This window comes from Oratosquilla oratoria, chromosome 12 (assembly GCF_046742065.1).
Source record: "Oratosquilla oratoria isolate Oo_2021 chromosome 12, ASM4674206v1, whole genome shotgun sequence".
NCBI lineage: Eukaryota > Metazoa > Arthropoda > Malacostraca > Stomatopoda > Squillidae > Oratosquilla > Oratosquilla oratoria.
In genome coordinates this window covers 5,632,318-5,737,317 of record NC_134788.1, presented here as the reverse complement: position 1 = coordinate 5,737,317, position 105,000 = coordinate 5,632,318, and the positions used below count along the sequence as shown (strand labels likewise).

The 105,000-nt window shown below is 39.2% G+C and overlaps 3 protein-coding genes across 5 annotated transcripts; 2 read left to right on the top strand and 1 right to left on the bottom strand.

The window, feature by feature from the left end:
* The first annotated feature begins 19,787 nt into the window (after positions 1–19,787).
* On the top strand, positions 19,788–20,328 carry LOC143030173 (BTB/POZ domain-containing protein 2-like). Its single transcript, XM_076193336.1, has 2 exons — positions 19,788–19,940; positions 20,053–20,328. Exons 1-2 carry the CDS (start codon positions 19,803–19,805, stop codon positions 20,326–20,328), a joined length of 414 nt encoding a protein of 137 aa, XP_076049451.1. The 5' UTR covers positions 19,788–19,802.
* Positions 20,329–23,290: 2,962 nt separating this feature from the next.
* Positions 23,291–24,737, top strand: LOC143030529 (BTB/POZ domain-containing protein 6-A-like). The gene is made up of 4 exons (XM_076193675.1): positions 23,291–23,383; positions 23,610–23,749; positions 23,872–24,160; positions 24,525–24,737. The coding sequence occupies exons 1-4, from the start codon at positions 23,315–23,317 to the stop codon at positions 24,666–24,668; spliced, it is 642 nt and encodes a 213-aa protein (XP_076049790.1). The 5' UTR covers positions 23,291–23,314; the 3' UTR covers positions 24,669–24,737.
* A 19,093-nt stretch (positions 24,738–43,830) lies between these two features.
* LOC143030921 (uncharacterized) lies at positions 43,831–83,789 on the bottom strand. Of its 3 annotated transcripts, none has more exons than XM_076194180.1 (2): positions 83,706–83,789; positions 43,831–44,753 (listed from the first exon to the last, which is right to left on the bottom strand). In XM_076194180.1, exon 2 carries the CDS (start codon positions 44,719–44,721, stop codon positions 43,831–43,833), a length of 891 nt encoding a protein of 296 aa, XP_076050295.1. In that variant the 5' UTR covers positions 44,722–44,753; positions 83,706–83,789. The 3 variants fall into 3 exon arrangements, with proteins under 3 accessions (XP_076050295.1, XP_076050296.1, XP_076050297.1); XM_076194181.1 differs by lacking the exon at positions 83,706–83,789 and adding an exon at positions 61,656–62,575; XM_076194182.1 differs by lacking the exon at positions 83,706–83,789 and adding an exon at positions 59,203–59,277.
* Positions 83,790–105,000: the final 21,211 nt, after the last annotated feature.

Below are 105,000 nucleotides of genomic sequence, written 5' to 3'. Positions count from 1 at the left end.
CTAGGAGCTGTCAAGAGTTTTAAGAGGTGGTTAGAGCATGTGTCAGGATTAGAAATGGAGAGAGTGGTTCGAGGTAAAGGTGGGACTTCATCAGGGACGCTTTATGTCGCCCTGGCTGTTCAACTTATATATGGATGGGGTGGTGCGAGAGGTAAATGCAAGGGTGATGGGTCAGGGATTGGAGATGTTTAAAGAAAATGGAGAAAAGTGGGAGGTGAGCCAGTTGTTGTTTGCAGACGACACTGCGCTTGTAGCAGGATCGGAAGAGGGATTGAGGAAGTTGGTGACAGAGTTTGGGAGAGTGTGTGAAAGAAGAAAGCTGAAGATAAATGTGGGTAAAAGTAAGATGATGAGATGTACAAGTGGTGAAAGTAGCAACAGACTGGAAGTGAACATTAAGAGAGAGCGACTGGAGGAAGTGGATAGTTTTAGATACTTGGGTACGAATGTGGTAGGAAAAGGTGGAGTGGAGGGGAGGTAGAATGTAGATTGAGAGAAGCGAGTAAATGCCTTGGTGATTTAAAAAATGTAATGAGGAATAGACATTTGGGAATGGATGCTAAGAGGAGATTGTATGAAGGAGTGATTGTGCCAACAGCACTGTATGGGGTAGAAACATGGAACATAAGAGAGGAAGAGAGAAGGAGTTTGAATGTGTTTGAGATGAGGTGTCTGAGATGTATGATAGGGGTTACTAGACTGGATAGAGTAAGGAATGAGGAGGTGAGGAAGAGAACAGGGGTGGTAAGGAAGTTGAGAGCTAGGGTGGATATAAGAGTATTGGGATGGTTTGGACACATGGAAAGATGAGTAAAGAAAGACTAGTAAAAGAGGTATGGAAGGCAGATGTGGAGGGAGTGAACATGAGGGGGCGACCTTGGATGAGATGGATGGATGGGCATTGAGAAAGAGGGGAATGTCTGTTGAGGAAGAACGGGAGAGGACAGAAGACAGGGGTGAATATGGAGAATGGTTGTATATGGATGATGTTGTGATGCATGAGGTGGAATGGGTAGGGGGGTGGGGGTGAGGTATTATGTGTGAGAAAAATTTGACGCAGCCCGAAGGGATTTCTCCCCGTCTTCTCCTTTTCTGCATGAGGGGACAGAGAAGGGGGGTCGCCGATTTAATGAAGCAGACTTGCGGTGGATGATCTGTGTCTTGCGACACTGCCTCTCACCCAGGGCAGTGGACAAGGTGCAGGGATGACCCGTTATCCAGGAGGTGCCAAGACAAGAGGGAAGGTGAAGGGGAGTGGAATGTATTTAGGAATGGAATGGGAGGGAATGGTTTTATGCCTTTTTCTTTTTGGCTACCTCCCTTGTAAGGGGGAAAATGCCTTGGTATATATATATCATATTATATATATATATATATATATATATATACAATATAAACATTATATATATGTATATATAAACAATATGTATATATATGTATATATATATATACATATATGTATGTATATATATATATGTATATATATATATATGTGTGTGTGTGTGTGTGTGTGTGTGTGTGTGTGTGTGTGTGTGTGTGTGTGTGTGTGTGTGTGTGTGTGTGTGTGTGTGTGTGTGTGTGTGTGTGTGTGTGTATTTGCAATAAAACACTTGGAGCGTGTGTTCACAAATGCGTAAGTAACCACTAGGAAAAGTAAACTAACGAAGCAGAGCGCTTTCGTATAATTACATCTTAAGTGTAGATACAAAGAAGGAATTATAAAATGAAGAAACAAGGTACAGAATATATGACATAGTGAAGAGGGCATTCGGAGAGGTAGTGGAAGAAGTACACGTGACGGACGTTTGAACCGTCCTGGTAACCAACAAGTATGGGACAACTGCGTTTCAGTAGCGAATAGAGAATCTAGCGTCTGGCATCAAAAACAGCGGTCCGTCATCAGATTCATGAGTCTTGAGTTGTTTTTGAAATTACCTGATGTTGAATTTTCAAGTGCTCTCTTTTCTTGTTTTCAAAAGATTGAAAATATATATATATATACATATACACAGACGCTTGAATGAGACAAGCATAACAGTTCTGTCATGAAGTTTCCCACCTATGGAAACAGGGGTGTGACATCACCCACGTACATTCATACTCTATATTTCCATCCTAATTTCCAGACACTATTGTCGCGCTGAACAATAATTTCTGCGTTTCGTAGTAAATACCACTCATTTGTCAGTCAGTGTCAGTGATGTAAAAGTCATTCTCAGGGAGAAGATTTGGAAACTTTGATGCTAACAGGACAACGGAAGGGATGGTTTTCAACAAATAAACACTGACGATCCAATGGTTTGAGAGATTCAAACAATGAATCAGTTGGATTATAATTGTGTAGAACAAGGGCGTAGGCTGGCTTAACCCATTAAACTCCGATGACAAGATATCTTGTCATTTGGTCAAATAAAACAAAAAATCATAAAACACCAAAATGTTTGATCAAACACCAGAAAAATATGACGTCAATCCTCGCTTCGCTCGCAGCGAAGCGAGGATTGACGTCATATTTTTCTGGTGTTTGATCAAACATTTTGGTGTTTTATGATTTTTTGTTTTATTTGACCAAATGACAAGACATCTTGTCATCGGAGTTTAATGGGTTAAATGCCAGAGAAAGGGGAAGGCAGTAAACAGAGGAGGCCTCACAGTTCCTGGCCCCGGCCCTGATTCTGGTCGGTGCCAAACGATTTGATCAAGATCGGGGGGGATCTGGCCACAAACGCTCCAAAGACAGCGGCCAGGAACGAGAGAGCTTACTGGTTTGGGGTTAGCCTTAATGAAAAAAAAAAAAAAATTATATTTGTTTAGTTCGTTTCAAGGGAGGCTCCATCCCAGCATCCATACTTTTAGTAGTCAGCGTGTCATCTGGCCACCCAAAGAGGACTCCGTGACTACTAAGGCCACAGAGTGTGTCAGGCAGGGTTGCCGAGTTTTCTACACTGCCGTGTAGAATGGGAGAGTGTTGCCATACCGGGGCATACATTTTCCTCGGGCGTGTGCGAAATACCACTTTGCTTCCGATTATATTTTTACAGTAAAGGAAAACATTTGACGGCATTCGTACTTAATTTGTACTATTGTCATTCGTTCTCTCTCTATGTATGGGTCGCAGAATGAAAATGCGTTCATTTTATAGTTTAGTATAGAGATAATATGACTGTAAAACTACAACACAAAAATATAACTATGCAATGACAACAGAAAAACTATTATAAAACGACAACAGAAAAAAAATAAACTATATAAGGCCCTCATGCCCTAAAATATTCAGTAAGATAAAAAAAGATTATATTATCATCGCAAAAATAAAGCTGAAACTTTAGCGTAGATTTTTTTTCTACACCGTAAAACGTATCTTTTGGGGTAAGATATTTTACAAGGAACCAGTAAAATTCATATATTTTGATGTTCCCTTTATTATTTGATAACTACTAAAATGAAGAAGAGCAGGAAGAAAAGATTAATGTGGCAAAGCAGTGGCTTCTCCTTAGGCAGACATTGGGCAGCTATCAACAAATATTTCAGGAATTAGCTGTAGAAGATGATATGAAATTCAGAACTACACGAGACAGTCCGTGACTGTGTTCCATACATTACTGAACAAAGTAGGGACGCTGATTGAACGATAGGACACAAAAAATCGGCAAAGTGTCTCAGCACGAGCCAGACTGGAAGTAACACTACTGTTCATTGCGACAGGCTGCTCATTCACAAGGCATACCTGACTTGCACATCAGGAGCAAGCCCAAGCAGCATAGTTCCAGAGACCTGTCAGACCATCTATGATGTACTCAAGGATGATTGCATGAAGGTAAATAATCAAGGCTATAATGCATAGTGTTCTTAAGTTTATTGGCGTCATAAAATTATTTCCGTAAAAACACACTCCATAACGATTATTTAAAGTTGTGTGCATGAAAGTAAGGGAAGTAAAAATAAAAAGTATACTGTGAGTCACCAGTTTGCGATGTGGTGGTCTTAACCCATTTAACTCCGATGACAAGATTTTTGTCATTTGGTCAAATAAAACAAAAAAAATCATAAAACACCAAAATGTTTGATCAAACACCAGAAAAATAGGACGTCAGTCCTCGCACGAAGCGAGGACTGACGTCATATTTTTCTGGTGTTTGATCAAACATTTTGGTGTTTTATGATTTTTTTGTTTTATTTGACCAAATGACAAGAATCTTGTCATCGGAGTTTAATGGGTTAAGTAAGTTTGTTTAAGGCACCCAAGAATAAGTCATCGCTAATAAATTCCTCAGCAACGGTTAATTGAAGCTTGTCCATGTTTTTTTCAGTTAGCTGGCAACTACCACACCAAAAGTCACAAATGAGTCTTGTTCCTTTTCAGTTAGTGCAATTTGTATTAAGTCATCTGTTTTATCCACTTTCTCCTTTCGCTTCCCTAGAACACAAACATGTCGAATAGTAGATTCCTTTGATGCAGATGGTGTTGGAGACGGGGAGGAAACGGGTGGCAGCGAGGGGGCAGAGAATGGAGAAGGAGGCAGGGTCCCAGAGGGAGTCACGAGAGGTGTAGGGGCTCCATGTGTGTTGCCGTTACACGATTCTGTTTTGACTGCTGGAGCTGGAGAGTCCGCATATGTGTGGTCCAAATACTAGAAAGGAGAGAAAATTATGTTACATACTTGATTTCGCTCTCTCCCTCTCTCTATTCTTTTTAGACGCCATGCAATACCAGGGAGTGCATAGAGGTTGCTGAACAATTTGCAGCAAAGTAGAATTTCATTCACTGCGTGGGCGCCCTTGAGGGCAAACAAATAATCATTCGCCCTCTGACTGACAGTGGCTCTTATTATTACAACTATAAGGGAATACACAATATAGGAACAAACAGTAGTTTCAGATGGAGGTAATTGGGGGAAACTGTACACTGACGTATGCTCATGAAAACGCTGTTGGCCCACCACCTGTCACACAACTGGCAGACAATAACAGAGCACTACCCTATGATTTGGTCGGGGATGATCCATTCCCGCTGCAAACATATTTAATAAAGTCATTCCCTTTTCGTGAGCAGACAAATGAGCAAAGACTATCTAGCTACACGTTATCACGACCACGTCGAACTGCAGAAAATGCGTTCGGCATAATGGCAAACAGATTTAGAGTTTTCCAGTCACCCATACATCTTTCACCCAGTAAGACTGAAGTGATTGTCCTGGCACGTACTGCTCTTCATAACTTACTTCGTAGGCAATTTGCGAACGACTACAATCCCCCTGGTTCACTGGACACTGTGAATGAGGAAAATGGCACCTTATCACTGGGAACTTGGCAGCAAGGAAAACCAATGCTTGCCTTGGAAAAGACACTGAGAAGGGCAGCGAAAGAAGCAAAGCTGGTTAGGGAGGAGTTCAAACAATATTCAGGAAGGCTCAGTTCCGCAGCAGAATGCAACTGTTGGCATAAATGTGTAGACTGGTTTGTGTGATTTTTTTTTTTTTCTTCTTTTTTTTACAGTTCTTGGTGCAGAAGTAGTAGATTCCTTTATCTTTTACTTTAGTTATTTTGGTAAGATGTACCAGTATCTGCATTGTAATTGTTCTCCTAACTCTAAATGATGTATACATAACTTGTAACCTATTCCATTTCTTTTCCTCGATCTTATTTACGGTGTAGTGAAAATGGACTGAAATAAAACCTGGAATAAAACTCGCCCTATAGTTTGTCCTACCATTATTTATCTATCTTCATGTATTAATTCTACTTATCTGGCATTTAGGTGCAGTGAACATCCATGCAACACATACGTCTCGTTGTTATTCGACAGTTATGCTACGATTTAAAATTCTGACGCAAAGCGAAGTGAGGTGAATGAAGGTACGCCAAACACAAAACGGACGGTGCTTATGAACAGCTGGTCAAGTTGTGGATCACAGTGAATAAAAGCCAACATTGAATTTATAAAAACCAAACAGACGGTGATGAATACAATTTTGATTCCTTTTTTTTTTTTTTTTTTTTTTTTTTTTTTTTTTTTTAGCCTCATCTGCTTCAAAATCCAGGGTAGAGATGGAGTCCCGAGTTTCTTCGCCTTCATTTCTGAAGCTAAATGCATCGAAGCACCAGAGCTTAACCCATTAAACTCCGATGACAAGATTCTTGTCATTTGGTCAAATAAAACAAAAAATCATAAAACACCAAAATGTTTTATCAAACACCAGAAAAATAGGACGTCAGTCCTCGCACGAAGCGAGGACTGACGTCATATTTTTCTGGTGTTTGATCAAACATTTTGGTGTTTTATTTATTTATTTATTTATTTTTTATTTGACCAAATGACAAGAATCTTGTCATCGGAGTTTAATGGGTCAAGCTTCTATACTTCTTCAGATCCGGCACCAGATTTTGTTGACTCCATCATTAGTCTCAACTCGCGTCGATATCATTAAGATAATTTTTTCTTTACATAAGTTTTGAAAAATGGCATCCCTTCTCCGCAGAGTGTGGTCTTCCTAGCCAGGCCTCTTCATTACCTACGTAGACATCAGAGAGGTTGTTACGCAGAGCGTTCCTGCAATATTTCTCTTATATTCGTCTTGCAAGATGACCTGCAAACGTAAGCTTGCAATAGTGAAGATGTCCAACCTCAAGAAGGGTAAAGGGAGAAAGAAGAAAAGGCATCAAGACTCTTCAAACCAAGGAGAAACTAGCAGAGATGAAGGGGACAGTGTGTTATTGCTGCCCAACTTATCAACTATGAGTGATTAAGACTTTCTTTAGAAAGGGGGACCAAATGCCTCATCATTATCCACTAAGTCAACAATGTATACACAATCATATGTGAAAATTTCATGCCAATCAGATGAATACACATGGCAGGACGAGAAAAAAAAACGATATCTCGAAATGTTGTTTTTGGACTTCGCTGATCAACTTATGTTAGGTACCATTTTCTACTTCAACAAAAATATATATTTTTGTAGGAATTAGTTTTTAGCTTGTCAAAAAAAAAAAAAAAAAAAAAAGGATTCAGGAGCCCTAAAAGGTCGATTTTTAAGAAAAAACAACAACTAATTTCTACAAAATGTAGATATATGAATATAGTTTTATAACAAAAATTTCAAAGCAATTAAGTGAAAAATTAATTTTGTGAGGTAAAAAATGATTTTTTTTTTGTAGGCGTTACCATTTAACCAAATTTGATAAAATTTACAGAATAGCATTCCTTTACACCAGTAAACAACATATTAAAATTTCAAAGCAATTGAATGAACCAGAAGCGAGATATAAGCCCAAGGAGTTTTCGGGGGGTGCCCCCCCATAACTGACATAGTCGACAGCCACTAAATTAGAAATAATCGCATGATGCAGGCAGCTACATTTGGCCTTTATGAAGTCTTTCTGACAGATCATTGGCACCTGGAATAAAAAAACAAGAAAAACAAATTATAGAAGACAAAGAAACACTAAATAAAAGGTGGATAGAAAAAGAAAACACAAGAAAACAAACTCTACAGTAAGATATAAAGAAAAACACAAAGAATCCTCGAGGAGCTGTCGATGTAAAGACAACAACTACATACCTGCATCTACATCATCTGCCTCAAGTGAATTCAACTTATATTGCAACGGTGAAAATACAGAATGAATTAATATAAAAAATGTACGTTTGTGAGTGCAATAAAAGATAAGAAATAATTTAGACCAACAACATGCAGGAAATTCATTTAAGGTAAAGTTTAAGCGCAGACGGTATCCTATGAACATAGCTCCAAAACAGACATATAGTAAACATACATATGGAATAATGTACCCAAGAGTAAAAGGAAGTAAAACAGATTTTGCTTCTTAACCCATTCAACTCCGATGACAAGATGTCTTGTCATTTGGTCAAATAAAACAAAAAATCATAATAAAACAACAAAATGTTTGATGATCAAACAGCACCAGAAAAATATGACGCCGTCAGTCCTCCTCCTCGAGGAGGAGGACTGACGACGTCATATTTTTCTGGTGCTGTTTGATCATCAAACATTTTGTTGTTTTATTATGATTTTTTGTTTTATTTGACCAAATGACAAGACATCTTGTCATCGGAGTTGAATGGGTTAATTAATGTCTAAATAAATCTCGAGCTGACAACTGCTCAGTCAGCTGTTGTTGTCATGGTCCAGTGATGCCACCTATACAGACTGTTCAAGAGATCAACATATTCTGTGGGTCATTTCAAGTTGTTATATTTTTTATTAAATAATCGTGCTTAATTGATAGATTTCTAACCCATTAAACTCCGATGACAAGATTCTTGTCATTTGGTCAAATAAAACAAAAAATCATAAAACACCAAAATGTTTGATCAAACACCAGAAAAATATGACGTCAGTCCTCGCTTCGCAAGACCCCAAGGCTAGTGGAAAATTGTATTATTTGAATAAGTTACCCCTTACAAAACACATCTTCTATGATAAATCTGAAACCATATGACTGAACCTTCTCTGAGCTACACTCTGTGTTGGTAAACAAGTTCATATTGTAGTAATAACCAAACTGAGGTTGATTTACAGTATCAGTTATAGGTTTGTATTGACATTGATTTTACCATGGGCGTAATGCATGTTATGCTTTAACCCATTCAACTCCGATGACAAGATGTCTTGTCATTTGGTCAAATAAAACAAAAAATCATAATAAAACAACAAAATGTTTGATGATCAAACAGCACCAGAAAAATATGACGTCGTCAGTCCTCCTCGAGGAGGACTGACGACGTCATATTTTTCTGGTGCTGTTTGATCATCAAACATTTTGTTGTTTTATTATGATTTTTTGTTTTATTTGACCAAATGACAAGACATCTTGTCATCGGAGTTGAATGGGTTAAGTGATCTTTACTGGGCCAAATCATGTTACAAATAGTAACCATGCTTGTCATAACTTGGTTATTTTTATGTTTAATGTCACAAAATGTGGGAAAATTCTTGTGGAACTATTCTTCAGAAAAAAAAAAAAACACAGGCTATGGCTGCTACATACCTTAACCCATTCAACTCCGATGACAAGATGTCTTGTCATTTGGTCAAATAAAACAAAAAATCATAAAACACCAAAATGTTTGATCAAACACCAGAAAAATATGACGTCAATCCTCGCTTCGCTCGCAGCGAAGCGAGGACTGACGTCATATTTTTCTGGTGTTTGATCAAACATTTTGGTGTTTTATGATTTTTTGTTTTATTTGACCAAATGACAAGACATCTTGTCATCGGAGTTGAATGGGTTAAATATTACAGTATAGCCGATATCATGAAATGTTTGCTAGGGGTACCCGGGCTGTCAGAACTGCTGCATAGCATGGGTCTGAGTAAAGCCCAATTTACATTTACATTAGCCTAGGTGGTACCTTGGGGGGACCCAATTGTAAATCATTGTGTTATTATGAGAGATATTATGGCTTATATATTTCTATTTTTGTTTTTGATTGGTAAATGTGTATTGACTCTCTTAAGATATCAACTTATGAATATGTAGTCGGCTTATGAGCTTGATTAGCTAGGTCAACATGAAAAAGAAATTCCTGACATTTGAGCTGAAGTAGTTATCATGGGATGCAGAAAGTCGCTATGAGTTCAATGAAATTTGAATCATTCATTTAGCTGCCCTAGTTCCCGAAATATTGCATTTTGAAGGGCATTAAATCAGGCCTATTTTGTTCCAGGAAATCGGGCCAAAACGTGCAGTCCAAAGCCGACCGAACCCAAACAATGATGGTTTTTGCTGAAATGCACATTTTTATATAAAAAATTAGCATATGGTTGCATTATTTGACCTATTTTATTTAAAATATGTGGTTTCCATGCCGTCCGACTCACTAATAGCCGACCAAACCCGAACAAGAATGGTTTTTGCTGAAATGCACGATTTTATATCCATATATAAACAAAAAAGCATATGGCTGCAATATTTCACCTATTTTCTTTCAAATTTGTGATTTCCATGTAATTTGATCAAAGAGAAGTTATCTTTTTATCCTCTGCAAAATTATTGACCACAGCTACGAATACCGTCCGACTCACTAATAACCGACCAACGCCGACCAAACCCGAACAATGACGGTGAATTAATATGGCGGCCCAAGGAATGACGTATCAACAAGTACAGTTATTCATACAATGTTTAATAACAAGATATAACTGGATTATACTACCTTACATTAGGTTAGAGTACCAGTATAAATCGGCGGTTGAAATGTCGCAATACGTTTGACGTTGTTGTTATCCGATAATCCGACCCGATAGAAGATTTTTTTTTTTTTATAAAAAATAAATAATGATAATAAAAACAATAATAATAATAATGATAATAATAATGATAATAATAATAACAATAATAATAATAATGATAATAAAAAAATAATAATAATAATAATGATAACAATAATAATAATAATAATGATGATGATGATGATGATGATGATGATGATGATGATGATGATGATGATGATGATGATGATGATAATAATAGTAATAATGATAATAATAATGATAATGATAATAATAATAATTTGTACTTACAATTTCTCAGCTTTCCCGTAATACCTTGCCATGGTTTTTGGTATTAGAATAATCCTTGAGACTAGTAGTTTTAATTTATTTGGGTCTGTTGCCAATTTAATGGAGGTTTTTTTTTTTTTTTTTTAGCTCATTTTTCACGTTGAAACATGAATTTTTTTTCGATTTATTGCTGAATGCAGGCCGCCATATTTATGTTTTTTATGTACCGACATGTGACTGATGATGTGATTGGTTGAAATTTACTACGATCGTAGTAAATACACTCACGTGACATTTGTATGAATCAAATTTCCTGCGATATGTAAATTTGGCCGTTTGAATGGTGTGCACCTAAAATGACGCGCTATTGGCAAATGAACTTCAATATCTCTAAGTGTAGCGTGTTAAACGTAGGGCTACACAACCCCGAAAATAGATACAGCTTAGATAACACGTTTTTAGAAAAATCTGTGTGCGAGAGGGACTTGGGACTTCTGGTGAGTCCGGACCTACCAGGAAGAAGTGCATTAGCGCCAGAAATAAAAGCTAACAGAGCATTAGGCTTCATTGCTAGGGCGGTAACGAATAGAAGTGCAGAGGTAATTATTAAACTCTATCTAGCGATAGTTAGACCCATCCTTGACTATGCGGTACAGTTTTGGTCTCCGTCCTACAGAATGGACATCAATTCACTAGAATCAGTACAGAGAAGAATGACCAAAATGATAGATGGACTCAGAAATTTGCCTTGCGAAGAGAGGCTTAGGCACCTAAACTTACACTCCCTGGGGTGATCTAATAGAAGTGTTCAAGTGGATCAAAGGCCATAACAAGGGTGATGCAAACAAGGTCATCATAATAAAACAACAGGGCAGGACTCGCAGTAATGGATATAAAATGGGAAAATTTAGATTTAAGAAGGAAATAGGCAAAAATTTGTTTACTAATAGGGTGGTCGATGAATGGAATAAACTTAGTAACCATGCAGTAAGCGCTGAAACTATCAGTTGTTTTAAAAAACTATTAGACAACTTTATGGATGGGGATGACGGGTGGTGATGGATACGGAGCTGCCTAGTGTGGGCCTTATGGTCTTTTGCAGTCTCCTTTATTCTTATGTTCTTATTGGCGATCGTCATCGACGGTGGCGCCTCTGGTAGTGTTTGACCTAGCTAGCTTGGTACATTGTCATGTGGTACCTTGGGGGAACCCAGTGTGTCTATTTATCATGTTATTATCAGGTATATTATGGTTTATATGCTTTTATTGTTATTTTTGATTGATAAATGTGTTGACATCATAAAAACCTAAAGTTATAAATATGAAGTGAACAAAATTGTGATAGATTGGCTACTTTACAGGTGCACTTCTTTTTTATGAATTTATAAAACAATAACATATAACAATGATAAATTTATTATCAATATTTTTTGCACTTTTCTATTATGAGCTTATGTCCATGCACCAGCCCAAACATCCTAGGTTGAACCCATAGCCCAAATGTCCTAAATTGGGGACGTTTTGGCCGCATTCTAACAAACCCCTTTTAGGTGATTTCTTATTACAACTTATCACATTTTAGTTAAAACATCTTCATTGAGTCAAATATGAAATGCTAGAAAATTAAGTATTCATTTTGTGAATTATAATACATAAATGTAATATGTGATTTTCTTGGCACAAATAAATAACAAAACACCTTGGTACAAGCAAATCTACTAATGAACGAAGTCGCTAGGATACAGTTGAGATGCCATGTTGTCGTCTGTCCAATCAAGTCTCTGTCAGTTAGACGATTGCTTTTACGTTGTGGACAGTTGACGTTAATAAGCGCTGTTACAAAGAGAATAGGGCTTCCTCGGACTTTATGAGATATCATGGGATTCTGCCGTTGTCTGTTAATTGCCAGAGGTACAATAATAATCAGGCCATTAATATCTATGACGACAACGATGACTTGGATGATCTTTAGAATTTGAGGTACCAAACTGCAATATATAGGGTAGGTTAGAATAAACGAATTTATCATCCTTTTGTTTCTTCGACCTTGGCGTCTATCAAAACAAACATGGCATATCATTCAACCACCACAACTTCATTAATAAATTGGTTTTAGCAACTTTTTTGTTATTCATTTCCACCAAGAAAATTGCATATTATGTTGATGTATTATAATTGACAAAATTAATCATTAATTTTTTATTGCTATATCATGTAGGTGTGCACTTCTAAAAATTTACCAAATGTTAGATTTATTTGTATTTCATGATTTCATTATAAGTTCATATTTACTTGATTTATAGTCTTTATGTAGACAAAGAATTTTAGGCTTCATAAGCAAAATTTGAATTATTTATGCAAGTTAATTATCATACAAGTCATATACATATAATGTGTTAGAAAATTATTTCTATTTTCTATTCACTGGTAAGAATTTGTCAAAATATCTCGCTCGATATCATAGGAACTGTTCAGACTTGGAATCCTCTATTGATTAAAACAACAGGTATCTAAGAAAGTACTCAAGAATGAAATGAAGTATACTTTGTTAATTTAAAATAATTTTCTGTGTTTTCTTGGTTAATAATAAAAAAAATTATCTTATAATATGTTCTGAAGCAAAATAACTGACATATCAGGTGTTCAAATGGGTGTGTGGAAAAAAAAAGTTTATTTACCCTTATGCTACAGGCTAATAGAAAATATTCTTTTAAGATTGTCACACTTTTTCTTGCCTAATGTTGGCATGGGAAGTATCAAAATATACATATGTATATATATATATATATATATATATATATATATATATATATATATATATACATATATATATGTATATATATATACAGTATATGTATATATATATGTATATATATATGTGTATATATATATATATATATATATATATATATATATATATATATGTATATACTTTTTTATGGGTTAGCAGGGTTCGAATCCTCGGCTCGTCCACGTTTCAATTTCCAACGGATGCCTCCTTCGAATGACTCTCAGTCTCGTTTGCGATGGTATGGAATTAAAAGTGATATGTGGTTGAAAAAAAAATATTAATTGATCACTGGGAACCAGCACATACGTCCAATGCTCTATCATGGCGGAGATGGGTTGAACGCGATATTTCGTGTAGGTGTAATTCGAGCATACAAATATCAGAAAGTCGTACTCAACTTATATCTCTCTTGATAGCGTACTGGTTTACGTCAATGCAACTTTGCTACGGGTTAGCTGGGTTCGAATCCTCGGCTTGTTCACATTTCAATTTCCAACGGATGCCTCCTTCGAGCGACTCTCAGTCTCGCTTGCAATGGTATGGCATTAAAAGTGATATGTGGTTGAAAAAAAAATATTAATTGATCACTGGGAACCATTCAGTGTGTATGTATAAACTTTCCCATGCGCACATACGTCCAATGCTCTATCATGGCGGAGATAAGTTGAACGCGATATTTCGTGTAGGTGTATGTAATTCGAGCATACAAACATCAGAAAGTCGTACTCAGCTTATATCTCTCTTGATAGCGTATTGGTTTACGTCAATGTAACTTTGTTGCGGGTTAACTGGGTTCGAATCCTCGGCTTGTCCACGTTTCAATTTCCAATGGATGCCTCCTTCGAGCGACTCTCAGTCTCCTTTGCGATGGTATGGAATTAAAAGTGATATGTGGTTGAAAAATATATTAATTGATCACTGGGAACCATTTAGTGTGTATGTATATATATATATATATATATATATATATATATATATATATATATATATATATATATATATATATATATCCACCAAGGCATTTACTCGCCTCTCAATCTGCATTCTAGTTCCACCCGCACTCCTCCCTTTCCTGGCACATCCGCACCCAAGTATCTAAAACTATCAACTTCCTCCAGTCTTTCACCCTTAATGCTTCCCTCCAGCCTGCTGTCACTCTCTCCCCTTGTACATCTCATCACCTTACTTTTGCCCACATTTATCTTCAGCTTCCTTCTTTCACACACCTTCTCAAACTCTATCACCAACTATCTCAATCCCTCCTCTGATCCTGCTACAAGCGCAGTGTCGTCAGCAAACAACAGCTGGCTCGCCTCCCACTTTTCTCCATTTTCTTTAATCATCTCCAACCCCTGACCTTCTACCCTTGCATTCACCTCTCACACCACCCCATCCATGTAAAGATTGAACAGCCAGGGCGACATAACACACCCCTGACGAAGTCCCACCTTTACCTCAAACCATTCACTCTCTCCATTTCTAATCCTAACATAAGCTCTACTACTCTCGTAAAAACTCTTGACTGCTCTTAACAGTTTTCCTCCTATCCCATATATCTGCAGTACCTCCCACAATGCCTTCCTGTCTACCCTATCGTAAGCCTTTCGCCAGATCCAAAATGGCTCAAAAAACATCCTTACCTTTTCCTATACCTTTTTCACATATCTGTCTTACCAAAAAAATCTGATCTACACATCCCCTACCTGTCCTAAAACCACACTGTTCCTCACCAATTACTCCCTCTGTTCCTTTTCTAATCCTCTCAATCAAGACCCTCCCATAGACCTTCCCAACTACATTCAAAAAGCTGATCCCTCTGTAACTACCACACTCACACTTGCCCCCCTTTCCCTTGTAAAGTGGAACTATACAGGCACTCCTCCAGTCCTCCGGCATTCTACCCTCTCTTAAACAAACATTAAATAACCTCACCAGCAAGTCCACTATAACTACCTTCTTTCTTCAGACATTCTGCATGGCATCCATCTAACCCAAGTGCCTTACCTGCTCTCATCATCTTAACAGCTGTTTTCACTTCATCACTCCCTATTTCTCCTCCATTTTCCTCACTCATCACTCTCATTTTCTTAGCGCTTCCCACTGCAACTACCTTTCCCTCCCTGTCCTCCTTCACATTTAGCAACTTCCTAAAATACTCTGCCCACCTTCCTCTCACTGCCTTCTCTTCCATTATCATCTCTCCATCTGCACCTTTTACCTTTTCTTCTCTACTTGATTTACCTCCTCTTCCTCTTTTAATTTCCTTCCAAAACATCTTTTTTGTTACTTTCAAAATTTTCTGTCATACTCTTTCCCCATTTCACATTTGCTCTCCCTTTTGCTTCCTTTATCTTATGCTTAACTTCATTTCTCTTTACTTTGTACCTCTCATACGATTCCCCCGTCCTAATTTGTAGCCAATCTATGAATGGCTGCTTCTTCTCTTCTACACCCTTCTTTGCTTCCTCATCCCACCACTCACTACCCTTTCTTCTATTTCCTCCTGCCCTCCTTGTTCCACACACCATCTTTGCACACCTTATGACTCCCTCCTTGAACCATCCCCATTCCTCCTCCACTCCTTGTTCTACTCTATCCTTTACTCCCTCCCACTCCTCTATCAACTTCTTCTTATACTCGTTCTCCTTTTTTTTCCTCATTTAAGCAGTTCACTCTAAATACCTCCCTACTTTCTGCCCTTCTCCTCTTTCTCCACCTTTTCTCCACTCTCAGTTTACCTTCCACCAGAAAATGATCTGATATTCCCCCACTCTCTCCCCTTAGAACATGTACATTCTTAACTCTTCCTACCATACTCCTGGTAACCACTATATAGTCCATTAACGCTCTATCTACCACCCTTCCATCCAACACCCTCTCCCATGTGTACTTATGCTTCACTTTCTTCCTAAACACTGTATTTGCTATCATCAACTCTGAAGACACATCACCATCAATTCTATACTCCTGGTCACCACTATATAGTCCATTAGCGCTCTATCTGCCACCCTTCCATCCACCACCCTCTCCCATGCTTGACTTTCTTCCTAAACACTGTATTTGCTATCATCAACTCTCTTTCAAGACACATCTCCACCATTAATCCTCCACTACGATTTTTACCTGGAACTTCCTACTTCCCAATCACTCCGTCTATTGGTTCATTTCCTACCCTAGCATTAAGGTCTCTCAATACAACTACATTAACATTTCTCCCTAATCCCTCTATGCACTCATTTATATCTACCCAAAAAGCCTCCCTTTCCTCTACGCCCTTCTCACTACCAGGCCCATACGCAATTACAAAAACCCACATCTCCCTTCCCAGCTTCACCCTCATCCACATCAACCTTGATGAAATCTCCTTCCACTCCACTACCCGCGTACTCATCTCTTCACTCACTAGTATAGCCGCCCCTTCTCTCCCTCGTCCCCTCTTCACTCCTGAGTACCTCCCAGCTGCACCCCCCATCTCACAGTTGCCCTTTCCTTTCATTTTAGTTTCACTCAAAGCCAGTACATCCATCTTTCTTCTCACAAACATACTGCCTATCTCTTCCCTTTTACTCTCATCTGTACCACATCCACGCACATTAAAAGACCCAAACCTTAGGGTGCTAGTTGGAAAACTCCTAGACCCTCTTATGCCTTTACTTTTTTTTTTTTTTTTTTTTTTTTTTTTAATGTCCCCTGTGGGGCTACAGGGAGAAGGATGCCTGGTCCCAATCTCCGTCCCGTTTTTCTCGCCTTTTATGATCCAAGTGGAAATGCTTGGTGGCAGTATTCTTTTGCCCCCACCACAGGGTAGGTAGGCGAAAAAAGGAAATGAATATTCAGAAAAATAAAATTGTACAGGACAGTAATAAGGGGTTGGGGGACAGCATAACGGAGGGACAGTCGTAGTATAAAAGTGTCATCATTCCTCTATGAACAGAGTTTTCCTCTATCATAGACAAAATGATGTGTGGCTCTGGTCCGTAGAGGCACCCCATATAGACCCAAAAGTATCAACTGCATGCTACTTTGCCCCAATAACATGCAGCCAATACCCCAGTTTTTTTTCTATCTTTTCTCCACCTTTTCCAAACTCTGTCCCTTCTGTCTTTTGCCTCACTCCATCTTTTGTTGAACCAACATTTAACGTACACTCTCTCTCGTTTCTGTCTTGATACGTACCTATTTACCCCTTCATTGTAATTATCCATCAATATATTCCATTTCTCTTCCACTTTTGTCTCTTCCATGTAAAGAAAAATTCCAAGTTTGCATTCTGGAAGAATTTCTTTAGTTTTGCAAAGTCCGTTTAGTTGTACATCAATCTTCCTTTCCTATGCTTTTCATTTCTCTCCATGTATATTTCTTCCTTTAGTTCAGTTTCAATGAGTATATGGTCACTCTTTCCAATTGGTGTCATGTAATGGATTTTATCCACAATTTCAGGTTCTGTTGTAAATATTAAATCTAGTTTCGACTGCTCCTCATTATTTCTGTATCTGGTGTTTTCACTGACCAACTGGGTCATTGTGTATTCCAGGGTCATATCCAGTAGAACATTACCCCACAAGTCGTCTCCTCCTCGCACTGTCATGTTTTCCCAACAAAATTCTTTGCAATTGAAGTCCTTCATAATTACCAGATTACCCTTACCCATTAGTATCTCATTTAATGATTGCCTTGTATCTTCTAGCATTTTCGTATGCTTGTTCTCTTTCCAAGCGTTCATTTTTTGGGGGCACATAGGTCACCACAAACTTTCTACTTTTCATGTTCTTGTCTTCGACTTTTATCATGATCAGTTCAACGTTACCTTTTCCCTCCGCAATTTTTGTCACATTCAAGTTTTTCTTGGCCAAGGACATGATTCCTCCTCCCTGTTTCTTGTCCCTATTCTTAACCCATTAAACTCCGATGACAAGATTCTTGTCATTTGGTCAAATAAAACAAAAAATCATAAAACACCAAAATGTTTGATCAAACACCAGAAAAATATGACGTCAGTCCTCGCTTCGCTCGCGAAGCGAGGACTGACGTCATATTTTTCTGGTGTTTGATCAAACATTTTGGTGTTTTATGATTTTTTGTTTTATTTGACCAAATGACAAGAATCTTGTCATCGGAGTTTAATGGGTTAATCCAGTAATTGTATATAGTACATGTCCAACATCAATGGATGATATTTCACCTCTTAGTTTAGTCTCCACAATTCCCATTATGTCTGTTTTTTCTTCTAGCAGGTAATCATTGAGTTCATTCAGTCCTGAAATTAATCCATCAATGTTAGTATAGGCCACTTTAAATTTTCTTTTTTCTCCATTTTTGTTTTTGTTTTTTTCTGTCTTTGGTTCGCTTATTCTGATGTACCGTTTCCTCAGTCTCATGTTGATTACTCTCCAATGGAATTCCTTGCTTTCTGTCTCCGTTCTATTCGCGTTTTTCCCCTTTGCTTCATCTCTTAGTGTCTTTTCTTTTTCTAATTCCTCAATACTCATTTTTATTCTTATCCATATCTTATTGTATTTTTCACTCCTTGCCAAGTTACCTACTTTTTCAAATATGTGTGTGTGTGTGTGTGTGTGTGTGTGTGTGTGTGTGTGTGTGTGTGTGTGTGTGTGTGTGTGTGTGTGTGTGTGTGTGTGTGTGTGTGTGTGTGTGTGTGTGTGTGTGTGTGTGTGTGTGTGTGTGTGTGTGTGTTTGTTTTACCTAGTTTTACCTAGTTGTATTTTACGGGACTAGAGCTATGCTCGTTTTGACCCATTTTTGTATCTCTCCACATCTAGTTTATTTTTGAATTCGTGTATATTTCTGGCATTAACTGTTTCACAGTTCAATTTGTTCCAGACGTCAATCGCTCTGTGTGGAAAACTTTTTTTTTTCAGGTCTCTTCCGTAGCTGTCTTTCTTTAGCTTCTTTGCGTGTCCACTTGTTTCTCTTTTGTTCCAATTTAATGGGTCATCTCTATCAAGAACTTCCATTCCTTTCATAATTCTGAAAATGGTCAACAAATCGCCTCTCTCCCTTCTTTGCTCTAATGTTGTCAGTTGTAATTTCTCCAATCTTTGTTCATATGTCAAATTTGATAATGTAGGTGCCATCTTAGGCGCCGCTCTTTGGATTCTTTCTAATTTCTTTGTGTGTGTTTGTGTGTGTGTGTGTGTGTGTGTGTGCACGTATAATTGTTGAACTTCTTTGTAGCATTCTCAGCCTTTACAATAATTATTTTTCCTTCAAAAGGTTGAGGGTAAATTAGGTTCCATAAACTTTTATTTATTTAAAAGTTTCGTCATTAATAAGACATCATCATGATCAACCTTAATAATTGAGGACAATGGATAGGTACACACTATAAAAAAATGTAAATGATATGAGACAATAAATAAGAAATTTCTCATTTATTGTCGATGCTAGGGAGGGAGACTGCCACCGACCGTCCGCGCACCTTTGTTGACGCACAGCTAAACCAATTGACATTTCCAGGCAGCAACATGGTCGAAACGGGAACCTTGGGCGGGCAGCCATGGCAGATGGTCGTGAGGGGCAACATGGAATGCTTGGAGTACTTGTACACCTCGGGCGAGTACAGCGACTTGGACATCATCTTTCTAGAAGGGGTTTGCATCAAGGTAAGTGTGGATTTTCGCCTTGAACATCTTGCACTCCTTGAGCAGGGTGGGTGGTGCTTTCACGCGCGTTGCCCCTGATGAAGGCTTTGGATGTAATCCGTGACTCCCTCAGGCCCACAGGATGATCCTGTCCATGAAGTCCCCCGTGTTCGGCGCCATGCTGATGGGACCCATGGCTACTACCGGTAAGCAGCTCAACCTTCCAGAGGATCCCCATGAGGTCTTCCGGAAGCTTCTGGAGCACACGTACCTGGACCGGATGGACCTGGAGTCTGTTGAAGAGGCTCTCGAGGTGTACACCTTGGCCCACAAGTACCTGATGGAACCTGCAGGTATGGGGGATCCGTTTGCCCTAAATATCCTGTCTGATCTTCCTCAAATTATCTGAGTGATCTATCTACAAAAAAGTTTTTATCTTGTTGAATTGCTACATTCATCTGTGTATGTGAAATAATGCTGTTGATGTGTGGAACATAGCTGGAGCCCATCCACCCAGGCCTGTAGCCACGGAGGGGTTATGTAGGGGCTTAACCCCCCCCCAAAAAAAAAAATCAGTAGCCCCCAATACTCTCAACATCATATATTTGTACTTTTCAGTCATTTTTTTTTGTATACATTGTCAGAATAAAACTGCAAGTTGGTTTACAGTTTGGTTCAAACTAATGGGTTACACGAATATTCTTTGCCACAAAAATATGTCTTTAATCTTGCAACCTGGTGCAACTTACACATGCTTATACTGCATAATCCATACATGATGTCCAATACACTGTTGGCACTGACTGATGATCATATATATATATATATATATATATATATATATATATATATATATATATATAAATATATAAATATATATATATATATATATATATATATATATATATATGTATATATTGATAAGTATTTTAGACAAATTATTTGGATGATGGAGAACATAAACACAGGGGAAGGTTCGGAACCCTAAACACTCTAACGTTTCGTTCGCGTAGAACTTCTTCAGAGAGTGTATGTAGAACTGCAATTGAAGTTTATGTACTAAATCTAATTACCTTTTCGGACACTTGGGAAAGGTCGTTTTTCTGGCGTGTTTTAGAATTAAAGTATTAGTTTGTTTAGCTAAATTGATAAACCCTCCTCGATGATTCGATGAATTATTAGTTGAAATATATGATGATTCAACAATTCTTCTAGTGAATTTATCAAAACCTTTATGTAGCACTTCAGCTTCTCTCCAGTTTGGTAAATGATTGAATTTTTCCGCATGAACTACTAAAGAATTAGATGTCCTATGTGCTTTTATGTCGTTTTTATGTTCATAAATTCTTTTTTCTAATCCTCTTGACGATTCGCCAAAATAAGCCATTGAGCAACTATTGCACGGGATTTTGTATACGACGCTGTTTTCGGAATTGGTTCTCTTTTCGGAAGTCTTTATTAAATCACCTATCCTGTTGTTAGTTATTTTAGCTATGTTTATACCTGATTTTGTTAAATATTTGTCTATTATAATTGATGACGTTTCTGAGCCAGGTACTGATATAAAATTGGTATTATTTTTTATCATTTCTCTTTCTTTCCGCGATTGTAAATATTTATTGCTTTTCTTTTTGTTCTTTTCAACATTCCCTCTGGATATCCAAGTTTGTCAAAGGTTTTCATAATGTAATCAAATTCGCCTTCTAGGTATTCATTACTACAGATTCGTAGTGCCCTGAGAAAAAATCCTATTACTATACCACTCTTTGTCCTATCATCATGTGCGGAGAAGTAATGTACTAAATCCTCTTTGTTTGTTTCCTTTCTGTATACTGAGAAAGTTACAGTTTTTCCCACTCGTCGTATTAATGTATCTAGGAAGGGCAATTGTCCGTTTTGTTCCTCTTCTACGGTGAACTGAATATCGCTGTTGACCGCGTTAAGCATTCTCACTTTATTATTTACATTGGTGTTTTCGGGGATGATTGCGAGGACGTCGTCTACATATCTAAACCAGTGTGATACCCTACCATTGATTCTGATAAAGTTTTCTTTTTCTAATAACTCCATATATAGAGAGGCCATCACTGCACTTAAAGGACTACCCATAGCGAGACCTCTATGTTGTTCATATTAGAAAAAGAAGTTATTAGAAAAAGAAAACTTTATCAGAATCAATGGTAGGGGCTCACACTGGTTTAGATATATATAACCTTGAGCGGGTCCCCTTTCACCACCGTCTTCTTCTCTTAAAATGACACAGAAAGCAAGCCCCATTTCTTCAGCCTGTCGACAAAAAAATAATTATGAAAAATAGTAAACAACCCACATGCCCTCAAAAAAAAAAAAAAAAAAAAAACAGCATGAAAATCCCCAGATGTCATCTTTACAGACAGATTCGCGCCGTCTGTCACAGAGAACCTTTACTCATCACGACCATGGCTTCAGGGGCATATGACATGGGTCAGCACTTAGGCATGTAAGGGCTCTGTATATATATATATATATATATATATATATATATATATGTCTGTATATATATATATGTATATATGTATATATACATTATATATATATATATATATATATATATAGAGTATATATATATATATATATGTGTGTGTGTGTGTGTGTGTGTGTGTGTGTGTGTGTGTGTGTGTGTGTGTGTGTGTGTGTGTGTGTTATATTTCCAACAGTGGAATGAAAGTGTTATAACATCCACCTTACACACATATGTATACATATGAATATATGTATTGTGTCATTATGACATTTGGAAATAAAATCTCCTATTGGGATTCGAACCCTTACCTGAACAGCTTGCTTTTTATAAGACGAAGACCGTACCCTCGTCCCAAATGTCATAATGACACAATACACATGTCGGAAGACTAGCCTGCGTAAAAGATTTGATGAAATACAATACATACTGGGTTTCACCCAGGTGCCCTCGACGGAGTGATCAGGCCGTGAACTAAGTCGTTCCGTTTTGTAGGGTCATGTTGTCTTCGTCTTATAAAATACAAGCCACTCAGGCAAGGGTTCGAATCCCAGTCTTTTCCTCCTTCGTTTTATTTTTCCTTGTCCTCGTCTTTTTCTTCTTCGTCTTCCTCTTCGTCTTCCTTTTCGTCTTCCTCTTCATGTTCCTATTCGTCTTCTTTCTCTTCTTCTTTTGCTGTGATAGTATGGTAAGCAAGACCAGATGATTGGTTGAGTGTGTGGCAATTCGGACGATGCCTTGTTTTGGACGTCATTATTGAACACCACGGCAGCAGACGGGCCTCTCTGTGGACAAAGATGCAATAGCGAACCATGATACACTCGACTTTTCACATTTACTTAGGCAAACTCTATCATTTTGTTTTCAGTACATCGCTTCCAACGTGAAGGGGGAGATGATGCCGGCACTGCTGGAGACTTCGGTTCTTTATGAGGACGCGGCGCTGAAGAAGAAGTGCAAAGAGGTACGTGGGTCTCTTTCCTGATGTCATGGCTGGTGTTCCTTTTGGGTAAAATGGTGATACCTACACTTCTTGGACCTAGGGTCCAAAGCCCTCTTGATTGAAAGACGTCTCGCTTTGCATTAGAGCGTAAGGAAGCACGGCAGCATTGCACGTTCGGTCGCGTCAATTGTCGCCCGTCCCTTGGATTCGTCGACATGTTCAGAAGCATGACCTGTTTGACCCACAGATACTGGACCGCGACCCCGACGCCGTCATGCTGCCTGAGACCGTGTCTCGTCTGAGCAAAGAAGGCTTGAGGGCTTTGCTGACGGACGAGACCCTGGCCTTCTCTTCGGAGGTTGTCCCATTCAGAGGACTGATTGCCTGGTAAGTGTTCGCACTCGTGGCGACCGTTCCATTCGTGTCCACCCTTTGCACAGTGTTTGATTTGGTAGTCGCTCATCAAGCCCGTACGCTAAAGTGATCTCTGTGCCTCTCGTTGGTCGCAGGGGAAAAGCCCAGCTAGAACAGCAGGAGGAGCCGTCGGGGAGTGCACTCCGGGCGAAGATAGGGGACGACCTGCTGAAGGAGATGCGGTTCCTCGACATGTCCTGCGACGAGTTCGTGGACAACGTGATCGGTACGGACGTGCTGACCCAGACGGAGTGCATCCACATCCAGTGTGTCATTCGGGGCGCCGACCCCTCGACGTTCCCGATGACCATGCCTCTGCATCCTGCCAGGGGAAGGAGGCAACCCCCAAAAGAAGACGAGGCGCTGAAGAGGAAGTGCAAAGAGGTACGTGGGTCTGTTTCCTGATGTCGTGGCTGGTGTTCCTTTTGGGTAAAATGGTGATATCTACACTTGGAGCTCGGGTTCAAAGCCCTCTTGGTTGAAAGACGTCTCGCTTTGCATCAGAACGTAAGGAAGCGCGGCGACAAAGTGCACGGGGAACCTTTGACCCCGAGGTGGGTTGATAAGCAGTCGTGGAGGAGATGAGGAGCTTGCACCCCCAGTGTTTTCCTTCTGCCGGAGCCGTCACCCTGCGTGGCCCAAGCTCACACTCTGACTGACGGTGGCATTGCACGTTCGGTGGCGTTAGTTGTCGCCCGTCCCTTGGAATCTTCGACATGTTCAGAAGCATGACCTGTCTGACCCACAGATACTGGACCGCGACCCCGACGCCATCATGCTGCCTGAGACCGTGTCTCGTCTGAGCAAGGAAAGATTGAGGTCTTTGCTGACGGACGAGACCCTGGCCTTCTCCTCCAAGGTTGTTCCCTTCAGAGGACTGATTGCCTGGTAAGTACACGCACTCGTGGCGACCATTCCATTCCTCTCCGCCCTTTGCACAGTGTTTGATTTGGTAGTCGCTCACCAAGCCCGTACGCTAATGCGATCTCTGTGCCTCTCGTTGGTCGCAGGGGAAAAGCCCAGCTAGAACAGCAGGAGGAGCCGTCGGGGAGTGCACTCCGGGAGGAGGTCGGGGACGACCTGCTGAGGGAGGTGCGGTTCCTCGACATGTCCTGCGACGAGTTCGTGGACCACGTGGTCGGCACGAACGTGCTGACCCACACGGAGTGCATCCACATCCTGACGGCCATCCGGGGCGCCGACCCATCGACGCTCCCGAGGACCACGCCACTGCATCCTGCCAAGGGAGGGAGGAGGCGGCCACTACATCCTGCCAGGGGAGGAATGAGGGGGCAACCCCGGAAAGGGCGGCTTTCCCGTTTTCGCATTTCCCCGAATGGACGCAAATGGACATGGAAGCCGCATGTGCGTCATTTTTTTATTTCCTTCCTTTCGAGTGATAGGAATATTTGTGTCCATCGCATGGATGCACCAGGTGCTGGCACCGTTGAGATAAAAGACGTTAATGAGAGCCGTATTGCAATAAGCTCGGCAACCTCTGAGCGTCCTGAATTCGTTTTTGCACCGCCTGCTGCCCTTGAGAGGGGCGAAAGATATCATGTATTGTTTATCCCCAAAACGGAAGTAGTTGCGAATGGGGCAGATGGCGGAAGTCAGAGGGTGGGGAATGTAACCCTGACGCGTGAATCGGGTCGTGAGTGTGCCCTGTATGTGTGCGAGTCTAGAAGGTGTGGCTGGCCGCCACCGCGGTCACACCCCGGGTTCGTCCGGCAAAGGAGGAGTGGGCGGGTTTGGGTTTCGCCCCTTTTTGCACCAACGAAGGAGGAAGGGGGCACAGCCGAAGGGAATCGCTTGGCGAAGAGCGGTTTTATTACCAACATTATCGACGCCGGCATTGTTATTAGTATTCGTATAATCAGGTGTCTTGTTAGAGAGGCAGTTTCAGTCCTAAGGAAGAGTTTCATTTGTTGTATTCGGATCCTTTAGTTCACGTCATTTCCAAGGTGCCGAAATCGTCATAAGGGGGAAGAAGCCGTTACCTAGTTGTATTTTGCGAGAAGGGGAGCTATGCTCGTGGTGTCCCGCCTTTGTATCTCGAAGTGTCTAGTTTGCTTTTAAACTCATGAATGGTTTTTGCGCATACTATTTCATTATCCAGTTTGTTCCAAGTGTCCACCACTCTATGTGGAAAACTGTTTTTCTTCAGTTCTCTTCTGTAGCTGTTTTTTTTTCTTTCCATGTCCTCTTGTGTTTCTCATGTCCTAGTTTAGTAAGTCCTCTCTATCGAGTATCTCTGTGCCTTTCATGATTCTGTAGATGGTCGGTAACTCTAGTTTAGCCAATCTCTCCTCATACGATAGGTTTGCAAGTGCAGGTGCCATTTTTGTTGCTGCTCTCTGGATTCTTTCTATTATATATATATATTTTTTTGGTACTGGGTGACCACAATGTCGCCGCATGCTCTAGTCTAGGCCTTATCAATGTAACCAATATTTTTTTTTATCATGTCTTCGTCCAAGTATGCAAATGCCACTTTCATTGATCTTAGCAAGTTGTAAGCCTCCCCGACAATTTTGTTAATCTGTTTATCATAGGACAAGTCGTTTGTGATAATTACCCCCAAATATTATTCGGATCCTGCCTTCTTTACCTCCTTGGTTCCAATTGCATATTTTCCTAATATTCTGTTTTTGCTTTTTCCAAACTCTATTATGCTACACTTCTTAGTATTAAAGTCCACTTCCCATTTCTGACTCCAGTTCCATACCTTATTCAGGTCTTCCTGCAGTGCTTCACAGTCCTTATCAGTTTCTACTTTCCTTAACAGTTTGGCGTCCTCAGCAAAGAAGCTCATGTAACACTTCACATCCTCGTCTATGTCATTCACATAAATGGCAAACATTATTGGTGCCAATACAGATCCTTGCGGTACTCCACTGATCACCTCTTTCCAATCTGAATAATTTTCCCTGAGCACTACTCTCATCTATCTACCAGTCAGGAAGTCCTCCATCCATTTTAGTAGGTTCCCTTGTATTCCTTCTATGTGTTCCAGTTTTTTTTTTTTAGTAATTTTCTGTGTGGTACTTTGTCAAAAGCTTTTTGCAAGTCTAGGAATGCACAATCAGCCCATCCATTTCTTTCTTGCACTATGTCTATTAGTCTTGAGTAGAAGCATATTAAGTTTGTGGTGCATGATCTTCCTTGTCTGAACCCAAATTGTCTTGGGTTTATTATGTCGTTGTCTTCCAGATGTTTTATCCATCTATTCTTGATTATTTTCTCACAAATTTTGGCTATAGTGCTTGTTAGTGATACTGGCCTATAGTTGGTGGGTTCTTCCTTGTTTCCTCCTTTATATATTGGTACAATGTTAGCATTTTTCCAGTCATTAGGTATCTTTCCTTCTTTGAGTGAGCTATTTATTATGATGTGTATTTTGTCCGTTAGTTCTTCTTTGCATTCCTTTAGAATCCAATTTGCAATACCATCCGGGCCATGTGATTTTCTGGCGTCAAGTTTTGATAGGTGTTCTGATATTTCTTTTTGTCTTATTGTAAACTCACTCATGTGGGGAGGTTGCTTGTTATTATCTTCGTCCCAATTTTGTATTTTCTCTCAAGTGAAGACAGATTTAAAGTGATTGTTCATGACTTGGGCCATTTCTAATTCCTCTGTGTATTCTATATTTCCTTGGCGTAGTTTCACTATTTCCTGTTTGTTTTTAAGTTTACCATTCACATATTGATAGATAGTTTGGGTTGATCTTTGCACTTATGTATAATATCCTTTTCATGGTTCCTTTTCTCCTTTCTTCTCACATTAACCTACTTATTTCTGTAGTTTATATAAATTTGCCATTTACTGTGGGTTTTTTTTCTCCACCATTTCCAAGCTTTGTCCCTTCTGTCTTTTGCCTCACTGCATCTTTTGTTGAACCAACATTTGATGTACTCTCTCTCGCTTTTGTCTTGGTACATGCCTGTTTACCCCTTCATTGTAATTTTCCATCAAGATATTCCATTTCTCATCCACTTTTGTCTCTTCCATATAGAATCTTTCCCATTTTGCATTCCGGAAGAATATCTTTAGTTTTGCAAAGTCCGTTTTGTTATACATCAATCTTCCTTTCCTATGCTTTTCATTTCTCTCCATGTCTATTTCTTCCTTTAGTGCAGTTTCGATGAGTACTAACTGTACCACATGCCAAGTGTGTCCACTGTATTGCACTCTCAGGAAAATGTCAAGGAAGAATCAGTTGAGACTGTAGCGCTCATATGAAAGTGAAGTATCTCAAGAAAAGGAGATGGTTGAAGTTAAACTCAAAGATCATGATCTCGACATGGAAATCATGGTGTGGTAACTAAGTAAAAGAAGTTATGTGATGGTTACTTAACTTTATATTGTATATATATATATATATATATATATATATATATATATATATATTTATGTATATATATATACATATATGTATATATATATATGTATATACATATATATTTATATATATGTATATATATATGTATATTTATATATGTATATATATGTGTGTATATATATACATATATATATATGTATATATATATGTATATATACATATATATGTATATATATATATATATATATATATATATATATATATATATATATATATATATATGTGTGTGTGTGTATATATATATGTATATATATAGGACTTAAATTCACCTCTGAAGAAGCTAACAATGGACACCTCCCTTTCCTTGACATCCTCGTCACAGCACAGCAGACAGGCTTCCTGATAACAGTTTACACAAAATCGACAAACCCTGGACTATGCCTGAATAGAAAAAGTTAGTGTCCTTCCAGGTACTTACACACCACTATCGGCGCATATGTCAGAAGAGCACTTTCACACTGCTCCACATGGAGAAATACACACCAAGAACTGGAGAGACTAACTCAGGTCCTGGTTAACAATGGATACACAAATTCAGACGTAACACACATCACAAAAAAGATCCTAGACAAATGGTACACAAAAGAAGATAACCCGACACCTAACAACAAAAACTCCATCAAGCTATATTACAAGAATTACATGTCAACAGAATACAAAACAGATGAAAAGATTTTAAAAGAAATCATAAACAAGAACATACAGACAACAGACCCCGAAAAACAAATCCAACTCATCATCTATTACAATACTAAGAAAACAGCCCAATTGATTATCCGTAACCAACCCACCACCACAAAAACAACACTACAACAAGACCACGTTGTATACCAATATAAATGCAATAGTGAGGCGTGTGGATCTCACACTTACATTAATATGACAACAACACAATTAACACGACGCCTAACATGCCACCTGTCCAACGGATCAATCAAGTCACACTATACCTCTTCCCACAACAAAGCACTAACAAGAAAAGACCTAGACAATAACACGACAATCATAGACAGGGAATCGGATCCCCGACGGCTACTGTTCCTGGAAGCCATATACATACAAGATAACCATCCTAACATCAACATCCAGACCGAAGACCTGCGCGTCTTACCATCCATGAAGAGACTGAACACAGACAGAATCACTACACGCACTGGGAAAGGTCTCCCAGACCTTCAGTAACCCGGATCCCCTATTGGTCCTAGGCAACCAATCAGAGGAGACCTCTTCCTGCAAGAAGCCTTATGATCCCAACTCCATGAATAAATACGACATCCACAGACAATGCACATCAGAGAGAAAGGGGGAAAAACGGAAAAATCTTTAGTGGGAGGTAAACTGAAATGAGAAGATGTAGTATAAGAGAAAGTGAGAAAGGAAACGAATTTTAGTCGAAGATAAAGGGAGTGTATATGTTTGTGCGTGGGATGCGGCTATGTTCGTGAGAGGTGTATGTGTGTAATTTACGGTTAGTGAGTAGATTTCACTTCCCGCGTGTAGAGGGCGCTCCTAAGTAGCCCCAGGTAAGGCATGAGAATTCCTGTTTTACCCCAGGTCGGGTTTGAGTAGCGATATTATTATTATTATTATTATCATTATTACCATTACTATTATTATTATTACATTATTGCGGTTATCACCAGTCAAGCTGGTGAAGGAGTGTGTTACTTGTAGGTGCGGTTATACACGTCTTATCGTGTACACCGCACGTGGGACGGGCGCAGCTGACAGATAGTCTGTACGGTGTGGTCTAGGTGTAATATGTTGTATCAGATGTTTGTGTTTGGCGTGCAGTTTTTCTAGGTGTCTTGAGTGAAGTTTGTGTTTGTGTTGGTTGAGTGGACGGATGTTGGAAATTTGGTGTAGAGACTCAGTGGTTCTGAAGTCGCTCCATCGCGAGCCCGTGATGAACTGGACAGCGGCATTCTGAACCTTCTGATGCTCGTAGTTATTAGTGGCACATGTCAGCTGGCTTAGTCCCGGGGACTGGCACAGAATCGGTCTGACGAGGGCTAGGTACAATCGACGTTTGGTTCTCAGTGTTGCAGTTTTGAAGCGTCTGAGCTTACCCAGCACAGCCCTAGCCTTTGCTCACTGCTTGCGGAAGTGTGGGGTCCAGGTAAGGCCATTATCAAGTGTGCTACCCAGCACACGGGTATGGTCCTTCGCTGGGATGTTCGTGTTGTTTATTTTAAGAGGAGTGTTTGTGATTGTTCTGTTGGTTCGTTTGCAGCAGAAGTATACAGCATTGCATTTCGACGCGTTGGTCTTAATGCGCCACTGTTGCTCCCACGCGTGTGCCCCGTCTAGGATGTTTTGCATTACGTGTAACGCTCCCTGCAGCGTTTTGTGTCTGCTTATGTGGTTAGTGTCGTCCGCATACGAAAGAGTTAGAGCCTGGTTGCGAGGATAAGCCGGCTCTGGCAGGTCATTCGTATATAGATTGTACAGAGTGGGGGCAAGGACTGACCCTTGCGGTACTCCAGCCTTCGGCACAAAAGGTTGGGACAGACAGCCCCGCCACTTTATTCTTATTGACCTGTCGTCCAGGTAGTTGCAGAGCAACCTTGTGAACGGCAGGGCAAAGTCGAAGTTGTGGTACAATTTCTCACTTTCTCTTATACTACATCTTCTCATTTCAGTTTACCTCCCACTAAAGATTTTTCCGTTTTTCCCCCTTTCTCTCCTACTACGTCTCCTACCATTTTCCAAACTTTCGTTGGTGATATAATATGCTCTTCCTCCCGGCATTGGCGCCGCCGTCCAAGTTCCTAGCCCAGTTCTCCTAAAGCCACGACAACAAATAAGCCCCTAATCGCTCGCAATTCGCCCGGTGGCAATAGCCCTCTTTTATACACTACTATCTTTTCATTTTCCTACAGACATTCTTCCCCTCCCACAAAACCCGATCCCGCGCAAGCGAGGTGGTCTTTCCTTGGAATCCAGAATCCAGATCTTCTGGAACCCAAACCCAACTTAGGGATAAACAGGCAACGCTCGCCCCACCTGTGGCTCATCAGGAACGTGCTCGCCAGCGGTGGTGGCGAGGAGTTATCTCCTTTGCCGCTGCCGGTCTGGTTACGGACCGATATCTTCGTTGACGTCGGCAGGCGGGTGTGCACCGCCCGTCTGCCCCCCTCCCCCCCTCGCACCGCCACTGGATCAGCTCTACAGGACTTCAAACCCAAACCCTGGGGAAAAACAGGCTACGCTCGCCCCACCTGTGGCTTATCAGGACCGCCCTCTACACGCGGGAAGTGAACTCAACTCACTTCTTGTAAGATACACACATACACCTCTCACGAACAGTGCCACAACACACGCACAAACATCTACACTTACTTTTTCTTCGACTAAAATTCGCTTCCTTTCTAACTTTCTCTTCTACATCTTCTCATTTCAGTTTACCTCCCACTAAAGATTTTTCCGTTTTTCCACCTTTCTCTACTACTACGCCTCCTACCATTTTCTAAACTTTCGTTGGTGATCCTAATCCTAATCCTAACCCCGGCGTCAAGCGCTGCCCTCCAAGCTCCCGGTCCATTTCTCCCGAGCCACGACCACCAATAAACCCCTAATGGCTCGCAATTCGCCCGGTGGCAATAGCCCTCTTTTTTACGCTACTATTTTTTCATTTTCCTACAGACATTCTTCCCCTCCCACAAAAACCGATCCCGCGCAAGCGAGGTGGTCTTTCCTAGAGATTCAGATTCAGATTCAGATCGCCCAGAAGATGGAACCAGGAAGTTCCGAAACGTCGGCCACAATAGAACTACTAAGATACGTCAAATTTGAAGACAGAAAGATTGTACGTTGTATCGAAGCTACACGCAATAAAATAATCAAAAGTGAATCCTCTTTAGCCTTCAACCTCGTATGTTTACAATATTATATATATATATATATATATGTATATATATATATAATGTATATATATATATATGTATATATATATATATGTATATATATATGTGTATATATATATATATGTGTGTTTATACTGTATATATGTATGTATATATGTATATATATATACAGATATATATATATATATATATATATATATATATATATATATATATATATATATATATAAATGGTTTACAGTCCATTCGCCCTAGAAATTTGGGCGAATCTACTTCATCGATAGTTCATGCGACCCAACTGCCCAATATAAGTTGTTGCGCCCCAACTTTTTTTTTTCAATGTATGAAAGAACTCGCAATTAGAAATTAATATTATGCATTGTATGCAGTAAGAATGGTTTTCATATATGGACAATTCTTTATTGCATTTTCGTCATGAAATAAGATTATTAGACACATGATGTAGTAATAATAGTATTGTATTCTTTATTCTGTATTATTCGTCATGAAAACCTCTAAATAAAAAGACAACATAAAAGGAGACAAAACAGGATGAAAAGATTAAAACGGTACAAAATAGGAACAGTCGGCAACAAGTGGTTGCATTCATCTGTTATAGATTAGTCTCCATTCGGTGAGAAGTGAAATCTCTTCCCCCACAACGCCTGAGCCGGTCGTCCAAATAATTCTTAGAGCTGTTACAAGCCATATTCGCCCTTTTTCTAATGATACAAACAGCAAAGGAAAACAGACACCAAAAAGTGAATACGAATAGTCAAACTCAATTTAATATCTTGCCACTGTTACTCTGAGGAAAATAGCTTATATGTTTAATTTACACCTTTTATGCTAGTCACTTTTCTACGTAATATTTTTTCTAGTCTATACAGTCATATTTTTCCTGTTAGTCAATTTTGACGTTTCTTTTTTTTCTAGTCAACCTTTTACTATGACAATCTTTTCCTAGTTTTTTTTTTCTTTTTTTTTTTTTTTTTTTTTTTTTTTTTTTTTTTTTTTTTTTTTTTTTTTGTTTTTTTTTTTTTTTTTTTTTTTTTATGAGGACCACAGTGGAAATAAGTCTTTTGACTTTCTGTGCCATCCTCGGATGTACAATTATATTTACTATGTATAATATGAGTCTTACATGTATTTTATTGTATGTATGATTGTATCCGAATAAAATAAAATCAATTCAAATCAAATCAAAGCTCTCTTATGCACTCTTAACAGTTGATACCGGGTTGCCCACCATCAACAAAGCTAGGGAATATTGAGACGCGGACGAAAGAATAAAAACAATTGTTCACGAATAAGACGATGGCGAAAGAAACTCTTTAGAATATCTCAGAGGAATAGGACATAACTATCAAATGAACTAAAGTTTTTATTTTTTTTATTTCTTTATTATTACCAATCATAAAAATATAGATAAGATAAGAATAGGGGGATTAGAGGCTCTAGGGTACCTTGTATTACAAGTCTGGTATGACGCATACTAAGTTGATTGATGTGCTGCTGAAACGAGGTATATGTGTGATAGTGAATCAATATACAGTATATAGGTTCAACATTTTACAAGTCTATATATACTGATAACTACTCAATGGGTCTCACGGTTTGACCAAAGTCTTTGAACTGCTTTGATTTAGACTCCTCCCTACTCAACTCACTTTTGATGTAGACTCATCTCCTACTCTTCTCTCTTTATAGCTGGTTAAATTAACCTGTACTCTGCTTTAATTCCCTTTGATCTATATAATGTGAGAATAACACCTTTTTTCTTATCTCCTACTCTTCTCTCTTTAGAGTTGGTTTAACTCTACTCTGCCATAACTCTCCCTTTGGTCTATGTAAGGTGGGAATAACACCTTTTTCTAATCCTAATCCACACATTCAACTGAATTACCATATTGGCAATGACACATTTTTACTTAACACATGCAGCACATTCTCCTTATGATATATTATCACTGTCAGGCAACTTTTTTGTGCAATAATAACACCATTTATCTTAGTCCACACATGAAAGTTGCACAATTTTAGTTTAGATAATTTGTTTCATATATAGTGCATTTCCAATGCATTTTCACACTGTAAGTGCAAAAAATATTGTTACTTGGAAGTGATATATAAGTAATTTTTGAACATTTCTTTTGATAATGTATTTCCTTTCAATAATAGATAAACAATAATTTCAATTTAGATAACTTGTTTTATAAATTTCATTTCATTTGCACTTTGTGAAAATGCATTTTCATTTCATTTCCACACAGTAAGTGCAAAAAATATTTTTACTTGGAATGTTATATAAGTATTTTTTTTAATTATTTTAGTAATATATTTTCTTTCAATAATTAATAAATAATAGTAGCAACATTAGGAGGTCTGGCCGAAACGTCCCACCCTGCAGAGTTCTAGCTGAAACCTCAGTGGCCGAAACGTCCGTCCCTCATTATAAGATCACAAAGGATTACAAAGGCGGAGCATGCCGACAGGAGACCTTTTGATCCATATCTAGGTCGGATGCGAAAAAAAATCATATTAATAATAAAACAATAAATAAAAACTATAATGTAAATAACAAATAAAATACACAAATAAATGCATAGGTATAGTTAAATAATAAACAAACAGGTAAGTAGTAAATAATAATAAATTGACATATAACTAATAATAAATGAAAATCACAGACAAATGATAACAAAACAAAAACAAACAATGTAAGATAATTTTCAATCATTACAGCATCTTACTTAGGTATTTATTTAAATGATTCTTAAAGCTTCGAACTGAACTACATTGCACTACCTGTGTAGGAAGTTTATTCCATTCATTAACTACACGGTTGGCAAAGTTGTTTCTACCTACTTCCAAATTGAATCTATTTCCGGACAGTTTGAGACCATTGTTTCTTGTCTGATTCTCATTCAATGTGAAAATTTTGTCACTTTTGATGTTGTCAATTCCCTTTAAAATCTTAAAGACCTGTATCAAGTCACCTCTGAGTCTACGCTTTTTTAGGGAAAACAGATTCATGTGTTTTAGTCGATTATCGTATGATTTATTTTTGATATTTGGAATAAGTTTTGTGGCTCGCCGTTGTACTTTTTCCAGTCTGTCAATGTCTTTAATGAGATTCGGTGACCATACAGAAACAGCATATTCCAAATGTGGACGAACTAACGATTTATATAGCTTGTTAATGAGTGATGGACTTTTGAAATCAAAAGATCGCGCAATCAGTCCCAGAATCTTATTTGCTTTCTCAGAGGCTGAAATACACTGCTTGGATGATTTGAGGTCGTTACTGATAATTACGCCGAGATCTTTTTCACTATCCACTTTTGTTAACGAATTTCCAAATAATTTGTAATCGTACTTACTGTTATTTTTACCTATGTGCATTACCTTGCATTTACCTGTTAAATTTCATTAGCCACTTTTCAGACCATTGCTGTAATTGATCTAAATCTTCTTGAATATCTAATTGGTTTGAGTGATCATTTGCCACTCCGCACAGTTTGTATCATCAGCAAATTTGGAAACAGTAGATTTTAGTCCATGGTCTATATCATTTATATATACTATGAATAGAGGTGGCCCAAGAACGGAACCCTGAGGAACTCCACTTGCAACACTTTTCCATCCAGAAGTTTTTCCATTTAAAACTCTCTGTTTACGACCATTCAACCAATTACTAGTCCAACTTAATAGGCTACCACTTATTCCATGTAAAGCTAATTTAGTAAGTAGTCTTTCGTGTGGGACGGTATCAAAAGCTTTTGCAAAGTCTAGATATATTAAATCTATATTGTTTCTTTTGTCATAATTCGAGATAACTGTGTTGTAGAATTCGAGTAAGTTAGTCACGCAAGAACGTTTCCGTCTGAAACCATGCTGGCTATCATTTATCAAACGATTACTTTCTAAATGATGTTCGATAGCATCTCTGATGATAGTTTCCATTATTTTTCCTACGATTGAAGTCAAACTTACAGCCCTATAGTTATTTTGTTTCTTTTTGTCACCTTTTTTGAAATAGTTCCATCTGCTTTACCAACTGTGTAAGGAAAGGAAACAACCACTGAATTATACATATAATAAATAAGAGATTCATAATAACAGAATCACAAGTTCTCAATTATACAATACATAGTACGTATGTATATCATTAATCAGACCTAACAATTACGGATTAATCTTGATTGATTAACTGGTAGAATAGAGTCTCATTTAATATAAGTGATACCAACTGATCATCACACATCATCAATGCGCGCGAGATTTATTCATGTTTGGATGTGCTGACATGCCGGTAAATTAATAAGTATGCAAGTTATGATGGACGAGGTGTTGTGTTGAGACGTTGGATAGTGTGTTGGATAGTGTGTTGCATATAAACAAGAACTAACAATTACATATAATCCTTGACTGATTAACTGATTAAATAGTTGATAAATAAATACATAAGACTGAGTCACAGAACCTAACAAAATTGTTTCCATGGAATTGGTAATCTCGTACCCGTCGGCTATAAACAATTATGACCCTTCTTTTCACTAATCTGTGTTGCATTTGTGACTTCTTTTTTTTTCGTTTTTCCTTAATGATGTTTGACAGCGGAAGGTTTTAGAAAACAATTATTGCACTCGAATAATTTACACAATATCTATACTTAAAAGTGACTGACGAATGAAACCCACCGGTGAGTCCTCACAACGAGAGATCCAGTCAAACACAAGATGCCACATTAAGGTGAGATTGTAGCCATTTCGTTGAAAGTGTTCATTCTTCTAATCAACCCTTCTTATTGATAAGGTAAAGAAAATATAGGAACTATCTGACATATTCAGTTGGATATTATGTGCCCTGGCATTAAGAAATATTATATCAGTAGGTAGCACACTATTAATGCTGGATCGTACGTTGTAATTGAGACATTTTCGTCATATATTCTTAATAACGTTCGACAGCGGAAGGTGTGGTTGACAATGAAACACCAATAATACTCTCTCTAAACTATAGCAAAATATACACTTGTAAAATAACTGGTGAGAGTAAACCACTGGCGAGACCTCACAACGAGTTATCCAGAGAAAGAATTGGTCTCTACAATTGTGCGCGTTAACAATATATTTATATTTGAGTGTGGCCACTTGGCGGTGGGTGTGAGTGAATTAATTGAGATGCAAGTTATGATGGACGAGGTGTTATGTTGAGACGTTGGATCGTGCGTTGCATTTGGGAGATTCCTTTTCCCCCTTAATTATGTTAATAATGTTTGGCAGCGAAAGGTGTGTTGTGGTTGGTAGCCATTGTAAAATGGCTACCAAGCAATGTAGAAAATAGGAAATGCAAACAGCCACAGACATACTAGTCCTTATGGGGCTGCTAGTCTTTGAATATATATATATATATATATATATATATATATATATATATATATATATATATATATATATATATATATATATATATATATATATATATATATATACGTAAAGTCCATGAGCAGTTCCACTCATTACTTCCAATCTTCACATTCCTATGCAATCAATAATGCAACCCTCTCGTTTAACCCCATAGTATTATTTACTCGTGATCAATTTTTCCCATGTCCTCGCTACATTCTTTAATGCTTAAACACTTTCCTAGATTATCATTTGTATACTACTTTGACTTCGTTGTGAGATAAGTTTTTATTCTAGATTTGATGTATTGTAATGTGATATATTTTTAAAGGGATAAACAGGAGAGAACACACACACACACACAGCATGTGAGTACTGTACTGACCTAACCTAACTACATCTTCAACTAAATCATACGCATTTGGGTCATCTCCTAGAGTTATAGATGCAATTTCTCTAGCATTTTGGTGCTGTGCGCTTGTTTCAACACCTGCTCACGTCACAATTATCAGCAGTTGTTCCATTAAAGTGAATGACTAAGCACAGCTGGTTAACAGAAACCAAGTCATCACTGAATACTCTCTGGTACTGATAATTATGACATCATTACATGAGGTTGTAGTGCTTTTGTTTTGTTGGTATTTTCGCGCGCACTTGAAGCGCCATGATGTAAACATAGACAGTATATAATATATGGTATTATAGGAAGCATGTGTTTAGTTTATCCTTACTAAGGATAGATATTGACAAAGAAACTGATTGGCACGCACGGAAAAACTAAGACATAACAGAGATCATCGACTCCTATGACGTCATTGACATTACAAAGGATTACAAAGGCGGAGCATGCCGACAGGAGACCTTTTGGTCCATATCTAGGTCGGATGCGAAAAAAAAATGATAATGATAATGAAATAATAATAACAAAAAACTATAATAATGTATGCAACAAACAAAGTACATAAATAAATGCATAGGTATAGTTGAATAACAAACAGGTAAACAGTAAATAATAATAATTTGACAACTAATAATAAATGAAAATCAAACAGACAAATGATAACAAAACAAAAACAAATAATATAGAATAAATTATAATCATTACAGCATATTGCTTAGGTGTTTATCTAAATGAGTCTTAAAGCTTCGAACTGAATTACATTGCACTACCTGTGCAGGAAGTTTATTCCATTCATTAACTACACGGTTGGCAAAGTTGTTTCTGCCTACTTCCACATTGAATCTATTTCCGGATAGTTTCAGACCATTATTTCTTGTCTGATTCTCATTCAATGTGAAAATATGGTCGCTTTGGATATTGTCAATTCCCTTTAGAATCTTAAGACCTGTATCAAGTCACCTCTGAGTCTACGCTTTTTTAGAGAAAACAGATCCATATGTTTTAATCGATTTTTGTACAATTTATTTTTGATATTTGGAATCAATTTTGTGGCTCGCCGTTGTACTTTTTCCAGTCTGTCAATGTCTTTAATGAGATTCGGTGACCATACAGAAACAGCATATTCCAAATGTGGACGAACTAACGATTTATATAGCTTGTTAATGAGTGATGAACTTTTGAAATCAAAAGATCGCGCAATCAGTCCCAGAATCTTATTTGCTTTCTCAGAGGCTGAAATACACTGCTTGGATGATTTGAGGTCGTTACTGGTAATTATGCCGAGATCTTTTTCACTGTCCACTTTTGTTAACGAATTTCCAAATAACTTGTAAACGTACTTACTGTTATTTTTACCTATGTGCATTACCTTGCATTTACTCGTGTTAAATTTCATTAGCCACTTTTCAGACCATTGCTGTAATTGATCTAAATCTTCTTGAATATCTAATTGGTTTAAGTGATCATTTGCCATTCCGCACAGTTTTGTATCATCAGCAAATTTGGAAACAGTAGATTTTAGTCCATCATCTATATCATTTATATATACTATGAATAGAGGTGGCCCAAGAACGGAACCCTGAGGAACTCCACTTGTAACATTTTTCCATCTAGAAGTTTTTCCATTTAAAACAACTCTCTATTTTCGACCATTCAACCAATTACTAGTCCAACTTAATAGGCTACCACTTATTCCGTGTAAAGCTAATTTAGTAAGTAGTCTTTCGTGTGGGACGGTATCAAAAGCTTTTGCAAAGTCTAGATATATTAAATCTATATTGTTTCTTTTGTCATAATTCGAGATAACTGTGTTGTAGAATTCGAGTAAGTTAGTCACACAAGAACGTTTCCGTCTGAAACCATGCTGGCTATCATTTATCAAACGATTACTTTCTAAATGATGTTCGATAGCATCTCTGATGATAGTTTCCATTATTTTTCCTACGATTGAAGTCAAACTTATAGGCCTATAGTTATTTGGTTTCTTTTTGTCACCTTTTTTTGAATATGACTTCATTGCCTCTCATGACATCGTCTTGAAGATCACGTGTATCGAACCTATTGAGGTTTTACTCAAGAGTGACTGATATACTGAATGAGTGAGTGGGGGAGGGCTGGATGGATTGCATGTTCTTAGATCAACACTAGGCCCATTTGCTACTTTATAAGGCTACACAGAACATTAAGATCATCTGTATGATTGGATAAAATGTTTCCTGTAGAAACGATAGAGGATTAGATGTTATTGTGAAAGACAGTAACTAGCAGAGTCCAACAGTGGTCCTCACTGGCACCTACCTTGTTCTTGAGCTATAAAAAAATATGATGGAGGGTACGGCAAACTACATTAACTTTTTTCTTTTTTTTTTGGATACTAATAGAATAATGAGGAGGATAAAGGGCGAGGGAAATTACGAATTATTAGGAAAAAGATCTTGGCAATTTATCTGCATGGAACTATGTGCAATAAAGATAATTAAAAACAATTATAGCTTTAGATAGAATAGGTTGAAACTGAAAAAGACCATCAATGAATTACTCTGTGAGAAATGAGACAACTACAAAAGCATAACAAGATCCACTGAGGGTGATGGTTAACACTCAACACACGCATCTATAATGAACCTCTTTCCCTGCAACTCTTAGATGATCTGTCGCTATGCCATCTTCCCTTAGGTCTTTTCTTTCTCATTTCACACTACATACATAAAGCTACCTTTTCCTTTGTAACTTCTGGTACACTACTGATAGCAACAGATGAATTTACTCAACGATGCCATCTTCCCTTTGTTTTTGTTTTTATTTCATACTATTTACAGTAGATGCTACCTTTTCCTTTGTAATTTTTGGTGCACTAATAATGTCAACAGATGAATTTACTCAGCCATAATTTTGAAAAGTAAAAATCTTGCTGGAAAAAAACTCTTATTCTGTCTCTACACTTACTACTCTCTCCATTTCTATATTCCAAAGAAGTTGTTTGCTGCCTCTGAAGCTAGTCTGTGCTTGGCCCCTTTAGTACCTTTACTTCTCTGAATAGCTTCCTCCACATGATCCATATTTCTCTCTCTTTCCTCTGATCTATCTTTTGTTGATAATTTCGTTCAGTTCTCCATTCAGCCCCTCTTGCATATTGAAAATATCCGTAATCCATTTTACTTTTTTTTTTTTTTTTTTATCTCTATACAGCTGTAATTGGTCTGATAGTGCTAAAAGATCTGAAGGAATCCAAGTAGGCCAGCATTCACACAGTTTGAGTTTTCGCAATCTTAAAAAAAAATTCTTTTATTGAATAGATACTAAAATAATTTGGCAAGTTTGAACAGTGCTATATTGCTGTAATATAGTCTCGTAATGCTAAACACACCAAAGAAAACCCTATGATTATTTTTGTGTACTGTGAAAAAAATATATATAAAAACTGAATATGAAATAGTACTAATGATTAGTAAGATATAAAGTAATATGTGGAAGCATAATGCAGTTATAATGTAATAAACATTTTAATGAAAAGGAGATACAATTGATAAAGTATTAGTTACACCATAAACAAGAAAAATATACTCACTGAAGTCACAGTTTACCATCAGTACATTTGGATTTCACACAAGTTGAAAATAATTCAATATTTTCTACATTTTTTCACTGTCCAAAACATATTACTTACATTCATGATACAAGTGATTTATTTATTTTATAATTTTAGAATAAAAAATATCATGTTGATTTAATGCAGACTCATTAGACTAAACAAACCAAGGGAGAAACTTTAATTGCCATATGAATAAACTAATTCTATACAAGTTGTCAGGAGTTAACTGTAATCTTTATATCTTTAAAATAGCCCAATTTATAATTTTTCATTATATACTGTCAGTTGTATAACAAATACTATCTGATTTTGTTTTACAAATACTATGTCATTGGAATGCATTGTGCTAGTTCTAAACAAATACAAACAGTACTTAAATTATAAAGCTGATGGTGCCTGAGTGTTGTTGTGACATGAGTGTGTGGCATTTAGGGTTCTGGAATAGAATTTTATTTCCATCATTTATGTGTGTTGCTTCATGATTCCCTATATACTATCAGAATAGTCAATTTACAAAACACTTCTCTCATCTGCCCCCTCAAACAATAATCACACTACACCAAATCTTGATTGAACTAATAAAACTATAAATATCCCATATTCTAAAAACACTTATGACACAGGCTGGCAACATGAATGGCTGAAGAAAACTACATACACATATGAACTCACCTTGACTAACTAGACCAATATGGGAGATATTATATTTGACAGTGATTTCATGTTGATCATATGGATAGAAGTGCTGGTAAGCCACTGACCACAATACTAACAATTATCTTCAGGATACTCTTACATGAGAATGATGAAGAGAAAAAGTCACACTGAGAAGGCTTCCCTACCAAATATGGTTTTAATGCAGGAGTATTGTCACCTGCAAAAGCTCCCTCTCTTACACTGACAAGAAAATGTCTTTCAAGTATGGGTGATAACATGGTTCTTGGGATGAATCTTTCATGAGAAAGCAGCACAGTATAATAAAGTCACACTAATAAGACTTCTCTCCTGTATGAATTGTCACATGGATTTGGAGAGAATAGTTTTCTGAAAATTCTGCATCAATTACCACATTGAAAAGGTTTCTTTCCTGTCTTGATCATCACATGCCTTTTAAGACTACCCTTTTGTGAAAAAGCTGCACCGCAGTTACCACACTGAAAAAGCTTCTCTCCTGCGTGGTTCATCACTTGAACTTTAAGATAACAGTTTTGCATGAAAGCTGCATCACACTGACCACACTTGAAAGGCTTCTCTACTGTGTGGGTCATCATATGAGCTTTAAGATTTCTGTTTTGTTCAAGAGCTGCATTACATAGGTCACACTGGAAAGGCTTCTCTCCTGTGTGGGTCATCACATGGCTTTTGAGAGTAACCTTTCATGAGAAAGCTACATCACATAAGCCACACTGGAAAGGCTTCTCTCCTGTGTGAGTCATCATGTGGATTTTGAGACAATCATTCTGTGAAAAATCTACATCACATAGACCACACTGGAAAGGCTTCTCTCTTGTGTGGGTCATCACATGGCTTTTGAGAGTATCCTTCTTTGTGAGAAAGCTGCATCACATAGGTCACGAATAGAAGTGCAGAGGTAATTATTAAACTCTATCTAGCGATAGTTAGACCCATCCTTGACTATGCGGTACAGTTTTGGTCTCCGTCCTACAGAATGGACATAAATTCACTAGAATGAGTACAGAGAAGAATTACCAAAATGATACAAGGACTCGGAAATTTGCCTTACGAAGAGAGGCTTAGGCACCTAAACTTACACTCTCTGGAAAGACGCAGAGTGCGGGGTGATCTAATAGAAGTGTTCAAGTGGATCAAGGGCTATAACAGGGGTGATGCAAACAAGGTCATCATAATAAAACAACAGGGCAGGACTCGCAGTAATGGGTATAAACTGGACAATTTTAGATTTAAGAAGGAAATAGGCAAGAATTGGTTTACAAATAGGGTGGTCGATGAATGGAATAAACTTAGTAACCACGTAGTAAGCGCTGAAACCATCAGTTGTTTTAAAAAATGATTAGACAACTTTATGGATGGGGATGACAGGTGGTGATGGATACGGAGCTGCCTAGTGTAGGCCTTATGGTCTTTTGCAGTCTCCTTTATTTCTTATGTTCTTACGTTCTTATGTCACACTGAAAAGGCTTTTCTCCAAAGTGGGTCATCATATGATCTTTAAGATGTCAGTTTCATACAAAAGCTGCATCACATAGGCCAAACTGGAAAGGCTTCTCTCCAGTGTGGGTCATCACATGATTTTTGAGAACACCCTTTTTTGAAAAGGCTGCATCACATATGCCACATTGAAAAGGCTTCTTCCCTGTGTGGATCACCATATATCTTTTAAGAGTACCATTTTGTGAGAAACCTACATCACACAGGCCACACTAGAAAGTCTTCTATCTTTGTGGGTCATCACATGTCTTTTGAGCTTACCCTTTTGTGAGAAAGCTGCATCACATAGTTCACACTGGAAAGGCTTCTCTTCTGTGTGGGTCATCATATGGCTTTTGATAGAACTCTTTCGAGAGAAAACTGCATCACATATGTCACACTGGAAAGGCTTCTCTCCTGTGTGGGTCATCACATGGCTTTTGAGAGTACTCTTAAGTGCAAAAGCTGCATCACATAGTTCACACTGGAAAGGTTTCTGTCCTATGTGGGTCATCACATGTGCTTTGAGAGTACTCTTTTTTATGAAAGCTGTATCACATAGTTCACACTGGAAAGGCTTCTCTCCCGTGTGTGTCATTACATGGGTTTTGAGAGCACTCTTTTCTCTGAAAGTTGCATCACATAGGTCACACTGGAAAGGCTTCTCTCCTGTGTGTATCATTAAGTGGCTTTTGAGAACTTTCTTTTCTCTGAAAGCTGCATCACATAGGTCACAATGGAAAGTCTTCTCTCCTGTATGGGTCATCACATGTCTTTTGAGATCTCTCTTATCTCTGAAAGCTGCATCACACAGGTCACACTGGAAAGGCTTCTCTCCTGTGTGGGTCATCACATGGCTTTTGAGATCTCTCTTATCTCTGAAAGCTGCATCACATAGGTCACACTGGAAAGGCTTCTCTCCTGTGTGGGTCATCACATGTTTTTTGAGAGTACCCTTTAGTGCGAAAGATTTATCACATAGTTCACACTGGAAAGGCTTCTCTTCTGTGTGGGTCATCACATGTTTTTTGAGAGTACCCTTTAGTGCGAAAGATTTATCACATAGTTCACACTGGAAAGGCTTCTCTACTGTGTCAGTCATCATGTGCACTTAGAACCTGCTCTTATGAGAGAAACCTGCAATACAAAAATCACACTGTAAAACCTTTTTCCTGGATTGGTTCTTCAAGTGTACTTGAGATTACACTTTGGTGAGAAACTTGGATCACAAATGTCATGCTGAAAAGGTTTTATCTGTCTTGGACATCAATTTACCAAAAACAATTCACCAGCAACAATTCATCGACATGCTCAATTCATTGATACACACAATACATCGAAAAATAAAAATATTCTAATTTGACATATATAACTAATATTTTCATTCTTAATTTAGCATATTTTTATCTTTGATAATGAAATAATTACTTTCATTGCCTTTATTTAGGATACAGTATTACAAAAACAAGGTAGAATTTCTTTTCGTAGTATTTATCAAGAATAGTTGAAATTCTTTAATGACAGAATGATTGAAAATGACAAATTAGTATAAACTAAACTTAACCCAGTCAGTTCCGGATAACCTGACAATATATCGACCCTAAATCAGTGGTTCTCATTTTCTATGTTTTCATTATAATTGGTGATATTATCATTGTTGATATTTATATTTATTCAGTTGTTTTTATTTTCTATGTCATCATTACTTCTATCCAAATTCCATTTATACTACATTTCTTAACCACTTCCATACGGTGCCGCACACATAGGCATCATGAGGAGCAAGTGGGTACATGATGATGCCGACGTCGGCCTTTTGATTATATTTATTGTAGTTATACCTACGTAAGATTCATTCTCTCTAAACTGGCTTCATCATATTTTCTATGGTTATCAAAATTCATGGGTGAAAGAGAACGAATGATTAAGCACTGACTTTATTTTTTACAATGTGATTATTATGACGCAACATCGCACATCGGGCAGCTAATGCTGCCAGACGTGCGATGTGCCCCATATTGAAGGAGTTAATGTTGAAGTTTACTTCAATCTTCTGACTCCACATCCAGACTTTGTCCAGGTCTTCTTGAAAAGATTTGCAGTCTTCCTCCGTACTTACTCTCTTTACTAGTTTTGCATCATCTGCAAAGAAGTGTGTGTGTGTTTGTATGTGCATGTGTATACACAAGGCTTTCACAAAACCATGAAATACTATGAAAAATTACCACAGGAGAAAAACTTAGTAAGTACTTTCATATATCACATCCTCAAACATATCATACTGAGGATGTAATATACAAAAGTACTTGCTGTCTTAAAATTTCTCCTCGAAGATAACTTTTTGCATATATCATCAATAAAGGGTAAACTCTTACATGCTGGCACCAATGCCTAGTCTCTCTAAGCAAGCTCTCATGCTGCCATCCTTCCTACTTAAAACTCTCAACAAGTTCTATCAACATGCCCCAGCCATGGATTTGGGTCTCCTCCATCAAGAGGGTGCTTTACTTAATCAGTGATCCCCCCTCTCTGTTCCCTCATGCAGAAAAAGAGAGGGCAGGGAGAAATCCCTTTCAGGCTGTGTCAAAATGTTATTCATATATGAGCACCCACTACCCTCCTGCATCCCCTGCCCCTCCCTCCCTCTTTTGTATAAAAGTATTGTCTCTACGTAGTCACTCTCCACTCATCTCTATCTCCTGTTTTCTCCCTTGCTCAACAGAAATTCTCCTCCTACTCAACAGCCTATTCACCCCATCCATCCATCTCAGTCATCCCCTCAAATTCACTTCCTCCACCTCTGCCTTCTGCACCTCTTTTAATAATCTTTCATCTCTCATTCTTTCCATGTGTCCAAACCATTCCAATATTCTTTCATCAGCCCTATCTGCCATCTCCTTTGCCACTCCTGTTCTGTTCCTCACCTCCCTGTTTCTCACTCTATTCAATCTAGTATACCCTATCATATTTTTCAAACAATACTATCAGCACAATCACTCCTTCATGCAATCTCCTCTTCACATCCATTCCTAAATGCCCATTTCTTATAATACTTTTTAATCCCTCAAGGCATTTACTTGCTTATCTCAATCTACAAATATATATAATCAATGTATATATACATATATATATATATATATATTATATATATATATATATATATATATATATATATATATATACATATATATATATATATATTTTCTTTTTTCCAGAAACCACTGGGAAATTGAAAAAACAGATACCGAACGTTTTCGTCTATCAAGACATTTTCAAAGGTACAAAAAAGTAATACAGAAAGAAACAATATACATAAGGAGACAGAGGATATTCAGAAAGGTCCCATGTTACAAATTATCACAAAAACTATCACCCACAAATTGCAAAGGGCAAAGGTAATGTTGAACTGATCATGATAAAAGTCGGAGACAAGAATATGAAAAGTAGAAAGTTTGTGGTGACCTATGTGCCCCCAAAAACGAATGCTTGGAAAGAGAACAAACATACAAAAATGCTAGAAGATACAAGAAAATCACTAAATGAGATACTAATGGGTAAGGGTAATCTGGTAATTATGGGGGACTTCAATTGCAAAGAAATTTGTTGGGACAGCATGACAGTGCGAGGAGGAGATGACTTGTGGGGCAATGTACTGCTAGACATGACCATGGAGTACACAATGACCCAATGGGTCAGTGAAAACACAAGGTACAGAAACAATGAAGAGCCATCGAAACTAGATTTAATATTTACAACAGAACCTGAAATAGTGGACAAAATCCATTACAAGACACCAATTGGAAAGAGTGACCATACACTCATCGAAACTGTACTAAAGGAAGAAATAGACATGGATAGGAACGAAAAGCATAGGAAAGGAAGATTGATGTACAACTAAACAGACTTTGCAAAACTAAAGATATTCTTCCAGAATGAACTGGGAAAAATTCTATATGGAAGAGACAACAGTGGAAGAGAAATGGAATATATTGATGGATAATTACAATGAAGGGGTAAACAGGCATGTACCAAGACAAAAGCGAGAGAGTACATTAAATGTTGGTTCAACAAAAGATGCAGTGAGGCAAAAGACAAAAGGGACAAAGCTTGGAAAAGGTGGAGAAAAGACAAAAAACAAAGCAAATGGCAAATTTATATAAACTATAGAAATGAGTAAGTTAATGTGAGAAGAGAGGAAAAAAGGAACCATGAGAAGGATATTATAGATAAATGCAAAGATCAACCCAAGCTATTCTATCGGTATGTGAATGGTAAACTTAAAACCAAACAGGAAATGGTGAAACTACGCCAAGGAAATATAGAATACACAGAAGAATTAGAGATGGCCGAAGTCATGAACAACCACTTTAAATCTGTCTTCACCAGAGAGAAAATACAAAATTGGGACGAAGATAATAACAAGCAATCTCCCCACATGAGTGAGTTTACAACATCATAAAAAGAAATATCAGAACACCTATCAAAACTGGACGTCAGAAAATCACATGGCTGGATGGTATTGCAAATTGGATTCTCAAGGAATGCAAAGAAGAACTAACGGACAAAATACACATCATAATAAATAGCTCACTCAAAGAAGGAAAGATACCTAATGACTGGAAAAATGCTAACATTGAACCAATATATAAAGGAGGAAACAAGGAAGAACCCACCAACTATAGGCCAGTATCACTAACAAGCACTATAGCCAAAATTTGTGAGAAAATCATCAAGAATAGATGGGTAAAACATTTGGAAGACAACAACATATTAAACCCAAGACAATTTGGGTTCAGACAAGGAAGATCATGCTGATTGTGCATTCCTAGACTTGCAAAAAGCCTTTGACAAAGTACCACACAGAAAATTACTAAAAAAAAAACTGGAACACATAGGAGGAATACAAGGGAACCTACTAAAATGGATGGAGGACTTCCTGACTGGTAGAAAGATGAGAGTAGTGCTCAAAGAAAAATATTCAGATTGGAAAGAGGTGATCAGAGTACCGCAAGGATCTGTACTGGCACCAATAATGTTTGCTATCTATATGAATGACATGGACAAGGACGTGAACTGTTACATGAGCTTCTTTGCAGACAACGCCAAACTGTTAAGGAAAGTAGAAACTGATAAGGACTGTGAAGCACTGCAGGAAGACCTGAATAGGGTATGGAACTGGAGCCAGAAATGGGAAATGGACTTTATTACTAAGAAGTGTAGCATAATAGAGTTTGGAAAAAGCAAAAACAGAATATCAGGAAAATATACAATTGGAACCAAGGAAGTAAAGAAAGTAGGATCTAAAAAAGATTTGGGGGTAATTATCACAAACGACTTGTCCTATGATAAACAGATTAACAAAATTGTTGGGGAGACTTACAACTTGCTAAGATCAATAAAAGTGGCATTTGCATACTTGGACAAAGACATTATAAAAAAAATATTGGTTACATTGATAAGGCCTAGAGTATGCGGCGACATTGTGGTCCCCCAGTACCAAAAATAATACAAAGAAAATAGAAAGAATCCAGAGAGCAGCAACAAAAATGGCACCTGCACTTGCAAACCTATCATACGAGGAGAGATTGGCTAAACTGGAGTTACCGACACTGGAGCAAAGAAGAGAGAGGTGACCTACTGACCATCTACAGAACCATGAAAGGCACAGAGATAATTGATAGAGAGGACTTACTTAACTGGGACAAGAGAAACACAAGAGGACATGGAAAGAAAATAAAAAAACAGCTATAGAAGAGAACTGAAGAAAAACAGTTTTCCACATAGAGTTTTGGACACTTGGAACAAACTGGATAATGAAAAAGTATGCGCAAAAACCATTCATGAGTTTAAAAGCAAACTAGACACTGCAAGATACAATGGCGGGACACCACGAGCATAGCTCCCCTTCCCGCAAAATACAACTAGGTAAATACAAACTCAAGTTCATATTATTTCCAAAATTTCTTTTTATGAAACAAGACTCAATAATATTTTGTTCTACAATATTATTATTATGACCATAATCCCTTTGGTGGACAAATAATCCACTTTACACTTGCCCCGTTCTAATACTATATTCATGTTGGTTTATTCTTTTATCTAAACCTTTGCCTGTTTGGCCTATGTCAATAAAATCATGGTTTTTACATGGTATGCTATAAATACAACCTCCTTTACTTCTTGGAGAATTTCTAATTAGCAGGCTCTTAATGTTATTATTGTTTTTAAATACTACCTGGATACCAAATTTCCCAGTCGCATATCAAAGATAATGTTGATTTAACTGAAAAGCTGCTTGGACAAAATCACACATTTTATTTTAAGTTGGTTAGTTTCGATATCAAAAGTTTATTCACCCAAGTCCCAGTGTTAGATTTGTTAGGATTTCTAGAAAAAGAGTTAAAGAAGCATGACTTAACACTCACTGCTCATACTATTATTAGTTTAATTAAATCAAATTATGTGTAATAGACTCTAAGTTTGAATTTAATGGAAACTTTTATACTCAAACATTTGGTATGGCTATGGGGAACTGTCTGTCTCCAATTTTTAGTAATTTGTAAATGGAATTTTTTGAAAGAGAGCTGTTACCAAACATTATTCCAAATAATGCAGTTTGGCACAGGTATGTTGACGACATTTTATGCATTTGGCCTAATGATCAACATTTGGATACATTTTGTCAGATTTAAATAATTTGGTGCATTCCATTAAGTTCACAGTAGAGGTAGAAGTAAATAATGTTTTACCATTTTTAGATGTAAATATTCACTGATGTGGAAGATAATTTAAATTTGAAGTTTACAGGAAGCTGACCAATGTCCTTTCATACATCCATTTTTACTCTTACCACAGTCAAAACACCAAGTTGATAGTTTTTTCTTTAATGTTCCTGAGAGCTTATAGAATTTGTTCCCCTGAGTTTTTGGATCAATACAATTTATCTATGACATTGGAGAAAATTTAAAATATCCAAAACATCTGATTGACAAGACAATAATCAAAGCTAGGAAATCTTTTCTTAATACTTCACAGGTCAAACAATTTAATTATAAAAATATGTTAACAATTCCGTACCATGAAAATTTAATCAATCTTCCTAGCATTCTTAAGAGGAAATACCAAAATGAGTCTACTTATGTTAAATAACATGGTTACAGGCCTATAATGCCTGCTACCAATCAAGTTAAACACTCAAATAAAGGTTTTAAATAGAAAGCTCCTTTAAATCATGGCATAGTACAAAAGAGTGCAAGGATGACTTATTCTACAGGTTTATAGAGATCTTGGGCATAGTTCAGAAACTGAGTGACATCCCCTCAGGGCTTCACTTCCTAATGGAGGTGAGGGGGTCAACAATTTTGAAAATGGTCAGCTATACTCTCCACAAGTTTCCATTATTGGTGCCTCAAGAAACAAAGGCATCCTACAAACAAAATCCTGAAAAACTGCTCATGGTATCAATTGAACAAGAGATTTTACAGTAATTCAACATTTCCTTCTCTTTTGTCATGGTTTCAGGTTGTGTTGTACAATTCTTGAAAATCAATCATAGGTTGGAATGAAGTTCTCATTCATTTGGTAGATGGTTCCTAAATCATTCTGTAGTAGAATGGCAATTTTGCTATTTCCTTAAAGATTTCTTATGTGCCCATTGAGTTTTTCTATGATTGCCTCATTATCTTTCTCACCATGGTCTCATGCATGAATCAAGAGGGAAATTGGGACAGTGATGGGGGTTCGGGATCCTTCACTCTATTTTTTCTTCTAATAAATGTCAAGGTATAGAAAGGTCTGGGACAAGGACTCCAATCAAATCACTAGTAACTGGGTCATTAACTATGTGTGGATATGGTACAGAGTGTAACAGCGGAGATTGGTTGTATGTTTGTGAAAAGGTAAATGTGTTAGTACTAAGTTGAAAGGAAAGAGTGGTTTTTATTTTGGGAGCGGGGTGGATAGGGCATCAGGAGTGATAAGGAAGTGAGGGAGAGGAGTAGCACTGTTGATAAGTGATCAGATAGATAAACTGAAAAGAAAAGTTAAACACATATCTAAGTCCAGCTTATAATCTGTACAATTGGCTTTCCTGTTAATTATCAGGTACTAATATTTTCTTATACATGTATATATATATCTGTGTGTGTTTGTGTATCAATTATCAGGTACTATTATTTTCTTATATATTTACATGTGTGTGTGTGTATTCACCTAGTTGTATTATATGGGAAGGGAGCTATGCTCATGGTGACCCATCTTTGTATCTTTCAGCATCAAGCTTTTTAAAATCTTGAATAGTGTTTGCATACACCGTTTCTTTGTCTAATTTGTTCCAGGTATCTATCACTCTGTGTGGGAAGCTATTTTTTTTTTTTCAGATCTCTTCTGTAATTATCTTTTTTGAGTTTCTTTTCGTGTCCTGTTTTTCCAATGCCCCATTTCAGTAAATCATTCTTATCTAAGATTTCCATTCCTTTCATAATTCTATAGATATTTAGTAGGTCTCCTCTTTCCCTTCTCTGTTCTGGTCTCCTCTTTCCCTTCTTTGTTCCAGAGTTAGTAATTCTAATTTGGACAGTCTTTGTTTATATGTCTTTTGGAAAGAGTTGGTGCCAGTTTTGTTGTTGCTCTTTGTATTCTTTCTAATTTTTTTATATTCTTTTTGGTACTGGGTGTCCATAGTTCTGCTGCGTATTTGAGTTTTGGTCTTATTAGTGTAGTTAATTTTGTTTTGTTTTTTTTATCATTTCCTCATCCAAATAGAAAATGTCACTTTTATTTACCTCAATAAATTGTAGGTTTCTCCAACTATTTTATTAATATGTTTGTCCGGTGTCATGTCTTTGCTGATCATCACTCCAAGGTCTTTTTCCGAGTTTACTTTTTTACCTCTTCTTCACCAATTTTATAGTCTCTCGATATTCTGTTTTTACTTTATCCAAATTCCATTATACTACATTTCTTAATATTGAATTTCACTTCCCACTTTTAAGTTCATTTCCAGATCTTGTCCAAGTCTTGTTGTAATGCGTTGCAATCATCCTCCGTTCTTACTTTCTTTAGTATTTTTGCGTTGTCTGCAAAGAAATAACACGAGGATGACAGCATTTTGGAAGTCGCATGTGGCAGTAAAGGGAGGAGTGATGGTGGAGGTAGACTGTAGATTGAGAGAAACAAGTACCGTATTTTTCGGTGTATGACCCGCGGCTTTTTGCCTCAGAAAGGGGCCAAATTTCGGGGGTGCGGGTGATATAAAGGTGCGGGTCATCTGTGGATTCTGGTTAGAAATTGCCCTCTTACGCAGTCAAAAAAAATAAAAAATAAAATGAACGATTAGTTTAGCTGGGTGCCCTCTCGGATCGGGGATTTGCGGGGGGACCGACCGGATTCGTCGTATGAAAGTTGACTCGGAAAAGGAATCGGACGAATCCGAAATGGAAACGGATGAGGTTACTGCATCAGAATTGGCCGATTTATATCACAACCTCTTCCATGACGATACAGAGGATGAGGAATTCGATGGCTTCGTGAGCGATGATACGCCTTCATAAACATTGACTGTCGTCTGTGATCACTTTTTTTTTTCTAATAACGATGTGCTCCATTGACTCTGTTCATAACAGTTCAGTAATGTGCTCTATTATTGTTCTATTCTATTGAAAACTAACCATTGGAAATTGTTTGGTTTAAAAATTAATTACCAGTGTTTGTATGGCATTTATAAACCAATTGATTAATTACCGGTAAACAATCAAACAGGGTTTTATGGCATTATTTACACAAATTTATTAAGGTTCTTTGTAATATATATATATAAGTGCATTAAAATATATTGAAATGTAATTTGTTGGTTATTCTTCATCTTCATCACAATCAGAAATAAATAGGACTGGAGGAATACTAGTATCATGATCATGAATCGCAATGCCGCGTCTTCGACCCATCCCAAAGGCATCGTAAGATCAGTTGCACACTTTCGAGATCACCCCTCTTTCATCGAAGCTACCACTACATCTAGTGGCAGCTTCAGAAACCAAATTGTGATGAATCCTGAAAAGCAAGATATCACCAAGAAACCTGCTAATATCGGAAAACATATATCTTTTTTTTATTTTATAAATCACATAAGCATTGATGAAACAGAAAATTTAGAAAAAGCCTCAACTTTTAAATTACTTTGATCACCACGTCAACGGCCGGCCGTAACAACAACCGCCGTGAGCTGTGCCTGTGGCCACCCATGCATGGGTGGCCACGCACGCCGCGCACGCCATATGACTGCGGGTCATACAGCGGTGCGGGTCTTGTGTGGATTTTCACTAAGGTGTAAGGGGGTGCGGGTCATATAACGGTGCGGGCTATAGTCCGAAAAATACGGTATATGCTTTGGGAGATAAAAAAAATCTAATGATAAATAAACATTTGGGGGGTTGTACGAAGGGGTGATTGTGCCAACAACACTGTATGGGGCAGAAACATTGAACATAAGAGAGGAAGAGTTTAAATATACAGACGCTCCTCTACTTACGTTCATTCGTTTGACGTTTTTTCGATTTTACGTTTGAACTGACTAAAAAAAAATTGTAAAAAAAAAAAAAAAATTAGTGAATTTTTTAGTTTAGCGCGCTCTCCGTAGTTCAAACGATACTTACGCATGACGCTGCGTCCATTGTTTACATTGCACAAACGACAGACTGAAAGTGCCTTGCCTCATCCTCCTCCCCTCCTCCTCCACCATCTCAATTTATGTTGCTTGAATTTAATTTATTTGAAATTAATGTTGTTATTTTACAATGCTATGTGTATAATTAATGATTTAGGGGCGTTTTGTAAGATACGGAAATAGAATTTATGGATGTACAGTACAGTAACAACTTACGTTCATTTTCAACTTACGTTTGGCCGTTCGGAACGTAACTAAAACGTAAGTTGAGGAGCGTCTGTATTTGAAAAGAAATGGCTGAGAAGTGTGATAAGGGTTACAAGGTTGGACAGAGTGAGAAATGATGGGGGATGGAGGATAGCGGGGGTGGAAAAGGAGTTGGTAGATAAGGTTGAAAGATTATTGGGATATTTTGGACACATGGACTGAGTGAAGAAGGATTAGTAAAAGAGGTGTGGAAAGCATAGTTGGATGGAGTTAACATGAGGGGGCAACTGAGGATGAGATGGATGGATAGGGTAAAAGGGATGTTGAGCAGGAAGGGGATGTTTGTTGAGGAAGGAAGGGAGAAAGCAGATGGCAAAGGTGAGTGGAGAATGGCTGTGTATGGATGACACTGCAATGTATGGAAGAGTTGGGGGGGGGTTAGGGAGTGGTTTTGTGTGAATGTTATTTTGACATTGCTCCCTGTCTTCAATGTTTCTGCATGAGAGGAGAGATGGGGGGATCAATGATTGAATAAAGGGGCCTTGCTGTGGATGTGTTGTGTCTTGCTGTATTGCTTCTGACCCAAGGCAATAGGTGTGAAGCAGGGATGGCCCATCATCCAGGAGGAGCCAACATAAGAGGGAGGGAAGGATGTTGAATGGAAGTGAAATGGGTGGGAGTGGAATTGTGACTTTTGACTTTGGTTACCTCCCTTATAAGGGAGGAAAAGCCCTTGGTATATGTATATATATTCTTATTATCTTCAAATGTGTTTTCTGAAATACCACGATTTTTCATTTTCCAACTTTGAATATTATATTTCAATATTCAACAAAAACCCACTGTGTTGGATAAGAAGAAATGAAATAAATGAATTCCATATATTTCAATCACGGACTGTGATCCTCTTCAGTGGAATACAGAAAGGTAAAGCAAAAGGCATGTCTTATATACAATTAAATTAAAAAAAAAAAAAAAATTAAATACGCACAACATAATTCCGCTGTCTTCCAACATGTAGACAAGGAAGGCCATCATATGTATTGGAATGAGGCAAAGATTATCTTTAATTCTAAATGCAGTTTTAAAAGAAAAATAATAGAATCATCCTTGATTAAAAAATTTTCAAATTTTAATATGTCATATGGACAGTGGTCACCTGACTGCATTACCACCTGGGCAGTCAACAAATTGTTACCATCGTTGGTGAAGGCGGGTGACCTGCCCCGCAAAGTACTAGATGCTACCTGAGTCCTACCCTTGTCCCTTATTTTTATTGTATATAAGACATGCCATTTGCTCTACCTTTCTGTATTCCACTGAAGAGGATCACAGTCCGTGATCGAAATATATGGAATTCATTTTATTTCATTTCTTCTTATCCAACACAGTGGGTTTTTGTTGAATCTTTACGAATGTGTTACGACATTACTTTATAGTTATATTTCAATATGGTAATACTAAGCAATTCAAAGACCCAAAATTATGTTGTATTACAAAATATATCTGTAAAATGTAAAACACAAAACAGTATGTATTCATGGTAAGCTAAGTGGTCTGGGATGGCCATTATATCCCCCAAAAATGTTAGGTTTGGTGAAGTTATATTAGTATTATATTTTGATTATGGTTTCAATTTCAGAACAGGTCAGTAATAACAAACCATTATTCAACTTCATTCAACCTGTATTCACTATTGTGTAATATAAGTTGTAACTAAAGTAGATTGCATTTGAAAGCAATACTAATGATTGTAATGTATTTCAGTCAATATCCAGCATTTTTATTTTTGGGGACAATATCCAATGAAAGGGATACTATAGGGATAGTAAAGGAGACATTGTACCAATATGTTTGTTTCCACTTAGACATCCAGCAATTCAATTTTTCAGGACAATATTGTATTAAAGAGACAGCATTACAGAGATGGTAAAGGGGAAATTTTGGGTGGGAAGGCAACATAAAGGACAGATAGAGGCTGAAAGCAATTTGCATTCTTGAGTAGTCTCTGACCATGAGAGAATGCTGATTGTTCAAGGTTGTCTCTTTGTAGTTGGGTAAACTACCAACATGTGGTACTGAAGGATACTGATATGAGTAAATCATGTTGACGTGACCCATTTCCAAAGATTTTACTGTTTGAGGATGATGTTCCTGGAGCCAAGGCCTCTTTAACATATTGACATTAACATTCAATTGTAGCATAGGTTGGAGTGTCGAAGACTAAAAATGGAAACAAGACCATAAGATGGAAAGTTTTCCTCTCTGTCATGGCGACTTCTGCTAGCCCTATTGATTGGATGAAAGCCACACCCAATATTCTATGGTTAATGAAGCAGCATCCCTACTTATAGAACGTCAAGTGCAAGTATTTACAGGTACTCCTCGTTTAACGACCTACTCGGTTAACGACAACTCGGAGTAACGACAGGCTTTATGACGTCGTTTAACGTAAATCTCCCGAAGTTACGACGTCGTGTACGATAATTAAGTTGGCTGAGGCAAATTTGTATGATGTTATAAATGAACTTGTACGGTGGATATTAGCTGTGAGGTAAAGTATTCTGAAGCTTAGGTCTACATTACCATCCTGCAAGCTGCAAAAACTACCTGGGGTACAGTGTGTACCGGTAGTGGTAAATTTTTAGTTTCGACCATGGGCGCATTATAATAGAAAATTAATTATCAATTTTGTAAATTATAATGTATCAACGTAATATGCAATTTTGTGAGCGGAAAAAAAAAAAAATGCTAAAACAGATTTCGTAAGTAACGAAGTCCTGTCGGACGAATGGTACACCATGTTTGTTATGATAGATGCCGATGTCGAAGAAATGAAAGGACGATAAATTAATTCATCTAACCTAAACTAAACTAACCTAACCCGTGTTTAATAAATCATTACCTGCAAATTAAATGTCATCCGGCTTGTCATCGTGAGAGACGTTGGCAGACGACAAGATGGCGTCCCGAGCCTATGCTACCGACTTCGTTCATTAGCAATTTTTTCTTGTAGCAAGGTATTTTTTACTTTCATTTCCACCCACAAAATTGCATATTACGTTGATACATTTTAATTTACAAAATTAATAATTAATTTTCTATTGCTATATTGCGGCCATGGTAGAAACTAAAAACAATACCCAGGTATTCAATATGGAATGTCAGCATACGCGGATTTGGTCATATACGGTAATTTTAGGAACCTAACCACCATAAATAAACAGTAAATAAAGCTTTAATATACTGTATAAAAGAGGGAAAATACACGAAAATAAAGATACATGTATTGCTGGACATTGTACATACAGTACATGTACATATATATATACACTTTTGCTTAACGACCAATTTGGTTAACGACGGCGCGCTGGTCCCAATTGTCGTCGTTAAACGAGGAGTACCTGTACCTAGTTGTATTTTCCTAATTATATTGTACAGGAAGGGGAGCTATGCTCATAGTGACCTGTCTTTGTATTTTGTAAAATCTAATTTGTTCTTAAATTCTTGTATGGTGTTTGCACACACTATTGATATGAGGAAAGAGTTACTCTGAACCATGACATTAAAAATGTGAGGTTAGGTGCGGCAGCCCCCAGCCCATCCCGTCAAAAATACGCTTTATAAAATTCATACTGATGTTACTATTAATTTGTGATATTCATGGAGTTCAACACACTCAGAATGATAGGAGCTATATAATGATATAGATAAGAATTGAATCTGTGAGACTGGCAAACAATGGTAATGTCCTGTTGTGCACAACTACGCGATATAGCAATAGAAAATTATTAATTTTGTAAATCACATCACCATATCATGCAGTTTTCTTGGTGAAAAAAAAAAAAACCTAAAGCAGATTTCATAAGTAACAAAATCACACTGGACAAATGGTATGCCATGTTTGTTTTGATAGATGCCGACGTCTAAGAAATGAAAGGATGATAAATTCATCTATTCTAATCTAACCTGTATTTAATAAATTGGTACCTGTAATTTAAAGGTCATCCAGATGATTGTCATCGTGACGGATGTTGGCGGCCTGTTCAATCACTCTTTCTGATTGTGAGGTACAAGGGTTTCTCATAGCTTGAAGGAATGCATGGATTTCGACTCCATAGCATTCCTTCATGAATATATACCTCACGAGGTACTGGTGGAAGTACCGAGGGGTAAACACATGACAAATGACAAGATGGCATCCCAATCCTATGCTAGCGACTTCATTAGTATATTTGCTTGTAGCAAGGTAATTTTTTTTTAATATCCACCAAGAAAATTGCATAGTACTTTCATGTATTATAATTTACAAAATTAATATTTAATTTTCTAATGCTATATTGTGTAGTTATGCACAACTGGATTAAAACCCAAAATTTATATTCAAAATTGTTAATACAAGTAGGCCAGTATGAAAAAATGTAGGCCCTGCAAACAACAAAATTTTATGCTTTCCCTGCTCCCAGCACTACCAACACTTTTACAAGAATTTATAGGTTAGGTACAGTTGTACTGGTATCCATTACCACCCCCACCAAACACTAAAAATTTCAAATTACCATTGATGATACTACAAATTAGCGGTATTTTTTATGGGGTACAAAGTACTCATGATAGAAGCTATCCAATGATATAGATAGGAATTGCACTTATGAAACTGGCATTCTTTCCTCATGCCCCATTCAGTGTGAACAACTCAGCTTTCAACACCCTCACCTGTTGCATGCAGTTCTGCATGAAGCAGTGTGGACCTGGCTTAAGCCTCACAGGCTCTGTAATTGACAATGAATGAATAAACAATATTTGAATTTCAACCGGACAACATTATTCTGTTTTAGTGCTTGGTGGACTAACTTGCTTTGGGCTTGAGAGGGCCCGATTGGATGAGAGTGGTCATCGGTAGGCCCAGATTCACCTACAAAGTGTTTCCTGTATATGTATGTGTCTCTTTTCATATGTTCAGTGATAAAATCCTCCCTTCAACATACTCAAACCCATCACTGATATTTTCAATGCCCAAATGTGGTTTGGGAAAATGGATTCAAATAAAACCTTTTATATGTGGTCTATCCTCATGATGTGAGTCACTATGACATAATCCATAGCAGCAGTGTTTAACAGATGGCATTTTGAAAAGTTAAATCAAGTCAGATCCTGTCAAAATAGCCAATAAATGCGGATATTTTTCACAGGAAAATGAATAATGTAGCAAAGTGTATACATTTATTTGTCCACAACAGATTTTTCCACACAATAATATGTGACATCATAACAAAGTTTGCTTCAATTTTAAGGACCTGTGCATCTTTCATTTTCAAATTTAATTTATGCTTGCTTTTTCCTAATGCATATCAATTCAAGATAAACCAACTGAAGTGCCTTTTCTTAAAATTACTAGAAGACAGGTGCTTATTCTTGAGTTGTTAATATCTCAGGTGCTTATTCTTGAGTTGTTAATATCTCAGGTGCTGATTATTTTCTATTATTATTATTCACAAATTATTTATAATCTATTACAAATTAACCTAAACTAACTCATTTCAAAGCTTATATGACCATGTAGCTGGACAATATAATTATCCTTTAAATCTTTGTCATAAATTGAAATTTTCCTTAACATCTTAAAATATTTTTCTTATACTTTAAAGGCTCTTTGTGTATCATTAACAGAGCATAGGTGTTATATACTGTTTCAAACAGGTGCCAAATCTTAAACTGAAAACCCTGGTGCTTATTCTATTGAATGACTTAAGGTGCCTCAATTTAAAATGACCCCCAAAAGCATACATTTTCATATTTTCTTGTCAGACAAGGCAACATACAAAGCTCCCCATCCCACCACTTCAAAAAATAAAAATCTCCCTGAGATTGTAGGGGGAGTTTGGGGGTGGCAGCACTGGTTGGGGAAAGAAAAAGTGATCAGAATGTTTAGAGTGATATATCTTCATCTTCTCAATTAACCCATTCAACTCCGATGATAAGATGTCTTGTCATTTGGTCAAATAAAACAAAAAATCATAAAACACCAAAATGTTTGATCAAACACCAGAAAAATATTTTTCTGGTGTTTGATCAAACATTTTGGTGTTTTATGATTTTTTGTTTTATTTGACCAAATGACAAGACATCTTGTCATCGGAGTTTAATGGGTTAACTGATTTGACATAATAATGGGGATCTCCTCTAGAAATTTGTTGCATTAGAATTAATTCTGTGCTGCACAAGTTGCAAGAAAAATTTGGGTTTTCAGTATTTCTTTAAAAGAGCACATCTACATGATAGATCATTAGAAATTAAATATTGATTTTGTAGATTATAATACATCAATATATGTTTTTCTTGGTGGAAATCAATAACAGAAAACTGCTAAAATCTATGCACAAACGACTTAAGTTGCATCAACTCCTTTAGAAACCATCTTTGTTTTTATAGATTCAGAGATCAAAGATGACAATGACAACCTTAATGACCTCTAGAATTACAAATACTGCATTATCAAATGTAGATTAGGTTAAGTAGGTAGGTTAGGTTAGGTAGGTAGGGTAGGTTAGCTTACCATAGACAAATTTGTACTTTAATTTCTTCAACCTCCACAACTACCACAACAAAGATGGTGTCTCAAGCAGTCAAAGTGGCTATAAGGATTTTCACCAATTTAAATATTAATTTGCATAGTTGCAGTGGTAATTTAGTGTACTGAGTACAAATCTAAATGTAAGGCACCTATATATTCACTTTTTAATGTGATATTTTTTTTTTTTTTTTTTTTTCCTGGAAATGAGCAACTTCAAGATTGTTGTTAGTGTTGAGGGTGCATTTGCTGCTGAAAAATACATTTTGGATCATCAGGTTTTGCTGCTAGAATACTTTTTTGATAGTTTCTTATCTTTTCTTATTCCAATGACTCTGACCCATGTTTCATTAAAATTGGACCAATGGTTGTGTGTACTTCTTTGCCAAAATTTTAAAAAATTACCACCCTTTATTTTCACTTCTTATTTTAAGTCAGTCAAGCTAAAAAATCAGAATTGCAGAAAATTTCAAAATGTATCTCTTATTTTTCAAGCTATTTAAAAAATTAAAAAAGCTTTTTGTCAGTAAGGAAAAGGTCTTTTATATGCAACAAGCAAGGGCTAAACCAAACTTGGAATTTTAGTGCTGGTAGCTACCTTGGCTGCATAATGTTGCAAGTGGGAGAAGGGCAAGGTGGGCCTGTCACTGTGCCAGGATGGAGCCAACAAGATGACCAAAAATGGTGATGGAGGGAAGTATAAGGGGTAGACGCCCCCTGGGAAGACCTACGTACCGGTGGAGCGATGGATTGGCGAATGATGTGGCCTGCATTAACCCTGACCTACAAAATTGGAAGGAAGCAAAGGACAGACTGGTCTGGAGAGGCATAGTGAAAGTGGTGAAGGGACTGCAGTCCTGATAGCCACTGGAGTAGAGAGAGAGAGAGAAAGAGAGTAAAGCTACCTCAACCCATTGTCAACTTGGCCCACCTACGTTGGTTAGGTTGGGTTAGAGTACACAATTTTATCATACTTTAATTTCTTCGACCTTCGCATTTATTGAAACAAGAGATGGCGTCTCAAGCAGTCGATGGGCCGAGTTGGCGACAGATCAAGCTGCCCCACAAGTTATCAGACAAACCAAGTTTCATATTAGAACTTAATGAATGCTTAATTGTAAAGATTTATTGTGCAGCAAATTCTCAAGCAAAGACAATACTACACGATGACGTAGCGAAAAAACTACAGTACACTAATTTCGCTTCGGAATAATTGTGTAAGCACCAAAACGTATACTGCGCCAAAACTTACTTTTAATGGCAAAAATAAAAAAAGTATTCGTGGATATACAAATACTAAACTGAAATCATAACGAGATAGAATTCAGCATTTACAAGTACAACTTTCAAACTTTCTCACCTAAATATCTGTGCCACATAACCTTGCTGATTATTCCCAACTTCACCCACTGTGTTTACAAACATCACCTTGCGACAAACAAATGAGCTACAAGAAGCGGAATTTAGAAAGATCATTAATAGAATATGGACAAAAACTATAAGAACATAGGAATGAAGGAGATTGCAAGACAGTAAGGCCTATGCTAGGCAGTTTCATGTCCATTATCCCCTGTCATCCCCACCAATAAAGTTGTTTGACCGTTTCTTAAAACAACCAATAAATTCAGCGCTCACTACATGGTAACCAAGTCTATTCCATTCGTTGACCACCTTATTGTTACCCAATATTTTGCCTATTTCCTAACACAAGCTCTACTACTCTTTTAAAAACTCTTGACTGCTCTTAACACCTTTCCTCCTATCCCATATATCTGCAATACCTCCCACAGTACCTTCCTGCCTACCATGCCATAAGCCTTTTCCAAATACATAAAACCCCAAAAATCATCCTTACCTATTCCTAAAGCTTTCTCACATGTCTGTCTTAGCACAAAAATCTTATCCACTCAACCCCTACCTGTCCTAAACCCACACTGTTACCAATTACTCCCTCTGTTTCTCTCCTAATCCTCTCAATCAAAACTCTCCCATAAGCCTTCTCGACTACAGCTGGGAAGGTTTTAGATATCTTTATTTTTTGTTATTTCATGCATGAAAATATAACTTAGAAGTTAGAACTCTAAAATGCACATGTCTAGTATTTTATAGTCGATTTTATCCGAATAGCATGATCTTAAAAATGCCTGGTAGCAAACAAACTTTTCAATGTCGTAGTTACATTTTCCACCGCTAGGGCAAATGATGACGTCAGTATTGCCAGCGTGCAGCAAGCAACACGATAGTGATTTTACATCGAGTGAAGAAGATTTATAGGATTTGGATGCCCACCTCGTGCTCCAATGTGGGTGCGGTACAAGAATACACATGTACAAATCAATTTGGATATCTAAACTAGACTCAAATGACGAAGAACATGTTGAGAGCGAGGAATCTTCAGAGGATGAACGCCCAGAACGAGCAGGAAATAAGGACTGGTGAGTTCGTCGGAATGCATTCCATATATGCACACCACCAACCACAACGGACCAGACACATGATTTCGTTGGTTTGTCATCAGACGTGCGGATGAAGGCTTGAAGGCATGTAATAGTAGACCTAATACCTAGCAGACGTTGATAGGTCTGGTCCTATCTACCAGGCCCCAGCATGCCCAACAGGGCTAGTATTGATTTCTTGTTGGAAAAACATCCGGACGAACACCAAGATGACCACGTCCACAGTGCATGGATACTTTATCTGTTCATGCAAGGAGGTTAGCATGTTAGAAAATTTAATAAAAAGGTCTTCTGCTTCTTCATGAATGCCATAGGCCTAACCATGCTAACCTTGTTCTGGGCGTTCATCCTCTGAAGATTCCTCGCTTTCAACATGTTCTTCGTCATTTGAGTCTTGTTTGGATATCCGAATTGGTTTGTACATGTATTCTTGTACCGCACCCACATTGGAACACAAGAACAAATCCGATAAACTCTCTTCACTCGATGTGAAATCCCCATCGTGTTGCTCGCTGCACGCTGGCAATACTGACGTCATCAGTTGCCCTTGCGGTGGAAAATGTAACTACGACATTGAAAAGTTTGTTTGCTACCAGGCACTTTTAAGATCATGTTATTTAGATAAAATAAAGACTATAAAATGCTAGAAATGTGCATTTTAGAGTTCTTACTTCTTCTAAATTATATTCTCATGCATGAAAAAAAAAATCTTAAACCTTCATAGTTGACCTTTAAGCACTCGGAAAAAAAATTGTCTGGACCCGGGGATTTTATTGATTTAAAGGTCAGATATCAACAGATATACCATTCGCTAAAAATCATCGTATTGCTCGAAAAAGTACTTTTTAAAAGCATACAAATAAAGTTTTTACCTGTTACAGAAGAACTTATTCAGAAAAGTCACTTTTAATTGCGCCTCACATACCACTTTTCCGAAGTCTAGATGTTCTAGTCGATTAGTAATTAGTACCAGTAATCGCCGCTAGGTGAACCGGCGGTGACGTCACAGTTGCCAAACAATCGGACAAAGAAACACACGCTGTAGTCATTCCAATCGAGTTATTCATCTTCATGTTCGTTTTTAATCCAAATTTGTTCGCAAAAATGGCCCATAGTGCATTCCAATTCGGAAGGATAGTATGTATGGTGGAAGAAGAAGAGGAAGAGGAGTTTGATATCGCCGAACATCGCATTGTAAAGCCTTACCAGTTCGAACTGATAATAGGACAGCCCGTTTCTTCGTCGGAATACAGTGCAAGTGAAGATGAAGAAAGTGGTGAACAAAATAGCGAAGAAGAAGGGGAAAGCGATTTGTCAGATTCAGAACCCGAGACCACGGGGGAGGAGACGAAATTTGACGGCGACGTTGATTTAGACGGTGCCGAGAATCAAGATGCCTACCACCCCTCCTAGACGCAAACGCAAAAGATCTGACCACTCTCATAGGATTGGGAATACCAACTGGTATGAAATTCAGTGCATTATTCCTACCTTATTTAGGCTATCATTGCAAGCATGGGATGGGGTCCTTTGTTTTTATGTCGACGATCATTTGTCAGTCTCTAAAATTCCAAGCATGGGGGGAAAATTAAATGATATGAATTGCCTTGTGGCCATTTCTTCCTGCAAGATCGAGATTATTCATTTAAAATACTGGAATGAATGAATGAATACATGTAAATAAAATGAAACCAAATAATCTTTTAATAAGTACTGTCAACTGTGTATTTTCTATTTTACTAAACACAGTAAAGTGCATAAAAATAAAAATATGTACAAGGAAAAACATCATAAAATGACTATCAATATTTATGCAGTTGTTTCTTTCAGGCTATACAGATATATTGCTTACCGGCACTTCACCAGATGGATTTACCACATCCTTGTTAAAAGAAAAACAGAAAAGTTTTGCCATCTTGTGCAGTCTCACGAATTCGTGCACAGTGGGAAAGTGAGGACTATACATACTGTGGTTTCAAATATCCCCAAGTTTGATGTGAACGCAATGACATGTGATATAAATATCAGGAAGCAATGTGGACTTATGAAATCACTGTTAGTTTGATTACAAAGTCATGTACCATGTACTAGTCTGTTGACTCTTTATCATGTAAATGTGATGGCAATACTACTGCTGTACACAACCTAGTCAGTGCTTCAATGATTAAACCGTGTTCGCGATTGTCTTTCAGACACTACATCTGATTTAGTGTGTCTTTTGTAGGTATCTGCAATATTTTATACCTCCGGTCCAGCGGCGGCGCCAGGAATTTTTAGCATGGAGTCAGAAAAAGTAAACTGCCTACGGTACCTCAAGCCTCCGGCGTTTATCAAACGCTGACCACCTACTTTTCTTTTTTGGTTTCGGCGTGGAATGCTTTGTAGTAGCTGCAAAAATTGAGGGCACAGCATCAGGTTTTAGATGTCTCCTGGTCTTCTCCATAAATCCAATCGATAACGCTAGATTCATTTCGAAGCATTCCTCTTCGAAGTGGTCAGAGCAAAGTTCTGAAAACTTCGAAGGCTCCCACAGTTTGCCCGGTCTTTTGCCTGCTCTGTTCACCTTTCTATCCATTCCGATCGTCGGGCTGGCTCCGTAGGAAATTGAAAGAAACTCCTCCCACTTCCACTACCATTGTTGCAGCCTGCGGCAACGCAGTACACCATTATTATCACAATTTTGTGACAATAAAAAAAAAAAAAAATGAGACACTCAAGAGACGACACACGACTGACAATGCAAAAGCAATACGATGCACTCTCAGAATAACAATATTGTTTGGCAACTGTGACGTCACGAACGCGGAATTCCCCGAACGTTCCCGAAGCGCACGGGCGGGTTGTTTCGAATAGCAGACGACGCAATGAGATGAAGACAAACAACTGTTTTTGCCAAATTTGATAAGATGTAGATTGTGGAATTATATAGAATACTGTCAGTATGCTTTTTTTATGTACATTAAACTGTAAATACAAAAAGTTACGGAATTCTTGATATCTGACCTTTAAGTCTATCAATCTCTTTGACTACTTCTACCTTGCTAATGCTGATGTTAGTCTACTTCCTTTGTCCCTACTGAAAATCAGATCGCAGTCATACATACCATATCTAACCTCTCCTTTGTAAACACGGAGAGAAAATATTTGTTAAACGCCTCACTCATTTTTCCTTCGATTTTATCATGACACCTTCGTCGTTTTTAATCGGGTCTATCTTTTCCTTATTTTTTGTTCTGTGGAGATGAAAGAAGCCCTTTGGGATGGATCTCGTTTGTCTGGCAACCTTAATAGTTACGTTTCACTGTCGCGTTTTCTTCATAAACAGTCTTGCCATATCATATTTGGGTTGAGGTGTGTTTCCACATTATTTATTCTTGCGTAAAGTGCATTTTTTATTCCGATCTCAATTTTCAGCCTGTCCGTCATCCATTTGGTAGTATTCCAATTCTTTCGTATTGCTTTGAGTTTTTTTTTTTTTTATCATTTAAATTTAAGCTGTTAGGTTAATATGATTTTAAATGTTTTCAATTATCTCAGATTAAGGCTGAAAGTGGACATGGCACCAATGGACAAAAACGATTATTTGGAAGGCAAGTTCGCCCCCCCCCCCTCCACTTTTTTTTATGAAATATATATTTTGATATAAAAAAAAATCCTTAAAAATGTCGAAAAGAATAACAGCAAAGTCACTGAATTTCTACATTAATCAATTAGACAATAGATTAACAAGTAGCCAATAGTTGGGGAGTTTGTATCATCATAATAACTGGGATAGATGGAGGATGTGGTTGTTTATATAAGCATATTGTCACAACTTAGGGTTGTGACACACGACTTACTATTTCTTCTCATTTTCTTACGTCTGCTTTTAAACCCCAGTTACCAAATACTTTCGCTCAGTTTTTCGTCTCCTTTCAGCCCTTTTCGGCTATCAATTCCCTCTACTCTTGGGAATCACCGGAATTCTTAAAGCCTCTAGCAACTACTTCTTGATATTTTTCCTTCTCCTTATCCTCATTAACTATTGCGCTAATTTGGCAGTCAATTACAGTGCCTTAACGGATTTGAGAAAGACTTCTAATTGCTCAGGAAAACCCTCCCCCCTCCCTTTAGTTCCAGGTGTCTACATATGCCTGCGAGCAAAGACACGAATGTTTAATATTAAGTGTGGGATTCCACAACCTCTCAAGTTTACTGTTCCTTCTTGCAGTTGAGTTGCTACTTTATGAATAGAATTAGTGTATTACATCCAAGAGTTACAGCTCGAATTAGTTCTAATGGTTTCACTCCCCCCCCCCCCTGCGCGCTTGCCATTTATTGTTTAGGCTAGTTTTAATCAAGGTCTATGTATACCAGGTCTAACCACTTCCGACCGAATTTCGAGAGTGTTGGCGCAGCAGGCCCGTGACATCACCTGTCTGCTCAAGGTGGGGGTTCGCGCGTCCCATCGCTGTTAGTTGTAGCTGGTACGTTGCACGGACATGTTGCTGCCTCCACTAGCACCGCTCCAGGCAATTAGTTATATTCTGAATAATGAAGATCTATATATACCGGTATATATAGATCTTGACAATATGGCTTATTGTGCCAAAGAGGAATTAAACCAAATGTTAATTTTCATCGTTTCCCTGCAAATACACACACGCACATGTGAACGTGTACACATATAAGCACACACGACGATATCTCCCCTTCCCGTAAAACACAAGTATATAAACACACACACACAGACTCACACACACATACATGTGAACGTGTACACATATAAGCACACACAACGATATCTCCCCTTCCCGTAAAATACATACATATACCAAGGCTTTTTCCCCCTTACAAGGGAGGTAGCCAAAAAGGAAAGGCATAAAATCATCTCCACCCATTCCATCCCTGAATACACTCCACACCCCTCCACCCTCCCTCTTATCTTAGCACCTCCTGGATGACGGGTCATCCCTGCACCTTGTCCACTGCCCTGGTTCAGAAACAGTGTCGCAAGACACAACACATCCACAGCAAAATACAAGTATATAAATACACACACACCTCTACCGACATATACGACTCGGTGGCGTGAATGGTAGAAATTTTGAATTATATTGCCGAGGTATCGGTGGTACCTGGTTCGAATCCTGCCCAGGGTTGAGTTTTTTCAGTATCGCTGCGCTTCGAGTCGTTACTCCAACTATCGTGGGCGGGGAGTTGGAGATGAGTGTGCGTGTAAGTTCATAGATCTGACCTACGAGCTCTGAGCTCTCTTCCGGCAGGGAAATAGCCGTCGATCACGAGTCCAATACGTGATCCAAAAGACCAAGATGAATCATAGACACACACATACACACACACACATGTGAACATGTACACATATAAGCACACACGATATATCCCCTTCCCGTAAAATACAAGTATATAAACACACACACACACGCACGCACACACACACACTCATATATGTGTACACGTATATGTGAACGTGTACACATATAAGCACACACGACGATATCTCCCCTTTCCGTAAAATACAAGTATATAAACACACACACACACACACACACACATGTGAACGTGTGCACACACGACGATATCTCCCCTTCCCGTAAAATACAAGTATATAAATACACACACACCTAAACATATATGAACGATTCGGTGGCGCGTTAAGTAGAGTTTCAGACTAATATTGCCGAGATATCGGCGATATCTTGTTCGAATCCTGCCCAGGGTTGTTTTTTTTTTTCAGTATCGCTGCGCTTCGAGTCTTTACTCCAACTCTCGTGGGTGGGGGGTTAGAGATGTGTGTGCGTGTAAGTTCATAGATCGGACATACGAGCTCTGAGCTCTCTTCCGGCAGGGAAATAGCTATCGATCACGAGTCCAATACGTGATCCAAAAGACCAAGATGAATCACACACACACACATGTGAACATGTACACAAATAAGCACACACGACCATATATCCCCTTCCCGTGTAATACAAGTATATAAACACACACACATATGTGAACGTGTACACATATAAGCACGCACAACGTATCTCCCCTTCCCGTAAAATACAAGTATATAAATACACACACAAACACACACACACACACACATGTGAACGTGTACACATATAAACACACACGACGATATCTCCCCTTCCCGTAAAATACAAGTATATAAATACACACACACACACACACACGCACACATGTGAACGTGTACACACATAAGCACACACGACGATATCTCCCCTTCCCGTAAAATACAAGTATATAAATACACACACACACACACACACACACGCACACACACACACACCCATGTGAACGTGTACACATAAGCACACACGACAATATTCCCTTCCCGTAAAATACAAGTATAAATACACACACACACTGATAATAGCAATGAGCTAGAGAGATAACGGGGGGGGGGGTATAATAATTCCAGTCTTCCTTAGCGTTTCAGTTTTCTTCAGTGTTTCGCAAAGAGAAAACGGACGCAGCCAGATGACGTCAGAAGCTGCGCAGAATGGCTCAAACGGTTAGACCTGGTGTATATAGATCTTGGTTTTAATCATATTAGTTAGGATCATATCTTCCACTCTCGTGAGTAGTGACTACCCTCAAGGAACAATTTGAACTGTTTCAACTTCCACAAAAATATTGCACTGCGCTCCCTTCAAAACTAGGGAGTGGAAACGAGGAAGTAACGGCAACGATGTATGCCATACAGTGTATGGGCATGGGCGGTTGACCCGGCGGTGCCGGGCACTGGGCAGTTAATCCCCCTGGGTCCCTACAGGGAGGTCGGGCCGCTCGTATTCTCGGAAGTTCAATCGCGCCCTACCCTCCCATATGGTGGCTATCGAGGATTTGCTTTCTTAAGTGACCGATTACGCACTGTCAGACTCTACACGAGTGATTCAAGTACAAAATCCCCCGGAGACTTATCGAATTGAAGACAGTGTTGCGAGTGACACCCAGACCATCGTGGGAACGGATTTGAACGGTGTCGTGACGAGGTCAGCCTCCAGTGAACACACCACCCTTGTGCTATTCGACTATTTGTACAAACAGTTCCCCCCTTTTCGGGACATCCTGACCTGAAAGGAACTTGATAGTGAAAAATAGGAAACCCCCTACGAGATCGAACCCACGTCCCGCCATAAGGTGCCCAACAACAAGGATGGCCAGGGTTCCCGCCGTGCTCAACGGCACAGTTATCCTTCAGTAGCAAACGCATCCTGCCTGAACATGGGACCCGCGCCTATTTGAAGACATTCCCGCAACCAGCAGAAGCCCCCTAAGGATGGTAGCAAGTAACGATATTGGTGTTTACTAGATAGGACTCATAGATAGGCGCGCAGGGAGTTAGAATACTGTAGGAACAATATGTTAACTTTTAGACCAGCCTTTATAGATTTGAGGCGCATGCCAACGAGGATTGATTGTAGAAATAATCTTGATCATTAAAACTCACAATAGGATGATCTGTTTGATTAGCCTAGGACGGTCTACTTAATGAATTGTCCCACCCCTCGCCGAGAAGGGGGTGCGCGTGGTCCCGGTCGGTGACTCAAATCTCCTGGACTTCGGCTTCCCACTGCGGCTATCCTTCCCCCTTCATCCCTCACTTAAGGTAGGTATTTCCCACGCCCCCACAACCACCACCTTCTTCCACTGTCCAGTAATTTGTGACACGGTCCACAAGTGGTCCTTCGAACCGGATTTTCGGTCCATTCCCTATGTACAGATCTCTAATTTCATTAATTCATGTGATCCCACTAATTCAATTAATCCGTGTGACAACACATGAAGTAAATCACAGAATGTTTCCTGCGCATAGGTTAGCAATTTAGTGCGATGTACAGGAGTTCCTCCTGCTCGCTAAGGCACGCCCAAGGTCAAGCATGCTATAATATCTCTGTGTTACATTGATTCACCCTTCCTACTTGTATCCTTTCACTTGGGCAACATTTCGCCCCCTAAGTAGAATTAGATTGTGCTGAAAATACTCTGGTCCCTGTTTCACGGGTAGTTCCGCCCGTCGACTTCATTCAGTGGCATCATCAGCCACACCTCATAATTTTAAGTTTAGCCATCATCGGTTTTCTTAGTTTAGCGGCTCAGCCCGGCCAATTCAAAGCTGCGTCATTTGTTTCAAATCCTAGGGTCTATTGAGGCCCCTCGAGTTTTGGCGCCATCCGCCACACCCTTACGTTAAGCCTAGCCGTTACCGTTACGACTGCCCTTACGTTAACGGCTCTGCCCGGCCAGGAAACAAAGCGGCCTTGTAGTTTGTATGACAGCACAATCTTCTTTAGTCACCCCCTTCAATTTTCCATTTTTCGTCGTTCGATTTTTTCGTTCGCTTCTCAATTCATCGTATCTTGTTCTCACTTTATTTCATTGAACTACGTGTACGGAACCATTTACGTTTCTGTAACCAGTCGTTGTGAGAGCGGACGCACCTCGCCCCTCTCGACTTATGATTTAACTGAACCATAAACTAATCCCCGTGGAAATTCTCGCACAACTGCCATGAGATTCGGGTGACATTTCCAGTTCGTTCGCTTGACATAGTGTTTACCTGTTGTCGCAAGCATTCTCAGACGGCCGCCTTTTCGCATAGAAACGACCTATAGTGCCAGTATATTAGCGGCAGCCACTATGTCTTATTACAGCCCCACCGAAAGCACAATTGCAAACGCAACACTGGACGAACTCGTTACCATCACGCAAAATTTTTTAGAGAAGCAGTCACGGAGTACACAGATGCTTATGGGACTGTCAACATCGAGGGCCTGTCCCCTAGTTCAGCGACGGAAATCTACAAAGGTCAAGCCCATCATCAAGAGTGGCGGTTCCTAGAGCCCGCTTGGGCCCAACACCTTCACGATGGTCAACTTGCGCCACTTAGAGAGCAACTGAAACCCCTCAAGAAAACCCTGCTCAACCTAAAATTCCGAGCAGACGCCAGAATGAACGGCGCAAATCCCACCGCTCCAGCGACCCAGCAACAGCCTCACCAAGGCACCACCATCACCTACATAAGGGAGGATCCCCAACCCCCCTCTTTCGATGGGGATCTGGAAATGTTCTCCAGCTGGTGGAGCATTTTCAAAACTGTGATTCATGACAACAGTAGATATACAGATGGAGAAAAGTTCAGCGCTCTTATGCGCTCCCTAACGGGTAGAGCCAAGCGATTGATCGGCTACCCAGTGTACAACGATACCGCGTATGACCACGTCATCAACAGACTTCATGACGCCTATGACAAGCCCTTGGCAGTACGCAGAGGTCTGAAGGAACGCCTCATCGTCATTCCCGCACCTACTGACGATTGTGAGGACTTGTCAAGTTTCCTCGCTGATTGGGACGAATTGAGTGAACGTTACAAGAACGTGGTAGGACAAGCCCTCTCCGATGAATTTGTAGAAGGGGTTCTAGTACCGAAACAGCCATCCCAGGTTCTCTCGTCGATGTACCTGTTCAGAGGCACCTCTGAACTTAGTGCGCCAGAGCTTCACGCGGCACTCAAGGTAAACGGGTGCCATCGTGGGCAGTCGACACCATACCCCTGTGACGGCACACCCTGTTCCCACAGCGACCCCTACACCTGTTCTTGCTCAACCAACAACGCGCCCATCTCGACAGACGTCAACGCGTGCGCCGACGCCTCCGAGGACTCTAGGTCAAACGTCAAAGCACACCACAGGAAGGCCAGCACCTACGCCCTCTCAGCCGGCACCTGCGGTCCCCAATGAAGCACAGCTCCGCGCCAACTGCTTGTTTTGCAGTGGCCCACATCGGCCGTCACATTGTGCGACGTACCCGGATATCTCCACACGCACCAACCGGCTTCTAGCACTAGGCAAGTGTACCATCTGCTACTCCAACAAGCATCAGACCAACCGTTGTGACTTTCAAGCAGGCTGCTTGAAATGTGGCGCCCGCCATAAGGCACCACTGTGCCCTCAAGCCATCAATATAACTAGCAATGGCATCTTCGCTTCTCCTACGCAGAATCCAGCTCCTTCTCACCTCTGGAACCAGTCTCCGTCAAGCCACGCCCCCACTCCTCCCTACAGCGCGGGCTCATCACAACCCCCTGCTGGTCACCCGCATGCTCCAGGATACCATCCGTATTACCCCCCCCCCTTCTTTCAGTATCTGGGGGCCTACCCCACTCCTCACCAGTCCCCTTATTATCTTCCGTTGCAACCAGCGCCACCTGGCACGAAAGCAATCCAAGATAGCACCTCAACTTCTACACCATCAGCCGCTACCAGCTCCCACAACGACGCCCTCAGTGTCACGCCTAAGGTAACTCACGCCCCTGAATCCACCAATACCCCTTCTTCAATATACATGGCTCCCATCCTTGTAACTCCAATCGTCTTGGAACCCTCTCCAGCACCCACAGAAGCAGTGCTAGAGCACACTCCGACGACCACGGTCCCCCTCACCACGTCGGTCCAAACTTCCTCTGTACCTGATACCACCTTGTCTCGGGGCCCGGAACCAGTACCAATCATCGTTGAGAATACGAAGTTGCCACTGACGCTCCAAGTTCTCAGAGTACATCTACTTCTACTTCATCAACGTCTACCAGCTCTCCTCACGACAGCCCCGGTGTCACGCCCCAAGTAAGCCACGCCCCGGAAGTCACCTGCACCTTCTCTTCATTGCTCCTATCTTACAACCTTCAGCCCAAACTTCCACTGTGCCAGATGACAGTTTGCCTCAAGAACCGGAACCCGTACCCCTCATCATTGAGAATACGCAAGATGCCACTGACGCTCCAAGTTCTCAGAGTACATCTACTTCTACTTCATCATCACCTACCAGCTCTCACCACGGCAGCCCCTGTGTCACGCCCCAAGTAGGCTACGCCCCGGAAGCCACCAGCATCTCCTCTTCAATGTACTCAGCTCCCACCTTACAAAATTCAGCCCAAATTTCCACTGCACCAGATGACACTTTACTACAAGAACCGGAACCAGTACCCCTCATCGTTGAGAATACGCAAGTTGCCACTGACACTCGAAGTTTTCCGAGTACATCTACTTCTACTTCATCAGCGCCTACCAGCTCTCACCACGGCAGCCCCTGTGTCACGCCCCAAGTAGGCCACGCCCCGGAAGCTACCAGCATCTCCTCTTCAATGCACTCGGCTCCCACCTTACAACCTTCAGCCCAAACTTCCACTGCGCCAGATGACACTTTACCACAAGGACCGGAACCAGTAACGATCATCGTTGGGACTACACAAATTGATAATGACGCTCGAGGTCCTCAGATAATACCATTTGATCATGGAACCGCTGTTTCGGTCCCCTCAGAAGACGAGTCACAACCTTCGACAATTCTTGACAATGCAACAAAGAGCGCTGACCCAGCCCTCATGCCTCGAGCAGTACAGAACACTGTCGGTCTGCCTATCTTCACCGGACACCTCACTAAAGACCGCAAGAAATGCATCTCCCAAGTACTCGCTGACTGCGGAGCTCAACGCACATTCGTTCACACCTCCGTTGTAGACCAACTTGACCTCAGGCCAAAAGGAACCGTGCTTTGCCGCCTTGATTCTTTTAACAAGACTGAACTATCTCAGAAGTTCGACATCGTTGAATTCAACTTGCACTTGGGCACTGAGAAACATCTCATCGAAACAGTAGTGCACCCCTCAGTGAGTAAAGACGTCTCTATGCCCGGATACCAACGTACAGTACAGGTCCTCAAATCCCAAGGTATACCTGTCGCCAATGAAGCACCAAGACTTCTCTCCTGTATGAATTGTCACATGGATTTGGAGAGAATAGTTTTCTGAAAAATCTGTATCAATTACCACATTGAAAAGGTTTCTTTCCTGTCTTGATCATCACATGCCTTTTAACATTGCCCCTTTTGTGAAAAAGCTGCACCACAGTTACCACAATGAAAAGGCTTCTCTCCTGAGCGGTTCATCACATGAACTTTAAGATAACAGTTTTGTAGGAAAGCTGCATCACACTGACCACACTTGAAAGGCTTCTCTACTGTGTGGTTCATCATATGAGCTTTAAGATTTCTGTTTTGTTCAAGAGCTGCATTACATAGGCCACACTGGAAAGGCTTCTCTCCTGTGTGGGTCATCACATGGCTTTTGAGAGTAACCTTTCATGAGAGAGCTACATCACATAAGCCACACTGGAAAGGCTTCTCTCCTGTGTGAGTCATCATGTGGATTTTGAGATAATCCTTCTGTGAAAAATCTACATCACATTGACCACAATGGAAAGGCTTCTCTCTTGTGTGGGTCATCACATGGCTTTTGAGAGTATCCTTCTTTATGAGAAAGCTGCATCACATAGGTCACACTGTAAAGGCTTTTCTCCTAAGTGCGTCATCATATGATCTTTAAGATGTCAGTTTCATACAAAAGCTGCATCACATAGGCCAAACTGGAAAGGCTTCTCTCCAGTGTGGGTCATGACTTTTGAGAGCACATTTTTTGTGAGAAAGCTGCATCACATATGCCACATTGAAAAGGCTTCTTCCCAGTGTGAAGCACCATATTTTTTTTCGAGAGTACCATTTTGTGAGAAACCTACATCACACAGGCCACATTAGAAAGTCTTCTATCTTTGTGGGTCATCACATGTCTTTTGAGCTTACTCTTTTGTGAGAAAGCTGCATCACATAGTTCACACTGGAAAGGCTTCTCTCCTGTGTGGGTCATCATATGGCTTTTGAGAGCACTCTTTCGAGAGAAAACTGCATCACATATGCCACACTGGAAAGGCTTCTCTCATGTGGGTCATCACATGGGGTTTTAAAGCACCCTTTTGTGAGAAAGCTGCATCACAGAGGTCACACTGGAAAGGTTTCTGTCCTGTGTGGTTCCTAACATGGTTTTTCAGAGTACCCTTTTGTGAGAAATCTGCATCACATAGGTCACATTGGAAAGGCTATCTCCTGTGTGTGTCATTATGTGGCTTTTGAGAGCACTCTTTTGTATGAAAGCTGCATCACATAGTTCACACTGGAAAGGCTTCTCTCCTGTGTGGGTCATCACATGGCTTTTGAGAACACCTTTTTGTGTGAAAGCTGCATCACATAGGTCACAATGGAAAGTCTTCTCTCCTGTGTGGGTCATCACATGTCTTTTGAGATCTCTCTTATCTCTGAAAGCTGCATCACACAGGTCACACTGGAGAGGCTTCTCTCCTGTGTGGGTCATCACATGTCTTTTGAGATCTCTCTTATCTCTGAAAGCTGCATCACACAGGTCACACTGGAAAGGCTTCTCTCCTGTGTGGGTCATCGCATGGCTTTTGAGATATCTCTTATCTCTGAAAGCTGCATCACACAGGTCACACTGGAAAGGCTTCTCTCCTGTGTGGGTCATCACATGTTTTTTGAGAGTACCCTTTTGTACGAAAGCTGCATCACATAGTTCACACTGGAAAGGCTTCTCTCCTGTGTGGGTCATCACATGTTTTGTCAGAGTACCCTTTTGTACGAAAGCTGCATCACATAGTTCACATTGGAAAGGCTTCTCTCCTGTGTGGGTCATTATATGGCTTTTGAGAGATCTCTTATCTCTGAAAGCTGCATCACACAGGTCACAATGTATAGGCTTCTCTTCTGTGTGGATCATCATATGCCTCTTGAGATTACACTTACTTGTGAAAACTGTATCACATAGTTCACACTGGAAAGGCTTCTCTCCTGTGTGGGTCATCTCATATATTTTGAGTTTTCCCTTTTGTGAGAAAGCTGCATCACATGGGTCACACTGGAAAGGATTCTCTGTTGTATCAGTCATCACGTGCACTTAGAACCTGCTCTTTTGAGAGAAACCTGCAATACAAAAATCACACTGTAAAACCTTTTTCCTGGATTGGTTCTTCAAGTGTACTTGAGATTACACTTTGGTGAGAAACTTGCATCACAAATATCATGCTGAAAAGGTTTTCCATCTGTCTTGGACATCAATTCACCAAAAACAATTCACCAGCAGCAATTCATCGACAAGAATTCATCGACATGCTCAATTCATTGATACACACAATTCATTGAAAAATAAAAATGAAAATATTCTAATTTGAAATAAATAACAAAGTAATATTTTCATTCTTAATTTAGCATATTTTTATCTTTAATAATGAAACAATTACTTTCATAGCCTTAATTTATGATACAGTATTACAAAAACAAGGTAGAATTTCTTTTCGTAGTATTTATCGAGAAGAGTTAAAATTCTTTAATGACAGAATGATTGAAAATGACAAATTAGTATAAACTAAATTTAACTCAGTCCCGGATAACCTGACAATATATCGACCCTAAATCAGTGGTTCTCATTACCTATATTTTCATTATAATTGGTGATATTATCATTGTTGATATTTATTTATATTTTCATTTATTCAGTTGTTTTTATTTACTATGTCATCATTATTTCTATCCAAATTCCATTTATACTACATTTCTTAATGTTGAAGTTCACTTCACTCTTCTGACTCCACATCCAGACTTTGTCCAGGTCTTCCTCTGTACTTACTCTCTTTACTGGTTTTGCATCATCTGCAAAGAAGTGTGTATTTACCTAGTTGTATTTTACGGGAAGGGGAGCTATGCTCGTGGTGTCCCGTCTTCATATTTCATTTTATCTAAACTATTTTTAAATTCGTGTATTGTTTTTGCACACACCACTTTCTCATCTAACTTGTTCCAACTGTCTATTACTCTGTGAGGAAAGCTGTTCTTTTTCAGATCCCTTCTATAGCTGTCTTTCTTGATTTTCTTTAAGTGCCCTCTTGTATTTCTATCATCCCATTTTATCAGATTCTCTCTATCAATAATTTCTATGCCTTTCATGATTCTGTAAATAGCTATCAAATCCCCTCTCTCTCTTCTTTGCTCTAGTGTCTGTAGTTCAAGTTGTGCTAGTCTCTCTTCATATGATAGTTTTGAGAGTGTTGGTGCCAATTTTGTAATTGCTCTTTGTATTCTTTCAAGTTTTATTTTATACATTTTTTTGAACTTGGTGACCATATCGTTGCTGCATATTCCAATCTTGGTCTTATTAGAGTGATTAGAATTTTCTTCACCATTTCTTCATCCAGGTATGTAAATGCAACTTTGATTGTTCATATTAAATTATAAGTTTCTCCAAAAATCTTATTTATATGTTTCTCAGGTGACATATTATTCATAACAATGACTCCCAGGTCCTTCTCATTTTCTACTTTTTTATTCCTTCTCCCAATTTATATGATCCTGTTATTCTGTTTTTGCTTTTTCCAAATTCCATTTTACTACATTTTTTAGTGTTGAACTCCATCTCCCACTTCCTACTCCATTTCCAGACTTTATTTAGATCACTCTGTAGTGACTCACAATCTTCTTCCGTGTTCACTTTTTTTTTTTAATAGTTTTGCATCATCTGCAAAGAATCTCGTATAACTTTCAATTTCTTCATCCATATCATTAATATATATAGCAAACATTATTGGGGCCAGAACTGTTCCTTGTGGAACACTGCTTATTACTTCATCCCAATTTGATTGTTTGTCTCTTATCACTACTCTCATTTTTCTTTCTTGCAAAAAGTCTTCCATCCATTTAAGCAGTTTGTCCTGTATTCCTCCTTCGGTTTCTAATTTCTTAAGCAACTTCTTGTGTGGTACTTTGTCAAAAGCTTTTTTTAGGTCTAAAAATGTACAATCAGCCCATCCATCTCTTTCTTGTAGTATATCTATTAGCCTTGAATAGAAACATATTAAATTGGTGACGCATCCGACCTAGATATGGATCAAAAGGTCTCCTGTCGGTATGCTCCGCCTTTGTAATCCTTTGCATGATCGTCCTTGTCTGAATCCAAATTGCCTTGGATTTAGCACGTTGTTTTTTTTCTAAATATTTTACCAATCTTCTTTTGACAATTCTTTCACAAATTTTTGCTATTGTACTTGTTAGAGAGACTGGTCTATAGTTGGTAGGGTCTTCTTTATTTCCCCTTTTATATATAGGTACATTTGCTTTTTTCCAATCTTCTGGAACTTTTCCTTTCACGCTTCTCGCCATCGTAAATATATGAGAAATTTGCTAGTAAACAGCGACATCAATCTGACAATCTCCATGACCGTCGCGGAGAGGATTCGAACCACTGCTTCTGGACCCAAGAGAGGCTCCATAACTACCGCCTTAGACCACTCGAATTTCTCATGTAATTACGATGGCGAGAAGCGTGAAAGGGATTCGTTCCAGTCCTTACCACTCCCACGAGTGTGATTGGCCGTATGGCAAAACGGGGGTTCTATGGGGGAGCAGTTAGCGCCCTCCCCAATCTCGGTAATCAGATAGATCATGAGTTCATACGGTTTTATATCGTCGGTGGTCGAGTGGTCTAAGGCGGATGTTATGAAGCCTCTCTTGGGTCCAGAAGCAGTGGTTCGAATCCTCTGCGCGACGGTCATGGAGATTGTCATATATGTATATATATATATATATATATATATATATATATATATACAGTATGTGTATATATATATATATATATATATATATACATATATATATACATATATATACATATAGATATCTATATATATACATCTATATACATATATATATATATACATATATATATACATATATATATGTATATATATAGACATATGCAGAGTCCACTAGGAAAAGGAAAAACACACGGAGTCCGAGCGCTTTCGTGATATATTCACATTATCAAGGAGTATCTGTCTTCCGTCCTCTCCCTTCCTTCCTCAAGGAGTACAGAAAAATTTTCTGTACTCCTTGATACTGTGAATATATCACGAAAGCGCTTGGACTCCGTGTGTTTTTCCTTTTCCTAGTGGACTCTGCATATTTGTGGTTGACGTGTGACTTGTGAAATTTGTGCATATATATATATATATATATATATATATATATATATATATATATATATATATATATGTATGTATGTATGTATATGTATATATATATATATATATATATTGGAGTAACGCGGCAAAATATTTTCTTTAAGGCATATTGAATTGTATGCAACAGCAAATTGAGCTCTGATGAGTTTCCGATGAAGAGTTTCAAGTCTTCTAAAGATCTCTCTAGCATGGAGAGGTAAAGAAAAAACCAAGTTGCCGATAGAAGCCATCTAATGGGTAGAACAGGATACAAGACGTTTCGCTAATCACAGTTAGCATTTTCAATTGTGACAATAGCAAAGAAATGGATGATTATAAATACAGAAAGTAAACACTAGGAAAGATTACAAAGATTTGACCGTCAAATCTTTGTAATCTTTCCTAGTGTTTACTTTCTGTATTTATAATCATCCATTTCTTTGCTATTGTCACAATTGAAAATGCTAACTGTGATTAGCGAAACGTCTTGTATCCTGTTCTACCCATTAGATGGCTTCTATCGGCAACTTGGTTTTTTCTTTACCTCTCCATGCTAGAGAGATCTTTAGAAGACTTGAAACTCTTCATCGGAAACTCATCAGAGCTCAATTTGCTGTTGCATACAATTCAATATGCCTTAAAGAAAATATATATATATATATATATATGTATATATATATGTATATATATACATATATATATATATATATATATATATATCACATTAAAACCACTGTTTGAGTAGAAAAGACTGGAGACGGGGAATCTATATATTTCGATTGCAAACTGCAATCCTCTTCAGTATCTACTGAAGAGGATTGCAGTTTGGAATCGAAATATATAGATTCCCTGTCTCCGGTCTTTTCTACTCCAACAGTGGTTTTAACATGATTGACAAATGTGTGATTTAATTTTTCACCTGTAATATATTATATATATATATATATATATATATATATTATATATATATATACATATATATAAATATTTATTATAAATATATATATTATATATATATACATACATAATGTATATATATATATATATATATATATGTATACACACAGAAAAATATACAAATACGAAAGCGCTCTGCTTCGTTAGTTTCTTTTTCCAAGCGGTCTACTTTGCATAAGTGAACACACGTACCCGTGTTCTTATTAGCATATATATATACATATATATGTATATATATATACATATCTATATCTATATCTATATATACATACATATATATGTATATATATATATATATAAATATATATATATACATATATATATATCTATATATATATATATAATATATACATATAACTTATATATAAGTATATATATATATATATATATATATATATATGTACATATATATATACATATATATATATATATATATATATGTATATATATATATATGTATGTATGTGTACATATATATTTGTATGTTTTGATTTTTCCCAGGCCAACATTAAGTGAGAAAGTGTCTGACAACCTTAAAAGAATAACATTTTCTATTAGCCTGTAGCATAAGGGTAAATAAACATTTTTGAACTTTTTTTCTACACACCCATTTGAACACCTGATATGTCAGTTATTTTGCTTCAGAATATATCATAAGATAATCTTTTTTATTATTAACCAAGATAACACAGAAAATTACTTTAACATAACAAAGTATACTCCATTCTTGAGTACTTTGATACATGTTGTGTTAATCAATTGAGGATTCAAAGTATGAGCAGTTCATATGATATCGAGGGAGGTACTTTGACCAGTTCTTACCAGTGAATGAGAAATAGAAATAATTTTCTAACACATATGACTTGTATGCAAACTAACTTGCATTAAATAAATAAAAATTTGCTAATGAACCTAAAATTCTTTGTCTATATCAAGACTATGAATCAAGTAAATATGAACTTATAATGAATTAATGAAATACAAATAAATCTAACATTAGGTCAATTTTTAGAACTGCACATGTATGTGATATAGCAATAGATAATTAAGTACTTTGTCAATTATAATACATCAAAGTAATATGTGATTTTCTTGGCAGAAATCAACAACAAAAAAGTTGCTTAAACAGATTTACTAATGAAGTCACGGTGGTTGAAAGATATGCCATGTTTGTTCTGATAAATGGCGGGGTCGAAGTAATAAAAGGATGAAAAATTAGTCTATTCTAACCTAACCTAATCTAACCTGCATAGCCTAACCTATATTTAGTAATTCAATACCTCAAATTCTAAAGATCATCTGGGTCATTGTCCTCGTCATGGATGCTGACACCCTGATTATTATTGTACCTTGGGCGATTAACAGACAATGGCAGAACCCCATTTTCTTTCATAATGTCTGAGGAAGCCCTATTGTCTATGAAACAGTGCTTATTAAAATTAATGTCAACCGAAGTTGGACAACACCTGGTCCATGATGTGAAAGCCATCATCTAACTGACAGTAACTGGACATGACATCATGGCATCATGACATGACATCATGGCATCTCGACTGTATCCTAGTGGCTTCATTCTTTAGTAGATTTGCTTGTAGCAAGGTATTTTATTTGTTACCGCCAAGGAAATCACATATTACGTTCATATATCATAATCTATATAACCAATATTCAATTTTCTAATGCTAAATCATGTATATGTGCCGAATTAAAAAAAAATCCTAAAATTTCATATTTGACTCATGGCTATCGCTCGCATTAGGCGGGACTCCGACCCTAAAATGTGATTTTTTTTTTTTAAGTGTTTTTGTTCATTTTATACCTGTTTTACAATGCGCATTACTCCATTTATTAGTGTTCCCCACCCAAAAACCCCGATTTCCCACACGTACCCCCAGATTGTTCAGGAGATGTAGGCATAAGTGCATAACTTCAATAATTAATTACTCAAAAAGTACGCATTTACGACGGAAATGATCTACACCATCGTTCATATCACAACATTTCTCACCAGAAACACATAAGCCACATATCAAATTTTATGGTTGAGTGAAACTATAAATTGACCTCAAAATCGTTGGTTGGGTGAAACTACAAATTGTCCATGTCGATGCATATTTATCAGTCAAAAACAAAAATATTCAAGGTATGTAGCAGCCATAGCCGATAATTTTTTTTTTTTTCTGAAGAATAGTTCCACAAGAATTTTCCCACATTAAACATAAAATTCAACCAAGATATGACAAGCATTGTATTCGTAACATGCTTTGGCCCAGTCAAGATGATTTATTGCATAACATGCATTACGCTCATGATAAAATCAGTGTCAATACAAACCTGTTACTGATACTGTAAATCAAGTTCAGCTTGGTTATTACTACAATTTGAACTTGTTTACCAATACAGTGTAACTCAGAGTTCATCATAGAAGATGTATTTTTTAAGGGGTAACCTAATCAAATAATATAAACTTACACTAGCCTTTGGGGGTCTTAAAAATCTGTCAATTAAGCATAATTATTTAGTAAAATCTGACAACCTGAAATGAACCACAAAATATGTAGATCTTTTGCTTAATCTATATAGGTGGCATCACTGGACAATGACGACAGTAGCTGACTCATCAGTTGCCAGTTCGAGATTTTTTTGCGGACAGTTCGAGATTTTTTTTAGACATTAGGAAACAAAACCTGTTTTACCTCCATTTACTCTTAGAGTCTTAGGTATATTATTCCATATGTATATTTAGTGTATGTCTGTTTTGAAGCTATCCTCATAGGATAACGTCTCCGTTTAAACTTTACCAATGCATTTCCTGCATGTTGTTGGCCTAGATTAATTATTTCTTATTTTTTATTCCACCCGTTGACGAACAGTTTTTATATTGATTTATTTTATATTTTTTACCGTTGCAGTATAAGTTGAATTTATCTGAGGTAGACGATGTAGATATAGGTATGGAGTTGTAGTCTCTCTTATTTTATATCGACAGCTCCTCGAGGAGTCTTTTTGTTTTTCTATATATCTTACTATAGATTAGTTTTCTTGTGTTTTCTCTTTCTATCCACGTTTTATATAGTGTTTCTTTATCTTCTATAATTTGTTTTTCTTGGTTTGTGATTCCAGGTGCCAATGATCTGTCAGAAACACTTCATAAAGGCCAAGTGTAGCTGGCTGCGTCTTGCGATTATTTCTAATTTAGTGGCCGTCGACAAGACAGTTAAGGGGGGGGGGGCACCCACGAAAACTCCTTGGGTCATATCTCTCTTCTGGTTTATTCAATTGTTTAAAAAAAATAATATGTTGTTTGTTGGAGTAAAGGGATGATATTCTGAAAATTTAATCAAATTTGGGTGAATGGTAGCGGCTACAATGTATATGTATATATATATATAATATATATATATATATATATATATATATATATATGTGTGTGTGTGTGTGTGTGTGTGTATATATATATGTATATATATATATATATATATATATATATACTATATATTACCTCACAAAAGTAATTTTTCACTAAATTGCTTTGAAAATTTTATCATAGAACCTTTGTTCATATATCTACATTTTGTAGGATTTTTTTTTTTTTTCCTAAAAATCGAATTTGCTAGGGCTCCTGAATCCTTTTCTTAACATACTAAAAATCTAATTCCTACAAATATATATATATATATATATATATATATATATATATATATATATATATATATATGTTAATCTTCTTACTGAGATTTTCAATTTTCCTCACAGTAGGTCTCATTTCAGGAGGGTGGGCAAATACAAGCCTTCCATATTTAATTTACGTTTCGACTTCAGGGAGTCATCTTCAGAATAGTTACAAGAGAAAAGTCACAATTTTCAAAGCTACATGATTCACAATTGACAATGGTGTACAGACAACATAGGTTTAAATATGGGCCGCATATGTTGCACCGTTCCCAAGCGGCCCATATTTAAACCCATGTTGTTTGTACACCATTGTCAGTTGTGAATCATGTAACTTTGAAAATTGTGACTTTTCTCTTGTAACTATTCTGAAGATGACTCCCTGAAGTCGAAACGTAAATTAAATATGGAAGGCTTGTATTTGCCCACCCTCCTGAAATGAGACCTACTGTGAGGAAAATTGAAAATCTCAGTAAGAAGATTAAGCAGTGCCAAAATGCTGTCGTGTTTAACTCAGTGTGTATTAGTGAGAATCTGCGCCCTAAATATACAATATATATATGTGCATATATATATGTACATACATACATACATACATACATATATATATATATATATATATATATACATATATATTTATATCATATATATATATTTATATATATATATATATATACATATATATTTATATATATATATATATATATATATATATCAAGGACTACTATTACACAGGACGTGCGCACCCAGATCCCTGGGTCCGCTAGCGGAGGCCATTGATCTATTTGTAACTTAACATTTTATATTGGACAAATATATCAAAACTAGAAACCTAACATTGTATATAGGACAAATATATCAACTATTGATTTATCCAATGCAGTATAAGTTAATATAAACTTTTATAGTGAAATAAGAAACTATTTTTAAGGCACTGTTATGCTTTGAAATGCCAATTTTAGCCGGACTTAACAGATATTATTGTACGAGGTTAGTGGACACCAGGGTTGGCTATATATATATATATATATATACACAGTATATATATGTATATACTCTCATAGTTACAATGGCGATAAGCGTGAAAGGGATTCGACCCGGCCCTTACCCCATACCACTGGTGGGCTGGTCCTTGAGTAAAACAGGAATTTCGGATCACCGTAATAAGTGATCTTCCTTCCCTCGGGAATCAGTTCGATTCCAGGTTTCAAGGATTTTATAGTCTCTGTGGTCTAGTGGTTAGGGCACTGGGAAGGTAATTTACGGATGGCCGAGTACAGCGGGTTCGAATCCTGCATGCAACTGTCACAAAAAAATTATCGGTTTGATGTCGCTGCTATTAGCGAATTACTCTCATAGTTACAATGGCGATAAGCGTGAAAGGGATTCGACCCGGCCCTTACCCCATACCACTGGTGGGCTGGTCCTTGAGTAAAACAGGAATTTCGGATCACCGTAATAAGTGATCTTCCTTCCCTCGGGAATCAGTTCGATTCCAGGTTTCAAGGATTTTATAGTCTCTGTGGTCTAGTGGTTAGGGCACTGGGAAGGTAATTTACGGATGGCCGAGTACAGCGGGTTCGAATCCTGCATGCAACTGTCACAAAAAAAAAATTATCGGTTTGATGTCGCTGCTATTAGCGAATTACTCTCATATATATATATATATATATATATATATATATATATATATATATATATATATAATTTGTTAAAGTATAAAATGTTACCTAACATAAGTTGATCAGCGTTTTTGCATATTTTGTGAGAGTAATTGAAGTAAAAAAAAAAAAAAGGCAAGATATCGGTTTCTATTTTTTCCTTGTCCTGCCATGTGTATTCATTTCATTGGCATGAGATTTTCACATATGATTGTGTATACATTGTTGACTTAGTGGAGAATGATGAGGCATTACCCCTTTCTCAAGAAAGTATTAATCACTCATAGTTGATCAGCTGGGCAGCGATAACACACTCTCCCCTTCATCTCTGCTAGTTTCTCCTTGGTTTGAAGAGTCTTGATGCCTTTTCTTCTTTCTCCCTTTACCCTTCTTGAGGTTGGATATCTTCACTATTGCAAGCTTACGTTTACAGATCATCTTGCAAGATGAATATAAGAGAAATATTGCAGGAACGCTCTGCGTAACAACCTCTCTGATGTCTACGTAGGTACTGAAGAGGCCTAGCTAGGAATAAGATCTATATACACCAGTTCTAACCGTTTGAGCCGTTCTGCGCAGCTTCTGACGTCGTCTGAATGGTCCGTTTTCTCTTTGTGAAACACTGAAGAAAACTGTGAAACGCCAAGGAAGACTGGAACTATTATATTTTCCTCCCGTTATCTCTCTTTCTCTCTAGCTCATTGCTATTATCAGTGTGTGTGTGTGTGTGTGTGTGTGTGTGTGTGTGTGTGTGTGTGTGTGTGTGTGTGTGTGTGTGTGTGTGTGTGTGTGTGTGTATTCACCTCGGATCTGCTGCAGCCTCTTTTCGAGACAGCCAGACACCACCCTACGGCAGTGAACTCAGAGCTCATTATTAGCAGATCTCTGGGTAGGTCTGAGACCACTCACACTCCACACACCGGGAATGCAAGGTCACAACTCCTTGACTAACGTCCCGTACCTACTCGCTGCTAGGTGAACAGGGGCTACACGTGAAAGGAGACAAACCCAACTTGTATCCGCCCGGCCGGGGAATCGAACCCCGGTTCTCCGGCTTGTGAGGCCAGTGCCTTACCAATCCGCCACCGGGCGTGTGTGTGTCTGTGTGTGTGTGTGTGTCTGTCTGTGTGTGTGTGTGTGTGTGTGTGTGTGTGTGTGTGTGTGTGTGTGTGTGTGTGTGTGTGTGTGTGTGTGTGTGTGTGTTTATATACTTGTATTTTACAGGAAGGGGAGATATCGTCGTGTGTGCTTATATGTGTACACGTTCACATGTGTGTGTGTGTGCGTATGTATGTGTGTGTGTATTTATATACTTGTATTTTACGGGAAGGGGAGATATCGTCGTGTGTACTTATATGTGTACACGTTCACATGTGTGTGTATGTGTGTGCGTGTGTGTGCGTGTGTGTGTATTCATATACTTGTATTTTACGGGAAGGGGAGATATCGTCGTGTGTGCTTATATGTGTATACGTTCACATATGTGTGTGTATGTGTGCGTGCGTGTGTGTGTGTGTGTGTGTGTGTGTGTGTGTGTGTGTGTGTGTGTGTGTGTGTGTGTGTGTGTGTGTGTGTGTGTGTGTGTGTTTATATACTTGTATTTTACGGGAAGGGGAGATATCGTCGTGTGTGCTTATATGTGTACACGTTCACATGTGTGTGTGTGTGATTCACCTTGGTCTTTTGGATCACGTGTTGGACTCGTGATCGACAGCTATCTTACACGCACACACATCCGAAACTCCCCGCCCACGAGAGTTGGAGTAACGATTCGAAGCTCAGCACTACTGGAAAAAAAATCAAGCTTAAGCAGGATTCGAACCAGGTATCACCGATAATTACGTCTTCGCCATCTGAGTCTCTCCAACAGCTCCACCGAGTCTCTTACTCAATTGAACGTGTGTGTGTATTTATATACTTGTATTTTACGGGAAGGGGAGATATCGTCGTGTGTGCTTATACAGTATGTGTACACGTGTGTGTGTGTGTGCTTATACAGTATGTGTACACTTGTGTGTGTGTGTGTGTGTTTATTTGCAGGGAAACGATGAAAATTTTCATATTTGGGCGGGATACGAACTAGGTAATGCTGTTATTGTTGTCCCAGAAATCTGAGTCCCTACCAACCGTACCACCGAGTCACTTATACTGTATATATGTGCGTGTGTGTGTATTTATATACTTGTATTTTACGGGAAGGGGAGATATTGTCGTGTGTGCTTATACAGTATGTGTACACGTTCACGCGTGTGTGTGTGTATTCACTTGGTCTTTGTATTCACTTGGTCTTTGGATCACGTGTTGGACTCGTGATCGACAGCTATTTCCCTCCTGGAAGAGAGCTCAGAGCTCGTAGGTCCGATCTATGGGTAATGCTATGACCTTGCACACACACACACCCCCAACTCCCCGCCCACGAGAGTTGGAGTAACACCCCTCAGCGCTGCGATACTGATATTATTTCAGCCCCGGGCGAGAGTCGAACCCGGACCTCCGTAGTGGCAGGCCAGAGCTCTAACCACAGCGCCATGAGAGGTGTGTGTGTGTGTGTGTGTGTGTGTGTGTGTGTGTGTGTGTGTGTGTGTGTGTGTGTGTGTGTGTGTGTGTGTGTGTGTGTGTGTGTGTGTGCGTTTATATACTTGTATTTTACGGGAAGGGTATATATCGTCGTGTGTGCTTATATGTGTACACGTTCACATTTGTGTGTGTGTGTGTTTGCAGGGAAACGATGAAAATTAACATTTGGCTTACTTCCTCTTTGGTTTGAGCCACAATCCTTAATGTCACAATAAGCCATATTGTCAAGATCTATATATACCGGTATATACATATCTTCATTGTCAGAATGTAATTAATTGCGTGGAGTGGTGCGAGCGGAGGCAACAACATACCCAACCGACGCGCCAGCTACAACTGAGAGCGATTGGACGCGCGAACCCCACTTTGAACAGCCAGGTGACGTTCACGGGCCCGCTGCGCCAACACCCTCGAAATTCGGTCGGAAGTGGTTAGACCTGGTATATATAGATCTTGGCTAGGAAGACCACACTCTGCGGGGAAGGGATGCCGTTTGTCGAAATTTATATAAAGATTTTTTTTTTTAAATGATAGTTCTACGTAGTTAAAAACATTGAATGATACCTGATTTTATAGCTCACTCGTCACGCTATGACGCCCAGGTCATTTAAAAACGGCGTCTGGGAGGGGGGGAAAGAATTTAATCTTTAGAAAAAAATTATTCTCCAAGTGGTAGTTTCGGGTATCAATGACAGGGTGAGTGAATAAAACTGAAAAATGAAATTTCAAAATTTTCGTGAAAAATTCACCGGGGTGCCCCCCTTAAAGGCTCCGTCACACGTCATATCGTGGGGAACTGACCCTGGCCGTCCCCGCAACACACTCAAATTGAGGCACGCAGGCCGCTAGACTCGCGTCACTGGCCTCCCAGCAGTGATAGATTTTTGGCGCGCGATTGAAGACCCACAAAACCGCCTGTCGCTGAAGTCAAAACTTTACTGGCGTCGTGAGGGCGTGATTGAAGGAATAGAAAAGTATAAGGAAAGCGTGTGTCTGTGACAAGGGAGGTATTACTCGTATAAAGACAGAAATGCGAGAGATGCTGCACTTGATAGAATATTTGACTGCTTGAAAAAGCAAATGCCGGGGGTGACGAGCTTCGACATAAAACACAAGCTGCATACACTTGGATCTCAATATCGATACGAGTTGAGACTGACGGAGTCAAAAAATCTGGTGTTGGAGCTGAAAAAAGTATAGAAGCCTAAGCTCTGGTGCTTCGACGCATTTAGCTTTAGACATGAAGGCTAAGAAACTCGGGACTCCATCTTTGAATTTTGAAGCAGATGAGGTAAGAAAACATATCAATGTATCAAAAATTTATTCATCACAATCTTTTTGGTTTTGACAAATTCAATGTTGGCTTTTATTCACTGTGATCCATAACTGGACTAGCTATTGATAAGCACCACCCTTTTGTGTTTGTCGTACCTTCATTCACCTCACTTCACTTTGCGTCATAGAATTCTAACTATACTCGGTGCATCGAAAACTGGCTGTTAGGGCGGAGCACGGGGATTCCCCCTGTGTTGCCACATATAATTATTTTATCATTTTATTTTATTTTGAATTTTGTTTTATAATTCTATAATGTTGCCACATATAATTATATCATAATTTTTTGTCACACACCACCACTGAGGTAGAAATCAAAGCAATGTTTTCTATACAAAGGTTTCGTTTCTTCGTGTCGTGGACATGGCATATGAGCAGGAGAGAGCGACGTTGCCACTCCATCCGTTCTCTGGCCACGCCCCCACACTGCATTCAGAAAGCATTGCATCCGCACGCACGTTCTCGCCATGGATGAATGCATTATATATATATATATATATATATATATATATAGAGAGAGAGAGAGAGAGAGAGAGAGAGAGAGAGAGAGAGAGAGAGAGAGAGAGAGAGAGAGAGAGAGAGAGAGAGAGAGAGAGAGAGGGAGAGATAGAGAAAGAGAGAGAGAGAGAGAGAGAGAGAGAGAGAGAGAGGGATAGAGAGAGAGAGAGAGAGAGAGAGAGAGAGAGAGAGAGAGAGAGAGAGAGAGAGCGGGCGGGCGGGTGGGCGAGCCGTGCGGGCCGTGTTATCTGTGGAAATGTGGCACCACCGGGAAATTCCCTAACCCCGCCTTAGCGGCCACTTCTCGTTACGTTTACTATAGTAGCATAACTGCGGAATGACAACGAGACGTATGTGTTGCATGGATGCTCACTACACCTACATGCCAAATAAGTAGAATTAATATATGAAGATAGATAAATACTGTAATAGTAGGACAAGCTATACGGCAATTTTTATTCCAGGTTTTATTTCAGTCCATTTTCACTACACCGTAAACAAGATCGAGGAAAAGAAATGGAATAGGTTACAAGTTATATATACAGCAATCAGAGTTAGGAGAAAAATTTCAATACGGATATTGGTACATCTCACCAAAACAACTAAAGTAAAAAATAAAGGACGACTACTTCTGCATCAGGAACTGTTAAAAATCACACAAACCATTCAAAGGATTTACAAAGGCGGAGCATGCCGACAGGAGACCTTTTGGTCCATATCTAGGTCGGATGTGAAAAAAAGTCATAATAATAATAAAATAATAATAATAAAAAACTATAATAATGTATGCAACAAACAAAATACATAAATAAATGCATTGGTATAGTTGAATAACAAACAAACAGGTAAACAGTAAATAATAATAAATTGACACATAACTAATAATAAATGAAAATCAAACGAGATATGATAACAAAGCAAAAACAAATAATATAGAATATATTATAATCATTACAGCATCTTGCTTAGGTGTTTATCCAAATGGATCTTAAAGCTTCGAACTGAACTACATTGCACTACCTGTGCAGGAAGTTTATTCCATTCATTAACTACACGGTTGGCAAAGTTGTTTCTACCTACTTCCAAATTTAATCTATTTCCGGATAGTTTGAGACCATTGTTTCTTGTCTGATTCTCATTCAATGTGAAAATTTTGTCACTTTTGATGTTGTCAATTCTCTTTAGAATCTTAAAGACCTGTATCAAGTCACCTCTGAGTCTACGCTTTTTTAGGGAAAACAGATTCATATGTTTTAGTCGATTTTCGTAAGTTTTATTTTTGATATTTGGAATCAGTTTTGTGGCTCGCCGTTGTACTTTTTCCAGTCTGTCAATGTCTTTAATGAGATTCGGTGACCATACAGAAACAGCATATTCCAAATGAGGACGAACTAACGATTTATATTGCTTGTTAATGAGTGATGGACTTCTGAAATCAAAAGATCGCGCAATCAGTCCTAGAATCTTATTTGCTTTCTCAGAGGCTGAAATACACTGCTTGGATGATTTGAGGTCGTTACTGATAATTACGCCGAGATCTTTTTCACTATCCACTTTTGTTAACGAATTTCCAAATAACTTGTAATCGTACCTATTGTTGTTTTTACCTATGTGCATTACCTTGCATTTACTCGTGTTAAATTTCATTAGCCACTTTTCAGACCATTGCTGTAATCTATCTAAATCTTCTTGCATATCTAATTGGTTTAAGTGATCATTTGCCATTCCGCACAGTTTTGTATCATCAGCAAATTTGGAAACAGTAGATTTTAGTCCATGGTTTATATGATTTATATATACTATGAATAGAAGTGGCCCAAGAACGGAACCCTGAGGAACTCCACTTGTAACATTTTCCTATCTAGAAGTTTTTCCATTTAAAACAACTCTTTGTTTTCGACCATTCAACCAATTACTAGTCCAACTTAATAGGCTACCACTTATTCCGTGTAAAGCTAGTTTAGTAAGTAGTCTTTCTTGTGGGACGGTATCAAAAGCTTTTGCAAAGTCTAGATATATTAAATCTATGTTGTTTCTTTTGTCATAATTCGATATAACTGTGTTGTAGAATTCGAGTAGGTTAGTCACACAAGAACGTTTACGTCTGAAACCATGCTGGCTATCATTTATCAAACGGTTACTTTCTAAATGATGTTCGACAGCATCTCTGCATTATTTTTCCTACGATTGAAGTCAAACTTATAGGCCTATAGTTATTTGATTTCTTTTTGTCTCCTTTTTTGAATATGGGAGTAACGTTAGCTAGCTTCCATTCTCTTGGGACATCTCCGGATATGATGGATTTCTTGAAAATAATTTCTACACTTTGTAAGCACTTTGCGAATGACTACAATCCCCCTGGTTCAGTGGACACGGAGAATGAGGAAAATGGCACCTTATCACTGGGAACTTGGCGCCAAGGACAACCAATGCTTGCCTTGGAAAAGACGCTGAGACGGGCAGCGAAAGAAGCAAAGCTGGTTCCTGAGCTCCTCCCTATCCAGCTTTGCTTCTTTCGCTGTCCGTCTCAGTGTCTTTTCCAAGGCAAACATTGGTTGTCCTTGGCGCCAAGTTCCCAGTGATAAGGTGCCATTTTCCTCATTCTCAGTGTCCAGTGAACCATGGGGATTGTAGTCATTCGCAAAGTGCTTACAAAGTAAGTTATGAATAGGAGTACATGCCAGGGCAATTACTTCAGTCTTTCTGGGTGAAAGATGTACGGGTGACTGGAAAACTATCTCTGTTTGCCATTATGCAGAACACATTTTCTGCACTTCGACGTGGTCGTGATAACGTGTAGCTAGATAGTCTTTGCTCATTTGTCTGCTCACAAAAAGGGAATGACTTTATTAAATAGGTTTGCAGTGGGAATGGATAATCCCCGACCAAATCATAGGGTAGTGCTCTGTTATTGTCTGTCAGTTGTGTGACAGGTGGTGGGCCAACAGCGTTGTTCTTGGGAATACGACAGTGTACAGTTTCCCCTAATTACCGCCATCTGAAACTACTGTTTGTTCAACATAAATCAATTCATAATTGGTCAACCACTGCCATTAACACGATATTGTGTATTCCCTTATAGTTGTAATAATAAGACCCACTGTCAGTCGGAGGGCGAATGATTATGTGTTTGCCCTCAAGGGTGCCCACGCAGTGAGGGAAATTCTACTTTGTTGCAAATTGTTCAGCAACCTCTATCCACTCCCTGGCTTTGCATGGCGTCTAAAAAAATAGAGGGAGAGAGAGAAATCAAGTATATAACATAATTTTCTTTCCTTTCTAGTGTCTGGACCACACATATGCGGCCTCTCCAGCTCCAGCAGTCAAAACAGAATCTTGTAACGGCAACACACATGGAGCCCCTACACCTCCCCTTGTTCCCTCTGGGACACTCCCTCCTACTCATTTTCTGCCCCCTCGCTGCCATCAGTTTCCTCCCCGTCTCCAACACCATATGCATCAAAGAAATCTATTTTTCGATATGCCGTTTGTGGTCCAAGGGAGAGAAAAAAAAGGAACATGACTCATTTGTGGCTTTTGGTGTGTTAGTTGGCAGCTAACTGAAAAAAAAACATGAATAAGTTTCAAGTAATGGTTGCTGAGGAAACTATTAGCGATGACTTATTCTTGGGTGCCTTAACCCATTAAACTCTGATGACAAGATTTTTGTCATTTGGTCAAATAAAACAAAAAATCATAAAACACCAAGATGTTTGATCAAACACCAGAAAAATATGACGTCAGTCCTCGCTTCGCGAAGCGAGGACTTCTTTTTTCAAAAGGCTAACCCAAAACCAGTAAGCTCTCTCGTTCCTGGCCGCTGTCTTTGGAGCGTTTGATTCCAGATCCCCGCCCCCTCACACATCTTGATCAAATCGTCTGGCGTCAACCAGAATCAAGGCCCCTTCTGTTTACTGCCTCCCCTTTCCCTGGCATTTGGGCCAGCCTACGGCCCTGTTCTACACAATCATAATCTAGCTGATTCATTGAATCTCTCAAAGCATTGGATCCTCAGTGTATTTTGTTGAAAACCATCCCTTCCATTGTCCTGTTGGCATCAAAGTTTCCAAATTTTCTCCCTGAGAATGACTTTTACATCACTGACACCGACTGACAAATGAGTGGCATTTACTACGAAACACAAATAATTGTTTAGATCGACACTATTGTCTGGGAATTTAGGTGGAAGTAAAGAGTATGAACGTAGGTGATGTCACACCCCTGTTTCCATAGGTGGGAAACTTCAAGACAAAATCGTTATGCTTGTCTCATTCAAGCGTCTGTGTAGTTTTTTTTTTTCAATCAATCTTTTGAAAACATGGTAAGAGAAAACTTGAAAATTCAATATCGGAAACAAGGCTCATGAATCTGATGACGGACCGCTGTTTTTGATGCCAGACGCTAGCTTCTCTATTCTTTACTGAAACGCTAGACGCGAACATGCTTAACTTTATGGTATCGTCAACCAAACTCTGCGAATTCATTATTCTAGTCGCTAGCGAATTAAGACGTTTAACTCCATCTTGTTGGGGGGTGGGGAAATTACATAATTTCCTCTCATTTTCCCACATTCTGTGCATTAGTATTTTCGTTCTTGTGCACCTTCGATCTAAAATCAAAATCTTCCCATTTTTAGTCTCGAATCCCCTTTATTTTACCATTCAAAGACTTTTTTTTCTATAAAATTACTAAAATAGGTGCATGGGTGTAGTGACGTGACGCATCCCACGACCCGTCACACACATAATTGGCAAGCGTAGCTCGCAAGGACGTTCCGACCAGCCAGCGGTCAGCCAATCAGGAACTTGCAAAGCTCCTCACGTTCCCGCCAGCCTCCTTTAAAAGGTCGGCGTTTCGCCGAGATGGGCAGAACTGTGACTACCAGCACACACAACAACATCTCTTCGTCCAGCCTTCTAGCCGTCCCATCGAGCCTCGCCGTCATCATCTGCTACCGCCTCGCTGACGTTAGGCTCCACGTCCAGCTACAACCATAAGCTCCACTAAGCAGTGGCCTTAGTCCGAGCTTCACCTATATTTCTCATGTGACACTTCTAGTGTCGCATCTTGTGGTTATTTACCAAAAGAAAGAGATTAGATAGTTTGTGTTGATTTTCATTTGTCCTGCCGTTGTTCCGAACCAAATACTACTACAAAGTGGTGACCCCGGTGAAGGACAACCAGGATTATGGAAAGCACACAAGTGAAACTTCCCAGTTTCTCCCGTGACTTGGAGAGCTGGCTAATTCACACTGAGGCCTACTTAGCCACTCAAGGTAACGTGCCGGACCTCCAAGCCTTCGGCGCCTACATCGCCGCTCTACCAACGGACATCATCGCCCTTGTCCGTAACGTCGTCTCCTCTCCTCCACAAGAAGGCAAGTGTTCCGCCCTCAAGACTGCCTTACGGAAGCTTTACACCAAGCCCGACGACCAGCTCTACCGAGATATCCAGCATAGTGAACTCGGCGACTCCACCCCGTCACAATTATACACCCGTATGGCCGCCCTCAACACCCGGGCAAAGGTGTCATTGCCCAAGGAACTCCTCCGCTCCATTCACCTCTCCAAGATGCCGGACGCCCTCCATTTACACCTGGAAGCTCTAGCCGGCGATAAGGACGACGAACAATACTGCGAAATAGCAGATAGATTGTTCCAACGTCATATCTCTGTACAAGTCCGGTCAGCCAGCAGCTTCCACCCCAATGACAAACCAGTGCAAAGTGTTCAGTGTAGTGACGACCCAGGTGTTAGTGACATTAGTGCTGTGAGTGAAAACATTCCCGTGTCATGTAGTGCCAGTGACCAAAGTATGCAGCAGCTACGACAGGAAGTGGCCGACATGAAGACTTTGCTCAACCAGCTTTTAGCCGAGCAGGGAAGCCATCAACCACCACGTAGCCCCGCTCCACGACAGGATACTACCTGCTGGTACCATACCCGCTTCGGAGCCAAGGCGCTCAGATGCACGCAACCATGCAGCTGGTCGCAGGGAAACGCCAAACGCGGGGGTCGGTAACCACCCCTACCCCCGCTAACCATACCCACACCTTCCTCTCAGTGCATGATCGCCATTCTGGCCTATCCTTCCTGGTAGACACAGGTTCAGCCGTCAGCATCATACCCCCGACGGAAGAACCCAACCACGGTACACGTTGGCCATCCTACGACCTGCTTGCAGCCAACGGTACGCCCATCGCAACGTACGGCAGCCACTACAGCGTCCTGGAACTCCACGATGTCAAGTTCCCTTGGACGTTCGTCATAGCAGCGGTACAGCAACCCATCCTTAGCTACGACTTCCTCCAGCACTACAATATGGTAGTTAGCGCCAAGGACAACTGCTTGTACCATGGCACAACAAGCATACCAGGAACCACCACTAACGCAACTTCCCACCAGATATCGTCACTTCAGCCCGATGGCGATTATGCACGCATCCTGCAGGAGTTTCCCCAGCTAACATCGCCAGACAAGACCAACACCACCACCACCCCTCACAACATCATGCACCACATCCAGACATCTGGACCGCCAGTATACAGCAAGCCTCGACGATTTTCCCCAGAAAAGTTGGTCACTGCCAAACAGGAGTTCCAAGAACTCCTAGACCAGGGCATCATCCAACCATCGGAGAGTGCTTGGACATCACCACTCCACACGGTTCCCAAGCCACCCCCACCGCCCAACCAATGGCGGGCTTGCGGAGACTACCGTCAACTTAACCGCATCACGAAGCCCGACCGCTACCCCATCCCTCACGCTCAGGACTTCCACTTCAAGCTTCACGGGAAACAGGTCTTCTCCAAGATCGACCTGGTCAGGGCGTTTCATCAAATCCCTGTAGCGCCGGAAGACCTCCAGAAGACAGCCATAGCCACTCCGTTTGGCCTTTTCGAATGGAAGATGATGGCCTTTGGCCTCTGGAATGCCGCCCAGACGTTCCAAAGGTTCATAGACCATGCCCTGAGAGACTTCGACTTCATCACCGTTTACATTGACGACATCCTCGTAGCCTCCGATACTCACGACCAGCACCGCCAACACCTCCGCCTCCTCTTTCGCCGCCTCCAAGATTATGGTCTCCGGGTACACCCGTCCAAGTGTCTCCTCGGAGTTTCATCTCTCGACTTCCTCGGACACCGTATCTCAACGGCAGGCCTGTATCCTCTCCCTCAAAAAATCGACACCATAAAAGACTTCCCACAGCCAACATCCATCAAAATGCTCCGATGATGATAATGATGATAATAATAATAATAGTAATAATAATGATAATAACAGTAATAATAATAATAATAATAGTAATGATAATAATAATAATAATAATAATAATAATAATAATAATAATAATAATAATAATAATAATAATAATAATAATAATAATAATAATAATAATAATAATAATGATAACAATAATAATGATATCATCGCTTGTAGCCCATAACTGACAGGCTACAAGCATTTACAAACAACTCAAACCCAACTTGGGGTAAAACAGGAGTTCTCATGTCTTACCTGGGGCTAATCAGGAACGCCCTCTACACGTGGAAAGTGAACTCTACTCACTTCACGTAAGTTACACACACACACCTCTCACGAACATAGCCACGATCCACGCACAAACATCTACACTTACTTTTTCTTCGACTAAAATTCGCTTCCTTTCTAACTTTCTCTTATACTACATCTTCTCATTTCAGTTTACCTCCCACTAAAGATTTTTCCGTTTTTCCACCTTTACTACTACGCCTCCTACCATTTTCTGAACTTTCGTTGGTGATATAATATAATCTGCTCTTCCTCCCGACGTTGACGCTGCCGTCCAAGTTCCCAGTCCAGTTCTCCCATGCCACGACCACCAACAAGCCCCAAATTGCTCGCAAATCGCCCGGTGGCAATAACCCTCTTTTATACGCTACTATCTTTTCATTTTCTTACAGACGTTCTTCCTCTCCCACAAAAACGATCCCGCGCAAGCGGGTGGTCTTTCCTAGGAAACCAGAATCCAGAAATGCTCCGACGATTCCGAGGAATCGTCAATTATTATCATAGATTCGTCCCCGACGCAGCTGCAAAACTCGCTCCCTTGAACGACCTCACGAAGAACCATTCCAAGCGGTCGGTCAAACCTGTGAAGTGGTCTTCCGAAGCGACCCAAGCATTCGGGCAAGTCAAGGCGGCAATCGCTGAGGCCGCCCGCTTATCCTACCCGGTAGCTCACGCCCCCACATTCCTTACCACCGATGCCTGCTCCTCAGCAATTGGCGCCGTCCTCCAACAGAAGATCAACGGCCAGCTCCAGCCTATCGCCTTTTTCTCCAAACGTCTAGACCCTCCTCAAATTCGCTACAGCGCCTTTGACAGGGAACTGCTAGCCATTGTCTCGGCCGTCAAGCACTTCCTTTACTTCCTTGAAGGCCGGCCTTTCGTCATACTTACAGACCACAAGCCACTCGCCCATGCCCTAGACAGGGTCTCCGACCATCACTCCCCAAGAGTCTCCCGGCAGCTGTCATTCCTCTCCCAATTTGATACTCGAATTGAGTATATCAAGGGAGAGGATAACCAGGTGGCCGACGCCTTGTCTAGAATCACATCCAGCATCCTCCCTGACCACAACATAGACTACTCACGCATCGCCGCATTCAAAATAACGACAGTGAACTCCGCCTCCTATGTATGCACGACACCTCATCCTTACAGCTCAGACAGCTTCCTAACAACCCCGTACCATTGCGGTGTGACGTCTCCACAGGCAAATCCCGCCCGTACATCCCCGCCTGCCACCGTAAGGACGTCTTCACCTCCTTCCATGACCACAGTCATCCGGGCATCCGCGCGACACAACGCCTCATCACGGATCGAGTCGTCTGGCCAGGCATCAACAAGGATGTCAGACAATGGACCCGGACCTGCCTCCCCTGCCAGACGGCCAAGGTTACGCGCCACGTCCACGCACCACTCCAGCGTTTTCCTACACCCACGGCACGTTTCCAGTCAGTCCATGTGGATATTGTGGGCCCCCTTCCGCCTTCCCGTGGCATGCGTTACCTCCTTACGTGTATCGACAGGTACACCAGGTGGCCAGAAGCGATCCCCCTTCCGGATATATCCGCCGAGACGACCGCCCGTGCTTTCCTCTTCGGTTGGGTATCCAGATTCGGCGCACCTCATATCATTGTCACCGATCGGGGCCCTCAATTCGAATCTGACCTATGGTCCAGCCTCCTCAAGTTCCTTGGCACCAAACGCAACCGGACTACCGCTTACCACCCCCAAGCCAATGGACTCGTGGAACGGTTCCACCGCCAACTGAAGGAGTCGCTGAAGGCACAACCCACATGCGACTGGGTCGACGCCCTTCCCCTGGTGCTTCTCACGATCCGCGTCACACCAAAAGTCGACAACGACATTTCCCCATCTCAGCTACTTTACGCTGAGAACCTTCGCCTCCCTGGGGAAATTGCCACGCCTGCCGTCGGCGATCCTGACCGTCACGCCCTCCTCCAACTTATTAAGGAGACATTCGCCAACACCTGTCCAACCCCCCCTCGCCCACCACAACCTCAACCGGAGCACCTTCCCCCAGCCCTGTCTACAAATGACTACGTCTTCCTCAGGCGAGACTCCAAACGAACTCCTCTTCAACGCCCATACGATGGCCCCTTCCGAGTCCTCACCAGATCAACAAAACACTTCGTGATCGACCGAGATGCCAAACCGGATCGTGTCTCCATCGACAGGCTCAAGCCGGCCCACCTCCCCACCACTCCCCCTACCAAACCTCCAGGGCCACTACAATACATCTTACAACATGATCCTGACCCCATCCTCACCACCGAACCAAGTCATTCCCCACCCCCCGAAAAACTCTCCCCTCCAAACCAATACTCCCCACCACCACAGCCCCTGCAGCAGCCCCCCCAAACTCACACAGATCACGCGTACGCGACGGCGAGCCCTTATCCTTCTCCTATCCCACAACCACACCCTTCTACAACTGTTCCCGGCACCCCTCAAGATCCTCCCCACCCCACGCCCCCGCTCTACCATGCAATGCAACAATTCTCACCCAAACTTATGTCTCCACAGCTCCATACTCAACCGACCTCCCATCACCAGGCCTCCGACCTCGACAACACCACCCTGCACTCGAGCCCCCCTCCATCAAGGCCCTCCTCGCCAGATATGCCCCCTGCCGGCATGACCACTCGTTCGGGGCGATTGATCCGAAGGCCAGACCGGTTCAAGTACGTCGCGCGCGTCGCTCCCTATCCTCCTCGACGCCCGCTTTCGAAGAGCGGGGGGAGTGGTGTAGTGACGTGACGCATCCCACGACCCGTCACACACATAATTGGCAAGCGTAGCTCGCAAGGACGTCCCGACCAGCCAGCGGTCAGCCAATCAGGAACTTGCAAAGCTCCTCACGTTCCCGCCAGCCTCCTTTAAAAGGTCGGCGTTTCGCCGAGATGGGCAGAACTGTGACTACCAGCACACACAACAACATCTCTTCGTCCAGCCTTCTAGCCGTCCCATCGAGCCTCGCCGTCATCATCTGCTACCGCCTCGCTGACGTTAGGCTCCACGTCCAGCTACAACCATAAGCTCCACTAAGCAGTGGCCTTAGTCCGAGCTTCACCTATATTTCTCATACGACACTTCTAGTGTCGCACCTTGTGGCTATTTACCAAAAGAAAGAGATTAGATAGTTTGTGTTGATTTTCATTTGTCCTGCCGTTGTTCCTAACTAAATACTACTACATGGATATTAAAAGATTTTTTCGCCTATTTCTGTCTTTAAATCTCGGTGTATTTTCGATGGCGTTTTACTCTTTCCGTGCACTTACACTCTATTCTTTTGTTTTAATGGTACGTTTTTACATACTATATACATAAAAAATCGATAAAAAAAACATAGCTAGCTTCTTCCATGTGTTTCCCTCTCCTTATGGATGCTTGCTGGGAAATGAAGTTGTTCCTAGTAGGAGAGACTGTTCCGTATATTTCAATCGTCATTTGTGATCACGCATGGTGATCGAAATATACGGGACTATCTACTTTCGTCTCTTCTTTTCCGAAAGTGGGTTTTAAGTCTAAATATACAGTACACACACACATACACACAGACACACACACACACACACACACACACACACACACACACACACACGCACACTTCAACGAATGGACGGCTTAGAAGACGTTCTGAAGAAAATTGAAGTTTTGTGGATCCCAACGCAAAGAGAAGTGCCTATTGTATTTACAGGGTGGGGGGGAAATTGCTCGTGGAGTAGTAGGAAAGTAGGGAAAGAGGAAAAGGGGAGGGATTGCTGAGGGAAATGGAAGGAAATGAGGAAGGAGTAGACTTGGCCCAGGCAGACAGGCGAAAGGTAAACAAAAGGCCCCCCGACGACGATGAAATGTCTAATAAAAATGTAAAGATTAGAAGTATAGATAAGAGCAATACAGTAGAAAGTGATGAGAATATTTTCCAGGGATTTAAAGAGGGTGGGGGGGACACAACCCCCCCCCCCCCCGACTGACAAGACTAGAAGAGAAGGTCGATAGGATGATCGAGGACTTGGAGCGTAGGTTCGGTCATGTTGACAATATTATACGGAGAATTGAAAAATTGGAAGAACTAGAGAAGGCGAACAAAAAATTAACCAAGGAAATTGAAGAATTAAAAAAAAACAGTTAAAAGAAGTAAAAGATGAGAATAAAGTCTTAAAGGAGAATAATAAGGAGAACAAGGAGGGTTGGAAAAAAAATCAAGAAAATAGCAAAGTTGCATTCACTGACATAATCAGACAGCAAATGAATGAACAAACTGAAAACTCAGTTATTAAAGTGATGAGACAGAAGGAGAATATAGTAAGAGACTTAGCAGACAAAAAAAAATGTATGATTATATTAGGAATGGAAGAGAAACATAACCCAGATAGAACCACAAGAATCAAAGAGGAAAATGAAAAAGTAAGAAATTTACTAGAATTAGTTCAGGAAGATGAACCAGAAATAATGAAACAAATCGAAGAGAAATTCAGACTAGGGAAATATAGTACAGACAAGACCAGACCAATTAAGATCAAATTCAGGTCACAAACTACGGCTGAGAATATCTTATCCAAAACAGGGAAACTAGCAACAAGTGAACAATATAAAAAGGTATGGATAAAAAGGGAAATGAATAAAGAAGAAAGAGAGGAAGAAAAACAGAAAAGACTTGAAGCAAAGGAAAAAAACGAGATAAGAACGGAGTCAGAAAAAGAGAGATTCTATTGGAGAGTAGTGAATATGAAACTAAAGAAAGTCGACATACAAGAGAAAAAGAAAAGGGAAACAGAGAACACAATGGAAGTGGCAGAAAACTAAGAGTGTCTTACACAAATATAGATGGATTGATAACAGGATTGAATGAGCTGAATGATTATTTGAAAGAAAAAGAACCAGACATAATGGGAATTGTAGAAACAAAATTAAAAGGCCCACTACCACCCAACAGTGTAGGACATGATGCATATAATTATTGGATTAGAAACAGAGTGAAAAAGGAAGGGGGTGGAGTTATGTTCCTGACTAAGAAGGATATAAACGTGAAGTGTGTCACATATGGAAAGAATACAGTAGAGATGATAATGATGGAAGTAGAAGACAGAGATAAGAAGAACAGAAAGTTTGTGATAACTTATGTGCCCCCAAAAACAGCCTCATGGGAAGAGAGTGAACATAAAAGTATGTTAGAGGACCCAAAGATAACATTAAACAAGATAATGGAAGAGGGAGGAAAAATAGTTATGATGGGCGACTTTAATTGCAAAGAAATCTGCTGGGAAGAAATGACAGTAAAGGGTGGAGACGGCTCATGGGGAAACGCTCTACTTAAGATGGTTACTGACCATACAATGACACAATGGATACAGGAGAACACTAGGTATAGAAATGAAGAAGAGCCATCGAGACTAGACCTAATAATTACAACCGAACCTAGAATAGTGGACAAAATTGAATATAAAACACCAATAAGTAAAAGTGACCACATATTGATTGAACTGGAACTTAATGAAGAAAAATATGTGAAAAGAAATGAACAATATAGAAAAGGAAGAATGATGTATGAAAAAACAAACTTTGATAAAATAAGAGAATTCTTTCAAAAGGAAAACTGGGAAGAAATATACAAAGAAGAAAAAACAGTGGAAGAGAAATGGAATATTTTGACAAAAATTTACAAAAAAAGGAGTGGAAAAGTATGTCCCAAGACAAAAACAAGAAAAAGAATATGTAAAATGCTGGTACAACAAAAGCTGTAGGGAGTTAAAAGACAAAAGAGACAAAGCCTGGACCAGATGGAAAAAAGACAGAAGACCTGAAAAATGAAAAATATATACCTGTTATAGAAATGAATATGTACAAATGTGCAGAGAGGAAAAGAGAAAATATGAAAAAGATATCATAGAAAAGTGTAAAGATCAACCAAAACTATTCTACAGATTTGTAAACAATAAACTGAAAAACAAACAAGACTTGGAGAAATTAAGACAGGAGGGAGTTGAATACACTGAGGAAATGGAAATGGCGGAAATTATGAACAAACATTTTAAATCAGTGTTTACAAGGGAGAACATACAACCTGAAGAGAACGAATGGAAAGAGAAAGTCCCCCCTATGGAAGAAATAGAAGTAACAAAGAATGAAATATTAACACACTTGAGTAATATTGATGTCAGAAAATCGCATGGACTAGATGAAATAGCAAACTGGATACTGAAAGAATGTAGGAATGAACTGGCAGACAAAATACATAGCATACTAAATAGTTCCTTGAAAGAAGGAAAAGTTCCAGAAGATTGGAAAAAAGCAAATATAGTACCTATATA

Bases quoted from the DNA above. Each gene is read 5' to 3' on its own strand.
- LOC143030173 (XM_076193336.1), top strand. From the start codon at position 19,803: ATGGTCGAAACGGGAACCTTGGGCGGGCAGCCATGGCAGATGGTCGTG. The intron at 19,941-20,052 runs GTAAGTGTGGAT...TGACTCCCTCAG, and splicing joins TAGAAGGGGTTTGCATCAAG to GCCCACAGGATGATCCTGTC.
- LOC143030529 (XM_076193675.1), top strand. From the start codon at position 23,315: ATGATGCCGGCACTGCTGGAGACTTCGGTTCTTTATGAGGACGCGGCG. The intron at 23,384-23,609 runs GTACGTGGGTCT...TTTGACCCACAG, and splicing joins TGAAGAAGAAGTGCAAAGAG to ATACTGGACCGCGACCCCGA. The intron at 24,161-24,524 runs GTACGTGGGTCT...TCTGACCCACAG, and splicing joins TGAAGAGGAAGTGCAAAGAG to ATACTGGACCGCGACCCCGA.
- LOC143030921 (XM_076194180.1), bottom strand. From the start codon at position 44,721: ATGATGACTGACACAGTAGAGAAGCCTTTCCAGTGTGAACTATGTGAT.